Source organism: Archocentrus centrarchus, chromosome 4 (assembly GCF_007364275.1).
Source record: "Archocentrus centrarchus isolate MPI-CPG fArcCen1 chromosome 4, fArcCen1, whole genome shotgun sequence".
NCBI lineage: Eukaryota > Metazoa > Chordata > Actinopteri > Cichliformes > Cichlidae > Archocentrus > Archocentrus centrarchus.
Genome location: NC_044349.1, coordinates 33,632,901 through 33,777,079, shown reverse-complemented (window position 1 = coordinate 33,777,079; position 144,179 = coordinate 33,632,901). Strand labels below are relative to the sequence as shown.

The window sequence follows — 144,179 nt, the reverse complement described above, 5'->3', positions numbered from 1 at the left end:
AAAGTATCATCATCATCATCATCATCATCATCATCCTCATCATCAAAGCACAGGCCGAGGAGTAGCAGTAATCGTCCACTCCTTATTAACCAAGCTTAATATTAATCAGCTTATTAATCAACCAAAGACCCAGACAGAGTTTTAATTCATTTAAAAGTCTGACTCTTAGCCTTGTCCACCCTAACTGGAAATTTCAAAAAGAGTTTTATTTGTTGTTATCTGTCATCTACCTGGCCATTATTTAGAGTTTCTGTCCCATTTCTCTGACTTTTTATCTAATTTAGTGCTCAGTTCACATAAAATACAGGGTGGTTGATTTTAACATCCATGCAAATGCTTAAAGCAATAGCCTCAACACTGTATTTAATCTATCATTAGACTCAATCGGCATCTCTCAGAATGAGAGATGCCAATCTCTGGATCTTGTTCTGACATATGGCGAAGAAACTGAACATTTATTTTTAAAATTATAAACATCCTGTCTCAGAGCGATAATCCAAATCTAGTTCATGCATTTATTACTTCTAGGCTGGACTATTGTAATTCATTAATATCAGATTGTCCTGAAAGTTTGCTTAGGGAAAGAGAGAGCATAATTCTCCCATATTGGCTTCTCTTCAATCCAGAATGAAATTTAAAATCCTTCTCCTCACATATAAGGTCTTCAATAATCAGACCTCATAGTACCATATCACCCCAACAGAGCACTTTTGCTCTCAGACTGCTGGCTTACTTGTGGTTCCTAGGATACTTAAGAGTAGAATGGGAGGCAGAGCCTTCAGTTTTCAGGCCCCTCTTCTGTGGAATGTCGGGTCGTGGTTGCGGCTCTCTCCCGCTGCCCCTCTTACCAGGCGGAAGTGAGACCAATGAAAGCAAATGCACCATGATAGTAATTCCACACTTTACAAAAACTCACTGGAGATGAGCAGGTTTCGTTTCCAGGATTTATTGAAGCACAAAGTTAAACAAAGCACAAGAAAGCAAAAAAGCCCTCCCGGGAGTGTGTGCCTTTGGAGCCGTTACAAAGGAGATAGGAAGAGCAAAAAGTGCGCTAAAGGAGCCCAATGGAGCCAAAAAGAGAAGCTCTCTTCCAACCTTGCCTCTGCCTTTTATCGCCCAAACTCGCACCTCCCCTTGCTGTTATCAGGAACAATGGGCATAGAAGGATGCTCCCAATCCACTATGTATCGTACTAGTTCGATCCTCATGCAATGGCTCCATGACTGTTATCTGGGCTGTCATAAACAAACAACTTTTCCCACGAGAAAATACCTCCCACCGGAGCACTTCTATCCATATTTTCACATTATAAGAAACACTTTTAGGGCGGTCTTATCTCAATACACAATTTCTCCCTTACATTAATACAGTAGCTCAGGTGGGACTTCAACTCCCCTTTTCAGGACACACACTACCCGCTACCAGACCTTCACTCTGGCAATACTGTGTCAAAAGTGCACTGTGTACAAAGGTGAACCTCTAAATTTGAATGAGTGCAGTACTACCAGTGGAAAAACCCAAGGACCTGGCTTAGGAGGCCTCAGTCCTTCCCACTCACCTAAAGCATGCAGTGTTCCAGTATGTGAGTGACAATATAAGTGGCAAATAATATATATAGTGTGACCATTAATTCAGTGTGTGATTAATATATGTAACATTACATGATATAAAAATATTGATAGAAAATACTGATGTCAAATGATAAAAATACACCACAGAAACCAGCGCCCAGTTTGGATTCAGGAGACAGACACCCTCTCTATTTTTAAGATTAGGCTTAAAACTTTCCTTTTTGGTCACACTTATAGTTTGGGCTGGTCAGGTGTCCCCAGATCTTCTCTTAGTTATGCTGCAATAGACCTCATCTCTTATCACTTTCTATGTGTTTATACAACACTCTGCATTTAATCCTTAGTTATTATTAATCTCATATTCTCTTCCACAACATGTCTTGTGTTCTGTCTCCCGTCCCTTCAGTGGGTAGCTCTATATGTTTGATTTGGCAAAGTTTTTATGCCAAATGCTCTTCCTGACAAAGGGGATTTGTGTCTCCAGCTCTGGATCACTCCAGATTTAGATTAACGAGAGTAATTACATACAGTTAATTTTTGGAAAGGAATTAAATGTTCCTTTTGGGTTTTTTAAAAATTTTGGATATTTTGCATATCTCTTTCCTCATTTTCTTTTCCATGTCTGTCTGTGGGTTTCTTTGTCCGTGTCTCCCTGTTTGATCATGTGTGCTGTCGGTGTAATTACTTTCCTTATTTGTCTGTTGGTTTTACTTCCAATATTTTTCAGTTCTTCCTTAGAGTATTACACTCCATGTCGACTCACATTTGTGGCTGTCAAGAGGGCTCAAATTAGATGAGAGGCAGAAGTATACTTTAGGTTAGGTTAGGTGGTCATAGAAAATTTTTACTTTCAAGCTATATTTTTATATATTTACTATATTTCCATTCATGTTAGCAGATGCTTTAATTGATCATCTATTTTACATTTTCCTAGCAAAGTGTAAAAAGTAAAGGGTGACTCAAGAATTTTGCAAAGCATTTGTATTTATACCATAAATGTGTTTTGCAGTAAATATAAGAAGGATGTGTGTCGAATAAATATATATAAATTCACTATATTGCCAAAAGTATTTGCTTGTGCCTTCACATGAGGCTTTCCACAAGGTTTAGGAGTGTTTACGGGAATCTTTGACCATTATTCCAGAAGTGCATATATCTGAAAAACAACCCCACACCATAATACCCCCTCTATCAAACTTTACACTTGGCACAATGCAGTCAGACAAGTACTGTTCTCCTGGCAAATGCCAAACCTAGGCACATCCATTGGATTGCCAGATGGAGAGATTTGTTAATCCAGAGAACATGCTCTAGAATCTAGTGTAGGGTGTGCTTTACACCACTGCATCTGACACTTGGTGATTGAAGACTTGGATGCAGATGCTTGGCCATGTAAACCCATTCCAGGAAGCTCTCTACACACTGTTCTTGAGCTAATCTGAAGGCCACATGAAGTTTGGAGGTGTGTAGTGATTGACTTTGCAGAAAGTTGGCAACCTCTGTGCCTCAATATCTGCTGACCCCGCTCTGTGATTATACCTAGCCAACCACTTTGTGGCTGAGTTGCTGTTGTTTCCATTAGCTTGCACTTTAAAAAAAAAATACAATTGACAATTCACTGTGGAATGTTTAGTAGCCAGGACATTTCACATTCTCAGACACTTAATGATTTTTTTTTTTTTAAGGAGTGATGCAGCACAGTGCTTCTTTTTGAAAACTATTGTTGGCATTAAATTCAAAAGGAGATTATGTAGGAACATTTGAGTTTTTTTTTTTTTTTAAGATTTCTCAAGATTTTCCCATGTAAGGATAATTAAAACGGCAGAATTGAATTAGATGTAGATTTTCTGTTAAGTAAGGCTTCATCCTGACATGATAACATCTGTTGTATTATAGCTCCGAGCTCTTGCTATAGAGAGGCACAATTCTCAAGACATTTTAGTAAGAAAAAGAAGAGAGTGGATTCTCCCTCCAAAGCCTCTTAAGGAGAATGTAGACTACACTACACAGAAGTCGATTGCTAAGGTAAGTCACCACTACTTACTTTTACTTAAATTCTGATAACTTTCAAACTTGAACATTGTGCCAGCAAATGTACCCCACCAAACATCAGGCCTTCATCAAGTACTGACATAAACAATACATTTGAATGTTGACTTAGTGCAGTAATTACATGTTTAACCATGTCTTTGCAGCATCAGCAAGATCATTTTTCTTAACGAGGTATCAACTAACCTTTTCTGGAGCATATCATGTTATAAATAAGGCATCAACTGTAAGAAACCAATGACCAATCAGTCCTCTAAAAAATAGCATCAGCAATCCTAGAAAATGCACTGGAGCTAGGTGTGCAATTTGTAAGAGGGTAAAAATGAGGGATATTTCTTTTTTCTTTTTTTTGTGAAGGGATCTTTAAATCCTCATTTTTTTTCTTCTTGCTGTCAGTGATTTTAAATGCATTTATAGTATTTTTTTAATTATATAACAAAAAATATTGATAAGAACACAAATGAACTGTAGTTTATTTATTTGCTGGTTTGAATAATGTTTTCATATTTGACCATGTGACACCACCAGCTGAAAGAATAATTATAATACTGCTTTAATTACAGGATTATTATTTAGCCTACAACGTGTGTGTAACCTCTGAATAATTTTCTGTTACTATAGATTGAGAGTTTTTACAAAATATGCTTATTACTGCTAGCAGACCTATACATGTCATACCAGTCACTAGATCAAATCACTGGTGCTCTTGTTTTTAGTGCACGTATTCAGTGAAATGATCAAATCTTCTGGCTTGTGTTTCAGATTCGATCAGATTTTCAAAGTGGGTCAAATATTCATTACTCCCTGGAAGGCATTGGGGCGAACCAGTATCCTTTCCATGTTTTTGTGGTTGATCCTCATACTGGAGATGTCCGTGTGACCAAAGTGCTTGACAGGGAAGTGATCGATACTTACAATGTGAGTTTTTCTGTAATTATTCTGTGGTATTGCAGTCATAAGATTCCCTTTATACATTAACTATTGAGATACTTGGAAATGGAACGGTATTTATAGAGCACTTTAATTTTCTTAATGACGACTCCAAGTGCTTTAGACTATGAGAAACAATTAGCTATGTATTCATACAGTGCTTTATTCTACACATTTTAAGGATTATCTACAGGTGTAATTAGAAATTTACATGCAGTCATAATGGGAATGAATGTACTGTAATTTGGGGATTTTAATAATTTTTTAGAATTGTTCTTTTTCAATCATTCCAAGGTCAATGTTTAGCATACATCTTAAATTACTGTAAAAAGCATGAATTGGGTGCATAAGTTTGATTTTATTTTGAATGGCCTTTCCAAAGCCCTCAACCCTATTGAAAATGTGTGGAATGTGCTTAAAAGTCTGCAGCAGGCTGGCAACCTATCCAGGATGTACCCCACCTTTTACCCTATGGCATCAGGGAAACCATTTTAAACCAATTCTTCCAAGAAAAGACATCAAAGCCAGAATAATATCAGAAGCTTGTTCATGGCTACCAAAAGCATCTGGCCAAAGTGCAACTTGCTAAGGAACATTTAACCAAATATTAGTAGGGTTATATACGTATTTTTGAACTTGTATGTATAATGTTGACCCGGTGTGGATTTGAGAAAATCCTAAATAAATTCAAACTGCACCCAATTCTTGTTTTTTTTTTTTTTTTAGTACATAAAAATGTATGGTGTACAATCATCCACCCTGGAAAAGAACAGTTTAAAGAAATCATGCCCATGATGAATGTATGTAGAAACTTAAACAGGCTCGAGGAGTCCTGCTGTGACACAGCAAGCTAAGCACTTCATCACCATGTCACCTGGCAACCAATTTTTACATAGCTTATTTTTCCAGCACTTCAGCAATATTCATGGAATCTAATTTTTACTTGTTTCTTCTGTTGGGGGAGGTTGTCTTATTCTTGCCCCTCTAGTCCACCTGTTGGTAATTACATTAACCCCAAAGCATTGGAAATGGATTAACAACCCCTTCTGCTACTTAACTGATCAGATCAATATTCCAAAAGACTGATTGACTTATTTCTATGTGTTAATTTAATTTTTTTTTGCAGTGTATTTGGTCTGATTCTGATTTGGTTTCACTAATCATTGATACTCACCTAAATCTGTAAAATACAACTTTACTGGTAGCAGAGGCAGCAGCTACAATGTGTTATTCTAGTTTATGTCAAAATAAATAACAAACAACAATAGCTATGGTTTTATCTACTATTGTTTCAGTTGTCTGGCGTTGCAACACTCATTGATGGCACCCGTGTCGAAAAAAACATTGACTTACGAATTAAGGTTGTAGATGAGAATGATAATGCTCCAGTGTTCCCGGAATTCCAGGCTGCTGAAGTGTATGAGCGCAGTCCAAAAGGTCAGTGGTATAAATCCCATTCTAATATGTAATTGCAGTGAGCAGTGTTAGACTAAATTATTTCATGATAAATCAAATAAAGGATTTTGATTTTGTAATCGCAGGGTGATCAAATTGATAAACACTTTCCAGTGAGCTGCTAAAGTTCACAGACAGTCCGCATTCTGCATTTCACAGTATTAGAATGTTAAGAGTGATTTAAAGAGGTCTTATTTGTAAATATTTGTAAATATTTAAAAAGTAGGGATGTGCGTGACTAGTTGACAACCCGACAAGTTGTCACTGTTGTTACTAGTTGGTACCAGACATACAGGTCATTTAATCAATTTGTGAAGATCCATCTGATGGATCTGCAGCCTCAGCACTGTTGTAGAAAAATGCCGTAACCCTGTTAGTCTAGACCAGAAATTTTTGTTAGCCCTATTAATGTAGGTTATTTTGAAAGAGAAAAAATGAGATCACCAATACAAGTCGCAGAAATTAGCTTTCTCTGAAGGGTGGTTTCGTTTTCACTTAGAGAGAGGGTGATGAGTTCAGTCATTCAGGAGCGGCTCAGAGTAGAGCCGCTACTCCTCCACATCAAAAGTAAGCACTTGAGGTGGTAGCCTCCTTGGAGAGGTGTTCCGGGTATTTCAGGAGGCCTTGAGGTAGATGCAGAACATGCTGAAGAGATTACATCTCTTGGCTGGCCTGGGAATACCTTGGTGTTCCCCTGGAGGAATGAAGGTTTGTCCTTCTCTGCTTTGGCTGCTCCATCCATACATCCATCCATCCGTCCAGCTGTTTCCTTCCACTTATCCAGGGCCAGGTCACAGGGGCCGCAGCCTAAGCAGAGAACCCCAGGCCTCCCTCTCCCCAGCCAACTCCTCCAGCTCATCCAGGGGAACCCCAAGGCATTCCTAGGCCAGCCAAGAGATATAGAATAGAATAGAATATAATAGAACAGAACTTTATTGTCATTATACATACAACGAAATAAATCATTATGCAACAAATTATATAACGACATTCCATCATAATATAACAAAATTTCATTCAGAACAACCATCCAGAGAAGAACAGACAAGACTAACATAGGGGAGATGGGTGTCCGCACTGGCGCCGCTGCTACAATCAGTCCCCGGAAAAGGAAACAAACACACATCATGGGGTAGTTAGGTTAAAAAAAAACAAACAAACAAAAAAAAAACCTTTACCAGATGTCCAAAAAAACCCACCCAGATGGAGACGAGAGGGTTGGGGCATTGTGGAGCCAGATGCCAGCTCCTAGCCAAAACAGTTCGCTGATAGTGATGGAAGTTCATCAGCGGCCGTGGTACACCAGATCCAGCTCGCACAAATCACAGAGAGGACAGAGGGGAAGAGCGACCATCACACATTGTCCTGGAGAGATATGACTACCAGCCCAAGGCCGGCTAGGGAGCCGAATTCCTGATAATGCAGATGTTGTTTTGGAACAGGCTGCTTGTTTTTTTTCCAGCAGCCTTCAGTTTCACTGGGGAACCCATTCAGTAAATCCAGTATTCCAAATTCATTAGTTACCGTCCTCACCGTGCAGAAACCGAACCTTATCTCCAGATCTAATCCCTCTCGCCTGCGAGCACGTTCTCAGCTGGACTACCTGTCCGTTTTACGGCTCAGGTCCAACAGGCTTTGAGTCTGAGTCTGTACAGCTCTGCACAGCCCATCCACCTGGGTCTGCAGCCTTGGCAGATGTTGAACAGCTGCCCAGATTTTCTTAATTTCCCGGTAAATCAGGTATCCTCCGAGCCCAAACAGAAGCGATCCTGCTACCAAATAGCTGAATATGTAAACGTCTTCCACGTCCTCAACCTCCAGAGCTGAGAGGCACACAGGTCTCCATGAGCTCCAAAAATCGATGACATATCCAACGGGGTCTGTTCCACTTGGACACGCAGGCTCCCCTTTCCCCGATCTCATAGTGGAGAAAATTCAATCAATGGTGTTTAAGGCCCAGTTTGCCAGATCCATATTGCTTCTTAATCTTATTCTTATTTGGACAGTGTGTAAGAGACGCTTTTACAGCAAGCAGCAAGCAGGAGAGACGAGGGAGGGCAGGGAGGCAGGAGAGAGATAGAATGCGACCGTCCCCGTCAGAGAGCAGGAGGGGAAAAAATCTCTCCAGTGCATCCGGGGTCTGCCCCGGGGGCTCCTCCCAGTAAGACATGCCCTGAACACCACCTGGAGGCATCCTAGTCAGATGCCCAAACCACCTCAACTGGCTCCCTTTGATGTGAAGGAGCAGTGGCTCTACTCTGAGCCCCTCCCGAATGGTTGTACTCCTCACCCTATCTCTAAGGGAGAGGCCAGCCACCCTTCAGAGGAAGCTCATTTCTGCCGCTTGTGTTTGCGATCTTGTTCTTTCAGTCACTGTCCAAAGCTCGTAGATGAGGGTAGGGATGTAGACTGACCAGTAAACCAAGAGCTTTGCTTTCATGCTCAGCTCCCACTTTACCACAACAGACCTGATTCGTCTGTCAATCTCCCGCTCCCTTCTCCCATCACTCATGAACAAGACCCAGAGATACTTAAACTCCTCTACTTGGAGCAGCAATTCATTCCTGAGGTGGGCACCCCACCCTTTTCCAGCTGAAGACCATGGCCTCAGACATAGAAGTGCTGATTCTCATGCCAGCCGCTTCACACTCAGCTGCGAACCATTCCACTGCAAGCTGGAGGCCACCACTTGATGAAGCTAACAGGACTACATCATCCACAAAAAAGCAGAGATGAGATTCTGAGGCCACCATGGCAGAAGCCTTCCACCACTTGGCTATGCCTAGGAATTCTATTCAGAATTTTTATTGACAGATTGCGTGTATTGGACTCATTTGCAGAGTCCAATACCCACTGGAAGTGAGTCTGACGTTTTGCTGGCAATATGGACCAAGCTCTCGCAGTGGTTGTACAGGGTCTGAATGGCCCGACTAACGGATGGACCCTTCCTTCCAACACTCTGGCATAGACCTTACCTGGGAAGCTGATGAGTGTGAACATAAGGCCAGAGATCTGACAATACAATCACAAAATTGATCATTGACCTGGGACCTAGGGTGTCCTGGTACCATGTGAACTTATGGACATCCTTTTGTTCAAACATGGTGTTCATTGTGGAAAAACTGTGGTTTGCACAGAAGTCTAATAACAAAACACCATTTGAGTTCAGATCAGGCTGTGGAACAACCGAAGGTACAAAGAAGACTGGTTCCAGAGCCCAGGCCATGCGTTGAGGTGAGCCCGACTAGATCTTTTTTATTTGTTTTTTTTTTTATAAGCTCGACTATATCTAGCCGGTAACCTTACACACTAGCTCAGGCACCTTCCCCACCAGAGAGGTGACATTACATGTGCCAGTCTCGATAAACAGGGATCGATCCGCCAGGACCTCTGCTCTTGGCCAACACATTTCACCCAACCCCTACGACGCCTCCTGCAGGTGGTGGGCCTACAGGAGGGCAGGCCCATGTCTTCTCTTCAAGCTGCACCCGGCTGGGCACCACGGGCTAATGCCTGGCCACCAGACACTCTCCCTTGAGTTCTCTCCCCAGGCCTGGTTCCAGGGTGGGGTTGCTGTAACCTTATCTTGGTCAGGGTAAACAGTTCCCTTGGTGGCTCATCCATAGGGGCTGTTGGATTTGCTCTTTGTCTGGCCTTTCACCCAGGACCAATTTGCCATGGGACACCCTAGTGGGGGGACAGGTCCCCAGACAACATAGCTCCTGGGATCACTGGGACACCTCCACCACGATAAGGTGGCTATCCATATCTGATTTTTTTGGATGGTAATTCGTCATATTTTAATAATACCTGAACAGTCCTCAAATGTATGTGTTTCTTAGTTTTAGACTAGTTAATTAGTCTATTTTTTTTACTTGTTTAGTTGACTAAGAAGTTAGTTGCAATGAACATTCCTAGTAAATAGCATTATAAGCTGCTTAGACTGAGACCACAATATTACACAACAGCTGGCAGTTCTGATGGTCAAGTTTATGTTATTGTTTTAAACCCAAGGCAAGACATTGAACAATGTTACTGAAAATGTGAGACTGTCTGTTTTTCTGACTTAGAATGTCAGTGAGGGTGAAATTGAGTTTTACAAATGTTTTATTTCCTGTTATTTTACAGGTACTTTTGTTATGACAGCCAGTGCAACTGATGCTGATGAACCAGGGAATAACAATTCTGTAATTGCTTATACCATCATAAATCAGGATCCACCAGATGACATGTTCTACATAAACAGAAAAAATGGATCCATCTTTGTTAACCAGCCTTTCCTGGACAGAGAGGTATGAACAACACCTGCAGTGATCAATTGAGACTATGTTTGACTCTGAGATTCAGCAAATTTATTTTAATAACATGGGATAGTAAGTAAGGAAAACTTGCATTTGCACTGCATTACTCCAGTTACCAGTCACATTCAGTTAAGAAGGTTTTTGCATGATTTTGGTGGCAAAATAGTTACCGCACATTCAGTTCAACTCATTTTTATTTATGTAGCACTCATACCCCTTTTCCACCACCGGGGTTCCAGTGCCCGTGCTGTTCCCAAAAGAACCGGTGAAAAGCTTAGGAACGGGCCCATGTATCCACCGTGCTTGCGAACCGCTCCTTTACGTATGAGTGTGGGCGGGTCCTTGTCTGGACACGGAAACTGAAGAGCGCAAACATCAAAGAATACGCTCCTCTTTCTTGTGCTATGAACACATTTTACAGTCCAAACAAAACTACTGCAGCATCTGTGTGCAGCACAGAGGTAAACACAGACAGAAAATATGAGCAAGACGACAAGTACGCACTTTGCGTCCTTTTATCTGTGATATGAACTGATGCAACGCAACAAGTTCAGCCTTAAGACCCAACCTAATTCACAGCCGTGAAAATCGCTTTGCTTTTCTCAAGTAATACACATGTAATATGGTAGAAAAGTTTGTGCTGAGACAGCAGAGTCCCTTCTTCCGCTTTCCTCATGCATTCTTGGTTCCAGAACAGCTAGCTTGTGTGGCCCAAGTTGAACCCATTTTTCGGCCGAGCACTGAGTGCGTTCGTGGTGGAAAAACCGCTGAATGGTTCAAATACTGGCACCGGCACCGGAACCCCGTCGGTGGAAAAGTGGCTTCAGTGGTGACATATATAATCTTAGGGAAACTTTACATAAAGAGAAATCCAACAGTTCTCAGCACTGCAGAAGAAAACTTCCCTTTTAACAGAAAAACAGCATATTGATTATACTGGAGCATATGGTGAAACAGTGGCAGCTGAAGGGGCAGGTGGGACAGTACACCACAACGCTCAACACAGTTGACTGCTCATTGCCTCTGGCTCTCTGGACTCTTGCCATTTGGCCGTGGGGGCTCTGTCTAGGGTCTCCCTCCTTCCTCCTCTGGGGTGTGCACTCCGTTGCCATCAGGATGTGTGGCCTAAGGTCTTCTGAGCTCCTAGTGGGCCGTGGATGGCCTGGGTCCCCTGGGTCCTTTGCTATTTGCCTCTGGATCGCGGGGGGCATGGTTGCAGTTCTTACCCTCATTGAGTACATTCCATGACAAAGGCGCATACACACATTACTGCAAACAGCAAAATTGTGTGTGTGTATATATATATGTATCTGTATAGACATGTGAATGTGTGTATGTATGTATGTATATCTTTGAGTATTTTTGAGTATCCCCCCCCCCCCCCCCCGTTTTTTTTTTTTCCTCTTCTCTATCCCTTCCCTTATTGCCTGTCAGGCCTGGCATAAATAACTAAATAAAAAATAAAAATACAAACATTAACAAGAATAGCCTATAGAAAACCTATGGAGCTATTCTTGTAAAAGCAAATATGTTTGGTACATCATTGCATTCAGATCATCGTTCCGATTGCGAAAACAGCCAGACATGACAGGCTTTTAAAAAAAAAAAGTATTCTGGGGTTGTTGCCAACAACATCATCCTTGCTGGCAAAACACTACTTAGTATTATTTTTTTTTCTGTAGCTTGATAATATACCATACATTCTTTTACAAATTTGACTGAAACATCAACAAAAACAAAAAGTCTCTGGTCTAACTCCAACTTTGTAAATACCAATCATTTGTTCAGTGACTTTTATAATTTCTTCTAATTTTAGAGATATAGTAAGTACATTCTGACAGTAAAAGGTCAAGACCTAAATGGTGCATCAGACGGAAAAACTGGAACTACCACTGTTACCATAAATCTCCTTGATGTGAATGACCAGCTTCCCACTCTGGAAAAAGAGCAGGTACTTCTTTTTCTTACGGTATACTAACATATACTGTATATTGGTGCAAGAAGAATATGTTTCCACAGGTGTTTCCAGATGGTTTCAGTGCTTTACAAAACACAGAAATGTTGATATCCCACAACCCATATTATAGAATAAGTTAAAAGAAGCAATAATTTAATAAAAGTTTAATTGCTAAAAAATCTGTTGAAATGAACTCTACATTCATTCTTCTTTCTTTGGGAGTGGCTGTAGCTCAGGAGGTAGAGGAGGTCACATACTAATCAGAAGGTTAGCAGTTCAATCCCTGGATGCATTCCTAAATCCTTGGGCAAGATACTGAACCCCAAGTTGCTCTCCCATGCAACCGTTGGTGTGTGAATGAGGCATGTTGTATAAAGCACTCATCTTATGTGTTTCACTTACAGTATGAAGGAAGCATTGAGGAGAACACACAAGATGTGGAGGTGATGAGGATCAAAGCAGAGGACCTGGATCTGGAGGGCACAGGCAACTGGGAAGCTGTGTTTGATATTGTCAAAGGCAATGAGGCTGGGTATTTCAGCATTAAAACAGACCCCAACACCAATGAGGGCATCTTAATGCTTGACAAGGTGCAGCATTTTGAATTTGGAAGAAATTATGTGCTGTTACTCAGTTTGTGGGATAAATTTGCTAGCTTTGTGTTAGCATGCTGTCTGTGCAGATGCTTGCAAAGAGCTGATATTGCATTAGCAGTATAGTGCAGTTGTATCTGTCCTGGACGCAGTTTGCACTTTACCATTGTGCGCTTGTTCTTTTATGCAATAAACATAAAAGTAATGCCCAAATCTCCACTCCTCAAAAGTTGCAGAGCACTCCACTGTTTTCCTCCTTCCTGCACAAGATGTTATATTAATGATTGTAGTGTAAGTAGACAGGAACTAAAAGACATTTGTTTTTTGTTCTAGATTAGATTAGATTAGATTAGATTAAAATTTATTAATCCCTTTGGGAGGGTTCCGTCAGGGAAATTAAAGATTCTATCCACCTATCATTCAGATAACTGTAGAACCTCTGTAATACAAGTAATGACATAATTGTAACTGGAATGACTTAATTTAGTACAATATCGCTTTACATTACTGTGTTACTGAAAAATGTAATGTGATTACAGTAATTTTTGGGTGTAACATATTACTTTGGACGTAGGGGCATAGGCTTAATGTAGTCTAAGAATCTCTTATCTAATAAACCTCGGGACTGCCCAGTTTTTCCTTACTTATGTTAAGCTGCTATTGATTGGGTGGCTCATTTAAGTCCCTGTAATGCTACTATCCAATTTTCTCTGTGAGTCCTGTTACAGCTTTAAATGCACTTACTACCTGCATTCAAAATATTTGACCAATTGACTTGATCAATTCACACATAACACGTAACAGTGATTTTGCAATTTAGTCTATCATTAAAAATCTATAATACCCTTTTTCTTTAAAGTAAACAAAAATGTCAGTAGCAATACCCTAATTATAAATGCATATGCACATGTTGTTCCTTTTTCATTATCCATCATTTTAATCATTTTTTTGAGCTAAAAGATATTTCCTTTGTATCTGTCATTTCACAGCCTGTAGATTATGAGGATGTAAAGAACCTTGAACTAGGGATAGCTGTCAGAAACAAGAATCCTCCATTTGGTGGAACTTTTGAAAGCACCAGCGGAGCAAGTGGCGCCAGCGGAGCAAGTGGCGCCAGCGGAGCAAGTGGAGCCAGCGGAGCAAGTGGCGCCAGCGGAGCAAGTGGAGCCAGCGGAGCAAGTGGTTCTGCTGGAAAATTTAAAACCTATCCTATCAAAATCAATGTGAAGAACCAGCCTGAGGGTCCACGTTTTGAGCCTAAAATCAAAGCTATTCCCATCTCAGAGGGGGGCACCTCCTTCAACATTAAAAATGTTATTGCAAGCTACCCTGCAATAGATGGAGATACTAAAGAACCAGCTAAGGGTGTCAAGTTAGTGCAACACATGCATGTGAAAATACACACACACACACACACACACACACACACACACACACACACACACACACACACACACACACACACACACACACACATGTAAAACTACAATGTCAGCTTCGCTTTCTATGCACAATAATAACTGATCTATTTCTTCCGTAGATATGCCAAAGGCTCAGACCCTGACAACTGGCTAACTATTGATCAACAAACAGCTGAGATCAAACTGAACAAGATACCTGACAGGGAATCTCCATACCTTGTCAATGGGACATATATCGCCAAAGTTCTTTGCATTTCAGATGGTACTGAATGAATGTCCCTGAACACTATGGAGAAATATCAAAGCAAATCAAAGGAAATGCTGAATTATATATTTTTATTTTTGTTTTACATCACAGACATGCCTGGTAAAACAGCCACTGGTACCATAGCCATCCAAGTGGATGATTTCAATGACCACTGCCCCATCCTGACCAGTGACTTTCATGCTATGTGCACCACAGAGAATGCTGTAATTGTGAATGCTAATGATGAAGATGCATATCCTAATGGACCTCCTTTTGAATTTGAGATCGTCTCAGAAAACACTAAGGGAAAATGGCAAGTGAAACATTACAATGGTGAGTTAATAACTTTCAATATGTTTAAAGAAATACATCAGAAGTTGAATTGTTTTTTCAATTTTATGTTTTTTTGGGTTTTTTTTTTTTTTGGGGGGGGGGGGGGGGGGGGGGGGGGGGGTTATAAACTGGTCAAACTCCGATGGAGTACCAGAAAATTTAGAACCTTTTCTTTTGAGATGAGAATTTAAGTCTGTAACATTAATTATTTTAATAGTAATGCATAGAAATATTTATTTCATATGTTTTTTCTGGTTTCTGACAGACACTGCAGCCATCTTGCAGGCTCAGGAGTATTTATGGCCTGGAATATACGAGGTGGAATTTTTGGTGAAGGATCAGCAGGGACATTCCTGTCAAGAACCACAGAGAGTGACAGTCCAAATTTGCACCTGTGAGGATCGAGTCGTATGTGGAAAGCAAAGGAACAATGGTCAGACTAAAAAGAAGCAAAATTAGGACCTGCAGGCATTGGGCTGCTACTACTGGGCCTACTACTGCTACTACGTAAGTGTTGTAAAAACAGTGGTAAAACAGTTGACACCTCAGGGGACTACACCCACTGAGGTTTAAATATCTGGGTCTCTCCACCTTTTGGTTTGAGAGCTCAAGAAACCTTTCTGATGAGAGGTGAAACGTCTTCAAGAAACAAAAAGAAGTCCAGTTGCCCTTTTTTCAAGCTCCAGAGACTACTATGACCTGGATGAACTTACACAGAACCTACACAGACATATAATGATGTGACATTTCCTTGGTACACTTGGGCCCGTTATTACTAAGTTAGCATCATTTAAATGCCACAACCTATCTGAATATTGTTACTGACCATATCCATCCCTTTATGACCAGAATATACCCATCTTCTGATGGCTGCTTCCAGCAGGATAATGGACCATGTCATAAAGTTCAAATCATCTTGACCTGGTTTCTTGAACATGAAAATGAGCTTACTGTAACCAAATGGCTTCCACTCTTACCAGATCTCAATTGTGGTGGAACGGAAGATTGAAATAAAGTATGTGCAGCCCACAAATCTGCAGCAACTGCGGACGAATATGGACCAAAATGTCTGAGGAATGTTTCCAACATAATGTTAAATTTATGAAAAATTAAAGCAGTTCTCTACACACTCACACACAATCATAAATACATCATAAGACCAAACCATCCTACTCACTACCATTAACTATTTAATCAGATCACCCTTGTGTAAGACTTAATATGTGACAGGTCACATGATTTGTTTGTCAAGGAAGACACCTGAAACACTTTACTTAAAAAATGATAACATTTAATCTATTAAAGTATCAGAAAAATCACATGTACATGTGGGCAAATCTTGTTCAGGGAGACACAGGCCTTCTCAGCAGCTGCCTGTGGCTCCCCTTCCCAGAAGAGCACTGCTCTAAGCTACCCATAACATCTTATACTGCCACTATCTACATGTAAACAGATTCTGGGTGCTGCGAGTTGGCCTTCGTCATTCGGTCTTGTCCAGGCTGGTTTTTCATGACCCAGATTCCTCTCACCAGCGATAGAGCCGTAAAGCACATCTTCTTCCAGATGTTTTAATTAGTCATACAGAGAAATCTTGTTCAGATTAATAACAGAACTTGGTGATGTTGGCGATGTTTTAATTGTACGTACTGTGGCTGAACCTCCAAGACAAGATGCACTGAAACTGAGAACTTAGTCAGGCACTTTCTAATCTGTTGCTCTCTGTCTAATGTATTATTTAATTGTTTATTATTTGGTTGATCCACTGTTTATTCATCAACTTACTGGAGATTACTTTTAAACATTTGTCATTTTATTCATTGAGTAAAAAATAATCCCTAATAAATGCCTCAAATTTTACCAAAGCTTAAAGGAACCCCTAATAATTACATCCATTTTGGGGATCTTAAAAAGTTTGAAAAACATTTCCTCTATATTTAGAGGATCAGTGCAGACCTCAAACCACATTGCTGAAGCTTTAAGTTTGATCAAAGCTTGTTATTTTTACAGTCATTCCTCTGTTAATCCTCTTCTACCAATGTGGAGACAGTTTATCAGGACTCTTTAATGAGATGCCTTTCGACACCAAGTCACACCTCATTAACTACCACACTGAAGGGCAGGGAGAGAACACGGTGAGACTGCAACTACCTTAATTGTTGAGAGGAGGAATATTTGCATACATGATGATGTCTATGTGAAAGCTATATCAAAGTGATTTTTGATCATATTAAAAAAGTATACTCTATTCTAAAATTTGTGTCACCTTTATAGGAGGTCCCACTACTGAATGCACCAATAGTATTAGGTGGGCATTTGCCCACTGTGGATATCTGCATGGTTAAAAATCCTGTAGCAATGGCACCAATAGGAAGTTTGGATTTCCAGCCATCTGCCACAACCATTAATGGGATGACCTGGGGCACCTATCAAGATGGTTATTCAAGTGACTACAGACAAGAAATGAAGGGTTGCAGTGATGTCCACTCTGAGTTTGAGACCAGAGACGCTTGGGGAGGTGGAGTTTATGATGACATAGCTCTGCCACACCACTTCCTGGGACAGTATTACTCTCAGGTGAGAAATGAGCTGACAAGTGGCAAATGGGCAATGGCTAAATAAAAGTAAAGTTTTAATACTATGATGATATCCAGTAGCTTTGCAAGTGATGTTATGTGAACACACAGGGTTCTAGCCAGAACATTTTTACAGGCCGTCGTGATCGTACAACCGGGGGGCTCTCGGTACCAAACGTACGACTGGGGCTGGGGGTAGGGGGTCCCCTCTCTGTATCGGCCAAATGTACCGAACAACTAATGCTAATGGATGTAGCGCTAGCTAACCATTACAGTAGCAATCTGTTCTGGTAGCTAACTGCTGAAATTCTCAGCCTGGTGCAATGGCACCTCAGCAAGGTGAGCCAGGTGATCAACTGCTTGCTAGAACCCTGACACAGGTGTTGGTGTTACAACTTTTGAACCTTTACATTTAAGTTTAGAATTTTAATTTAAGATTTTTTTCAATGTGGGCATTATGATGGTTTTATTGGCTGTGCATTAATAAAACTTATCTTTGGTTATGATTTCTATTTTTTAAGCAGAAGATGGCCAGCGGAAATGACAGCCTTGATGTGAAAGATGGTTTGTTGGTGTATGACTATGAGGGTACTGGTTCTGCTGCTGGGTCGGTAGGCTGCTGCAGCCTTTTGGAGTCTGACATTGACCTTCAGTTTCTTGATGACCTTGGACCAAAGTTTAAGACTCTCTCAGAGGTGTGTGGAGGCAAGAAATTTTCTTATGATGAGAAACAAGCAGCACCTCTTTTGTCTAGTGCCTCTATCAACAATCAGACCTCAGTATCACGTTTGGTGAGTGCACAAAAGCTGTCCCCTCCACCCACATTGGAGCCAACCATCTCCAAAATGGAACAGAGTATAGTCAGGGAGACAACTGAGCGTTCTGAAATTGTAAAGGAAAGCACAGCCAAGGTGATGAGGGAAGCGATAAACACAGTGAAAACAGGGTTGGGAAACCAAGGCCAGATGCTCCTAATACAGCAGCAACAGCAGCAGCAGCAGCCTGTCTACTATACCACCACTCCTGTGTTGCAGCCAATGCCTTATGTAGTCCAGCCACAACAGAACACTGTGTTGCTGGCTGAGGCACCAACCACCAACCTTCAAGGCATGGTACTGGTTAACAACACACAGTCTGGACCTGCCCAAGGAGTATTTGTTCAGGGACAGACACTCATGTCCAGTAGCCAAGTCCAGGGCCCCAGAATGGTGCTAATGGAGAACACTGATGCCCAGAGTTACAGTGCCAAATTGATCCAAGTTGGAAACTTGTCTGGCTCCCAGACCATGATGGTTGTCAAAGACAAGGTCCCTTCAGGGTCAGTGAAAGTAGTAAAGGGGAGCCAGCCCCGAATTGTTCAGGGAGGTACTCTACAGCCAGGAGGGCTTTCAGGATCTAAGAAAGTTCTGATGATTGGAGAGCCAACCATCAGTGGAGAACAGCTAATTTAAGAGGCAGGATGTCTTTCAAAAAATAGTGAGGTCTCTGGCTCTGAAAGAGTCCTCTCCAACAAAAGCAGCTAATCCACTGGCTCTAAGACCAGTAAGGTAGGGTCCTTCATCAATACAGTGAACACAGGCCCCACTTACCACAAGGAGACAAGAGAAAATCATTAAATGAGATGAATTCCTGGATAGCAGTTAACCTTTTCTAGTTTCCAAATAGTCTATTCCTCTGGCCTGTTAATGGTTTTCTTGGGAAGCATTTAGGAGTAAAGCAATAGAAGACAGCTAATGAAAAGAGTGCAGGTTCCTGTTAAAGTCTTTCAGTAATCAAAGGGGATTGGTGGTGGTGATGGGGTAGATGGTAGAGGTGGTGGTGTTTTTTTTTTGTGTGTGTGTGTGTGTGTGTGTGTGTGTGTGTGTGTGTGTGTGTGTGTGTGTGTGTGTGTGTGTGTGTGTGTGTGTGTGTGTGTGTGTGTGTGTGTGTGTGTGTGTGTGTGTGTGGTTTTTGATTTGCAGTGACCCTTTCATTTAAGTAGACAAGTGGACCCAAACCATGATAATAAAATGCTCTCCACAGTAAAGTCCATTACCTGGTCTTCTGTTTCCTCAAGTATACACTGCATTATGTAGTAGGTATGATTGATTTCAGCTGTTACATTCTTGTGCTTTTTTTTTAAGTCATCACAGGTTCTATTGTCTTGTATTATCTTTTATACCTATATACAATCTGTGTGTTTTGTGCACTAATAAAAAGAAAATATTAAATCTTTTTGACTCATTTGGATTTGTGTGTTTTTTTAAGTTGTCATTTCTTTGGATTAACACTGTATAAACCTCTTCCATTTAATTTTTTTAATGAATAACATGGCCTTTTTGCCCACCACTTTTCAGTCAATATCTCAGCAATATAACAGCAAAGTGTTTTATTTATTGTAAATAAAAAATAAATTTTATGTATTCCAAAAAGCTGTGATATTCCTGACCGAAGCCTGTTCGATCCTGAACCAGAACATTGGACTGTACAAAAATATCTTGTGGAGCAAGGGCTGTTCTTATGATCTTTCCTGCATCCATGTCTACTTCATATCTGGTTCTGCCTCATCACTGGTGAGGACCAGATATGGAGTAGACGAGAAAATGAGGAGTTGGCTACATCTGTTCCATCCCCTTCCAAGAAGAAATAGGTTCTCATCGTCAACACTCCACGCATGTGTGTGCCTAGCTCTTCCACCACACCATTAGATGTGGTGGAGGTCCTGCTGTCCTTCCCCATTCCAGCCTCATCCAACTCACCAGAGCTGGCCCAGCTCAGGACTTCTCCAGTGATGGCCCTTCCTGAGACTCAGGTAATGGACCACTCTTCAGTTATAGCATTAGCTATCCCTGGGTCAAGGCCAGAACTAACCGCTGTAGCCCGTTTCATTGTGTGAGCCAACACTTTTTGTTACTGAGCCTGAGCTGGTTCCCCTAGTTCCTATTTTTTTACATCTGAGTTGATTACTGCAATTTCACTTAGGGATTCTGAGTGACAGTGAGACTGTAGGGGCATGATTGGGAGGAACAGCCTACCCGATCTGAACTCGAATGGTGTTTTGTTATTGGACTTCTGTGCAAACCACAGTTTGTCAATAATGAACACTATGTTTGAACATAAGGATGTCCATAAGGGCACGTGGCACCAGGACACCCTAGGTCGCAGGTCAGTGATCAATTTTGTGATCGTATCATCAGATCTGTGGCCGTATCTTCTGGACACTTGGATGAAGAGAGGAGCTGAGCTGTCAACTGATCACCACCTGGTGGTGAGTTGGATCAGGTGGTGGGGGAAGATGCTGGACAGACCCAGGGCACCTAAACATATTGTGAGGGTGTGCCAGGAATGCCTGGCAGAAGCCCCAGTCCACAAGATCTTCAACATCCACATCCAGCAGAGCTTCAACAGGATTCCAAGGGAGGCTGAGGACATTGAGTCCGAATGGACCATGTTACACACCTCTATTGTTGAGGCTGCTGCTCAGAGCTGTGGCTGCAAGGTGGCTGGTGCCTATTGTGGTGGTAATCCCTGAACCAGATGGTGGTCACCGGAGGTGAAGGGAGCCATCAAGCTGATGAAGGAGTCCTGTCGGGCTTGATTACCCTGTGGGACTCCAGAGGCAGCTGATGAGTACTGGCAGGCCAAGCAGAATGTGGCTCGGGTGATAGCTGAAGCAAAAACTCGGGTGTGGGAGGAGTTCGGTGAGGCCATGGAAAAAGACTTTCGAACGGCCTAGAAGCAATTCTGTCAAACCATCAGGCAACTCAGGAGGGGAAAACGGTGGTCTACTCACACGGTTTATAGTGCGGGTGGAGTGCTACTGACTTCAACTGATGCTATAGTCAGGTGGTGGAAGGAATACTTCGAGGACCTCCTTAGTCCCACTGACACACCTTCTGTAATGGAAGTAGAGTCTGGGAACAAGGGGGAGGACTTGAACATCACTGGAGGTGAGGTCACTGAGGTGGTTAAACAACTCCTTGGTGGCAGAGCCCCTAGGGTGGACAAGATTTGCCCTGAGTTCCAGAAGCATCTGGATGTTGTGGGGCTGTCTTTGCTGACACGCCACTGCAACATCACGTGGAGATCTGGGGCAGTGTCACTGGATTGGCAGACCGGGGTGGTGGTCCCCATCTTTAAGAAGACAGACTGGAGGGTGTGCTCCAACTTTCGAGGGATTACACTCGTCAGCCTCCCCGGAAAGGCCTATGCCAGGGTGCTGGAAAGGAGGGTCCGTCCATTAGTAGAACCTCGGTTTCAAGAGGAACAAAACAGTTTTCATCCCAGTTGGGAAATGCTGGACCAGTTCTTTATCCTCTCAAGGATATTCAAGCATGCGTGAGAGTCTGCCCATTCAGTCTATATGTATTTTGTGGACTTGGAGAAGGCATTCGATCGCGACCCTCGGGGTATCCTGTGGGAGGTCCTATGGGAGTATGGGGTGTCTGGCCTGTTGTTGCGGGCCATTCAGTCCACGTACAACTACAGCAAGAGCTTGGTCCTTATAAACAGCAATAAGTCAGACTCATTTCCTGTGGGTGTTGGACTTCACCAGGGCTGCCTTTTGTCACCGATTCTTTTCATAATTTTTATGGACAGAATTTCTGGGCATAGCCATGTGGTGGAAGGTTTCCACCTTGGTGGCCTCAGAATCTCTGCTCTTCATAGATGATACAGTCCTGTTGGCTTCATCAGGTGGTGGCCTCCAGCTGACACTGGGATGGTTCGCAGCTGATTGTGAAGCGGCTGGCATGAGAATCAGCAGCTCTAAGTCCGAGGCCATGGTCCCTAGCCGGAAAAGGGTAGAGTGCCCACTCCAGCTCAGGGACGAGTAGCTGGAGGAGTTTAAGTATCTCAGGGTCTTGTTCACGAGTGACGGGCGAAGGGAACGGGAGATCAACTACAAGCGAATATAAGTGGCAGAAATGAGCTTCCTCCGAAGGGTGGCTGGCACCTCCCTTAGAGATAGGGTGAAGAGCGCAGCCATTTAGGAGGGGCTTAAAAGTAGAGCAGCTGCTCCTCCACATCGAAAGGAGCCAGTTTAGGTGGCTCGGGCATCTGACTAGGATGCCTCCTGGGTGAGGTGTTCTGGGCATGTCTTACCAGGAGGAGGCCCTGGGGCAGACCCAGGAGATGCTGAAGAGATTATATCTCTCGGCTTGCCTGGGAATCCTTGGGGTCCCTCCAGATGAGCTGTGGAAGTGGTTGGAGAGAAGGAAATCTGGGCTTCTCTGCTTAGGCTGCTGCCCCCACAACCCGGCCCCGGATAAGTGGAAGAAAATGGATGGAAGGATGGATGAATGGATGAATTCTGAGTTGGTTGCTACATCTGAGTTGGTCCCCTTAATACCCAATCCTGAACTGGTTCCCTCAGTTCCTGTATTTATTTATGAGTTGGTCCCCTTAGCCACAGTTGGTGCATCTGAGTCTGAGCTCTATCCCTTATTCTCCTCAGTGTTTAAACCTAGACGACTTGGCTTACCTTTTCTCAGATAAGTCAGTCCTCCCAGTTCCCTCCTTTGCTCTAGTGCCCAGGCATTTTTGAGGGCAGGTGCTCCAACCTAAAAAAGGGCACCCATCGCCAAAATTATTCATAAAATTAAAAAACAAACAGTAGGATATATTTAACTTGTATTTTTTTAACACAATCAATACACATCTAATCAAATAAATCAAATAATCAAATTGCATAAATAATGGAAAACTATTGAACATTCTCCTGCAAAATGTTTGTGGTCATGGTTTTTTTCTTCAGGCTTTCCCATCAAAATAAGTAAGATTTTAAATAAAGCAAAACTAGTGAACTTGTCTAATGTGTAAAGCAGTAAAACTGTCTTTAAATTCTGTCTGACTGCTGTAGTTTGTCCCCTTCCCCCTTCATTAAACATCATTAGGAAACAGCTGAACAAGGCTTTGATATTACCTATTTCATGACTCAGTACAAAACATGAAGGCTATGTGTTATGCGTGACGCCTACATTGAGCCTACTCCTTCTGTAGTTGGGTCAGCCCCCCTCTAGCTCTGGTTCACTGTTTGGGTTTCTTCTCATAATCTTGGTAGAATTGGAGCCTGGATCAGTCCCATTTGTTTCTGGTCCTTTGCTGATCCCCACAGTCTCATCCCCTGAGTTGCCTGAGCCAGCCATCCAAGTCTACATACAAAAACTACCTGATACTGAATTGCCTAGCCATGCCTCTGACTCAGCCAGCTTGCGGAGGCGCTCCACCTTGAGTGTTGGCCATCCATCCTGAAAGAATACCACTGAGCTTCAGCTAAGCTTCAAAAGGGATTCCATCTTCCTTGCTGCTGGCTATCTACCAAGCTTCCTGTGGGTCTTCACTTCCTGTGCCAGTTGTCCACCCTGTTTCCTCATGGCCAACCCCCTCCTAGGTCACTAAAAGGGCTCCGTTTCAGCCATGATCGTGCTTGGTCACCTGAAGGGCTCCATCCCTGATGCTGGTCATTCGCGTTGCTTTGTTGTTTTCATCACTGTTTTGTTTCTATAATTGTTACAGCATTCAAACTTCAGTTTTAGAATTATTATGGGTTAAGCAGTCTTTGATTATGGCATTTGTTATAGTCTTCCCCATGTTTCTCTTTGTTCAGACAAGTGTTAGTCTTGCCTTTGTGTCTATTTAGTTACTTCCGATTTGATTTTGTGTGTTCTTTGTCTTTTATGCTTTGCCTTTATTTTTACTTCCTGTGTCTCGTTATCTAGATCAACTGTGCCTTGTTACCCTTATGTTTCTACCTGATTGCCTCCTGTGTATGTTTAAAGTCTCAGTTTGCTTGTGTTCTCTGTCATGTTATATTGTGTTCTCACCTGTTTGGCTTCCCCGTGATTGTCTGGATTTCTGTTCTCTTGTTTTTGGGACTATGCATTCCTGGGGCCTATTCCAGAAAGCAGGTTTTGCTAATAACTCTGAGTTTGTAAAATGAGGGAAACTCCGGTTTTCAGTTCCAGAAAGAGAGCTAACTCCAACTCTGAGTTAGTTACCATGGTAACAGACTCTGTGAACCTAACCTGCTCTCTGGCAAGTTTTATCCAACAAACTCTGAGTGTTCTCTCTGACTCCTCCCCTCCTGCTGCACCTGAACCACCTGTTTGACACTCCCATTCATTTCCGCCTTCATAAAGTGGCTGTCAGAGTGTCAGAGCAGTGAATTCATCTGCAGACGTTTATGTTTCTACAAGCACTGAAATCCCAGTTAGACGTTAGTTTGTTTTTTTTGTACGTAACATGAAGCTTTTACAGTTGTTCACTCATGGAGATAGCGATGATGTCACAGATTTATAATGAGGCAGCTGCAGCTGTCAGACTGTCAGTCGGTTCCTCTGAAACATTTACTGTAGTTACTGTAGCATCACTGTTACATCACACTGATATGGATGAGGCTTTAGACACAGAACACACTGAATGGAAATTGTCCAGAGCTTAGAGATGATGTGAATGTTTGAGTGAAGATGATGCTGAAATGATTTGAAGGCTTGAAAACTGAACTAAATGGATTTAAAATGACTTAAATGATGTGATTTTGAAAGTTATGATGTCTGAAATTCAGAGTATGAATTTCCACATATTTTCCACTGAAAATCACCAAAATCGGTGATCATAGGCTGCAAACCATGTCCGAGTCCATATGCACAGCATAAGGATCCAAATGGATCAGGATCACGGATTCAGACCTGATACGGCCCAGATTCAGTTCAGGCTCCAGTTATTTTCCAGCTCATGCAGTCTGAATCTGTTCATAATGGATTCATTTTCCCCACATGATCTACATTCCTTAATTAAAATGCCTCATCTTCCCAAAATGTACTGAAATTTTTAAAACCTATAAAGCTGAGACATTTATCATAACATGTTTGCCTTTACTGGTAAAACTTTACATTCATTACAGACTTGGAAATCTGCTCTGAATGTTTTCAGCTAAATATGAAACTATTACTGAACTCTGACCTTTAACAGTAACTCAGTGAAACATTTCTGCTGTGGCTGTCAGAGCGCTGTCATCTATCAGTGGAGCTGATCTCTGATCAGCTTCAGCTGATGTTAGATCAGATTAAAATGGTTAAACTGGAAACATTAAAACCGTTTTTCTGTAAATCTCATTTCTCATTTTTATCCAGTAATGGCAGAAATAATGAAATTCTAAATTAAAAAATGAATAAAGTGAGGTTGTTATTCCATCAATAGATTCCATTTTTATTGTACAATTATTTAAACAAATAACCATAAAATGAACTGTCATAAACTGCAGCAAAAACAGTTTCTATTAAGTAACAAACTGACCTGAGGTCAGCTCCGCCCCAGGGTCTGCTTCTGTCTCAATCTCTAACACACAGGTCGCTCAGTAAACTCAGTCTGAGCTGTTTCTTCACATTTTTATCTTCACTTTCTGTCTCCTCCAGTTTGTCCATCAGGCTGAATAATTAGATTTTATAAATCAAATGTAAAAATTGGATACAGCTTCATCTGCTTGACATTCAAGTTGTGTAAATGATGACAGCAGACATTAAAAAAGAAATTATATATTTGATAAACTTTTATTCTGTCTATGATGATGTCAGAGTGGGTCAGGCTGATTTAAGTGACATGCTCCACACTGACACGTGTGATCCTCCATCCATCGGAATAAAATGGAGGGTCCGCTCTTTATTTACCCTTTGCCATGGTAAATCCTGGTATCAGCACTCCACTGATGATGGCTTTCTTTCCTTACTCATGCATACACTAAATCAGGGTGAACATACTCAGAGTTGATTGTACTAACTCTGATCAGCTGTTCTGGAATGGGAAACTCAGAGTTGCCGATCTCAGAGTTGGTCAACTCGGAGTATGTTTTAAAACTCAGAGTTTGTTGAACATGCTTCCTGGAATAGGCCCCTGGATTTTGTTTTAGATTTTTAATATCAGCCAAATAAACCACTTAGCTTCTGTTCAGTCAGTCTGAGTCTGCATTTGGGTGCCTTAATCTAGAATTCATGACACCTGCATTTTAATCCAATTAGAAATTTGAGCTTTACTTATGCTGAATGTTGCATAATATCATCTCAGACACCAAAAAACTTAGAGCCTTTGGAGAAAATGAAGATGCTGATGAATTCTGATGCACACACTTTCTACACATATGTGCCAAGTAAGTGCACTACCAAGGCATTTTTTATAAGTATCTGTTTCAAATTGCATATAAAAACAGCTTGGTTTGTTTACTCTCGCAGTATCATTGTTGGTATCCAAAGGCTTTGTTTTAGAGTTCATATTTGTCATAACTTGAACTTGAACCACAGTTCCTTCACATCAGATTTATGCTTTTTTTGTTCTGCCCCTTTCTTTATAATATATCTCTGTGCAGTTCTCATTGTTAATTAAGGTCACTTAATTGACAATTGGTGCAGTGGTCAACACTATTGTTTATATGTCCTGACAGGTAATGAGATTTGTTTGTGAAGGAAGACACCCGAACACTTTAATTAAAAAAGTAAGACATTTAATATATTAAAGAATCAGAAAAATCACATGTACATGTTGGCAAATCTTGTTCAGGGAGAGACGGGCCTTCTCAGCGGCTGCCTGTGCTCCCTCCCCAGAAGAGCATTGCTCTAAGCTAACCGTAACAATTTTATACTGCCATTATCTAAACAGATTCTGGGTGCTGTGAATTGGGCCTTTGTCATTTGGTCTTATTCAAGCTGGTTTTTCATGACCCAGATTCCTCTCATCAGCGATAGAGCCATAAAGCACATCTTTTTCCTGATGTTTTAATTAGTCATGCAGAGCAATCTTGTCCAGATTAATAACAGAACATGGTGACATTGGTGATGTTTTAAGTGTACGTACTGTGGCCGAACCTCCAAGATAAGATGCACTGAGACAGAGAAGTTAGACTGCACTTTCTGTCTGTTGCTCTCTGTCTAATGTATTATTTAATTGTTTATTATTTGATTGATTCACTGTTAATTAATTAACTTACTGGAGTTGACTTTTAAACCTTTGTCATTTTAATCATTGACAACCATGTTGGTTCTCTCTGGGTTCTCAAGTTTCTTCCCACTGTCCAACCACATGCAGTTAGTAGAGTCAGGTTAATTGCCCATAAGTGTGAATGGTTGTATGTCTCTTCTGCCCCGCAAGAGACTAGTAACCTGTCCAGGGTGTACCCTACCTCTTGCCCTATGGCAGCTGGGATAGGCCCCCCCACCCCACCCCAACGGCTCTGAATTGGGTAAGTGGAAGAAAATGGCTATACCACTCCTTCCTGTAGGCCCACCACCTGCTGGAGGCACAGTAGGGGTTGGGTGCAGTGTGTGTTGGGCAGTGGCCAAGGGCAGAGGACCCAGTGGACCGATCCCCAGCTATCAAAGCTAGTGATTGGGAAATGGAGCATTATCTCTGTGGTGGGGTGGCTAAACATAGTCCAGCTCACCTCAACAAATGTCTTGGGCTCTGGAACCAATCCTGGAGAGAGGCTAGAGTCTGTTCCAGTCTGGAGTTGCCCTTGGTGAGAGGCAGTGAGCTGAGATGGGTAGCCTTGTATCCTTTTGGCTTGCTGCCTGTACATTGGAGTTTTTACTGGTGGATAAGAGGGTCATTTCCCCAATTTGTGCAGGCTTTATTGTACAGGTCTCTGGTGTGCCCTCATATGTTTTATTAGGGCCCGAGCACTAACAGTGCAAAGGCCCTATTGTATCTGTTCCATTTATTATTATTTACTATTATTATTATTTAGGCAAACGAATCACCTTTTTGAGGGCCTATGTGCTCTAAATCTTGTGAAATTTTGCACTTGCATCGGTTCTGGTGGAAAATTACATATTTTTTTGGTCTTAGGCGTAGGTGTTTCAAACTGACTCTAGAGAGCCACCAACCATGTCTTTAATCCTTTAACACTGACCATGTCGTCACCAACACGATGTGTTTTAAATGTCCCGCCAGTCGTGGACTTCTTCAACAGCACAAGAGAAATGACTATAATAACCCTATGTTGGGTGTGAAGTGTAATTTCTCAGCTTTCAGAAACCATTTGAATTTTTCTGATAGGACAAACTGTTGCATAATTATAAGAATGAAAAATGTGCTTACACAAACGTGTTGGAGGTTATAAGTTTGGTGTTAAAGGGTTAATGAAGTACTACAGACACACAGGCTACATTCACACTGCAGCCTGAAGTGACCCAATTCTGATTTTTTGTGAAATCCGATTTTTTTTTGCGTGGTCGTTCACAGTTCCAAATATATGCGACTTGGATGTGATCTGTGTGTGAACAGCAGACGAACCTGAAAGTGTCCCGCATGTGCAGTAGAGGATACACATACAAATATCTCTTTCTCACACACACACACACACACACACATACAAATATCTCTCACACACACACAGAAACACACACACACACACACACACTGGTCCTGAGTCCGGGACCAACCAGCCCCCTGTGGGAAACTACTGCTCCCTCACCTGCGTGCCCCACCACCCCAAAGGATGCGCGGGCACCCCAGAATCCTGGAATGACGGCCAGACATCTCGATGCGGGCCAACCCACCCCACTTGGCGGTGAGCCCAAGGGGGCACAGACCCCCCCAACGCAGGGAGGAGCCCAACTGGGAAACGGGCGACCCCGGGCACCAGGGCCCCAGACCCCACACCCCGACCCCCGCGGAGAAAGCCGGCCACTCGGCCCGGGGCCAGCACCCACCACCACGGGCACCCCAGCCCCACGCCCCAAGACCATAAGAGCACCCGTCCAAGCCCCCACCACCAACATCCAGGGCCCGTACACAGAAACCACAAAACGGCAGTCCCTGTCTCCTGTCCAAGGACCATCAGACACCCGAATCCTCCAGCCCACCCCCAGCCACCTACCGGGCACACTGCGAGACGAGACTACAGCCGATCACCCCCACTAAGTGATGGAGCTGATCAGTGGAGACCAGAGAGATTCAAATTTGTCCAACTGGTTTTTAGAGGTGGCAGACATTTTTTCCAGACTAATGTGCTCTAAAAGTAAATTCCTATAGTGAGTAATGCACAAATCATTTTTGGATTTCCAATTCATGAGGATAGTTTTCTTAGCGATGCATAGGGCAGTAAGAACTATGTATGATAATATTTGCTTCCATGTGTAATTCACCCACATCACCTAAAACGCACAGTTTTGGTGATGCTGGGATATCGCAGAGGATAGGTCTTCACCTATCCTCTGCCAGAACCTTTCAAACAGGTGTACAAGACCACATAGCATGCATATAGTTCTCAGCATGATTGCCTGAACAGTGGGTGCATATATTTGTGTCTCTGAGGCCCATTTGGAACATTCTGTGCCCTGTATAGTGTATTCTATGACAGCTGATTTCCTGACAGCAGCACTCACTATGCAGAATATTTAACTGACACACATTTGTTTTTTGTTTTTTTGTTTTTTCAGATATACTCCTAAATGTTGATATTATTCAAACATGTTAAAATGTAGTGTGTACAAAAATGTTTTTATACACAAACAGCAGCAGAAACTCGCTGGTCGTCGGTTTTTAGTTAAAAGTGGGTTTATGTTAATGGTAACTCTGCGGCTGTCAGAGAGCCATCATCTATCAGTGAAGGCTGATCTTAGATCAGATTATAAATTATTACACTTGAACATTAAAGCAAAGTTGATGTTTTTGTCTGGAAATCTTATAAAGCATTTTGTGTCCAGTAAAGCAGAACTAATGAAACCCTCAATAAAAAGTTATCTTGTTGCAGCCCATCAGTGTGATGTTTACTGAACAATGACTTCAAAAAGTAAGTAACTTTATTAATCTAAAACATTTGAACTTTAGCAACAGTTCAAGACATTCAGACACCAGTTTTGGGCAATTAAGCTCAAAATCATTATTTACAACTCAGATGAACCAAACTGAGGAAGCCCGTCTTAAATTCATGTTATAAAACATCCTCATACATCCCACCCACCCCACAGAAAGAGTGTAAATGTGTGGGAACCACTGAGAACTGTGTTTGACTCAGTGAGTAAGAAACTGCTTCACCTTCTGTTTGCATCTCTGGACATAAATCACTGCCTCATCTGTTAGTTCAGTTTTTAGGAAATGTCAGAGTTTCACATGTCTAACAAAAAGCTCTGGCACCATAAAGTCCTCCATCCAAATCTGTTTGTTGCTGTTGAGCAGCAGCATCTTCTTGCACAGGGACAGCAGCACACCTTCTATCTGCTGGATGCTGAAGGCTTTAGGATGTGTTCAGGGGCAGCCTGGGAAACACGACTGCATTTGTAATCACACAAGCAGCAACACTTAAATGAACTTACACTGAACACATCATTTTATAGTGTTAGTGTCAGCAGCAGCCTTTAACTATAGCCCTAGTCTAATATATAAGAATAGTTAAAAATGCCTGAAACCTTCCACCCATCCATAAATATAATAATGCTCAATAATTTGCTTCAAAGAGATCTGTGCATTTGAGGTCTTATTAGATGTCAGTAAAATGTGTAACCACTGAACTTGATAGTCCTGCACTGCTGTGAAAACTCTGGAAAGCTGTCACAGCTAAAAGTTTATTTTTTTCTTCCATAATGACAAGTGTGATGCAAAAATAAAATCACAATAAACAATAAATTGCCATGAACCTCTGTGTGGAAGGCAGGAACTGGATCCTAAGGAGACAAGACTGAACTTAGAAATACGCAGTTTTATTTGCTGCTAAACTCAGGGAAGGCATCCAAAATATAAGCTGGGCTGGGCAGGATCCAGGAATACACTAACCAGGAAGAAACCAGGAAACACAACGGAACACACAGCGTAGGAAAGCGTAGGAAATTATATTCTGTAGTTCAATGCAATGTCTCATGTACACTGTAAACCTAGATTTTGATTCCACTTAAAAATATTGAGTTCATATTACTTAAAATTGCCTAGAATGTGAATATTACTTGTTAATGCTAAGTAGACTGTACTTTTTGATGGTCTATCTTATTGTAATCATGTGTTTGAGTTCAAACAAGTTAATATCATCAAGTTTTGCACCTGCTAAAAATCTAGTTTATACCAGTTTTAACAGACTAGATTAACGCGCAGCTGCATGGTGGCATGATGGTTAGCAGTGCTGCCTCACAGGTAGAATGCCATCTAGAAGGTCTGGGTTTAATTCTGGCTTGGCCCGGGCCTCTCACTGTTTGGAATAGTAGACATTTGGTGTTTTTGTTCACAACGCTCTCTCGTATAGTTTTTTATTGTTCCATGGACAAATGTTATTTGTAAATGTTAATGTACCAGCATTCAGCAGGGCTGAGTTTTATCATGTTTATTTACCAAATTTAAACAGACACAGGTCAACACTGTAAAAAAATAGTTGTGTTACTGGGTAGCATAGTGGTGTTGTGGTTAGCACTACTACCTCACAGCTAGAATAGCTATCTGATAGTCAGGGTTCAATTCCACCTTAGCCCAGGACTCTTGCTGGGTGAGGTTTGTATATTCTCCCTGTGTCTGTATGGGTTTCCTCTCACAATCTGAAGACATGCAGTTACTGGGGTTAGGTTAATCAGTCTCTCTAAATTGCCCACAGGTGTGAATCGTTGTCTGTGTCAGCCCTGCAACAGGCTGGTGACCTGTACGGGGTACATGAAAAGGATAGGGGGAACTGATTGATCAAAAGACATTTTATTTTTTCATGGACTATAAAATATAAGTTTGGTCAATTAGAACATGCAATTTAGTTCAATTGGAAATGGAGTGCTTACTTAACAGGCTGAGTTAAATAAACTGTTTCATTACTTAAAAAATTTAAGGCAACGAGTTACCTTGATTTTTTTAAGTAGATTCAACTTATCCAGGTTTACAGTGTAGCTTAGTCTTGCTTACTCACTTTGTGGTTGTTGTACCTATTCAGTGTTATGCTTAGCATTAATTTACACTGCTTTGTGGATGACACCCAGCTCTATTTATCCACCAAACCTAACTCATAATTCCCATCCTCCTCCCTCACCACCAGCTTGTCTGAAATCAAGTCTTGGTTCACCACAAATTTTCTTAAATGAAACAGTGATAAAACTGAGTTCCTTCTTGTTGGAACAAAATCCATTCTATCCAAAGTCGACAGTTTCTCCCTCACAACTGACAACTCCTCAGTTTTCCCCTCCCCTCAGGTTAAGAGTCTGGGTGTCATCCTCGACAGCACTCTATCTTTCCACTCCCATATCAATAATATTACTCGGACTGCATACTTTCATCTCCGAAACATTAATTGTCTCCGCCTCTCCCTCTCCCCACATACTACCTCCATCCTTGTCAATAGTCTTCTTACCTCCCGTATTGACTATTGTAATTCTCTTTTATTTGGCCTCCCTCTCAAATCCCTCCATGTGCTTCAAATGGTTCAAAATTCAGCCGCTCGCATTATCACTAAACCCCCCCTCATTTCAGCACATTACTCCAGTCCTACAGCAGCTCCACTGGCTCCCAGTTCAATTCCAAATTCAATTCAAAATTCTTCTAAATACATTTAAAGTCATCCACAGTCATCTTCTTCTCATCGCCTCCTCCTAATGAATCAGTAACAAAAAAAACAGTGTTGAAAGTAAGTAGCCTAATGCTCCTAAATTACTGACTCCAAAGCTCTCTGAAACTTAAACAGAGAAACCTGTATAATACATATTTGAGACAGGGCCACACCTAGTACAGCCTGAGCCAAAACCTGATTATAAAGGTTCAACACAGACACACAGAGATGGACTCTGGGTTCGTTTAAAGCTGAGGACAGTGAATCAGTTACTGACTGTATCTCCCAGAGTCTGGCAGCTTCTGCATGATGGGAATATTACTGTAAGTTTCAGCTCAGTCTCAGGTGCCAGCAGGTCCAACAAGGCTCCATCCTGAGCTTTGTCACTGAGGATTAAAGGCATCCAGACTTTGTTCAGACCGGTATACTTTTATTTTACATTGATCATCAGTGTGATGCAGCTTATATGAAGTACTGAACTCGCAGATATTGAATATGGATGCATTTAAGCTAATCGGGATAATTATTGGGAATCTGTGGCTGAAAATAATCATTTTACTCAACTAGTAACTTAATAATCCTTGACAAAACTCATATTTCTGCCATAACATCATAAAATGATGTTATGGCAGAAATATGAGTTTTTATTAAAAATAGTGACCGCTTCACTCCAATATCCACTAACATTTGCACAGTAACTTTAAGTCACTCACTGACTTATTAATCTCTCTCTCTCTCTCTCTCTCTCTCTCTCTCTCTCTCTCTATATATATATATATATATATATATATATATATATATATAGAGAGAGAGAGAGAGAGAGAGAGAGAAAACGATGATAACAACCTTCTCGACCTGCTAGTAGGTGGCCCTATAGTTCTGATTACCTTAATAATGTCTATTTAATGGCAATAACACTTTCAGTCTTGTCAGGAAAGCACACTAGTGCCTCTACTTCCTCAGGAGGTTGAGGCATGCTGGACTTGGAAGCTCAGTTCTCTCCTCATTCTACAGATGTGTGGTGGAGAGCCTCCAGAAGCTGCTCTGCAGAGGGTGGTGAAGGCTGCACAGAGGACTGTTGGAGTCAGCTTCTCCACCACCACCGACATTTACACCTCCAGATGCAGGAAAAGGGCCATCTGCATCCTAAAGGACCTGTAAGACTTTTGAACTTTGGTGGGGCTGTGTAGCTGTAGTGCTCTTGCACAACTCTGCACACACACAACTCAGTGTTGTGGCATCACGTGTCACTACCTTTACTCCATCTCAACTTGTTTATTTTATATTATTTGTATTTGTTCAGTTATGTATATGTGTATGGTATGGGTATGGATGTATGTATGTACATGTGTATATGTGTAAGTATGTGTGTATATGTATATATGTTTTTCTTTTGTATTATTGCTAATTTACATTTATTCTTCTTTGAGGGCTACACTGGGACCTGGTATGTGCACTGTGGCATAATGAATGTTTTGGGGTGGCATGTGTGAAATTGCTCAAGGCATCAACAGACACTCACTGACTCAAACAAATCACAAGCAAAGCACAATACAACATGACTGACAACCAGACACGCCCACAAGTGTTTTTTTGGTTTTTTTTTTGGGCTGCATTTTGTGTAATAAACACCAGACTTGTCCCACAGGTCGCTGCGGGGGGGGGGGGGGGGGGGGGGGGGGGGCAGGTTAAAAGAAACTTATTCTGTCGTTTCCAGCTCCATATTTTGGACTTGGACTTTAATAGAGTGGCTTTGTTTTCTTCACAGTAATATAATAATGTCATGGTTACAGAATTGAGACCCAAAATAAATGCAGATTACGCAGCACTAGGAAAACTTCTTTTACAAGAGAGCTGACACCGGGACGAGTCGTGGACTGATACGATGGCCAAGCAACCAGTGAGATTCTGCGTTTTATATTTAAATGGCCAGTTTCACCTTTATACTATGCCTATGGGCTGGACAACAGCTGATGACATGACGGCTAATGTAACATCTGCTTCTTCTCATTATCAGACCTTACGGTTTACCCCACCTGCAAAATCCCACTTAAAGATAATGCCTAGATTATCTTTTAAAATCTAAGGTTAGTGTGTTGCTATAGCTTATTCATGCATATGAGATCACAAGAACAGCTGGGTGTGGTATAATGTTACACGGATTCGCCTAGTATATGCCACACCTGCACAAATTCATTATAGTCAGGGCGTCACCTGTACTGCATGTCTGTAACGTCCATGTCTTAAGTAGGTGCTAGTGAAACTAGAATGTTAGTTGGCCGAGTCGTTTGATTGCTTATAACCTGATAACGCGAAGCTCTCTTTGTCACCGGCGAGACTCATCTCGGACGCTTCTTCAGTCATGATTCGGGATCGATGGCTCGTGTTTGTGTTGCTACTGTTTGTGGTGAGTCCACAAAGAGTTTCGTGTCTATTAGAACGGCTGTATTTTTCCACAGACATTCTGACCGCTTTAGTTTAGTTTAGTACTGTGTTCTATAGAATTCAGCATAGAATGCTATAAAAAAAATGCATTCCGTGATTAATCGAGCATTTTGAAGTGGAATTACGTCACATTAAACAGTTTATTGGGCTGTTGGAAGCGAAACCGTTTTACACAGTAGCTTTATTGACTTTAACCTCTGCCTTAACTAAGCCAGTTCACACTGATTGATTATTATTGTTTTGGTGTTGGTATCATTTGAATCAAGATGCAATTCAGATGAGAAAAAAAAATTGCCATTCAGATTGCATACTCAAAACAAAAAAAACTGTTATTATTGTAGGGTCTTCACCTTGCATTATAAAACACATTTAGGCCATTGTACAATAAATACATGTAAATTTAGTTTAATAGTTAAATAAGTGTGGGAAGTAAAGCAATGACCTCTCAAATGAATACTAAGTTGTTCTTGTCATTAGGGTTGATCAAGGATAGTCTCTGTGCTCAGACTGAGTTCTTTGTTGTCAGTAAAAGTGTATGACCACTCCCTTTTTTTTCTCATCATACCTCTGCTATTATCCTGACATGCTACAACTGAACAGTTAAATCTTCCAGGAGTGGCAGGGTGTGCCGGCCTTTCCCGGAAAGCCAGCAGCTTTATATTCCCTGTAAGGTGCATGTTTTCACATGCAGCCTTTTACAGCACCTTAATTCAATTAAATTCATTTCAGTTAAATTTAATTTATATAGCGCCAAATCACAACAAAGAGTTGCCTCAAGGCACTTTATACTGTAAGGTACAACAATACAGAGAAAACCCAACACTCAAAACGACCCCTTTATGTGCAAGCACTTGGTGACATTGGCATAGAAAAATTCCCTTTTAACAGAAAGAAACCTGCAGCAGAACCAGGATCAGGGAGAGGCAGTCATCTGCTGCGACTGGTTGGGGCTAAGGGGAGAGAGACTCTGGCTCTCGGTAGAAGAGAGCCAGAGATTAATAATAACAACTAGTGTTTAATAAATGCAGAGTGGGGTAAAAACAGAGTAAAAAGAGGTGAATGAAAAGAAACAGTCAGTGCATCATTGGAACCCCCAAGCAGCCTAGGCCTATTTCAGTATAACTAAGGGAGGGTTCAGGGTCACCTGATCCAGCCCTAACTATAAGCTTTATCAAAAAGGAAAGTTTTAAGCCTAATCTCAAAATAAAAATAGAGAGGGTGTCTGTCCCCTGAATCCAAGCTGGAAGCTGGTTCCACAGAAGAGGGGCCTGAAAGCTGAAGGCTCTGCCTCCCATTCTACTCTTAAGTATCCTAGGAACCACAAGCAAGCCAGCAGTCTGAGAGCAAAGTGCTCTATTGGGGTGATATGGGACTATGAGGTCTTTGAGATAAGATGGGGTCTGATTACTCAAGACCTTGTATGTGAGGAGAAGGATTTCAAATTCTATTCTAGATTTAACAGGGAGCCAATGAAGAGAAGCCAATATGGGAGAAATCTGCTCTCTCTTTCTAGTCCCTGTCAGTACTCTAGCTGCAGCATTTTGGATCAGCTGAAGGCTTTTCAGGGAGCTTTTAGGACAGCCTGATAATAATGAATTACAACAGTCCACCCTAGAAGTAATAAATGCATGAATTAGCTTTTCAGTATCACTCTGAGAAAGGATGTTTCTGATTTTAGAAATATTGCGCAAATGCAAAAAAGTGGTCCTACATATTTGTTTAATATGTGCATTGAAGGACATATCCTGGTCAAAAACGACACCAAGATTTTTCAGGGGTTATTATTATGATCTTTTGTCTCATGTTCATCTTTTAGTGTCTGACCCAAATGTTTTCAGTCTACAGCAAAAATAAAGTGATCAAATACGGGGTCCCACAGTGGTCAATGTTAGGGCCACTTTTCTTCCTTGTATATGTTAATGACTTAATGTTCACTCATCTAGTATTTTATATAAAGTAATATGTTTTTCTGATGATAGAAATCTATTTTTGTCTCATAAAAAATAGATTCCAACATATTATGAATGACGAAATGATAAAGGTGGATGTCGGGTTTAAATATAATAAATTATCGCTAAATGTTAGCAAAATTTATATATTTATTTTAGGGGTTCACTTTAATGAATTTCTGAATTTTAAGAGGCATATTGATAAACTAATGAATAAATTATCTAAATGTGTTGATTAATTTTTTTTTTTAATTGAGGCAATTTCTTCCATGTGAAGCATTACTTACCTTGTTCTGATCACTGTTTGAGCGTCACTTAAATTATTGTAGTATATGGTGCAATGCTTATTACCCATTTATCTTGAGAGACTACAGACTTTACAAAAGAAAGTTATCAGCCATATCATGGTCATGGAGGCTTCCTCTGATACTCTTTCATGTTTGCAGACTTCAGAAGTTACCTGAATGTAACATCTTTCATAATGCCTATGTAATGAAATAGTAGCAATGTAGTATCTAATCTAAATCTGGTGTTTGGCCCCTGTTTGTAAGCTGTGTTTTGCTTTTTTTGGAGTCCCATTGATTGAAAGATGCTTCACAGTATAGATCAAAATTAACCCAAACAGGGGCATTGAAAACAACCGACGTGTTGTTGAAGGTAAAGAATTCATTTATTCCCACAGCAGCTGAATCTTTCATCTGATACTGCTCAATTAAGTTGCATTTCATTTGCTAAAGACAAAATTAAAAGCAAGAAGATAGACAAAAAAACTTGCAGACTGCCATTTTAAAGGCCTGTTTTTTTAAAAATAAAATAAAAAAATAATAATTTGCATCCTTTTATGACCATGTTAAGTTCTCCAATTATGTTTAAATGCCTGAAAGTAGGGGACTGTGTATAACATAAATATAACTTCATTAGTGGCACAGAAGTCATTCTGTTTGAGTATCAATATTTTCCGAAGTGTACAAAGAGTACCGTATTTTTCGGACTATACGTCGCTCCGGAGTATAGGTCGCACCAGCCAAAAAATGCATAATAAAGAAGAAAAAAACATATATAGGTCGCACTGGACTATAAGTCGCACTTTTTTTTGGGGGGGGGTTGATAGAATCCGAGACCCAGAGCACAAATTCCATCTTGAACGGCAATTTAAAATAATAATGGATTAAAGAACAGGACGAACACGGTTACGCCTACGTTATGCTAACGTAGCACATTCAGCTACATGACGCACAACGAACACGTGTTCGGTATGTTAACGTAATTAAGTTATTCAGATAACCATAGCATAAAGAACATACTAACAAGTTAACCAAACCATCAATCCATTGAATTCTTCATCCTCGGTGTCACTTCTAAACAATTCCGTACACTCCGTAGACGAAGCGCCGCTTCCTCTTCTGTGTCGCGTTAGTCAGACTCGTCGTCAGCTGCAGTTCCAATTATTCCAGCCTTTCTGAATCCCAACAGGATGGTTTGTCACTGAAGCCCATGTTTTCTTGATCCATCCAATGACTTCCAGGAAAGTTGGGTGGCGCATTCTCCCAGTTGCCGTTAAGCTGTGCTCTCCATCCATCATCCACTGCGCCCACAGGTTACGCAAGACTGTCTTAAAGCTCCAGTTCACAGAGATGTCAAGTGGCTGGAGTATTTTGGTTCATGTTATAAATGTCACATATACGTCGCTCCGGAGTATAGGTCGCACCCCCAGCCAAACTATGAAAAAAAGTGCGACTTATACTCCGGAAAATACGGTACTCTTTTTTTTTTTTTTCCCTCTCCTGTTCCCAAAAAGTGTACAAAGAAAATGTTATGTTTTCCGTGACATTTAATTTCACCTGGTTCTTTGGTATTTTAATGTAATAGGAAGTATTAAAAACAAATTGTGGTGTTGAAAAATGCTGGAAAACTTGATATCAAATATACTTTTTACCATCTATTAAAACATTATATTGTTGCACTAATGAACAGATACACCTTAGAATTTATAAACTGATATGAATTTGAATATGTACTGCACTGCATGCACGCAAAATATACATGCTGCCACACTGTACACAGTGGCAGTCGAGCAATTGCCATCTGAATAGCCGGTTTTGTGCCAAAAAAGGGATCCTCTGCCAAAAAGTGATTTCCGGTATTTGAAAAAAAAATTATTGCTGGTATTTGTATTGTTATAAATGCTATAATCTGTCAACATATCTCAAACACTGTCTCTCATGAATGATATCAGTTCATTTTGAATCATAAAGAACATTCCTGTCAGATGGTAGAAGCTGCAATCAGTTTTTGGCAACACCTGCCACCAGTGTTGCCAACTTAGTGACTTTTCAGACCCCCCTTGTGCCTTTTTTTTTTTTCCCCAAAAAAGCAACTAGTGACAAATTTAGTGATTTATTTATTTTTTTTCTGGTGACGTCGGCGACTTTTGAAGAGTTTTGGAGATAGGCCTGATACCTGAAATCCTCCGATGTCGTCATGTTTTGTGTACATGCAGCGCTTGTACCGCATCCCTACGTACACTATGGCATCACCTGAACCAGAATTCATCTTTTAGCAACTTCTAGCGACAGGTGACAGCAAGTTTTTTTTTTTTACACAAAATTTGGCCGCCAATCACCAGATTACGCACAAACAATACAGGTCAGCATAGATGAAAAAACACCAGGAACATGTAGAATTAAGGTAAATACAGTTTCCATTTTTGGTTTGGCTTTTTCGAACAATGCTTCCACTTCCTTATTGAATTTATCTCCCAGCTTATGGTTTGTACGCGTTGGAAAATGTTGATAATTGTGAATGATGCCCAAGGGTCCATTGTAAAGTAACTGCATTTGTTGCATTTCAGGTCCAGGCTGTTGTGGCAAAAGACAAATCTGGAGACAGTCTGGTTAGAAAAAGAAGAAACTGGCTTCCCCCACCAGTAAAACTGGTAGAAAATGAAGACCACACAAAAAAGGCATCGGTTGCCAGAGTGAGTCTTTGGTCTTTGACTTCATGCCCCTTTTTGATTTTTTTTATTTATTCACAGTGTAAAAATCATAATATACATTATATTAAGGTATTTAACATACTATGTGCTTATTTAAAGTCTAATCCCCTATTTATGATTGAAACATAAATAGGGGAATGATACAAGGTGGCTTGTTCCAGCTCTAGCTTTGTCAAAAAAAAGGATATTTTGAAAAAGCAAAAGAAAAGTTTGAAGCCTAATCTTAAAAGCAGACATAGTGTCTGTCTCCCAAACCTAAAACTGGGAGCTGGTTCCATAGGAGAATGGTCTGAAAGCTGCAGGCGGGGCTTCCTGTTGTACTTTGGAAACTCTAGGAACCACAAGTAAGCCTGCATTCTGAAAAAAGGTATAAAATCTGGATTTTATAGGGAGTTTCTCTCAGGTTACTGTTAGTACTTTCCCTTTTTTGAAACAACTAGAGGACATCTGATTAAAAAGGAAGTTAATCTGTGACTCTTGTTTATTCTGTGAGTTAAGATTCATATCCTAGTCAAACATGGTTTCTAGGTTCCTCCCTGTAGTACAGAGGGCAAAGGAATGCTATCCAGAATGCTTATATTGTTATGTGTGTAGGTTCTCAGTCATCCAGGTCATAGAGCTTGAAGACTTATTTTTTGTTTTTTGAAGACGTTTCACGTCTTATCTGAAAGGCTTCTTCAGTTCTGTTATAATGTAAGGGCCAAATACAATAACTTTAGTTCTCTCTGTGTTTCTAAGTAGAAACCAAGATGATCTTTTTAGAGAGACAGATATTTAAGTATTGAAACTAACTTTGTGTGGATGTGTTGTTTTTGTTGTCCTATAATTATAATTACACCATGTTTAGCTTCTCATCTCATTTTCAGATTCATTCAGATTTTGATGATGGAAATGGGAATCTCAGGTACTCCCTGAAAGGTCGTGGTGCAAATCAAGATCCCTTCCATGTGTTTGTAGTTGACCCTAGAACTGGAAATATTCGTGTTACCCAAAGGCTTGACAGAGAGTTCATCAGTGTTTATAATGTGAGTAATACAAAACAACAGTTATTTCCCATCATGAGATTTAGTTATGGTTGCTTTTCATATCAACAGCTTAGATAAATATTTGTCAGGTATTCACTATACATGATGTAATACATGTCTGTAAATGTATCTGCTGAGAAATATTTTTGTTTCAGCTGTATGGTGTTGCTACGTACAATGATGGCACTCTGGCAGAGCAAAACATACCCATACGTTTCGAGGTTGTTGATCAGAATGACAATGCTCCGGTGTTTGAAGATGTAATTGTTGGGAAGGTGGATGAGCTTAGCCCTCCAGGTTAGTGTTTCTTTTTTGTGTACATTCCTCGCTAATCACCATCTTGCATGTCCTGGCTCTACAGTCCCACATGACTAGTATTAAATAAAAAAAATGAAAACAGTGAAAAGAGAGTTGTTTTTGTTTTGTTTTTTTTTCTTGTTACATCACCCCGTGGATTAAAGTTTTACAAATAGTGTTACACTGATACTGAACATACTGTATCATGAAGGTCAAGTAAACATGTAAAAATATATAGCCTAATGTTTTTAGAAATGTATAGTGAGAAGTTTTTTGTTTTTTTTAATGTACATAAGCTGTGATGGGTTATGATGATGCTGTTATCAGAATACATCAGGGTCAGTTATTCTGAGGGAATGGAAATCCTCTAAAATGGCTCAGTGATATGGTCTCCTGTATTTATCTTGAAGAGATTCAATACTCTCTGGCAGACCCTCAGGATAAGTTCCTTGATGTGTGCGGTCCTTTTAATAGGTACATAGAAAGTAATGCGCCTAAAGGATTATTCTGACCATTCAGAACTGTTTTTCTTTTTTCTTATTTCTTTTATAGTGCGCTGTCCATACCACATTGCTCTTTGAACTGCCTGTTGACCCTTAGGTCTCTGTCTTGCGCTTAATTGCCCACATTGGACTGGCACGCACATTTTTATCCTCTTTTGTCAATATACTCACAGGCTGACTGTTTTGACTTTTTTTGTAGTTGTTTGTTTTTTTGTTTGTTTCTTCTTTTCATCTCCTTCATTTTTTTTAATTCTGAGAAATTATAAATAAAGTATTTAAAAAAATACATCAGGCTCTCAGGGGCATTTCTGCACAGCCTGCTGCACCTGGGTTCTTGTCTGGTGTGGTAGATCCCAGCCTCTATTGAGCTTGTTCTTGCGCACACATATAATGTATGTATATATGTGCAGTTTATTAACAAATCTTTTTCATTTCATGCTATGTTTACAGGGACTTTAGTTATGAAACTGATGGCAACGGATGCTGATGAACCAAACAATACTAATTCTCAGATTGCTTATACCATCATAGACCAGAACCCGCCTGATGATATGTTTTACATGAACAGTGATGGGTCCATCTTCGTCAAAAAAACTTTGGACAGAGAGGTATGAAATACACCCAAACCAGTTTTAGGGCTGGGAGAGAGCTGTGATGATGATGTATGTATATGACTGATGTATGTGACTTTAGTGACAGTGATACAGTTTTGTGTGTGTGTGTGTGTGTGTGCGTGTGTCTTTAAAATTGAGAATAACATAGTATTTGATATAGCTTATTTCTAAAATTTCTAAACAATAAATGAAATTCCACACTTCAGCTGATGGTCAGCTAGAGTTGCCAGTCAATCATAACGGTGTTAAAAGTTTATTTTATATATATATATATATATAAATAAAATCGTGGTGTACATGGTCTATTATTAGTCTGTAATTTCAGAGCTGTAGTCAGTATACTCTGACGGTAAGAGGCCAGGACCTAAATGGTGCACCAGGGGGAAACACTGCAGCTGGCACTGTTACTATAAATGTCGGTGATGTGAATGACAACCTTCCAACTCTGGAGAAAGACCAGGTAGTTTCCTTTCTTGTACTCTTCTAAATCAACCGTATAAGGGTGTTAGAAAAAGTTCCCAATGCTAATTAATACATTTCAGTAATATAAATATCTGAACATTTTTGCTGAAATGTACCCTAATACTTTCATGTTATATGTTCCACCTACAGTATGAAGGAAGCATTGACGAGAACACACAAGGTGTGGAGGTGATGAGAATCAAAGCAGAGGACCTGGACCTGAAAGACACTGACAACTGGGAAGCTGTGTTTGATATTATCAAAGGCAATGAGGCTGGGTATTTTAGCATTAAAACAGACCCCAAGACAAATGAGGGGATCCTAATACTTGACAAGGTACTGCAGTTTGAATTAGAAGAAATATGATTTTTTTTTTTTTTATTACAGTCTTTTGTACTACATGAAAAATTTTTACATTTCAGCATAGGGCATTAGTGGACTGGGAATTTATATAGCACTGGGTGGCTGTAGCTCAGTAGGTAGAGCAGGTCACCTACTGATCGGAAGGTCAGCGGTTCGAATCCTGGCTACTCCGGGCTACATGCCAATGTATCCTTGGGCAAGATACTTAACCCCAAGTTGCTCTCCGACCGTTCTGTCGGAGTATGAATGTGAGTGAATGTTAGTTAATTAAAAAAGCACTTAGCTTCATAAAAATGGAAGTGCTTGTATGAATGGGAGTGCATGGGTGAATGCAAACAGGTTGTATAAGCGCTTTGAGTGCTCATACTGAGTAGAAAAGCGCTATATAAGAACTAGTCCATTTACCACTTTTCTGCTCTTACTGATCACTCGATGATATTGACCCATGCAGTTCTTCATTCTGTGCTGCTTCATCTACGATATATTGCCTAAAGTATTCACTCGCCCATCCAAATAATTGAATTCAGGTGTTCCAATAACTTCCATGGCCACAGTTGTATAAAATCAAGCACCTAGGCATGCAGACTACTTCTACAAGCACTGTCAAAGAATGAGTCGCTCTCAGAAGCTCAGTGAATTCCAGTGTGGTACCGTGATAGGATGCCAGTCATGAAATTTTAAATATTCTACAGTCAACTGTTAGTGGGATTATAATAAAATGGAAGTAACAAATGCAAACATCTGTCATTATTATAATGAATGGTAACTGGTGTTCTCTGTGTTTGTACCTGCCCTCTGTACAGGCTGTGGATTATGAAGATGTAAAAAACTTTGAACTTGGACTATCTGTGAGGAACAAGGCTCCTCCATATATACCTGGGGTCAATGCTGGAACTTCTATTGGAGTGGGGGGAGGAGGCGGAGGAGGCGGAGGAGGGGGAGGAGGCGGAGGAGGCGGAGGAGCAGGGGCAGGATGGGGGGTGGGGGGTAGTATAGTGGGGGGAGGAGGGGTAGCAACTGGAGCTGCTGGGGGTTCTGGTGGGACATTTAAAACTTATCCCATCAAAGTCAATGTGAAGAACCAACCTGAGGGGGCAAGGTTTAACCCCACAGTCAAAGCCATTCCTATTTCTGAGAAAGGCACCTCCTTCAACATTAATCATGTGATTGCCAGCTACCCTGCAATAGATGGAGACACTGGAAAACCAGCTACGAATGTCAGGTGTGTTACAAGGTCAACACATGCACCTATACAAACACGTGCGCATGAAAACCACTACAATGTTACTTTTCGCCATCTATGCACAGTAATAACCAACACAGCTTATTTCTGCTGTAGGTATATCAAGGGGTCAGACCCTGGCAACTGGCTATCTATTGACCCAAATACAGCCGAGATCAAATTGAACAAGATGCCTGACAGGGAATCTCCAGACCTGGTCAATGGGACATATATTGCCAAAATATTGTGCATTTCAGAAGGTACACTCCTCCACAGTGCTGGCATTTAAAAAATTTGATATGTAAAAGTTGTATTCTTGAAAAGTAGTTGTGGAATTGCAACCTCTGATAGGGAGCCCCTTTATACCCCACAATGTGAAAATCAGAGCCATAAATGTGACACAATCCATGATCATTTTTGCTAAATATAATATTGTAAACAATATTCCTGATATTCTGTAGAGGAAAAAAAATCATTACTTTTTTGTTTTGCTTGTTTTTAAAGCCTGTCCTCTTTGGCAGCTTCTGCAATCAGAATCATGATCTGAATGCACTGTTGTGCCAAACAAAGCTCTATAAATTATCTATAGGCTCCTCTTGTTGTTTTCTTTTTATTTTATTTATTTGTGTGCATGTGTAATATGATATTTCCAGGTCAGAGAGGCAGGAAGGAAAATAGCAAGAATGAAAAAAGGAAAAGGGGAGAAAATAGGAGAAATAAGGAGACAAAGCACAGGTAGAAACACACAGCACCTGAGGGGGGACAGACACACAATCGTGTGTCTTTGTCATGAAACGTACCTAATAATGAGGGTGAGAAGGAAAAATTAATTACTTATTGTCAGTGTGCTGTGTGACTGAACACATATAATGCAACATAAATGCATGTCCACCACTAAATGCAACATCTGTAGAGTCTGCACAATGGCAGTTTGTTGCGAATAAAAACCAAACAGCAATTGAGCACTTAAATACATGTAAATTAACAAAATGAAAATTAGCTTTAGTGTTAGTTCCAACATATCATTAGCAAAGCAAAAAGTCGCTGAACTAATCTCTGAAGAAATTTAAGATAAATGGTGAACTTGTTTGTTTTTTGTTTTTTTGCCAGACATGCCTGGTAAAACAGCCACTGGCACCATAGCCATCCAAGTGGAAGATTTTAATGACCACTGCCCCACCTTGACAAGTGACATCCAGACTATGTGCACAACAGCGGATGCTGTTATTGTGACTGCTAATGATGAGGATGCATTTCCTAATGGACCTCCTTTTGTATTTGAGCTCCTCCCAGAAGGCACAGAGGGAAAATGGCAAGTGGAGCATCTCAATGGTGAGTAGAAAACCATCGCCACAATGTCCTAAAATGTAGTACCAAGCAGAGACCAAGCAGCCAGGTGGCCAAAGAAGCCATCGTGTGTGTGTGTGTGTGTGTGTGTGTGTGTGTGTGTGTGTGTGTGTGTGTGTGTGTGTGTGTGTGTGTGTGCGCACGCTTACTCTGCTTTCAATTTTGAAATCATGTATTGATAGTCATATGTCCATCCATCTGTCTGTCATGGAGTTGAGCCATGAAATTTAGGATGTGTTCTTTACTCTTCAAAGTTGTGTAGTGTGATAGTCGTATGTCTGTCCTTCTGTCCGGGTATCTGTCCACAAGTTCCCTTTCAGTCGATTCACTTGGTACAACACATAGAATATGGGATGTCATGCGCCAATGTGTCCTGGTTGAAGACACCTCTATTCACATGTTTAAGGCAGATAACCTGTGATGACATGTGTGGCCCCACCCACACACATATATCCAGTCACGCACCTGGGCTTGGTGAACAGCAACTTTTGAACCAAGGGATGACTGTGATGACTGGGCTATATATGTGCAGATGGGGCCGCACATTTGTCATTACAGGTCATCTGCCTTAAAGGTGTGAATAGAGGTGTATTCATCCAGGGTATGTGGAGGCATGATATCCCATACTATATGTGCTGTTCTCCTTCAGGGAACAGAAGTTACAGATATAACTGCTTGGTTTTAACTTTCTAGTTTATAGACTCCAAAACCACAAGGAGTTTAGCCATGAAATTTGGCATGGGTGTGTATTACTCTTCAAATATGAGCAACATGATATTCATATTCTTGGATGTTTGGTACCCTTTTGTAAACTCTGGCTGTATTAATCTGAAATAGAGAAAAATCAACAGATTTGAGGCTACTAATACTATAATATGCGCTAATGATATGCAGCCTATTTCTTGTGCCTGATTGGCTTAGCCTAACCATGTGATCATATTGTGCCGTGTGAATGGCTATATCTACTTAACCATTATTGACTGAAGTGGAGAAAGTCAGGATTCCTCATATCAAGCAACTGACCTAGGTCACTGAACACTGAAGCTAAATGGTGAGAAACTGGGAAATCCCAGATTTGTACATAAAGAGTCAGTCTATTTATAGTAACATCAGTTTTAGGCTGCAGCCTTATTGATTAGCCTTCCAAGACCTAGTAATTATGTGTTCTACAACTTGTACTTCCAGGGGATTTGTGCCACCTAAAGATTCTACTGCCAGGAGGCCAAGGTGGCCGCCAGTATTTTTAAATGATGATTTTATTTTTTAAGGGAAAAAGACTATCCAAACTTACCTGGTTGTGTGTGAAAAAGTAATTGCCAACCCTTGTAAAATCATGAATTAACCACATTTTTTGGAAAGCTGAGTTTCATTTCACTAGCTAGATTCAGGTCTGATCAATGCTAGACCCGTTGAATCAAAAAGTTACTTAAATAGAACCTGTGTGACAAAGGGAAGGAGGCTAAACAACCAATTCTAAAGAGAGCGCTGCCTCAAGAGAAGAGAAATATGAGATGAGAAAGATGATATTATTATTATTATTTTTATTAAGAACACTGTACCTGCTGTGAAATGTGGAGGAGTCTCGGTTGTGTTCTGGGACTGCTTTGCTGCATGTGCTGTCCAGCTTTGTCAGGTCATGGGACTATTCTGAAGTGGCCTTCTACAAGCCCTGATCTAAATCTTACTCTTCCATCACATATGTTAAAAACAAACATTATGCTGAGAATTTGGCTGTATTTAAAAATAAATTTCTCAGAATGAATGTTAGAAGTCATGGAGTGGCACATTGTCTCTCAGCGGACATGTTTACATAATTAGCTGAACTGCTCCTACTGGCTGCTTCTCTCTGTTGCTCGCAGACTTCTTCCTCAAAGGGGTAGATGCAGCACCCATTCCAGTTGCATTTAAAGCTGCACACCCAGAATCTTACATTATAGGGAAATGTCAGCATATGGGACAGTTAATATAGAAAGATATCGGCCTTAAGGTCATCTGATATTCTTAAGTTTTTAATTTTTGAAAATTAATAACATGAAAAAAATATGTGCTTAACTGATGAGTCATTTGAAAATGGCTGCCACTTTGTTAGGTACACTGTGCCCACTATCTCAGATAAATGGACTAGTCCTTGTATAGCGCTTTTCTACTCTAATGGATCACTCAAAGTGCAAAGATACAGTACACTTGTGTCCTAATAAAGTGACTAGCTACTTGTTTATGAGCTGTCTCCCTTCAACTTTTTTAGCCAATCTATTTACCTCCAAATTTTTATTAGCAGCAGCAAGCTGTAGCAGTAACAACAATCCCATTGCAGTTTCTGTAGTCATTGCAATTTCTCCAGAAATTGCTCCAGAAATTGCACAGGCTAATATTACATTTGATACTGTACTGTACTATTGGAATGAGAGTATGTACGGAAATTTTAGACAAGGCACTTAGGTACAAAAAGGGCTTGTATGAATGCGTGTGATTGGCTGAATGAGGTTTATAGCAAAAAAAGCAAAAAAAAACAATAAGTCTATTTACTGTGGGCCTATCTGCCCAGCCACTTTATTAGTGGCTACCTACTTTTTTTAGGTGCTATCTCATTTCAGCCAACCTCATTTTTTAGCCAACCTTTTAGCAGCAAGCCACAGACCAAATATGGCAGCAGCAACAATCCCACCACAATTTCTCCAGAAATTGCATGGTCTTGTTCATATTAATTTAAGTTTTCATTAAGTTTCACATGTTTTTCTGGTTTCTGACAGACACTGCAGCTATCTTGCGGTCTCAGGAGCCTGTGTGGCCTGGTATCTATGCAGTGGAGTTTTTGGTGAAGGATCAGCAGGGACATGCCTGTCAAGAACCACAGAAAATGAGGGTCCAAGTTTGCACCTGTGAGAACGGAGTCACGTGTGGAAAACGAGGCGCCACCAAAGGAGTGGAATTAGGACCTGCAGGCATTGGGCTGCTAATGCTAGGCTTGTTACTGTTATTGCGTAAGTGTTAAATCTGCTGTATATGTTTTGGTTTTTGATGCCTTGAGCTGGTTTTCCCCTTCCTCAACTTTTTTTGAGGAAAACCTTTACTGTGTTACTTTACTATGTACAAAAACTATAGCTCCTTCTTTGGAGGATTACTATAGCCCTCACACCATACTTTGGATGCTTAAAGTTTAGTAAAACTTGTTTTTGCAGTTATTCCTCTGCTGCTACTCTTCTGCCAATGTGGAGGCCCTGCAACTTTCCCAGACGTCTTTACTAAAATGCCTTTTGACACAAAGTCACACCTCATTAACTACCACACTGAACATCAGGGAGAGAACACGGTGAGAATTGCAATGTTTTCACTGCACTGAAGAATACACATGGTGATGTCTGCATGAAAGTTGCATCAGAGGGATTTTTGACTAAATTAGAAAATACTTAACTTTGTTCTAACATTTCAATTTGTGGCACATGTCTAGGAGGTACCACTACTGAACTTACCAACACAACTGGATGGAGACACCATAAATATAGGCATGGCTCAAAAACCTGTAGCTATGGCACCACTAGGAAGTTTCGATTTCCCACAATCTGTCACTTCCATTAATGGGATGAATGGGGCTGCCTATCAAGGTGGGCACATAAGGGACACTTGGGGTATGAACCAACAGGACCCAAGTGGTTTCTACTCTGAGATTGAGACCAGAGAATCATTGGGAGGTGGAGGAGCATATGATGGCATTGCCCTGCCAGACCACTTCTTGAGACAGTATTACAGTCAGGTAAGAAATCCCATCAATTGGAAAGGCTCTATAGCCAATTAAAAGCAAAGCAAAGACTGACAGAGAGGTTTTGAGGAGCCCTTAAAGCTAAAAACTTTTCTAAAATTGTTAATGTTAATTTCTACTTTTAAAAAGCATGCAGAAATGTCTTTCTAGATGCACAAAAGAGATTTGGAAAAAGGAGTAATGATTTCCCTTTTACTTCAACAGATGACTAATGGAAATGAAAACCTTGGCGTGAAGGACAGTTTGTTGGTGTATGACTATGAGGGCCTGGGGTCCTCTGCTGGTTCAATAGGGTGCTGCAGCCTTTTGGAGTCTGATAGTGATCTTCAGTTTCTCAATGACCTTGGACCAAAGTTCAAGACTCTTGCAGAGGTGTGCGGAGGCAAGAAAATTTCTTACGATAACAAACAAGTGGTACCTTCTTTGTCTGGTGCCTCTGTCAATACTCAGACCTCAGTATTGAGTTTGAGTGCACAAAAGCTGTCCCCTCCACCCAAACTGGAGCCAGACAGACCCAAAGTGGAGCAGCACATGGTCAGGGAGACAACTGAGCATTCTGAAATTGTAAAGGAAAGCATGACTACAGTGAAGGACAGGATGAACACAATGAAAACAGGGTTGGCAAATCAAGGCCAGATGCTCCTAGTACAGCAGCAGCCTGTCTACTACACCACTACTCCTGTGTTGCAGCCAATGCATTATGTAGTCCAACCACAGGTTCAGAATACTGTGCTGCTGGCTGAAGCACCAACTACCAACCTTCAAGGCATGATATTGGTTAACAACACTCAATCTGGACCTGCCCAAGGAGTATTTGTTCAGGGACAGACACTCATGTCCAGTGGACAATCCATGATGGTTGTTGATGGCAAGGTCCCTGCAGGGTCAGTGAAGGTGCAAAAGGGGAGCCAGGCCTGCCTTATTAATGGAGGTCATCTACAGTCAGGAGGGCTTTCTGGATCTCAGAGAGTCCTGATGGTCGGAGAGCAGGTGGTTCAAGATGCTGGTGGTCTGTCAAAAAAAGATGAGGTCTTTGGCTCTGAAAGAATTCTGTACAAGAAGAGCAGCCAATCCATTGGCTCTAAGACAAGTAAGGTAGGGTCCTCTACTGCTACAGTGTGCACAGGCCCTGTCTACCACAAAGTACAGGAGACATTCACTGAATTGTGATCTGGGAAAATGCATTTTTAATAAAGTGGAAATTTTTGGTAAAGCTATGTGTCAGGTGTGTTTTTGCGATGGGTATTCAGTATATGCACGTGAGGTTGCTGGTGGAAGGTGTGCTGCTTAATTTTCTTGCATGTTGCATAGAAACATAACTAAACAACCTCTGTTAGTAAACTTGTTTGAATAGCAGCAAAAACCAAGGCCACTACTTGTCTTTCTGTGTTTTGCCTAATTGTAACAAGTGTGTCATGTGATAAACTTGTTACAATTAGTACCTGAAAGGATAAACTACTCAATATTTTGTTCATGGATTGGCATAATATGTTTTTACTGTATTTAATTACCTTGATTTTATTTATACAGCACCAATTCACAACAATAATTATGTCAAGGTAAGGTTAAAACCCCCACACAATTATTGATAGAAACCCAGTAATCAAAAGCTGGCAGTAAAAGTGGCAGGGGAAAACTCAATATTCAGTATTACAATTTGCTGCATGATATTTAATGTCTATAGCTTCCGTGTCCTATTATATTACACATCCTGTGCAGACTTGTTCTTACATTTCAGCTGCTATCGAGCACTGAGTAAAAAAGTCCAATTTGATTTTGAAGAGTTGTGGTCAGTTGATTTTTGAGAAGTTTTCTACACAGAACTGTACAAGGACTTTACTGGGATCTTTTTGAATCACCAGGGGCCTGTAATACAAAGTTCAGCATACTTACATACTTTCCTTAATCTAGCTTTAATAATCTTAACTTTAGCAATCAGGTGTGTTAAATAAATGTGCTGCATAAGTAAAAATATTCCTATGATGTCTGAGGCAATTTTAGCCATATTCACTGAGCTGTAAAAAAAAAAGCTATTAGTTATGTTTTTCTCTTACTATCTGTGCAACAAATTTCATGGGATCTTGGTAATGCATTTTTCCAGAGAATCAATTTGGTCCATCGCTGGTGGTTTTGTATGTGTTGATATCTTGAACAAAAAAATGCCTCAGTTAGGTTTGCAGCATAAGTTATCATGGCTATTTAAGATGTGTACTGAAAATCCAGGATTTATCTTGAAGTTACCTAGCAAAATCTTGCTTGGTAGTACAGGCCTCTGGTTAAGTATTTCACAATACTATGCAGGTGATGAAATGTTTATTGCAAATTGTTCAATTTAGTATTCAATACATTGCTATGAAAAAATATTGAGGTAAATCTCTTTTCACTCTGCATGTTTATACACCACTACTGTATTTAATCATAAGCAGTTATTAAATTCTATTCTATTTCCCCTCACCCAAACCGGTCACAGTAGATGACTGCCCCTCCCTGAGCCTGGTTCTGCCAGAAGCTTCTTCCTGTTAAAAGGGAGTTTTTCCTTCCTACTGTTGTTAGCATTTGCTTGCTTATAGGGGGTAATGTGATTGTTGGGGTTTCTTTCTAATATTTTAGGGTCTTCACCTTACAATATAAAGCACCTTGAGGCTACTATTGTTGTGAATTGGTGCTATACAAATACAATTGAATTAAATCCTTATCACATTAAATCCCAAAGCTGTTCTTATAGTGTAATGTATTTGTTTTCTTTCAAATGTGGAAACTTATATGTGTGTATATTAATTGGATTGTGTAAGTATGAGATAGTGATTGATGAAACTACTGTCAGCTTTAAGATAATTGGCTCCTTGCTAACATTGTACAACTTAAATTGCCAAAATGGTGCTGCTGTGGTGTAGGGAAATTCTCATATTGTTGTTCTTCAACCATTCAAATGAATGGGAGAGTGTGTCTAAACTTTTGACTGGTACTGTATTGGCAACGGTTTCATCTGTAGTTTTTTTTGGTTATCTGTGAGTGTGTTCGGGCTGGACTTATTTTTCCTGTTCATGCTAGATGGAGAGGTACAGGGAATTATACTCATAAGATTTCAAGTAATTAGGAGTAAATGTTATATATTGGGGGATCCTATGCTCATACTGATTTAAACCTATCTAAGGAGACTGAGCATTTAAACTGTTTTTAATGTAAAGGTAAAGGACTTGTAAAGGTTTAGTTTCAATGTGCTGTGGTTTCATTGTGCACATGCATGTCTGTGTACCTTTTTAATAGTTAGAAATTGTAAAAACTGGGATTCACTTATTACCATATATTTGAACAACAATCTAAGGGATGTATTATAAAAACATGTGTGCTTGCTTTAATAAAATCTTTGGTATGAAAAACTTTTAATGTCTACATGTGTTTTATGTTTTTGTCTCCTCATGATAGCATGGCTATATAGCACACTGATCCATGTAGAAAAGTTCATTTTCTCTTTGTATGTTAGATTTCCATCCCATACTATGTCAAGCCTTTTGTTTGTTTAAACGTTGAGGTCAGGACTCTATGTAGGCCAGTTAAGTTCCTCCGCACCAAACTCACTCATCCATATCTTTATGGACTGTTTTGTGCACTGGTGCATTAAGAGTTCTTTTCACTGGAACTAAGAGGCCGAGGCCAACTCCTGAAAAACAGCCCCACATCATAATCTCCCCTCCACCAAAGTTTACAATTGGCATCTGCCAAAGACAGACTCATCCATTAGATTGCCAGATGGAGTAGCATGATTTTTCACTTCAGAAAACACATCTTCATTGCTCTATAGTCCAGTGGTGGTGTGCTTCACACCAGTGCATCTAACACTTTGCATTGCACTTGGTGATGTAAGGCTTGGATGCAGCTGCTTGACCATGGAAACCCATTCCATGAAGCTCTCTATACACTGTTCTTGAGCAAATCTGAAGGCCACATGAGATTTGGAGGTCTGTAGTGACTGACTCTGCAGAAAGTTGGACACCTCTGTTTACTATATGCTGCTGACACCTGTGATTTTTTTTACATGGCCTGCCACTTCGTGGCTGAGTTGTTGTCATTCCCAATCCCTTACACTTTTGTCATAATACCACAAACAGTGGACTGTGGAATATTTAGTAAGATAAGATATAGATTCCAAGATAGTGTTTCTACAGGAAATCCATCTTTTTGATGAGGATAATAAAAAAATTTAGGAGGTGGTGGCAAGGATGTGTATACAGTGACATTCTCATCCCAGCCCAGAGGTGTTATGACTTTTATTCATAAAACAATTCAATTTCTTGTGAAAGATGTCATAAAAGATAGAATGGAAAGATACTTAATAAACTAAGATTGCTTTTGATCAGAAAATTTCAATTTAGTGAATGTGTATGACCCAAACACAGATAATCATAATTTTTATCTACGTCTGTTTCTTATTTTATCAATGTTTGGAGGATATTATATAATCGGAGGAGATTTTAAGTGAACACTAAACTCTAGTATGGATAAATCTACAAGAACAGACCAGTCACATAATGGATGTAGAACAGGGATGTCCAAATTTTTATCAAGGAGGGCCAGACTTGACAATGTGAAAGTGCCCGAGGGCCAACAGTCCCTGATGACATTATTTTAAAGAATAAAAGATGCAAATAAATATTGTTATTTAATGCTTTCATTTCCATGCCTCAAACAAACATGAAGTAAGCAAATGTAGAGCATAAAAGATCTCTGAATTTCCAGCTGAAATTTATGACATAGAGAAACTGTAAAATACTGTTGTGTAATTCTAATTACAGGGCAACAGGTAAGCTACTGACAGAGGGCAGGTCTGGCTCCAGTGGTAGACATGCGTAAAATGTCACATAGGTGGGAGTCACTTAGTCTGGATCTCAAGTGTTTCTTGTTTAAGTTCAGAACAGAGAAACTCTGCACACAAACATGTGGATCCAAACAAGCTGAATATTTTCTTTGCAAATGTTCGCATCACTGGATCTTGACCGGTGTTGTGCCAAAAAGTGATCTTTTGCCAAAAAGTGATTTCAGAAAAAAAAAAGTATATTTCTGATGTTTTTATGTGTTTTTTTTTATGTATAATGCCTCTGCTTATATTAGCAAGTAGACTGTAGTCAGCAGGATTTATGAAGGCCTTATAAATGAAATAAAGAAATTACCTGTTTTGCAAGTATCTTTATGACTGTGTTATTGTATCTATATTATAATCAACCTAGTCCTTTTTGGCACTTTAAACTATCTTTATAAAGCTGTGATGTTATATTTGCTGCAACTTCTACTGCCCTCTTGGCCAGATCTCTGAAAAAGTGAGTTTTCTTTTTTTTTTTAAATAAAGAATATAGAGAAGTCATTTTGCCAAAATGTGATTGCAGCTTCTACCTGTGACAGGAGTGCTCTTTCTCACTCAAAATGATTGATTACAGGCCAAAAAGTCATTTACACCAGTTTAAATACAGCAAATATTTTTTTTTTTGGCACGACACTGGTAAAAAGGTGAGAGAGAAATGCTGGCTGTCCCATTGAAGCTCAGTTAGCTCCAGCTGCAGGTGTAGCTGCAGGTGAGGTGAAGCGTCATCAGGGTCAAACAGCAACGTGTCCTTTTTGATAGAGGCAAAATCCCAAAAACGGTCATTGAACTCGCCAGCACTAACTGCTGTATACCGCTACATTTGCACACCCATAGTGACAACAATGACCTCCCGCCGAGCAGGGCTCCATTTGTGACAAGTCTCTCTGGAAAAGTTGCAGCTTTGTTTGCCGCAAGGTCCAGGGGTGGGGGGATATCCCCTCTGTGCTGAAGTGAAGGCTATTCGTACAAAGGGAGCACTGTATGTACACAAATCAGGGTGTCGGTGGAGGATTTCGGCTTTCCGGGCTAGCTCAAAAAGTTATGGGAAAAGGAATCATAAACCAAGTACCAATGGTTAAGAAAGATGTCACCAAATGTGTCAGGATAACTTACATAATAAAGGCCAAACAGCATTTGAATATATATTGAAACCCTTTATTGAAAGTTGCTGTGGTTGCAGCAGTTTGCAAGAGTGTGAATTTTTTTCTCCTGAATACCCATAATTTCTCAGTCATTTCATTCTTTATTAAATGCCTTTTAAGAGACCACACTTGCGGTTCAGTATCCTACACTAACCAGCTCTCAACCAAGATGCAGATCCCAAGTTTAGAAAGACTCAAGGGATAATGTATTGATTCCTGCTCTTAATAGCTTAAGTTTGGATTATTACCCATAGAATATGGGCAAAGTCATTATTTATATTTTGTCTGACAATAAGCCTATTTTCACCTGACAGTACACAGTTACACATTAGATGAGCTAGGACTTGCTAGCATTCAAATAAAATTACATGTTGTTACACAAGAAGGTAAGTAATTTATAGCATAGAACTTTTCTTTCAAACCTGGATGTTGAAATCTTACTATATACTACAGTAAACTGTATAGTAGATTATTGAGAGAAAGCTTGAACACAATACATTTATGAATCACTAAAGAATGAGTTATTATTTCATAAATATCTGAGAATCTCTTTTTGGTACCACTTTTTGTTTCCTGAATACATTTAGTTTAGAATAGTAAAGTAACCAAAAATAGATAAGTAAGGAAAAGCAATAACTTGTTGAAGATTTCATGAAACCTGGACATTAAGCAAAGTATCCCCAGAGAAACACATTAACAGCCAGCAATAGCAGAGCATTAACATTGCAGATGCCTTTCCAGAGTGGCTTCTCCTGGAGGAAGTTTGTTTCACTGTTCTGAATCACTGGAGGTGCAGACTGAGTCTGTGAACTAGTCAAACCACAGAGCCACAGAACAATTTTTTTACAACTGGATTCTGGCAAGCGATCAGAGTCAGACCTGAGGTCACAGTCGACTGGGTCAGTGGTGATCTGAAGACTTGAGTGGTCCGTTTGAGGCTCGAGGCTATGTCTGGACCACCAGGTCAGCCTATAGAGCTAGACATGAAAGGAGGAGATAAAGCACGGAAAAATTAAAACTGGCATTATCATTTCAAGACCAGTAGAAGGAACAAAATATACCATGAAATTACTCAAATTAGATGCATAGCTTTAAATGTATTAGAGTTTGCAAAAAAAATTAAATAAAGTTTTATTGTATTATTTATTATTTCCAAAACAAAAAAACAAACAAAAATACATCATCTAGCAACTTCAATTTGATGTCATTATTTATAATAACTGTATTGTAACAGGCAATAGTTCATACATCATTATTACTAGAGTTACTGAGAAAGAGTTTTTCCCTGTGGAGAGATTTATCTGTGGGCCTATCTGTACTGGAGCCTTGGATTCGCTAACTGGAAATCCTTCAGCTGTCAAACTCTCACCTTTCCTTCATTGCAAATAAACCTGTTAACTTTAATTCCAAGTCTGTGTCAGAGTCCAAACCATAACATAGACTATGACAAGTGCAGGCTGTAGTATTAAATTTTCAAGCAAATTAAAGCTTGGAAAATTTTATATTGAACTTAAGCTACACTTTTGAAATTTCATATTCCTTAAGCAACAGAAGGAGATATTTGACCTAAAAAACTGGATGACATACCATACGTTCCTAGCTATAGCTATTTGAAAATGGTTCCCCAAAAATGCCCAAATATTATCAAAATATTTTCACTAAAATATTTATTTTTATGAGCAAAGTAATAACAGTAAAAAGCTCTGTGGTTGTCCTCCTAGACCTCAGTGCAGGTTTCTATACTGCTGACCATAATATTTTATTACAGAGATTACAGCATGTCATAGGTATTAACAGCTACTGTGCTGCAGTGGTTTGAATCATATTTATCTAATAGATTCCAATTTGTTCATGTAAATGGGGAGTCTTCTTCACACACGAAGGTTAATTATGGAGTTCCACAAGGTTCTGTGCTAGGTTCAATTCTATTTAATTATACATGATTCCCTTAGTATCATTAGAAGCCATAGCATACATTTTCCTATGCAGATGATACCCAGATTTATCTATCCATGAAGCCAGATGACACACATTAATTAGATAAATCTACAGGAATGTCTTAAAGACATAAAGGCCTGGATGACCTGAAATTCCTGCCTTTTATTCAGATAAAACTGAGGTTATTGTGCTCAGCCCTAGAAAATCTTAGAAACATGGTGTCTAAATGATTAGTTATTCTGGATGATGCTACCTTGGCCTCCAGTAACACTGCAAGAAATCTTGGAGTCATTTTTGACTAGGATATGTCCTGCACTGCTTTCTTGCATTTGTGCAATATCCCTTAAAACATCTCAGCATCTCAGTGTGATGCTGAAAAACTAGTTCATGCACGTATTACTTCAAAGCTGGACTATTGCAATTCATTATTATCAGGCTGTTCTAAAAGTTCCCTGAAAAGCTTTCAGTTGATCCACTACTATGAGAGTGCTGACAGGGACTAGAAAGAGAGAGCATATTTCTCCCATAATAGCTTCTCTTTATTGGCTCCCTGTTAAAGCCAGAATAAAATGTAAAATCTTCCTTATGTACAAAGTCTTAAATACTCAGGCCCTATCTTATATTAAAGACCTCATAGTACCATATTACCAAAATAGAGCAGACTGCTGGTTCCTAGGGTATTTAAAAACAGAATGGGAAGAAGAGCCTTCAGCTTCCAGGGCCCCTTCTGTAGAACCAGCTCCCGGTTTGGATTTGGGAGACACACACACCCTCTCTATTTTTAAAATTAAGCTTAAACCTTTCCTTTTTGACAAAGCTTATAGTTGGGACTGGATCAGGTAACACAGAACCCTTCCTTAGTTAGGCTGCAATAGGCCTAGGCTGCTGGGGGCCTTCCCATGATGCATTGAGCATTTCATCTTCACTCACCTCTTTTCACTCTTTATGTGTTCATATATATAAATAAATCTCATTGTACATCCTGTATAATGACAATAAAGGCATTCTATTCTATACCAGTTTGCATTTAGTCACTTGTTATTTTTAAACTTTCTCTCTTCAACAAGATTTCAGAAGTATGTCTTTTGTCCTTTCTCCCTCCCCACACAACCAACCACTTGCAGCAGATGGCTGACCCTCCCTGAGCCTGGCTTCTTCCTGTTATAAAGGAGTTTTTCTCACTATTATTGCAAGGTCTTTATCTTACAATATACAGTGCCTTGAGATGATTGGTGTTGTTATTTGGTGCTATAGAAATAAAACTGAATTGAACTGAACTTAATTGAACTGTGTATTAAAGATGTTGGACAAATAAATTGAAGCATTGACTTTGGGAAGTTTCAGCTGACACTGGAACCTTTTACACCATATTTTATATTGGATTTGTTTTATAATATTTATATCCAAGTAATCCAAGTGAGGGCAGCTATGAAAAAGATGAAGAGTGGAAAGGCAATTAGTCAAGATGGCATACCTGTGGCTATATAGTGATGTTTATGAGATGGGGCAGTGAACAGTTTAACCAGATTTTTAACACAATCTTGAGGATGCCTGAGGAATGAGGAAGTGTACTAATACCAATTTTCAAGAACAAGGGTGATGTGCAGAGCTGTAGCAACTACAGAGGGATAAAGTTAATGAGTCATACCATGAAGTTATAGAACAGACCTGTTGAAACTAGGCTAAGGACAGAGGTGATGATCAGCGAGCAGCAGTATGGCTTCATGCCAAGAAAACGCACTACAGATGTGATGTTTGTGTGAGAGTGTTGATGGAGAAGTACAGAGAAGGCCAGAGAAGGCCAGAGAAGGCAGGAGTTGGACTGTGTTTTTGTGGATCTAGAAAAATGATATGATAGAGTGCCAAGAAAGGAGCAGGAAGTGGCAGAAAAGCATGTGAGAGTGGTGCAGGAAACACTCAGTAGGTAGAGCAGGTCACCTATTGATCGGAAGGTCAGCGGTTCGATTCCTGGCTACTCCAGGCTACATGCCAATGTATCCTTGGGCAAGATACTTAACCCCAAGTTGCTCTCCGACCGTCCTGTGGGAGTATGAATGTGTGTGAATGTTAGCTAATTAAAAGCACTTAGCTTAGTAAACATGGAAGTGCTTGTATGAATGGGAGTGCATGGGTGAATGTAAAACATGTTGTATAAGCGCTTTGAGTGCTCTGACTGAGTAGAAAAGCACTATATAAGAACTAGTCCATTTACCATTTACCATTTACCACATATGAGAACAGCATGACAGTGCTAAGACATCATCTGCAGGACTGACAGATGGGTTCAAGGGTGGGTGGGATTACATCAGGGATCAGTTCTGAGCCCCTTTTTGTTTAAAGTGGTGAGGAACAGGTTGACAGATGAGGTCAGGCAGGAGTCTGCATGGACTACGATATTTGCAGACGACATTGTGATCTGTATTGAGATTAGGGAGCAGATGGAGAAGATCCTGGAGAGGTGGAGATATGTTCAGGAACATGAGTAAAAGTCAGTAAAAGCAAGACAGAATATGTGTGGGAATGAGAGGGATGCAGATATAACAGTGAAACTGCAAAGTAGAGGTAGTGAAGGTGGATGAGTTTAAATGCCTGGGGTTAATTACATAAAGTAATGAGCAATGCACATGAGAGATGAAGAAGAGAGTGCAGGCAGAGTGGCGTGGGTTGAGATGAGTGTCAAGAGTGATTTGTGACAGAAGGATAGCTGGGATAGGCTCCTATGGTTTGAAAACATGACACTACAAAAAGCCAGAAAACTGAGCTTGAGATGGCAAAGTTGAAATTGTTAAGCTTTTCATTGGGAGTGACCATAATGGACAGGACAAGAAATAAGCATATCAGGGGGAAAGCTCAGGTTGAGCAGTTTAGAGACACAGTTGAAGAGGCGAGGCTGAGATGGTTTGGACATGTGCCGAGAATGATAGTGGATATATAGGGGAAAGGATGTTGAACATGGAGCTGCCAGGCAGGGGGAAAAGGACTACAGAAAAAATTCATGGATGTAGTGAAAGTGCACATGCCAAGGATGCTAGAGATTGGGTGAGATGGAGGCAGATGATCCATAATATCAAACACTAAAGGGAGCAGTCGAAAGAAGAAGATTGGCATCCAAGTTATCAAAATGAATTGATAAACTAGGTTACACTTTGCTTCTGCCTCTGTCTCTGCCTGTTGTAAATATTCTCTTTCAGGCTTGCAATAGGAATAATATGCTAGATAAGCACTGAGTAAACTGGTAATTGCTCAGTAGACATCTTCTGTTTGTCACTCCAGAGATCACAACATAGATAAAATAAATATGTGGTATGTTCCTTACATGTTCTTTAGGTATTGGGGTAGTGGCCAGGCTGACTACAACAATGATAAGGCACGTGAGAGCTAATAAGATGAGAGCAAAGTATAAGTAGTGGACATCAGTTAGGATAGCAGGCCGATGATCAGGCTGGCCACAGGAAGGCGGCATATAGGAGAACTCCAGTACCATGCGGATCAGTCCTAGCAATAGTCCAGTCACCAGACCCCAGAATGCACCCTGAGACACATAACACACACAGTGTTAAATGCTGAATAAATATGGAACTGGCAAACAAATGAAAAACAAACACAAATTTTAAAGGGTTCTACGTCTTTTGAAGGTTGTATTTTGTGGTTTAAATTGTGCTTGTCTTTCTGTTGAAAGGTCTTTTCTTTTGTTTCTTTTTCTCTTTTTTTATTCATTTATTTAAAAAGGGACCATTTACAATATTAACATAAATATTACATTTGATGCACTGTACCAGAGTTAGCTTAAAGCTATTTTACATCTGCAGTCCCTTGGCAGGTTACATACAAAGGATCACTACAATAGGATATCACATAAAAAAGACACAAAGCATCCACATAACATGCCAGTTCACAACAAACAGTTGCCTCAAGGAGCTTTGTATTGTGGGTAAAGACCCGACAATAATACAGAGAAAACCCAATAGTCAAAACGACCCCCTATGAGCTCCCTTTTAACAGGAAGAAACCTCCAGCAGAACCAGGCTCAGGGAGGGGCAGTCATCTGCCACGCCCGGTTGGGCTGAGGGGAGAGAAAGACATGCTGTGGAAGAGAGCCAGAGATTAATAACAATTAATGATTAAATGCAGAGTGGAGTATAAACAAAGTAAATAATATAATAATAATATATACACAAAAGCTGTTGATAGAGCTGCAGTTCTTAATGATACTGGGCAGAGCATTCCATTGATTGGAGGTTTTCACAGTAAATGCTGATTGTCCAAAAGCAGAATAATGAAAGGGTACAATACAATCTTTAGTTGAAGATATCCTCATCAATTTTATTCATAAAATGAACCAGTGGAGGAGGGGCCAAACCATTTAAAATCCTAAACACTAAACACATATTGGAAAATAATTTTAAAAATTTCAGACTTAATTAAATGATGCCTCCTCAGAATCTTACAATGATGATACTGTGCAGATTTTTTGCCCATCATTTTTAGAGTTTGTTTATAAAGAGACTCCAGTGGTTTAGTGACTGTTTCCCGAGCTTGTCCACAACATGTTAAACAATATGACATATGGGAAAGGATCATGGTATGTATGAGGGTCTTAGCCACATCCACTGAAAGGCAGCCTCTAATGTGCCTGAAATTTATTTAATAGTCTTAATCAATTTCTTTACATGAGACTTAAGACTAAGATTTAAATCAAGAATCATACCAAGATATTTAAACTCACTCACAATTTCAGTCTTCTCATCCTCAATAGAAATGTTTGCTCTAACAGACTGTTTTTGTTTTAGAGAAGAACATCCCTTTAAGTAAGAGTAAGACAGGACTGGTCAAGGCACTCCATGATCCCATTGCAATTGTTGTCTGGTGACGTAATCCACCTCCTCTGTTCAATGATGGTTGTTCACAGTGGACACAGATGCTTCTTTCACTCCTCTTTCAAACCATCTGTCTTCCCTGTCCAAAATGTGAACATAGGCATCCTCAAAAGAGTGCCCTTTCTCCTTCAGATGCAGATGTACAGCTGAGTCTTGTCCTGTCAAGGTGGCTCTTCTATGTTGTGCCATTCGTTTGTGAAGAGGCTGTTTGGTTTCTCCAATGTAGAGGTCGGAGCACTCTTCACTGCACTGGACAGCATACACTACATTGCTGATCTTGTGTTTGGGGGGTTTGTCCTTAGGGTGTGACTTGGTTTGAAGTATACTGAGATGTCATACTTCTTTCTTTCTCAATGTGTGTGTGTTCCTTTTGTTTCCCTTCTGCCTTAGAGGGAACACTTTCCGCTGGGTGTTGTAGGGTCCTGATCACCCCAAGTTTGTGTTCCAGAGGGTGGTGGGAGTCAAAGAGGAGATACTGGTCTGTGTGTGTGGGCTTCCGGTAAACTTCAATGTTGAGGCTTCCATCTTCCTCGATAAGCACTGCACAGTCCAGGAATGGTAACTTGTTATCTCTGATGTTCTCCCTGGTAAAACGTATGTATTTATCCACTGAGTTGATGTGACGAGTGAAGGCTTCTACTTCTTGGGTTTTGATTTTGACCCAGGTGTCATCTACATATCTGTACCAGTGGCTAGGTGCCACCCCTTTGAAAGAACCAAGAGCTTTATTTTCTACTTCCTCCATGTAAAGGTTGGCTACAATGGGAGACACTGGGGAGCCCATGGCACATCCATGCTTCTGTCTGTAGAATCCATCATTGTATTTAAAATATGTTGTGGTAAGGCAGAGATCTAAAAGTGCACAAATCTGATCTGGGGTGAAGCTGGTTCTGTTCAGTAAGGAATCGTCTTCCTGTAGTCGTCTTCTGACGGTCTCCACTGCCTCAGTTGTGGGTATGCAAGTGAAAAGTGAAACCACATCAAAGGACACCCTGGTTTCATCTGGATTCAGTACAAGATTCTTGACCTTGTTAGTAAAATCTGTAGAGTTTTCAATGTGGTGGGGTGTGATGCCAACAAGCGGTGATAAGATGGTGGCGAGGTGTTTGGAAATGTTGTAGGTGACCGAGTTTATACTGCTGATAATGGGTCGGAGTGGGACTCCTTCTTTGTGGATCTTTGGGAGTCCATAAATGCATGGAGTGGCTTCTCCAAGGTACAGGCAGTAGTAAGTGGGGCGGTCAATGGCTTTTTCCTTTTCAAGTTGTTGCAGGCAGCAAATGACTTTTTTCTTGTAGTTGCTTGTGGAATCACGTCTCAAGACCTCATAAGTATTGTTGTCACTGACGAGTGTAATAATTTTGTTGTGGTAATCCGATGAATTCAGGACAACAGTGCACCTCCCCTTGTCAGCTGGCAGTATGGTGATGTTTTGATCCTTATTTAGGGCTGTGATGGCCTTCTTCTCCTGAATGGTGAGGTTGGATGGAGGAAGTCTTGCACTGGAGAGAGTGGCTGAAACTTTCATCCTGATCTGTTCTGCTTCAGGATGAGAAAGTTTGTTATTTCTTATAGCGGTTTCTGTTGCTGTGATGAGGTCTACTATGGGAAACTGTTGTGGGGCTATGGCAAAGTTGAGTCCTTTGGCTAGCACATTTTCTTTTGGTTTGGTGAGGATCCTGTCTGATAGGTTCTTCACCCACTTTCCTTGGTTTCCATTGCTTATGGTGTCGTCCTGTTTGTTAACAGATGAATGGTATGCCTTGGTTTGCAGAGTTTGAAATTTACGTAGTTGTCTGTCCTTGCCTTTGATGTGTTGTGCGAGCTGGGCTTTGTCCACAAATGTAAAAACTTCTTCTAAGATGGTGTGAGGTAAGAGTGATGAGAGTTTCTGCTGAGTCTGGTGGATTTTGTTCTGGAGTGCATCTATGGTGAAATGGACCTGTTCACTCAAAAGGTGGTTCTGTGCTCTCCATAGAATTTGATCAGCCCTATGTCCTTTTACTGTGGACCCAAGGTGCAAACTCTTGGGAACCAGTCTGGACTGTCTGCATCTCAAGTTGAAACGAAGGTGTTTCCTGTAGTCCGCTAGCTTTCTTGAGTCCCTTTCATACTCCCGCACCAATTGAAGGGTGTTCCTCCCAAAGTGCAAGGCAATATGTCTGAGTAGATTCTCAGTCATCCAGGTCATAGTAGTCTCTGGAGCTTGAAAAAAGGCGACTTGACTTCTTTTTGTTTCTTGAAGACGTTTCACCTCTCATCCGAAAGGCTTCTTCAGTTCTCAACCAAATGGTGGAGAGACCCAGGTATTTAAACCCCTGTGGGCGTAGTCCCCTGGAGGTGGTTATGACCCTCTATTGTTCATGTGTGTAAACACATGTGCCCATGTGTGAAGGGAGGCGTGGGTCATTTCAAACAGTGGTTTCAGTTGAAACCAATTTAGGACTTCGCTCTATTGTTTCATGTGGCCTATTGAGGTCACTGGAACAAAGGTGTGAATGGGGGTTGAGACGTCTGGGAAGGGAGCTCAGGACAGCACTGTCCTTGCAATAGTTAATTTCTTTACTGGAAGCTCTGTAGTTTTTGCATGTGCATAAGAAGAAGAAGAAGAAGAAACAGCCTTTATTGTCCCACAGAGGGGAAATTTGGGTGTAACAGCAGCCGCAGTTATTATAAATATAAATAAAGATATAATAATTCACACTATTAAGAAAAGAATATATATAAAATCAACAAACAATATTAACCTTAATACTACTAATAATAATAACACTATATACAATGTACATGATGTGCCTGTGTGTTGAACCTTAACAGGCCGGATAAATAACAGAATCATCAGCATACATTTGCGTATTAATGCTTTGACACACTTACGAATGGTATTGATATAGAGGCTAAGCAACAGAGGGCCTATCACAGAACCTCGGGAAACACCCACCGAGCCTAACATTATCAGACAGCACACTATTTACTTTAGCAGCAAGACTGAAAGGTGAGGTTTACAAAAAAGTAGTGAGACATGCTGTGATGTGGCACTAACAAAAAGACAGAAGGCTATGCTCTAGATGTCAGCGTTGAAATTGTTAAGATTTGTGTTGGGACTGACCAGAATGGATAGGATAAGAAATTTGTATTTCAGAAGGACAGCTCAGGTAGAGTGGTTTGGAGACAAAGTTAGAGATGCAAGGCTAAGATGTGCAAAGGAGTGATAGTGGATATATAGTAAGGGAAATAATTATTTGATCCTCTACAGAATTTGCAAGTTTACAAAGAAAAGAAAAGTTCCTCATTTTAATGGTAGTATCATAACAAACAAAATATCCAGAGAAAACACATTACATGAAAGTTAGAAATGTATTGGCATGTCACTGAGTGAAATAAGAATTTGACCATGGTAATATTTATCTTGCAGTTGGTCACCAGGTTTGCATATACAGTGATCCCTCCCCTATTGCAGGGTTTACGTTCCAGAGACCCCTCAATAGATGAAAATCCGCAAAATTTATTCTATATTTATTTTACTATTTATATATATTTTAAGTTTTTATAAACCCTTCCTACATTCATATAAACCTTTCCCATGCTCTTACTACAACTTGAATGATGAAGATGATGAATTATATAGCTGTGCAGTACCAATGTGATGAAAGTGGTGTAGTATCTTCGTCCTTAGCCATTACTTCTATTTCCGCTAAAGGCATAGGCGTATCTCTTTGTCCGAGTGATGAACATAGTTACGGGGTGTTACAGAATTACCTATATATCGCAAAATCCCGCAATATAGTGAAAACTCAAAAACAAAATTAGTAATTTTTAAAAAAAATCTGCGATATAGTGAAGTCGCAATAAGTGAACTGCAATATAGCGAGGGACGACTGTATTTCAGGAGATTTTGGCCCACTCTTCTTTAGGTTTCTTGGCTGCTGCTTGGCAATTTGAACTCCCTCCACAGATAGGGGTGCCTGTGGCTCAGGATGTAGAGCGGGGCATCTGCTAGATCTACATCTAGAAGGTTAGTGGTTCAGTTCCTGGCTGCTACAGTCTGCATGCCAAAGTATCCTTTGGCAAGATACTGAGTGAGTGTCAGATACTCGGCTAGAGTAGAAAAGTGCCTTATAAAGATTACTCCATTTACCATGGGACTGAGATCCAGAGATTGGCTAGGCCACTCCATGGCATTAATGTGCACCTTCTTTAGCCACTCCTTTATTGCCTTGGTGGTATTTTTTGGGGTGATTGTCATGCACGACCCATGTTTCTGGCTGAGGATAGGAGCTTCTAGTCCAAGATTTTAAAGTACATGGCCACATCCATTGGCTCGTCAGTGTGGTGAAGTCATCCTGTACCCTTAGCAGAAAAACAGCCCCAAAGCATAATGTTTCATTTCCATTCTTAGGTTGTGGAGATGGTGCTCTTTGGGTCATACTCAGGATTTCTCTTCCTCCAAACACAGCAGGTCAAGTTGATGCCAAAGTGCTCACTTTGATTTTGTCTGACCACAGCACTTTCTTCCAAGCCTTCTCTGAATCAATTAGATAAATCATTTAGATGTTCATCTTAAGTTTGCCACTTAAGATGGGCCTGTACATGTGCCTAATTGAGCAGGGGAACCTTGTGAGGACTGGGCTGATCCACCACCTTTTTCATGATCATCCTCACCCATGAGGTGGCTGTAGCTCAGTAGGTAGAGCAGGTCACCTGCTGATCGGAAGGGCAACGGTTCGATTCCTGGCTACTCCAGGCTACATGCCAATGTACGCTTGGGCAAGATACCTAACCGTTCCGTCGGAGTGTGAATGTTAGTTAATTAAAAGCACTTAGCTTAGTAAAAACATAGAAGTGCTTGTATGACTGGGAGTGCATGGGTAAATGTAAAACATGTTGTATAAGCGCTTTGAGTGCTCATACTGAATAGAAAAGTGCTATATAAGAACTAGTCCATTCACCTTTACCATGAGGCAAGATGTTGCATGGAACTCCAGACCAAGGGCAATTGATGGTCATTTTATAATTCTTTCATTTCCAAATAATCACACCAACAGTTGCCACCTTCTCATCAAGCTTTTTGCTGATGGTCTGATGGTCTTTCAAGTTCATTCCAGTCTTGTGCAGGTCTACAATCCTTAATCTAGCCTCTGACTTCTTTTGACAGCTCTTTGATCTTGTCCATGGTGGTGGAATGTAACAAATTGAATCTGTGGACAGATGTGCATTATAATATAATGAGAGTATCTCTAATTGCAATTGTAACTGTAATTCATTGTGTCACATGGGAGCCAGAATTCTGGTTAGGATTTAGGGGATCAAATACTTATTTAACTCAATGACATGCAAATATAACTTTTTTTAAATGTGTGTGTGTGTGTGTGTGTGTGTGTGTGTGTGCGTGCGTGCGTGCGTGTGTGTGGGGGGGGGGTGTCTAGATTTTTGGTTGATATTCTGTCTTTCTCCATTAAAATTAAACAACTATAAAATTCAGAGACTGTTCTTGTAAGTGAGCAAACTTAAAAATTCAGGAGGGGATCAATTAATTATTCCCCCACCTTATTAGACACAGGGTGTCAAATATGGAGCTGCCAGGCAGGAGGAAAAGAGGAAGACGTCAGAAGACATTCATGAGTGTACTGAAGGAGGATGTGAAGATGACTGGCGTGACAGATAAGCATACTAGGGATAGGATGAGATGAGAGAGATAAATCTGCTGTAGCAACCCCTAAAGCGAACAGCCAAAAGAAGATATATATTCAATTAAAGTGAGGTGCCGTTTACACGAGACCGTTTTCATTTTGAAACGGTGTCGTTTTGATGCGTTTCGGCCTTCTGTTTACACGACAACAGAGTGAAAACGATGTGTTTCAGAAACGGGGTCCAGAGTGGAGCGTTTCAGAAACGCACCGGCTTGCGTTTTCGTGTAAACACTTGAAACCGGGGTGATTTGAAAACGCTCGACTCGCACATGCGCACTATGGTTGCGACGGCCAGTTTTTCGCGCACGCGCAAACTGATAAACAGTACTCGCGGATTCACGAGTGCTTCTTATGCTTTTCCTGTGTTTTTACCGTTTTGTAATTCAGCGTTGTGTGCAGCAGCGATCCAACCTCATCATCGGTCCACACAAAACCTCTCACATTGGCCGTTTTGTAAGTAATGAACAATTTGCCGCACTACCTACTGTGTCACTCCACGCATGCGCGTCTTGCGTAAACAAACTGCAAAGAGAAAACCAACGCCAACTTGTGGCCTGGCATTGGAACTACATCGTTTTCATCGTTTCACATGTCCTCGTGTAAACGCGGATCGTTTCTGAAACGCCATCGTGTAAACGAAAGGCTGAAACGCATCAAAACGACACCGTTTCCAGTGAAAACGGCTTCGTGTAAACGGCACCTGAAATTAATTGTATTTTGATGCTTTTGCAATATTGATTTTATTTGTGGCTGTAGCTCAGTAGGTAGAGCAGGTTGCCTACTGATCAGAAGGTCAGTGGTTCGAATCCTGGCTACTCCAGGCTACATGCCAATGTATCCTTGGGCAAGATACTTAACCCCAAGTTGCTCTCTGACCGTTCTGTCGGAGTATGAATGCGTGTGAATGTTAGTTAATTAAAAGCACTTAGCTTTGTAAAAATGGAAGTGTTTGTATGAATGGGAGTGCATGGGTGAATGCAAACAGGTTGTATAAGCACTTTGAGTGCTCATACTGAGTAGAAAAGCACTATATAAGAACTAGTCCATTTACCATTTTATTAAAAAACTGTCAAGCCAATTTAGCACACGAATTAAATGGAATTAAGTTGAACTGAACTGAATTAAATTAAATTGAACTTAATTTAGAGAGGAAGACATACCTGCTCGTTGACACGTGGCCAAAAGATAGCCATTAGGAATACAGCAGTAATGGGAGGTGCTAAAAAGCTGGTCACTGACTGAATATAGTCAAACAGCTGTCCACTATTGGCTGTCTGGACAACAGGAATCCACAACAGACTAAGACACACCAAGACAAGGATGAACACCCTGAAAACATACACATTATTATTATTATTATTATTATTATTATTATTATTATTATTATTATTATTATTATATGACCTTTTTGATTACATTTATAGGCAGTATTGTATGATGTATGCACAAGCTAATATGCTGATCAGAAAATTTGGTATGTGCTCACCCTCAGGAAAAATAGCTCTTTTTAAAGCCTTTTGTACTCCAATGTACACTGCCCATTTGTGGCGACAATACAAAAGAGGCAGAATGCAGAAACTTTATGTAGCATACAATGACACTATGAGGCTACTACTCAAACTACCTAGATGGAGTATCCACATGTCCTGCTGTGCTCAGAAACTTTATGTACAGGTGTATGTGTAGATTTTCTATGTCATGTAATGGCATAATTGCAGTCTTAGTAAACCCTGCACTAAGTACAGTGAGATTTACCTCAAGATTGTGGAATCACTGGCACCATCATTTATTTGTGACTCAGTGAACATTATCGTTTTTTTAGAACCTGTTATTTATTTTTTTTTTGCATGTGTTTAATCTCCCTATTTTAGATTTTTCTATTATTATTATTATTATTATTATTATTATTATTATTATTATTATTATTATTATTATTATTATTATTATTATTATTATATTATTTCAGCTCTCTGTAAGGTCAAAAACAGTAAGGTTTGTCTTCAGTAGATTAATAGTGGGAACAATAATTTGACAATCTTAATGTTTGTTTGGAAAAAATAAATGGGAAGGTTGCCTGGATAAAGAAGGAAAATAAATACATCTGTTATTTTCCTTTTTCTCTATCTTTATATTCTTTTCACAAACATTTTCTCTGAAAATGATCACATAGTTGAATTAAAACAACTCTATTTGTTCTATAAACAGCTGGATCAAGTAAATTAAATAAATGGATCATATTTAATATAGAAGCATTAATAAATTTTTTCTTTGAACATTCTTATAGAGGTGGGGTCTAAAAGACATGTTATTGAAGATAGCTCAGAGTCATCAATCTAACTCTAAAGCAGTTGGAAGTTTTTTAGTACTGTTTTTTAGTGATTGATGTTGGGGACTATGGGACAACAAGTGATGGTGGGATTCTGGCCAACTTAACTTTTGGTCAAACCCTTCAACTGCTGGCTGACCTGCCACTAACTAGGAGCTGACCACAGAGGTCCTCAGCCACACATCTTTTTGTTGCCAATGACGGCTTTCTACTCTGGGCAAGATGTTTAACTACCGTCTGTCCCAAGCTCGGCTGGTTTTGGAAAATGCCTTCTGGATCCTTTCTTCCCATTGGAGGATGTATGAGCCTAAGGTTCATCAAACAGCTGCGGAGATGTGTATGTGTACTCACATTTATATACCACTTTTCTAGTCTTACTGACCACTCAAAGTGCTTTTAACTACACGTTCGTATACAACATCGTATGCAACTCGTTCTCTTTCTCTTGACAATACAATAAAGATATAACACATTTTGGGGTCAACTTGAAAGAAAGGCAGATGTAAAATGTAAAAGATCAGAGATCAGAGGTCAAATGTGATGTGATATTTGGATGTAAATATCAAGGGTGTGTGGGCATTTGCCCATCACTGGGGATGAAATCACCCTCCCATGTCTAGTCTTCAGTGTTGTTTCTTTTCTGTTTCGTTACTTCCTTGTCTGATTCTTGTGTCTTGAGTCTTGAGGTCTGTTTGGTGTTTCCTTGTGGACCTGCTTCCCCATGTTATGATTAGTCTGTGTTATGTTTGTTCATTTCCCATTTTATTTGTCCCGGGTTCTTTATGTTGGGTTTTGTTTACTGTGTGTGTGCTGTCCCCTATTTTCCCCAGCTGTTTCCACTTCCCTCATCATCACTCTGTGTTTGTATTGTCTGCTTTTCCCCTTGTTCCTTGTTGCGTCCTCATCATTGTAGTGTCATTAACGTCAGTGTCGTTGGCTTCCCTGCTATGTGCCCTTTATATTTTGAGTTTCAATTTAGTTTAGAGTTTTCATGCCGCTTGCTCCAGACCAGCCTTATTAATTCCATCATGTGTAATTAAAGCTAATATAGGGCTGCTTTTTTTTGCATTTGAGCAGTATTTCAAAAATTAGAAACATCCTGTTTCAGAGTGATGCTGAAAAACTAATTCAGTCATTTATTACTTCTAGGCTGGACTATTGTAATTCATTATTATCAGGCTGTCCTAAAAGCTCCCTGAAAAGCCTTCAGCTGATTCAAAATGCTGCAGCTAGAGTACTGACAGGGACTAGATAGAGAGAGCATATTTCTCTCATATTGGCTTCTCTTCATTGGCTCCCTGTTAAATCTAGAATAGAATTTAAAATCCTTCTCCTCACATACAAGGTCTTGAATAATCAGACCCCATCTTATCTTAAAGATGTCATAGCACCGTATCACCCCACCCTGAACCATGCCTTAGTTATGCTGAAATAGGCGCCGAGGCTGCTGGGGGGGGGGGGGGGGGGGGGGGGTGTCCCATGATGCACTGAGTGTTTCTTTTCATAAAGCTCTTTCACTCTGTTTATATCCCACTCTGCATTTAATCATTAGTTATTATTAATCTCTGGCTGTCTTTCACAGCATGTCTGTGGGGAGAGAGACAGAACATTCTCTCAGCCCCAACCGGTCACAGCAGATGACTGCCCCTTCCTGAGCCTGGTTCTGCCGCAGGTTTTTTCCTGTTAAAAGGCAGTTTTTCCATCCCACTGTTACCAAATGCTTGCTTATAGGGGGTCTTTTGACTGTTGGGTTTTCTAATAAGTGGCAGTGGCGCAGTGAGTAGGGGCTCGCCTTGCAGCTGTAGGGTTGCCGTTTCGTGTCCTTGGGCAAGACACCTAAACCACATTGCCTAACTGTAGCACCGGTCTCTGGCTGCATGACCGCAGATGCTTGTCTCTGGATGAGTGATCTGGAATGATCTTTTCATTGTGTGCCTTGTGTGCACAATGAGTTAAATCTAACCTAATCTCTGTAATTACTATGGGGTGTTTACCTTACAGTTTAAAGAACCTTGAGGCGACTGTTTGTTGTGATTTGGTGCTATATAAATAAAATTGAATTGAATTGAATTGAATAATAATAAAGTATAATTTAGCTCTCTGAGTCTTGCATTGGGGTTCTCTCTGCCTTGCCTGCCACAAACAGTTCATGACATTTCCTGCTTCTAAGTTCAGACAAAACTGACGTTATTACATTCTGTACTAAAAATCTTATAAACATGGTGTCTAACCAGATACTTTGAATGGTATTACCTTGGGCTTTACAACACTGAGGAATTTTGGAGTCATTTTTGACCAAGATTTGCCCCTCAATGTGCACGTTAAGCAAAATTATGTAGGATTACTTTCATTCATTTGCTCAGTATCAATTAAAAAATATCCCATCTCAGGGTAATTCTGAAAAGCTAGTTCATTTATTACTTCTAGGCTGGAATATTGTAATTTATTATTATCAGGGAGTTTTTACAGCAACCTTCAGTTGATACAGAATGCTACAGCGAGAGTACTACCTGAGAATAAAAGGTTCTAAAGGTTCCCTGAAAAGCTTTCAGCTGATCCACTACCGTGAGAGTACTGACAGGGACTAGAAAGAGAGAGCACATTTCTCCCATATTAGCTTCTCTTCATTGGCTCCCTGTTAAGTTCAGAATTTGTTTTAAAATCCTTCTCCACACAAAACCTAGAACAATTAGATTAGCACTGTGTATACTTTTAAAACTTTATTTTTTGATGAAATTTAAAGTTTCTTCTTTACTCATCTCTTTTCACTCTGTGTGTTTATACACCTCTACTGCATTTAATCATTAGTATTTATTAAACACCGGCTCACTTATATCAGCATAGTTTGCTTTTTGTCCTGTCTCTCTCTGTTTTCTTCTCTTTTCCTTCACCCACTACTCGTCGTGATGGATCGTTGCCCCTCTCTCAACCTGGAGATTTCTTCCTGTTGAAAAGGAGTTTTCTCTTCCCTCTGTCACCAAGTGCTTACTCAAAGGGTGTCGTGTGATTGTTGGGGCTTCTTTCTAATATTGTAGAGTGTTTATCTTACAATATAAATTGCCCTGAGGTGACATTCACACCTATGGACAATTTAGAATTGATCTAACATGCATGCCTTTGGACTGTGGGAGAAAGCAGGAGTACCCAGAGGGAACCCAAGCAGACTCAGGGAGAAGATGCAGCAGCCCCAGCAGCCTAGGCCTATTGCAGCATAACTAAGGGATGGTTCAGGGTCACCTGATCCAGCCCTAACTATAAGTTTTATAATTTGTTGGACAAAGGCACAGTTTTTGCAGTTTTGCCTCTGCACACTATCATTTTTAACCCTTACATGCCTATGACGCTCTGTTTCTTTTCATTCACCTCTTTTACTGTGTTTATACCCCACTCTGCATTTATTTGTGCCTTTGTCCAACAAATTATGGAGCAAACGCCACAATATAAAGTGTCTTAAGATGTAATCTTTAGCTATAACACTTGTCAAGCACATTGGAGAATTGAACATTGATGCCACAATCCTCAAAGAGTTTGGAAGGTGAGAAATTCTTATCAAAGGCCAACTTAAAAGAGGAAGGCCACAAATGATATGCACCCTTTCCAGAATTATCCTTTGTAACAGAGGGGCACTGTCATATAAATGGAGATTAAAGTTAAATGTAAATTTGAAAAGCAAAAAGTAGTAAATTAAATGAATAATGAGTATGAAATAAATGATTGCCCTTTTGACTGTAATAAATGATAATGATTGTGTTAATTGTTTCAGCATTAGCATCTTTCAGCATGCACTCCAAGCCCCATTAAGGCCACGGCTATAAATATACACTTGTATTACTTGGTTGCTGTGGAAGCATCTTTCTTGACACATTTCAACAGATAATGGTGATCATCACTATAATCTCACTATTATAGCTATTTACTATACATTGAGATGGAACTGGAACTGTATTTAACAAACATAATTCTGAAAATTTAAATAAAAACACAATCCAAAGACTTGCAAATCTCACAAACACTTATTATTTATTAACAATAGAACAAACTAAGAAAATGAATCATTTTAGGAAAAATATAAGCATTAGAGAAATATCAATATTTTGAAGATTTTGGCAGCAAAAGTTGAAACAGGGCAATATTTTGCGCTGTGTAGCATTGCCTACAGTATTTTAACAACAGACTATAAATGTCTAGGAACTGAGGAGACCAGTTGCTGGATTTCTGGGAGCGGAATGTTGCAACATTTAGGATTGTTGTCGTATCTTAAATGATACAACTTGTGCTGCTCGACGTGAAAGCCGAAAAGCCAAACGAAAGTGGAAAAAAGACAAGTTACAAGTGTCGTTGCAAAAATTAAAGAACTGTTGGCATCACTACCAGCTAGTGGTGAAAGATGCCAAACGGGAGCACTTGTCTAGCATCATTCTGTGTAACTGTCGCAAGCATCATATATTATTGACAATGTTTTAAACACCCGTCAGTATACTGGCATTGAGCCTTCACCTGAGGCATGTGAGAAATTTTGCTATTTTTTTATGGATAAAGTGAACAGTGTTAGAGCTCATATATTATTCCCAGCTGTGAACAGTCTCTGTTCATCACTCTACTGCTTTGTACCAGTTTGAGCCTGTCACTCTGTCTTCCTTATATGAGACTATTGGTCACCTGAAGCCCTCAGGCTCTCCGAATGACATTATCCCACCTTGACTTTTTAAAGAGGTTATTTCTGTCTTAGGCCCACTTGTCCTGGCTCTCATTAATGGTAGCCTGTCTACTGGCGTAGTTCCTAAATCTTTTAAATGTGCAACAATTCAACCACTGATCAAAAACCCTGGTCTTGATCCCTTTGTGTTATCCAATTATAGGCCCATTTCTAAGCTTCCTTTTCTGTCTAAAATCCTAGAGAAAGTTGTTTTTAGCCAATTGAAAGCCTTACTAGATGAAAAATAATATCCCTGAGGTCTTTCAACCTGGCTTTAAACCTCTTCATAGTACTGAATCTCTGTTGCTGAGGGTTTTTAATGATATCCTTTTAGCCACAGATGCAGGAGACTACATGATTTTACTTCTCTTAGATTTGACAGCCGCCTTCAACACTGGGGATCATCGTTTAAAGCAGTATGTGGGTTTCCAAGGCACTTTCTTAGAGCGGCTTAGGTCATGTTTGACTGATAGGTCCTTTAATGTTAACCTAGGTGATTTTAGATAATCCCCTGCTAGTTTGCCGTGTGGGGTGCCACAGGATTCAATACTTGGACTTCTGTTGTTTTCTTTTTATCTACTCTCCCTCGGCTCTATCCTTAGAAAGCATAAAATTGCTTTCCATTGCTATGTGGATGATACACAGATTTTTATGCCCCTAAATCACAAGGAAGCCAACAGATACAGATTTTAATTAATTGCCTTGATGAAATTAAATCTTGGATGGCTCTAAACTTTCTGAATTTTAATGAAAAAAGACAGAGGTGAGTGTTTTTGGCCATAGTGCCACTGGTGGATTTCCTCCATTATCACAATACGTAAAGCCATCTGTCACAAATTTGGGTTTAATGATGGATGAGAGTTTTAAGTTGGAGGGCCAGATCAGCTCAGTGGTGAGATCTAGTTTTTGTTTTCATTTGAGGCAGCTGGCAAAAATAAAAAACACAAGTGATCCATGCCTTTATCACAACTAGACTAGATTACTGTACCAGTCTTCCCTGTCTTGTCTACAGCTGGTTCAAAATGCTGCTTCACGGAAGATCACGGAAGAGGGAGCATGTTTTATCCTCACTGCACTGGCTGCCCATCCATTTTAGAGTCCATTTTAAAGTGCTTTTATTTGTTTTTAAGTCATTACATGGCCTTGCCCCACCTTATCTTTCCGAGTTGCTGTACTTACATGCTCCTTCCCAGTCACTCAGATCAGCTGACCAACTGCAACTTGATGTGCCGAGGACACAGCGGAGGCTCAGAGGAGACAGAGCCTTTGCTGTGGCAGCTCCTAAACTCTGGAATTCATTGCCATTAGGCATTAAATAGGCGTTGTCTTTGGCCAGTTTTAAATCTGCTCTTAAGACCTATCTTTTTCATTTGGCCTTTGACTAGTATGAGCTGCTGTTTTGTTTTGATTTTATTTATTTATTTTTTAGGATAAACTGTTGTAATAGTTGTAATACAACATCCTTTCACACTTTGCTCTGTCTCCAGTAGTAACCAGTGTCTAATGCCTTCTGGCATTTCTGTTGCTGGATTTGGCTCTTTTGTATGAGATACCAAAATTTGCTCATTTTCCGACTGCAATATACAGAATCATACTGTGCTTTTAAATAAATGCTTAGCAGCGTTGGGAATCTTACTCAAAAGTAATCAAAAATACTCAAAAGTGCACAGGGTGGCTGTAGCTCAGTAGGTAGAGCAGGTCACCTACTGATCAGAAGGTCAGCGGTTCGATTCCTGGCTACTCCAGGCTACATGCCAATGTATCCTTGGGCAAGATACTTAACCCCAAGTTGCTCTCCGACCGTCCCGTCGGAGTATGAATGTGTGTGAATGATAGTTAATTAAAAAGCACTTAGCTTAGTACATATGGAAGTGCTTGTATGAATGGGAGTGCATGGGTGAATGTAAACATGTTGTAATAGCGCTTTGAGTGCTCATACTGAGTAGAAAAGCGCTATATAAGAGCTAGTCCATTTACCACAGTACTCACTGATTTTCTTAAAAGTAATACAGTATGTTACTTAAGGAGAAAGTAATTTGTTAGACTAGTCATTACATTACTTTCGTGCTACTCTGTAAAATGATCTGAAATGATTCATCACATAATTAGCAGTTAACAATATAAACCTGAGGTTACAGTGCCACACACCAACACAAAACCCTATTCTAAGGAGGCCACACATATGATCACATATGATCTTTTTGTTTAGTTTTTATGTATGAACAGAAAAGACTTCAATGCAATCACCACAGTGATTCTACTATAGAAACATGTGGCTAGACTAGGCTACAATGTTCCAAGTCTAACTGTTCATCGCTGCCTTGAAGTTCAGGGTCTGGTTGCTGGTCTGGGGTTGGCATGCACTCAGCTTTAATCATTCTGGGTTATTGGCTAGCTTTGTGTTAGAGCCGAAGTGGTCTTAGCAATATTATGCAGTTGTTTCTGTCCTGGATGCAGTTTGCATTTCACGATCACACTCTTGTCCTTTTGCGTAATAAAGATAAAAGTAATGTCCAAATCCACTCCTCAAAAGCTGTAACTCACTCCAACCTTTCGTCCTGAAAAATGTAATGTGTTTACAGTAACGTGTTACTTTGGAACACGTTACTCCCACCACTGGTGTTTAGTTAGCAGGTCAGCATGACTGTTATACTTAGTCCTAAGCTTATCAAAATTAATTTGGTGTTACTTATATAGCGCTACAGTAACTCACAGAAACAGTCACCTCAAGGTGCTCTATATTGCAAAGTAAAAATAACAAACCCCAACAATCAGACAATCTTCTATGAGTAAGAACTTGGCAACAATGAGAAGGAAAAACTCCCTTTTAATAGGAAGAGACCTCTAACAAAAAAAGGCTCAGGGAGGGGCAGCCATTTATCATAACTGGCTGGGGGGTTGGATGGCGAGAAGGGAAAAAGCAAATCATGGAAAGACAAGGACAAAACACAAACTACAGGAGAGACATGAAAAAGTGGGAAAAGGCATATGTTCTTTTTAGGTGAGATCTTGCTTTTTCATGTGATTGGTAACTAAAATATAAGGTGATGGAAAATGCCCAAATAATTTAATAAAAATGCTATGGAAACCCTAGGATTTTCTTTCACTGCATCCAAAGAATGTAAACAAACAATCATGATCACTGATTGAGTTGTCATCAATTCCTGTCCAGGGCCTGCTGACCAGGTAGAGCAGCCCAGCAGCTACCAGCCATTCCAGGAGTGTGGAAAGGCCTTTGAATTCTTCTGGACACTGCTAACCACCCCTAACTCCTGCTCCTCTGCAAAAAAGTATTTTGTTTCTCCTTCATGATCCTTCATGAGACAGGTGCAAAAGCTGATAACTATGTTATAAAATGTTTGGACTCTTGGAGTCTTTAATTCAGCCATGTAACACAGAGAATCATGACAAATCATGCTTGTCTTTTAATGCAGAGCTGTCTCAGGACCCAAAGATTATGGCCATCCAATATTGATTTCTCCAGATCCTTGGAAAATTTTGATTATGTTATGCACTATAGATGATGAGATAATCAGTCTTTGAGATTTTACATTGAGGAACATTATTCTAAAATTGTTCCTCAATTAGTAGACACAATTTTAATGCAGAGCGATGAACCTCTGCCCATCTTTACCTCTGAGAATCTCTGCCTCTTTTTGCTCACATTACTGACCTGTTGTTAATTAACCTCATTAGTTGTAGAATATTTCTCCAGCTGTTACTTTCCATGCTCTTGTTACCACATCCCAACTTATTTGAGATCTGTTTCTGCCATCAAATTCAAATGAGCTAATATTTTTCTTAAAATGGTATATTTTCTCAGTTTAAATATTTAACATGTTGTTGTGTTCTATTGTGAATTGTATTGGTTTGCAAACTATTTTCATTAATTATTGCATTCTGTTTCAATTAACATTTCCAACAGCATCCCAAGTTTTTCAGATTTGGGCATACTTGTGTTTGTATGTGTGTATGTATTTATTTATTTTTTATTTTTTGTAATTCAAAGCAGGGTTCAGGTCAGTGTTGGTTTGGTGTTAATGTAGTAGAACATTCTTGTCAACCCTACCTTCCAACTATCATAAGTTCCTTCTCAGAAGCTCTGGGCCTGGCTTTGTGATAAAGGTCCAGTGTAAACAGAGTGGCGCTGCTGTTAAAGATGGAGGTCAGAGATGACATAAGAGCAGCTAACATTACTGCCAGCATGAGACCACGAAGTCCTGTGGAAAAAAAAAAAAAAAAGATGGCACAATAATGATGGAATACCAGATAAATCATTCTGAACTTAGCACGTAGAATTGGCAGGCACTTATATAGCACTTTCCAAGTTTTACTGACAAGTCAAAGCTCATTTAGACACATTAAAACATACATCCATAGTGTTTTGTGCTATATACTGTATTATATATGTCATACACACAGCAAATTTAGAATTACCTATTAACATGACATGCATGTTTTTAGACTGTGGGAGGAAGGCAGAGTATCTTGAGAAAGCCCATGCTGGCACTGGAAAAACATGCAAACTCCACAAACAAAGGCTCTAGTCAGTGTTAAAACCAAGAACCCTCTTGCTATGACAGATAGTCCCAGTCATTGCACCATGCCATCCAAAATTTGCTCTTCAGTGTCAAATGCACCCAAAAAGGCAATTGTGGTTGGATTGATCAATTTAAAAAGTCTCAATTGTAAATGTGCATTTTTGTTTGGAAAGTAGTGATTTAAATGTTAGAGTGGCTTGTAGATGGGAGTACATTAAATGTGGTTACAAAATGTGGAGTTTTTGTTTTTTTAATCATTAAGATGTCAGCCATATTATTAGCGCGTTTTGTTACTGCTGTTTGCATTTCTCCATTAATATATGTTTTGGTTGTGGCTTACAAGGTAGAGCAGATCATCTACTAATCAGAAGGTTGGTGGTTTGATCCCTGGCTGCAACTCTGCATGCCAAAGTATCCTTGGGTAAAATATTGAACCCCAAGTTGTGGCGAATATATTCTTCAGAGTGTAAATGTGTGCATGAATATTAGATTAAAAGCACTTAGATGTAGAAAAAAGTGCTTGTATGAATGTGTGTGAATGGGTGAATGCAAATGTGGTGTATAATTATAAGCGCTCTGAGTACTTAAGTAGAGTAGACAAGCACTATATAAGAACTAGTCCATTTAAAAAAACATAACTTCTTTCCCTCTCTTCTTTTTTGTTTATATAGTAGTTATTAGAGTAAACCAAAATATAAATCTGCTGTAAATGTTTTTAGTTAGTATCAGTTTGGTCAGATTTGTCCACACAACCACCCTTAGGACACACTGGTACATATTTTTATGAGATTAAGTATCATGATCCCTGGGTCTTGGACTCTAGGTTTTGAGTTTTGTAGAGTTTATGGTTCATTGTTTTTAGTATGATTCATGATGTTTTCTTCCTGTTACCTTTTGAAACCTAGTTAGTGCTTGCATTTGGAGGAGGCTGTAGCTCAGTACAGCAGGTCACCCACTAATCAGAAGGTTGATGGTTCAATCCCTGGCTGCTCCAGTCTGCATGCCAAAGTATCCCTTGGGCAAGATACTGAACCCCAAGTTGCTCTCTAATGCTTTCGTTGGAGTAAGAATGTTATTGCTTTTAGGCATATGCCTGAAAGAGTATGTGGGCAAATGCTTGTGTGAACTAATGAATGAGGCATGCTGTATAAAGCACTTTGAGCACTCAAGTAGAGTAATACTATATATAAGAACTAGTCAATTTACCATTTACCTTGTGTTTTGCTTTATCTCCCGTATGTGCACTTTATGTGTTTATTCTGTTATTTGAGTTTTGTTGTACAGGTTATCTTGGCTCTTTCTATGTCTATAGGTTCAAATAGTTTCTTTTGTCTTTTATATCTCTAGCAATTAGCTTAACTCTGTTTTTGTGGCATCATCTTCTCCTCTGTTAAGTTAATTTTCTTGCCTTTTGTTAACTTGTGCACAAGTTGTTAATGTTTACTCTTACGCTGACATTATGACCTTTGAGATGTAGTGGCGCTCTTTCTAAGTTCAAACAACAGAGAAGTTTATGCGTTGTTATTCCTCCATGAAATTCATATGACTACACCATTATTCCTACCCCTAAAATGGCTGCACCAACAGGATATGGGCTCAAGAGTAACTTGGAAGCCAATAGCAGAGATTATGTTTGACAGAGATGAGAAAAACTGTGAGTTATGGAAGTCAAAGTCTACAAGGCCTACTGTAATAGATGCCAATAGTGGAACTGTAGAAGCCAATGAGAATGATGACAATGAAAATGCTGAAAAAACAAAGCAGCCTATGCTGATTTGATACAGATTTTGTATAATGAAAGTCTTTCCCTTGTTATGAGAAAAGCAGCAGACAATGGAAGAAGAGCACTGGAAATATTGAGGCAGCATTATGCAAGTAAATGTAAGCCACAAATGATTTGTCTCTACAAAGAGCTAACTTCTCTACCGAAAGCCACCAACAAGAGTGTTACAGTATTATTTGTGCAGAGGCAGCTACTACTGTACTGAGAGATGCTGAAGAGGCTGAAGTGTTTGCCAAAGTAATTTACATTAGAAAAATAATTGTTTGACCCCTAATGAATTTGGAAGTTTGCTCACTTACAAAGAAATTAACTGTCTTTAATTTTTATGGTAGTTTAATATTAGAAGAGAGAGACAGAATACAGTATAAACCAAAAATCCAAAAATAAAAAAAAAATAAACACATTACTTGACATAGAGTGAAATAAGTATTTGGTCCCCAAGCAAAACATGACTTGGTGGAGAAACTATTGTTGGCGAGCACAGTGGTGAGACATTTCTTGCAGTTGATCACCACACATCTCAGGAGGGATTTTGGCCCACTCCTCATTACTGAAACTTTCTAAATCCTTCAGGTTTCTTGGCTGCTGCTTGGCAAGCTTCAGCTCCCGCTACAGATTTTCTTTAGGACTGAGGTCCGGACACTGGAAAGCCATCCCATGACTGCTGGGGGGCAGTCTGCCTCCTCTACACTACTAATGCCAGATTATTGAATTGGGACCCGCAGCAGGTGGTCGGTCAGAACCACACGGATGTCTTGCTCGCTTTATTTTGCTTTATTTCCACCACCAAGGCAGTTACAGCTGTTCCTAGCTCCACCAGGTTGTGGTCGCATAGGGTCAGTAGTATGGGTCTGTGGGGGTGCAGGTGTGTGGCAGGTGTGGTCTGCAACAAGAACCACCAAAACAGGTTTAACTATATGAAAATTACATCATAACAAATGCACATGTGAGTACACCCCGCAGCCTTACAATCTAAACATAACAAATCACATATGTAACAGGTTTAACCATAACACAGCAACCATAGCTCAGTAAATAACCTTACTCCCCAGACTTAACATATAATGCACATAACTAGTAGGTATACTCTTTACAACGATCCAGTGGCACCCTCTGCTGGTCTCTGAAGCGAACACAAACATGACCGCTTACGGTCGCACTCGGAGTGGCATTCACTCTGCTAATTACTCTGATTAATGCGCGGCACGGGTGCGTCCCGCGATCACATAAAACGTAGGGAATCTCCGTATAATTACCCCTCTAAACCAGCCACCAGCCCAGTCTAACAGATAACAATACTATACAACACAATATAATACAATACAACCCTAACATGCTGCGCCGGAAATAACGCGCTCCTTGGGCTAGCAGTTAGCAACATCACGGCAGTCCAGGGCGTAGATGCTCCACCATCTTAAGCTATTACTCCCAACCCCAGTCCTTACTTGAAATAGACGCACACAGTCCACTGGCCGCTGCACCAATCTCCCTCTGGGTTGACAGTCGATATTCTTCACCCGTTCCGCTCGTAGCCGGCGCAGCTGAACTACCGCGTCCTGTGTAGCTCATGCGCAGGCGGCTCTCAATCCCTCCGCCGTCAGCAGGAAGAGAGCGAGCCAGGTCTCCTGATACTTCCCGTGCTGAATCTCCCCCGGAACAGCCTTTTTTACAGCCGCCCCCAGATTTCGGAAGGAAATCTGTACATCCAAAAAAAGGGGGGGCCTCCACCGTTCTCCTTGTCAAAGGGTAATATCTATTCCGGGATAGCTGGGAGCTGGATGAGCCGGGCAACAGGGCGAGTGTAGGTCTTATCCCCCACCCTCACTTCCGCTGACCGCACTTTCCCATCACGTCCGGGCGTGACACCGATTACTTTACCCACCGGCCACAGGGCGCGTGGGAATTGAGGATCCACAACGAGAACCGTCTTGCCAGGCTGCAAGTTTGGATTCTCTGTATTCCACTTCTGCCGGACTTGAAGACCAGGCAGATAGAAACTGATAAAGTGTTTCCAGAAATGATCGGCCAGCAGCTGGCTATGGCGCCAGCGTTTACTGCTCAGGCGCTCTGAGGAAGGGTACACCACCTGCGGGAGCGAAGCGTCCCGACGTCCGACTAGCAAGGTATTAGGTGTGACCGGGTCTGGGTCAGCGATGTCTGTTGAAGTGTAGCCTAAGGGTTTGGAGTTAAGTATTCCTTCAATCTCCACTAACAGAGTCCTCAATACCTCTTCAGTGACCGACTGGGCTCCCAGGGTTACTTGAAGCGCTTGCTTCACAGATCGTATCTCACGTTCCCAGCAGCCCCCGAAGTGGGGTGCATTAGGCGGGTTGAAGCTCCACCATATCTGCTGAGGGCCCAGCTGGGTCTGGAGGTCTGGTGCGAGGGCCATGAAAGCCTCCTGCAGTTCTCGATTGCTCCCTCTAAAATTGGTTCCTTGGTCGGAGAGTAGCTCGAAAGGTTTGCCTCTTCTGGCTATGAAACGTCTTAATGCCATCAGGAAGGCGTCTGTATCCAGGTGCGAGAGCAGATCAATATGTACCGCCCTGGTGGTCAGGCATTTAAACAGAAGCCCCCAGCGCTTCTCAGTCCTCCTACCGATCTTCACCAAGTAGGGCCCGAAGCAATCAACTCCTGTAGAGTAGAAGGCCGGCTGGTACAAGCGAAGTCTCGAGGGGGGCAGGTCAGCCATTCTAGGGACTTGTGGCTTGGCCCTCCATTTCTGACACTCAGAGCACTTCCGTTGGAGATGCCGGATGGCCTCCCTGCCTCCTGGGATCCAATATTTACGACGAATCTCAGCGAAGACTCTCTCCGGTCCTGGATGATGCAATCGTTGGTCATAGTCCTGGATCAGCAAACGGGTGATCGGATGTTTGGCATCCAGTACAACTGGATGCACCGCATCTGGCTCTAGCTGACTACTGTGGCGAAGACGACCCCCTACCCGGATGAGCTGGTCACCAGTTTCAAATTCAGGGGCCAGGGTAATCAGGCGGCTGTTCTTAGCGACCGGCTTACCGGCTTGCAGTTGGGCGTAATCCGTGGGGAAGCAATCCAGCTGCACCTGACGTAGCAAGGATTGCTGAGCTTGGTGGTAATCCTCAGCCGTGGCGCTGGTCAAGGCCGCCCCGTGGAGGCTCTGGATAGCCGCGGCGAGCAGCTCTCTGAAGGTAGAGAACTGGGTTGCATCAGGCAGGAGACCCCCTCCGGTAGTAAGACTGCAGAAAATCGTTCTTTTGCGTTTCTCGCATTCCTCTGCACTAATCTGAAGAGGCGGAGTTGACGGCCATACATCCAGGCTACTCCCCAGAAACCCCGGCCCCCGAGCCCACCGACTCTCGGGTGTTAGGGTGGGAAGAGGTTTCCCACGGGTTATATCATCAGCAGGGTTGGAGGCCGACTCTACATACCTCCACGTGTCTCCCTTCGTGAGATCCTGAATTTCGGCCACACGTGTGCCGACGAACACCTTGTACCTGCACGACTCTGACTGAAGCCAGGTTAGTACTGTGGTCGAGTCCGTCCACAGTACCACTCGTTGTACAGGGAACGTGAGCTCAGTCTTAAGGAGCTGGGCCACTTGGGCTCCTGTCAAGGCCGCACATAGTTCTAGACGCGGGATCGATTGCTGCTTCCTGGGAGCAACTCTAGATCTAGCAGTGACAAAGGCTACCTCCACCCCCTGCCCGGGCCTCTCCGACCGGAGGTAGGCTACCGAGCCATAGGCCTGTTCGGAGGCGTCGCAGAACACATGTATCTCCCGCTGACAGTCCATGGTGTCTAATGGTGGACTAGTGTAACACCTGGGAAGGGTTATACTCGGTAAATGCAACAACTCCTTCTCCCACCCTCGCCATGCAGCAAGCAGGTGCTCGGGAAGCTCGGGATCGTCCCAGTCTCGCTTCTTCTCCCACAAATGCTGGACGATGACCTTGGCCCTGGTTGTGTAGGGTACAAGGTACCCAAGGGGGTCATATTGGCTCGCTAGCACTCGGTAAATGTAGCGCAGCGTTACGCAATCTGGCCTCGTCAGGGATGCCCGATGTTTGAAGGACAGGATGTCCTGATGGCAGTTCCACTGCAAGCCTAGGGCGGACTCGGCCTGGCCGGGGTGCCCTTGGGCTATCCATCGCTCCACCATCCACCATCTTGGATGAGAACCTCCTTCCCTCAGCCAGAACACTGAAGATGGATCGTGGATGGGTCTCCCAGCACGACAATGACCCAAAACATACATGAAGGCAACAAACTAGTGGCTAAAGAAGAAGCACATTGAAGTCATGGAGTGGCCTACTTAGTATAGAAAATCTGTGGATCAAGCTATGCCCACCTTGCTTTGAGTTGCCAAGCAGCAACCCAGAAACATTAAGAATTTAGAAAGTTTCTGTAAAGACAATTGGGCCAAAATCCCTCCTGAGAGACGTGCAACTATTAGTGTTGTAGTCAAGACCACCTAACCTGAGACCGAGACAAGACCAAGACCAGAGTGTATCGAGACCGAGACAAGACCAAGACTCTTAGGGTCCAAGACTAGTCGAGACCAAGACCGAGGGAGGGTGAGACCGAGACAAGACCAAGACCAGTGCCTGATGCTACATGAGAATGTGAAACATGATCAAAATCACTTCTCAAATTGATCCGAAAGATCCACATTCCTATAAAATCACCCTGATATTAAACACTCACAGCTCAAATAAATATAACATCTTTATTTACTTTATGCACTTACTGGGGTTAGGTTAATTGGCTAATCTAAATTGCCCATAGGTGTGACTGAGTGCGTGAATGTGAGTGTGAAAGGTTGTCTGTCACTCCGTGTTGGCCCTGCAACAGGCTGGCGACCTGTTCAGGGTGTACCCTGCCTCTCGCCCTATGACAGCTGGAATAGGCTCCAGCCCCCCGCGACCCTTAACAGGATGTGCGGAAGCGAATGGATGGATGGATGGATCTTTATTTAATACTCCTGGGTGACTTCCATCATTTATCACAGAATGTAAAACAATAATGCATAGTTCATCACAATAGTCTTAACTGTTCTCTGCTTTTCATAAACAATACATAAAGTTATGTTGTTTTTAAACCAACAATCTTTGTAAAAATGGGTGCTATTTCAAAACCACATAGCTAAATGTGTAAAACTGAAAAAATGGCAAACAATCATTAATAATTATGAAGAATTTCCATGAAGTTTAACTGGTTTGAGATTTTTTCCTTTGGATCATTAATTAGTTAAAACCCAGGATAGAACTGGGCAAAGTTTATATGTAAGTAGAAAATACTTTATCAAAATAAAAGGACAGTTTCATTCACAATGTGTACGTTTGATTTCACTTTGGTCATGCGTGTGCTACATAAATCGAAATAACAGACATGAACATGAAGAGAAGAGGGAAAATGAAGATCAAAGGAAAATTTCAAGCTTCTGATTCAACAAAAAAATCCCAGCATGAAAGGTAAATACCAACCTTCATGTATGTTGATACACAAACTGAAAATTTAATGCAAATTTTAGGGCTGCAATAATTCTTGGAGTAACTCAATTCAATTATCAAAAATCCTTGACACAAATTTGTTGCTTTGATGTTTCATTTCAACTCTGCAGCTCAGGTGTCTCCGTGTAAGCGGAGCATTTCCTCTACATTAGTTAATTTTACATTAATTAAAATTTTAAAAACCCGACCCTTTAACACGAGTGGATTGCTGAGATGTTTTTCCACTCCCCCACTTCTCTGTGCTGTGAGTGCACGTGTTTGAATGTGTGCGCTGTGTTGTGCAGAGGATGTCAGCTGTTATTTTTTCTTTATGTCTGTAGCCACCAGAACAGACCTATAACCACAGTGTACTGGGGAAAGGGGGGCTGCCATTAGCACTAGCAATCGTTCGGTGCCCCCGCCCCCCCTTCAGTACAGAGGGGATCCGTCAAAATGTTTTTTATCTTTAATCCCTGATTAGTGACTAAAAACAGACCTGCAGTAGAAACGGAATTTGGGGGATGCTTGTGAATAAAAGGATTTCAGCCCCCAGTTTTTCAACAAAAATACAGCAGCAGCTGTTTAACGTGCATTCTGTCTGCACACCTGCAGCAAGCGCAAAAAGGCAGAGCCATTACTGAGAGGGTGGGTGAGCTCAGGTGGAGTGAAAGGAGCTCTTGTTCCTGTAACCACCTTAAAACCTTTACTGGGAAACAGCTGGAGGTCCTTCATCAACCACCTGATCAGCAACATGAAGAAAAGAGAACTTTGTAGCTGCTCCATCCACCCTTTGTTTCACACAGAGAAACATCTCCAGCACGGAAGTTAAAATATGCTGATGAATTGTTAAAATGAAAAATTATTTCTTATCCAATTACTTGATTAATTGACGGAGTAATCAATTGAATACTTGATTACTAAAATAATTGATAGTTGCAGCCCTACTTGTATTCAGAAAGCCATAGTCAAACATTAGTTTTCAGCACCAGTAGAGATATGAGAGGCCTTCAAGAATAAAATACTACAGTTCCCAGCAAGATGATGTCACTATTGTTGCATTAGAAATGTGTGCTCACAACATGGTAGCTGATATTCAAATGTAGGAAATGCTTTTAGCAGCTGATTGTTAAAAAATCTGGATTGTGTTTTTGTTATGTATGTTTTTTTTTATTATGATTTCTGCAAACACATTAGTGAAAGGAAACGTCACTCTGGGACACATTAAAAGCTTGATATATAAATGTAACTTTTCTGGATTATATGCAAAAATTATCATTCTATTTATCTAATAAGGCCTGATTTAGAGTTCTGCACTGGTCCTGTGTACATAATTGAAAATCCTCTCTGAACGTAACCTGACATGCACCTTGAGAAATGTGACTACATGTCTAAGAAAACTGATTACTGCTTTCCAGTTACACCTTAGGCCCCATCACTCAATTAACAAGCGGGAGCAGCATTTAGCAGTTAGCATTAGCTTACTAATTAGCATTAGCATTAGCATTAGCACTGGGGTGAGAAATATTTTTTGCAAAAATCCTGAAGTTACCACCACCAATGGTAACGGCAGAGAAGTAAGTTGTTTCTCTGCCATTAGTACATTGAGCTAGTGGTGGGCAGATCAATCCTAATATCAATAATATGGATACCAACGTTGGTACTGTTATTGATCAATACCAGTGTAATGAGAGCGACTTTGACTTCAGTTTCTCTCCTGTATGCAGTGCTGCGGTTTCATCAAAGATGCAGGCTGATTGTCTGAGTGTCGCTCCTGTCACAGCACAGAGCACTGTCATGTGACGCATGTTCTGTGAATGGTTAAATAAATTGGTAGATTGAAATGTGTGTGTGTGTGTGTGTAACTTACCCACAGGCATTAGCTCTACTACTAGTTTAGGGTAAGCAATGTTAGCGCAACCAACTGAAGCACCACACACACTTTGACATATTGCTGGATCCACACAACCAACCTCATCTAAAAAAAACAAAGAAAGCACAGAAGAGGGGCAAAAAAGATAAAATCTTAGTTTGAATTAAACAAGGAAAATGTGCCACCAGTTTTTTTTTTTTAGCAATCTTCCACAATTTCAGACTCCATTAACAAGGATTCAGTGTCAACAAAAATAAAACATGATAATCTTTCCAGTCTAGAGTTTTAGTGGAGATCTGCTCAGGATTGTGTCAGATTGTATAGACTGTGCAGAGGCTGGGCTGTTAACAATGCCTTTGAAATAATAACATTTAAAAAAAAAAAAAAGCATAATATATAATAGAAAAATAACAAGGTAATCAAAATTATGCATATAATCCAATCCAACACTTCATATAACAGCCACACTTTGAAAGGTATACAGACTGACCTGGGAATAGCGCTCGACTTATCATGCCTGGCATCACAATGAAGAACATGGGTAGTAGTTTGAGATAGCCTCCTAACACACTGCCTGCTTTAGCATGAGATAAAGATTTGGCTGACAGAGACCTTTGGACTATAACCTGAACAAACAAACACACACCCACACACAGTTATAATAATTTTCATCCTTAATTGCATTATACAGTTTATATATGTTTGTAATTTTCACTTTGAAATGTCCAGACCTTGTGTCACTTTTTAGGTTGTGGTACGGAGCTAGTGAACTGAAGGATCCATTGTTCAGTAGAGTATAATTTAATATTGATGGCAACATTTTATATAAACTGTAGGGACCTGCAAGTATGTGTACAAGTATTACAACTACTTGTGGGATGCATAGAGGGTGGACAGGAAGATGCGTACAGGGAGCTGGAGGATAAGTAAAGTGATGTGGGGAGAACCACCTTCAGCTAAACGTAGACAAGACTAAAGAAATGGTGGTGAACTTTAGAAAGAAAAAGCCATCACTCTTGCCGAGGCACTCCTGTGGAGACAGTGTCTAGTTATATTTACCTAGGGGTACGGCTGAATGATAAATTGGGGTTGTGTACACACACACAGAGACAGTATACAAGAAGGGTCCGAGTCACCTTTACTTTCTGAGAAGGCTCAGATCATTCAAGGTCTGCAATAAGATGCTCCAGATGTTTTATGTGTCTGTTCTGGCAAGCACCATCTTTTTTGCTGTGGTGTGTTGGGGTGCCGGCACCAAGGCAAAGGATGCAAACAAACTAAACAAACTCATCAGGAAGGCTGTCGGCTCAAAGTTTGCAAATCTGGATGAGGTGACCGAGGACAGAATGCTGTCAAAACTGAAGCCATCATGAGCACCCCCTTCACAACACAGTGGACAATCTTAAAAGTAAATTCAGTAATAGATACATACAACCCCACTGCCCAAAGGAACAATACAGGAAATTATTCCTGTCCAGTGTAATAAGACTGTATAATTCACCCATACATACACACCTGACAAATTCTGAGGACATCTGACTGGACTAGACTTAAAACATCATCACGGCACCTTACATACTCACAAACATACATACTCATACATGCTCTGCACACAAACCTACACTCACTCCAATGCCTGCTCATTGCACAAATGCTGTCTTGGTTATACTGCAATATTGTACTCTTCAGTGCACAAACTGCCGGTGGTCTTCTGCTGCTGCCATAAAAGGTTGTTTTTTCTAGTGCCATTCCTATTTAGTCTTTAGCATTATCTCTACTTTCTGTAAATTGCTTGAAATACCCTGCTGCTCGACAAGTTAATTTCCCCTAGAGGGTCGGTCGGTCGGTCTGTCTGTCTGTCTGTCTGTCCCTACAAGTACTTGTACCTACAAGTCGCTTTGCAACCCATCTCCACACCAGCTTTAACTTCAAATCAAATCAAGGTTTATTTGTCACATACCTGGTCATACTGTACATACCTGGTCATACTTGCATGCTATGTCTATGCTGATGGCCTTTCTGCTTTGTGCTGGGTCAGCTAATCATTGCATATGTGTGTTCTATTCATCTTATGCCTATTATAAAGCAGGTAGGTCACAGAACATAGTGTAGTGACAAACTAAAATGTATTTCAATTCAATTTTTTTTTATTTAGCACATAATCATGGTGAGGACTATACAATAATAAAGAGAAAACCCCAACAATCAAATGACCCCCTATGAGCAAGCACTTGGTGAGAGTGGAAAGGAAAACTAGCTTTCAACAGGAAGAACCAGCACAACCAGGCTCAGGGAGGGGCAACTATCTGTTGTGACCAGTTGGGGGTGAGGGGAGGGAGACAGGACAAAAGACAAAACAATATGCTAAGGAGGACAGCCAGTGATTAATATTAACTAATGATTAAATACAGAGTGGTGTATAAACACACAGAGAGTGACAACATGGGAACCCACAGCAGCCTAGGATTTTTGCAGCATATCTGAGGGAGAGCTCAGGGTCACCTGATCCAACGCTAACTATGGGGCCTGATTATTCAAAGCCTTGTACGTGAGGAGAAGGATTTTAAATTCAATTTTAGATCTAACGAGGAGCCAATGAAGAGAAGCCGATTTCTAGTCCCTGTCAGTACTCTAGCTGCAGCATTTTGGATCAGCTGAAGGCTTGTCAGGCAGCCTGATAATAATGAATTACAATAGTCCAGCCTAGAAATAATAAATGCATGAATTAGCTTTTCAGCATCAGTCTGAGATAAGATGTTTCTACTTTTAGAGATATTGCGCAAATGCAACTAAGTAAGTGCTCACTCTGCCTGGAAGTCCTTTTTCTCCTTTAGTGTCCAGTCTCACATACAACTCACTAAAAGCCTTTCCCAGTACTCCTGTCTACTTTCTTCATCCCACTTTTTCCTTTGCTAACATCTTCCTTTGAATACTTTCCTGGACTTCCTCAATTCACCTCGTTGTCCTTTTTATTATTATGTCCTTATACACCTTCTTGGCAGTTTGTATTTTCCGAGTCAACTGGTACCTCTTCCCTGCCAGCCAGAGCCTGTTTCAACTCCTCCCTGAACTCTATTCCATTCCATTTTATTTATATAGTGCCAAATCACAATAAACAGTCACCTCATGGCGCTGTGCAACATTCTTCCTTCTTCAACTTCCACCATTTAATCCTTCCCTTTGCTTTCACTTGCTTCCTCTTCATGATATTCAAAGCCATTTTATAGACCAACTGATGCTGCCTAGTTACATTCTCCCCAACACCATCTTGCAGTCTGCTATTTCTTTCAGATTGCACCTTCTGCATAAGATGTAGTCTGCCTGTGTGCCCCTTCCTTCACTGTCATACATTAGCTTATCTTCCTCCCTCTTCTTAAAATACATGTTTACCACAGCTATTTCCATTCGTTTTAAAAAGTCCACTACCACTATCTAGCCAACACCTCCTCATCAACTCTGTTCCCTTCACTTACAGGTCCATTGAAATCTGCTCAAATCACCAATGTCTCCCCGCTGAGGACTACTCCAGAATTCCTCTTCCAGCTTCAAGCTCAAGATCCCATCTGACACTCTCTTCACCTCCATAACACTGTTTACATGCCCTTCCTTCAAGATTATCCATACTCCATTCCTCTTCTCTTGGCTAGTAGATCAGTTTGAATCGACCTTCAGTGCTCCTGGGAATGCTTCCTTTCCAACTAATCTCCTCCACACACAATATACAGTGGCTTGCAAAAGTATTCATAGCCCTTGAACTTTTCCATATTTTGTCACATTACAACCACAAACAAACATATTTCACTGGAATTTAATGTGAAAGACCCACACAAAGTGGTATACAATTGTGAAGTGGAAAGAAAATTATACATGATTCAAAACATTTTTTACAAATAAAAAACTGAAAAGTGTGGTGTGCAAAAGTATTCAGCCCCCTTTTCTCTGAGTGCAACCAGTTGCATTCGGACTTTTCCTGATGACTGCTAATGACTAAAAAGAGTCCACCTGTGTGTAATCTAACCTACAAATACAGCTGCTCCGTGACGGCCTCAGAGGTTGGTTAAGAGAATATTGGGGAGTAAACAACATCATGAAGTCCAAAGAACACAGCAGACAGAGCAGGAATAAGGTTGTGGAGAAGTTTAAAGCAGGCTTAGGCTATAAAAAGATTTCCCAAGCTTTGAACATCTCACGGAGCACTGTTCAATCCATTATCCGGAAATGGAAAGAGTATGGCACAACTGTAAACCTACCAAGACAAGGCCGTCCACCTAAACTTACAGGCCGAACAAGGAGAGCACTGATCAAAGATGCAGCCAAGAGGCCCATGGTGACTCTGGACCAAATGCAGAGATCCACAGCTCAGGTGGGGGAATCTGTCCACAGCATAACTATTAGTCGTGCACTGCACAAATGTGGTCTTTATGGAAGAGTGGCAAGAAGAAAGCCATTGTTAAAAGAAAACCATAAAAAGTCCCGTTTGCAGTTTGCCAGAAGCCATGTTGGGGACACAGCAAACATGTGGAACAAGGTGGTCAGAGGAGACCAAAATTGAACTTTTTGGCCAAAATGCAAAATGCTATGTGTGGCAGAGAATTAACACTGCACATCACTCTGAACACACCATCCCCACTGTCAAATATGGTGGTGGCAGCATCATGCTCTGGGGCTGCTTCTCTTTAGCAGTGACAGGGAAGTTGGTCAGAGTTGATGGGAAGATGGATGGAGCCAAATACAGAGCAATCTTGGAAAAAAACCTGTTGGAGTCTGCAAAAGACTTGAGACTGGGGCGGAGGTTCACCTTCCAGCAGGACAACGATCCTAAACATAAAGCCAGGGCTACAATGGAACGGTTTAAAACCAAACATATTCATGTGTTAGAACGGCCCAGTCAGAGTCCAGACCTAAACCCAATCGAGAATTTATGGCAAGATCTGAAAACTGCTGTTCACAAACGCTCTGCATCTAATCTGACTGAGCTTGAGCTGTTTTGCAAAGAAGAAAAAATTTCAGTCACTAGATGTGCAAAGCTGGTGGAGACATACCCTAAAAGACCTGCAGCTGTAACTGCAGCAAAAGGTGGTTCCACAAAGTATTGACTCAGGGGGGGCTCAATACTTTTGCACACCGCACTTTTCAGTTTTTTTTATTTGTAAAAAATGTTTTGAATCATGTATAACCACTTTGTGTTGGTCTTACACATTAAATTCCAATGAAATATATTTATGTTTGTGGTTGTAATGTGACAAAATATGGAAAAATTCAAGGGGTATGAATACTTTTGCAAGCCACTGTAGCTGCCTTCCCTTTTTACATCACTTCAAATTAATTAAAACTTTATCTAGGCCTTTGGCTGACTGATAAGCTAGAGTGAAAGTTTGTAGCCTCTCCTCCTCAGCCAGTGCTTTGAGGATTCTGACATTTAGTATCACTCAGGGATGTTGATTCCTTTAAAAACCAGGTTGACAGACATGTAATTTATTTGATTCTGTCTAGTTTACAGTAAATTGCTTAGTTTTACTTGCTTTCATGTTGTTGTTTGACTTTTTAGTCTGTCCCTCTGCATTGGTTTGTGGTTAAGTTTAGTCACCACAGCTACTTGGTGAGGTGTAGGCACAAAAATATTATTGGTTAAGTTTTAACATAACTTTGGTCACAGCGTTACAGTTACATCCACAAATGTTTGGACATTGACACAATTTACAGTATGTAATTTTGCCTCTGTACACCACCACATTTAATTTTAGATCAAACAATCAGTAGTGATTGAAAGCAAGACTTTTAGCTTTTATTTACAACAATTTTGCTTAAACTAATTAGGAATACAGCCATTTTTATAACTTTTTTTGGACCTGGGTAAGGTCTTTTAAATAAGCATGCCCTTCCTGTTCTTGAGTGTAACCAGTAGTTTTCACCTTGTTGTAAAACCTCTCTATTCATATTCTTGAAGGCAACTGTTGATTGTAGACTGTGACAATAATAGAACTATCTCCTTAAGGGTGTTCCTGACTGGGCTTAATGTTGTGAAGTGTTTTTCTTAACCAAGGAAAGAATTCTGTAATCATCCACTTTAGGTGTCGTTTGTGGTCTTCAGAGGCGTTTGATGTTGCTAAGCTAACCAGCACATTCTTTCTTTTTAAGAATATACTGCATTGTTGATTTGGCTACTGCTAAGATTTTTGCTGTCCCTCTGAAAGATTTATTTGGGGTTTGAAGCCTAATGATGGCTAATTAAACCTCTCTTTATCAGTTTTTGAGACCATCACCTCCACAGCCCATCCTTACAGCAATTTGGTGATTCACTACTATTACTGCACTATGCTGTGTTTTAGTGTAGATTAAGTCACCTGATCTGTGCACCAGACCCATGTAGCCAGTACAGTGAGCCCAAACACTAGACCTGGCCAGGGTAAATCCCCTGATATGGGGTCTCTGAACATGTGAAAGGCATCATTCCGAGGTAAGTGGCAGGTGGTGTTGGCAACAGTCACAGAGGGGACACTTGACATGTAACGATCCACAAGGCCCTCATACCAGCCCACTTTGGAGAATGCTGGAAAATGTACAAACACACACACACACACACACACACACACACACACACACACACACACGCGCACGCACGCACGCACAATTTTATTAAGTTCATTTATTATCGAATAAATATTATGAATATGAACGTGAAAGCTGAGGAAATCTGGATGTAAACAATAAAGTTATCTATGTTATCTACTACTAGATAATTAATTTGAAAATGTTCATTCAGTAACACTTATTAGTTCAAAATTTCAGTACTATGAAAGTCATCTGAAACTAACAGTGTATGTGTATGAGTGTGTACACCCTACCTATGAACATTAGGGCAAAAGCTCCCCCAACCATGATCACAGTCTGGAGTGCATCAGTGTAGATCACTGCTGCCAAACCACCTACACAAACACAGATTTTCATTTTACTGTCAGAGTGTGTCTATTAGGGCAATAGAGCTACTTAAACAGTATAAAACAGACATAATTTAACAAATTCTTAATTCACAGACTTGGTCAGCTACCAAATAGAAGCTATACTGCACTCAGAGCACTGCACTCAACAGTTTGCTTTTTTTTACTGAGAAAAAATACTAGATGATGGTGATTCAGACATTATCTGGTTGGGTTCTATTCTACCAAGTGAGTTAGATAAAATTCTCAGTGAAAAATCAGTTCATTAGCCATGAAATGGGAAACTCTCAGTATGTTAACTCTGGGTGGGTAATAAAAACAAATTGTTATTGTCAGAGGTGGGAAGAAACAAAGTACAAGTACTTCCTTAATGAACTTAAGTAGATTTTTTAGGTATCTGTACTTTACTTGAGTATTTATTTTTCTGATTACTTTTTATTTTTACTGTAATGTAAGAAGTACATTTTCAAAACAGACTCGTTACTTTAGGTTTAACACGTCAGAACAGCTTTTATTTCCAGTCACTGCGCCATCAAACATCAAACCAATCTGATCCTAAAAAGCGGAACAATGACACATAAGAAACCATCGTCTCCAGGGCTTATCACATGCAAAGAGATTAAAAGCATATAATTAATGCATCATTTATAGCGCTATAATCAGGGGTTATAGTGGGCCGCCGATGTCCGTAAGTTGTGCTTGTACTTCCAGCATTTAGCTAGCGCTACCGAAGAGGAGCAAAAATAAAGGGAGTAACGTGTAGCAGGTAATTTTAAATGCAGCGTTTCTAAATGCTCAACAAATAGCAGCAAACAAAGAAAGTGTTTGCAGTTTGTCACACAATGTGTTTGCTAGCTAAAAGAAGAGCTGTTGTATTTCCAGGGAGAGAAAGAATGAGAGAGAAGTTCATTCAGAGATGAAGAAAGATGTAAGAAAGAGGACAGGCGAGGAAGAAGAGAGGTTAGATTTAAAGGTAAGGACTGGAAAACAAACTGAGGTATGCTAACTTTGTGTTGTTCAAAATACTGCTGTTTAGTGCATGATAAACAGGTCAGTTTGCTGTCCTGTATTTACAGTAAAGCTCTGGTGCACAGAGGCTGTGTTCATGGTCAGAGTTACAGGTTACATGAAGTGTAGCAGAGATGAGCCGTGTTTAAATTCCCTGTTACAGTTTGTGTCCTACATAACAGCTGAGTGCATTCATTAGAATTAAAATTTAGATTGGAAAAACGTTTGCATTCTCATTATTTTATATTATTACAATAATATATGAGGTTTAGTTAGCTTTACACAAAAGTAGCAGGTAGAAACGTCCTCCAAAGAACTACTTTTACTTTCTTACTTTGAGTACATTTCAGAGCCTGTACTTTATTACTTTTACTTAAGTAAAGAAGTTGAACCAGTACTTTGACTTTTACCAGAGTATTTTTTAACACAAGTACTTGTACTTCTACTTAAGTACAGAATGTTAGTACTTTTGTCACCTCTGGTTATTGTCAGTCAGTTAAACTCCAATACCTTGATTCACCATGGTAATGGGTAAATAAAGAGCAGAGCCTCCATATTATGGCAGTGGAAATAAATATAAATGCGTGCCATAAAATTAATCTTAAAAAAACAAAAGGAGAAAAAATATAATAAAAAAATATAAAATATAAAAATATATATAATCATTTATAATTATATGGGTGTCAGTCACCATTCCAGTACTAGTAGTACTGCAATCCAACATTATATTAGTGTGATGTTTTTGGGCTTTGTTATCTTTTGTGTTTTATGTTGAGTTTGTCTCCCTATTCTGTTGTTGCTCCCCTCTTGTTTTATTTTGGTGGCAGTTCTGCTCTGTCTTATGTCTGGATTAACTTCCTCTTTAGTGATTATGTTAGTGCAGTGAGTTTTTTGTTCTTTAATTTGTATTCTTGGTTTTGGCCCACTTTACGTCCTTTGTTTGTCATTTTTGGAGAAGACTCCATCAATGAATAATATATATATATATATATATATATATATATATATATATATATATATATATATATATATATATATATATATATATATATATATATGGGGGTGTGCATACACGCATCCACAATTTATTTTTATTTATTTCTTTTAGTCTTATTTGTACTAAGCACTACACGGTATCACTGCTGCTGTTCCTCCAAATCTAATCTGAACCTATAGTAAGGTAATTTCATTCTAATGTGCACTGTATGGTGTAATTTTGAATGGCAATAAAGTCTATGTCTAAAATTGAATTGAATTCAAATGGATGAGGATGTATGGATGGATGGATGGATGGAAGTTCTGCAATTCACCCTTGTTCTTGAAAATTAATACCAGTATATCTCTTCTCCAAGCCTCAGGAATCCTCTCACTCTCCAAAATACCATTTCCTGTTCCCACTAGGTGGCAGTGTGACTATAATTAAATATTGCTATATGGATGTGTTCAGGCGTGAACCCTTATCACATCTGACACATTTGGGTCAGATTGGATAATGTATTTCTGAATGACAGCCAAATATAATTTCATGCCAAATAATCAAAATTTGCCACAGCACCCCTGCCATACCCTTTAACGAAAACTCAAAAGCTTTGCGATTTAGATTCACCCAGGTTTGTAGTTTAGACTGACCCAATATGAAGTTGATCTCATGAAAAACCTAGGTGGAGTTTGAAAAAGTACGAGGGTTGGAAATTGCAAAAACAGCGACAAAATTGCCTAATTGATTCACAATGGTACACTTCCTATTGGGTGTAAGGCATTGCTCCAAGAGGATTTTTTATGTGTATCTTGGCATGTGTGTACCAAATTTCACACATGTATGTGACACGCTGCAGTAAGTATATAAAGCAATTTTGGAAGGTCTATGCCTGAAACCAATAAAATACATAAATTCTCATAATCAGTTTTTGAGCATGTTTAAGCTCTCAAAAAGGTGATTTGTCAGAAGAAAAATAACAAACTGCCCAGAGCACATTTTGTGCAATCACTTATTCTTTTGAAAGCTGACATTAACAACTTTCAGCGTAAATACTACAGGCAGTCAAAATGTGTGTTTGTCTGTGTTTTACCTGCCACAGTGTAGACAGCAGTCACCAACAACAGTATCCCTGTGGACAGATACAGATTCCAGCCTATGGACATCTGAATAAACAATGCCCCAGAAAAAATATCTGTCTGGGAAACACACACACACACACACAGGTAATGTGGCTAATGTATCATTGATTGGGTAATTTATATCTTTGGACAAAATACATTTGTATGTGTGTCTTACTGATATTTTGGTGAAGATGTAGAGAATAAGGGACAGAACAGACATGTATATGCGTATCCTCTGGCCTCCAAAACGTTTGGCCAGGTATTCGGGCATTGTCACCACACCAGCAGAAATGTAAACTGGGATAAATATCCACCCCAGAGCCACCAGGACCCATGCTGCCTACAGAAACACACAGAAGCACACAGTCTCATGTCTCACTTAGACATTATCCTTGTCAGTTATCACTATTTTTCATGTTATTGTCTATGTAATGAAGTACACATCACAAAGTTTGACATAGCATAAACCAAGAAATACAAAACAAGGTTCTAGTATTAGTATTTCCCCAATTTACATTCATCCATAATCCATTTTCTTCAGCTTACCTGAAGTCCGGTCAGAGAAGCAGCAGTCTAAGCAGCAAAACCTAAATATCCCTCTCCCCAGCCACCTTCTCCAGCTTATCTGGGGGAACACAGAGACATTCCCAGGCCAGCAAATTCTGGCTCTACCGCGGGGCCTCCTCCCATTAGGATATAGCTGCTCCCCTCTTCTCTAACTTGTGAACAAGATCCCAAGATACTTAAACTCCTCCACTTCTATAGTCCCCTTTGATAAAGATGGGAACCACCACCCCAGTCTTCCAGAGTAGAGGCACCACCCCAGATCTCCATACGACATTACAGAGGAATGTCAACCAAGACAGCCTTACAACAGCCAGAGCCTTCAGGTTGATTTAATCCACCACAGGGGCTCTGCCATCAAGGAGTTGTTTAACCTGTCTCAGTGACCTTGCTCCAAGTTATGGGTGAGTCGTCCCCCTCGTCCCCAGACTGCTTCCTTTACAGAAGATGTATCAGTGGGATTAAGGATATCCTTGAAGTATTCCTTCTACTACCTGATTATATCCTCAATTGAAATCAGCAGCACCCAAACCACACTATACAACATGTGAGTAGAGCACCACTTTTTCTTCCTGAGTCATCTGACAATTTGCCAGAATTGCTCCAGGGGAGGCTGGAAGTCTTTTTCCATGGCCTCGCCAATCTCCTCCAACACCCAAGTTTTTGCTTCAGCCACCGCCTGAGCTACGTTCCATTTGGCCTGCCAGTACTCATCAGCTGCCTCCAAAGTCCCACAGGCTAACCAACCAAGGCTAACTTTCTTCAGTTTGATGGCTCCCTTGATCTCCGGTGTCCACCATCTGGTTTAGGGATTAAGACCATGACAGGTATCCCCCAGCTTGCCCATATGAGCACGGAAATCTCCCAGTAGGACGATCAAGTCCCCGGATGGAGCACCCTCAAGTACCCCAGAGACTCCAAAAAGTCTAGGTACTCTGAAATGTCATTCCGCAAATGACAGTCAGGACATATTGCCTGGCCCAAAGGTGTAGGGAAATGATCTTCTTCGTCCACTGGTAAGAACTCCAATCTATAGGCAGCAAGCCGTGGAGATACAAGGATACCCACCCCAGGCCGCCACCTCATACCACGGGCAACTCCAGACTGGAACAGAATCCAGCCCCTCTACAGAAAACTGCTTCAAGAGCAAGTGATATAAGTGGATAGAAGAACCATTTCATGTGGTAGCTGACAGTTAAATCAGTTAAATAAATTAATTACTGTGGTACATTTTTCATTCTTGTTCTAGGCTATAATTCCTTACAATGTGGTTTTATATATATATATATATATATATATTAGGGGTGGGACTTTAACGCGTTAATTTCGATTAATTAATTATGGGGAAATTGACGCGTTAAAAATTTTAACGCATTTTAATCGCACTTTGCACCGTGGAACGTTTCTCAGTTCCCGGCATACAGATTATATCGACGCACAATGTCCAAATTAGGCGCCGCATCCTGCGAAGGACCCGGCCCACGTCTTTCGCAGCCCACGAACACCACAAAGGCCGGAAGTGAGCGGCTAGCCTTCATATCAGCTGCCGTCACCTCTGCGTAGCTCATGTCGCCTAGCAACCTTTATGAAAGCAAAACCGAGGTCATATGCTTTGGTAAATTTGACCCCTCAAGCTACTCCTCTGGCACTCCGAGTCATTTGGCTCCTCACTGTCGTGATGCTGTGAAAAATCTGGGTGTCATTTTAGATAGTAGTTTTAAAATGGAGAAGCAAGTAAGTGCTGTTACCAAAATCAATTTTTACCAACTCAGAGTTATTGCCAAGGTAAAACCTTATCTCCCGCAGCAGGACCTGGAAAAAGTTATTCATGCTTTTATTACTTCCCGCCTGGACTACTGTAATTCTCTGTACTTTGGCATAGATCAATCATCTGTGCGCCGCCTGCAGGTAGTCCAGAATGCGGCAGCTCGTCTTTTAACCGGTTTAAAAAAGCATGAACACATTACCCCAGTCCTGTCATCCCTTCACTGGCTCCCTGTCCGTTTTAGAATCGATTTTAAGATTTTATTGCTTACTTTTAAAGCCTTAAACGGACTGGCACCTTTGTATCTGTCTGAGCTGCTTCACTGTCACACCCCTGTAAGAGCTCTGAGGTCATCGAACCAGCTGCTCTTACAGAGGCCTAAAACTAGACTAAAACAGAGAGGTGATCGAGCTTTTGCAGCAGCAGCACCAAAGCTATGGAATGATCTACCTCTCCATATCCGCACAGCTCAGACGATACACACATTTAAATCTCTATTAAAAACACATTTCTTTTCTTTGGCATTTGGCTGCAGTGCTACCTCCTTTTAGATGATTGTTTTATGGTATTTTATGGTACTTGTTTTAAACGTTTTAATTTTTAATTTTCTTATGTTATTTATTGTTCTTAATGTTTTTATTTATTTATTTTTATTTTATTATTTTATTTATTTATTTATATATTTTTATTTTATTTAGCATAGTCCTTGGGGTTACAGATCTTGTACAGCACTTTGGTCAACGTCGTTGTTTTAAATGTGCTTTATAAATAAACTTGACTTGACTTGACTTGACTAGCAACCGTGAGTGTGAAGCACAGCTGTGTAAAAGCAGCTGGTTAAACTGAGAACAAACTTTTTCTCCTTTTGGTGGATTAATTTTAAGTCTTTAATTCAAAATAAGCTGTTAAAACAAGCATAACACATTTCAGCATCAAGGAATACAGCTGAGCTAATGATTAATTTCCAACTATAACAAGTGAAACATTAATGTTGAATAAAACTATCCAGTTATGATGCTTAACTTTAATTTCAGGTGTTTGCTTATTACAGGAGCACTTCCACCCTTCATTGGTCTGTGTAGTAGACTGGTGGGAAAATAAACAAAATTTTGAAGTTTAAGCTTATGTATATTGATTCATTCATCAACTAAACTTAAATTAATATTTCTCATGTCAAATATTGAAATGCGATTAATTTCGATTAATTAATTACAAAGCTTGTAATTAATTCGATTAATTTTTTTAATCGAGTCCCACCCCTAATATATATATATATATATATATATATATATATATATATATATATATATATATATATATATATATATATATATATATATATATATATGGGGGTGTACATACACACATCCACGCTGGGATTACATGTGTAGTAGCATTCCAACAGTTCCCGGTTCTCATCTTGTGTCCATTTATGGTGTAATCTTCTAGTTCCAGTAGCCTAGTTATCATCAGAATGCTCTGGTTCCCCAACACCTGACGTGGACCTTGTTAATCCAGGCGACATCCGGGCAGGTATGGTTTCAATCATCTATCTCTCGTTCATATTCCAAGGTAGACTTGGTTAGCATGGGGGGGGGTTTAGCCTGGGGACCCTTACTGGAAGTATGCTCTGCCTGTGTGTGTGTGTGTGTGTGTGTGTGTGTGTGTGTGTGTGCGTGCGCACGCGCGTGTGTGTGTGCGGGTGCGTGCGTGCGTGCATGTGTGTGTGTGTGTGTTTAATGGAATTGTGTAATGGATTGTCTCTCACATTCCATTCAAATCCCCCAACAGCAATTCCTCCAGCTGCTCCTGTCCCTGCTAGGCCAATAAACAAACCACTGCCAACATTACTGGACATCAGAGAGGCTCCAATCTGTAAATTAATAACAAACAATAACAACAAAAGATTTTAGAATAATTACTTAAAAAATGCATAATAACATTATTATAACAACAGTCTGTGAATGCTAATTTAGTCATATTTAGTCTATGCAGAGAAACAGCATAATTCTTACTAGAGCAAATGTACTTTAAATATCACACATTATAGTTTTGTTTTTGTTATTTATTTGTTTTCATTTTCATTTCATGTTAAAGTATTGTTTTTAAATTAAGTTTAATTTTAATTCACTGTCCAGAGTGGATTTCCACTTTTCTAGTAATATATTATAATTCATTTTGTAAGTTTAAAATATTGTTTTGTGTTTGTTTGGTTTGTTGCTTGAGTGGTTGGCTGGTTGGTTGGTTGGTTTTCAAGTTTTTATTCCAGGTTTCCACTTGGACACTGTGTGTAACAGCAACCACACAATTTACATAATTACATATAATATGGTGTATATATAAATGTGAAATCAAGAACTTAATATGATGTCAAAAATTTGATACTCACTGGCCACCAAGTCACCGAACGACCAGCCAGAAAGTACCCCCCCACAGTGCCACGATTGGCACGCATCGATGCCTACAGAAAGGACAAAGGAAAAGATTAGGCTAGTACAATATTTAAAACAACACCAAAGACTGATCTGGTATAAAATATAATAAATGCATTTACAGCCATAGTCCACATTTCCACATCAGAAACCTCAATTAACTGGGACAAAAAGATCAATTCACTCTTGTTGATGTGTTCTTAACCCAAACCAAGAATAAACTTTCTGTAGAACATCTGGTATTATTCTGGTAAATGGACAAAAGCATCCATAATGACTATAGCTAACTGAATACACAGAAAATAATGACAGAAATTTCAGAAATAATTATCTTGTTTATAAACATATTTAGCATTTCTACAGACTTGCAATAACTAATGAACTTGTGTAGACCCTCTGTGTTTTAAATAAAGGAACAAAAATTTAAGCTTAAGGTAGATTTTGTATAGTTTATAAAGTGCTTGGTGTTTAGTGATTCATATGTAAGTATGAACTTAGTCTCCTCTTACCCAGATTCCAACCACCATGACAATGATAAAGTAGACCACAACAACAGCAATGTCAGCAGCACCCACGCTGAGACTTGTGCTGGAAGCTGCAGTGGTGGACACAAAGAAGTTGCCACCTAAATATAAAATACATTAAAAAAAACACGCAATGAGCTCTGTTGGCCTCTTTAAACAGTTTTTAAAAGTTTAGGCAGAATTGTACTTTTACCCACCAGTTTGTCTTTTTACCACTTTATCTAACTTGCATATTGTCTGGAGTATATTGGCTCTGTGGTTAAAATAAACTTTTGTGTTTGATTAAAACAATTGTGTTTTATTTAAGACCAAACAGATCTCACACCAACCACAAGGTCACCACAAAGCTGTGCCAACCTGTAAGTTTTCTTGCTGGCAACATTATTCCTTATGAAAGTATCTTCCCTTCATTGATGCAAAGAGGCTATTCATCAATAGCATAAAATGCATGCATACATATCTGCAAAATTTCATTTCAGTGCAACATTTGTTTCTTGGGTTAAACTACTGTACTTTATTTACCTACATGAGCTTTAGTTCATATTTCAGGCCCTCTAACTTACATCATGGAAAGTGGCTGAAAACCCAACACTGTTTGATTTTGCTGTTCAGTTCAATTTTATTCAATTCAATTTTATTTATATAGCACCAAATCACAACAAAAGTTGCCTCAAGATGCTTTATACTGTAAGGTAAACACCATACAATAATTACAGAGAAAATCCAACAGTCAAAACTGCCGTGACGAGTTGGAGCTGAGGGAAGGGAGACAGGGACAAAAGATAGACATACTGTGGAAGAGAGCCAGAGATTAATAATAACTAATGATTAAATGCAGAGTGGGGTATAAACAGAGTGAAAAAAGGTGAATATAAAAGACTCACCATGGTGCATTATGGGACCCTCCCAGCAGCATAGGCTTATTGCAGCATAACTAAGGGGTGGTTCAGGGTCACCTGATCCAGCCCTAATTAAGAGCTTGATCAAAAAGGTAAGTTTTAAGCTTAATCTTAAAAATAGAGCGGGTGTCTGTCTCCCAAATTCAAACTGGGAGCTGGTTCCACAGAAGAGAGGCCTGAAAGCTGAAGGTTCTGCCTCCCATTCTACTCTTAAGTATAGGAACCACAAGTAAGCCAGCAGTCTGAGAGCGAAGTGCTCTATTTGGGTGCTAGATACTGTACTATGAGGTCTTTAAGCTAAGGTTGGGCCTGAATATTCAAGACCTTGTATGTGAGGAGAAGGATTTTAAATACAATTCTGGATCTAACAAGAAGCCAATGAAGAGAAGCCAATATAAGGGAAATATGTTCTCTCTTTCTAGTCCCTGTCACTATTCTTGCTACAGCTTTTTGTATCGGCTGAAGGCTTTTCGGGATGTTTCAAATTTGAGAGATATTGTGCAAATGCAAAAAAGCAGTCCTACATATTTTTTTAATGCGTGCATTGAAGGGAATATCCTGGTCAAAGGATTTGTAGGGTTGAGTACAATAACTTCAGTTTTATCTGAAATTAGGGGTCATCCAGGCCTTTATGTCTTTAAGACATTTCCGCAGTTTAACTAATTGATGTGTGTCATCTGGCTTCATGGATAGATAAAGTTGGATATATAGTGTAAATAGAATTGGTCCTAGCACAGAACCCCGTGGATCTCTGTAATCAAATAATATGGTCAAGAGTATCGAAAGCTGCACTGAGATCTAGCAGATAAGCACAGAAAGTTTCCCAACAATCAAAAAAGCCCACATTGCTTTTTCAACACCACTCAGACAGCCAGCAATTTAAGGAAGACACACAGCTAAACATGCCACCCCTTTTCCAACTGGGGAGGGGTATTAAAAAAACAGCAGAATCCAAGCATCATCTATTTTGCTGTTGTCTGTTTGGGGGGGATCGGGGGGCATCACTGCCAGAAATGCCGCCAGGATCAACAAATTGATTCACAAGGCTGGAACTGTTTGGGATCTTTAATGCTATGTTATCAGTAGTTACAGTGATCATTTCTAGTATCCTTTATTAATAGCTATAGTGATCACACACACCGGATCAATGAACACTGTATGCTTTAGGTTAGTAGTTTAAGGTTGCGGCCTGTTATATTTACTCTCATATTATGCATGAGGACTTAAATTCACCTATGACATCATATCACCTCATATTACGCTTATTTTACTTTATGACTGTGTGCCCCCTGAAACATGACTCAGCAGACCAATCTATGTTTGGATAGAAGTGGGTTCTGTCTAAAGTGATGGTGGAACAAAGGCTTTTAATTGGAGGGGGATTTGTTATTTACTGTGCCTGTCAGATTTGTCATAATGCATGGGGTTTTCCGGTGATGTGTGTATTTTTAGCACATGTGAGAACGTAGTTTGCAGTTCACCCAGAAATTTGGTTTGAGGGGACAACACTTTGTGCACATTGAGAGGGGTCAACGCAAGTAGGCAGAGTTAGCATCCTCAGTTTATATATTTAGGTGCCTGCTCTTTGTCTCTCTCTTCCCTTCCTGTCTCTACATCTGTCCTTGTCTCTTTGTCTCTCTCTTTCCTTTTCTTAACTTCTTCTCTTCTTTGTGTGTGTGTATCCTTGTCTTATTTCTGTTACTGTCTGTGTGCTGGTCTTTGTCCATGTGTGATCCTTTAACCTAAATGTGCCATGGCAAATACTCTGAGGTACTCTGAGGTTTTTAGAGTATTTTGTTAGTTATAATCAGCAAAATTAAAAGAAATAAACATTTGAAATATATCAGTCTGTGCGTAATGAATGAATATAATATACAAGTTTCACTTTTTGAATGGAATTACTGAAATAAATCAACTTTTTCATGATATTCTAATTTTATGACCAGCACCAACTTTTATGACAGCTACTTTCAATACTACTGATATTTATTTAGACAGATATTTATTTAGACTCTTTCTCTCCAATTTTTAACCTTTTAAGTTAACTTCAGTAGTTACCTACAAGCCATCAATGTGCTATTAGATCCCATTCCTACAACACTGCTCAAAGAACTCCCTCCATTAATAAATGCTTCTATCTTAAATATGATTAATCTATCTACATTAATGGGTTAAGTACCACAGGCTTTTATGGTGGCAGTAATTAAATCATTATTTAAAAAGCCATCACTTGACCCAGCTGTCTTAGCTAATTATTGGCCAATCTCCAACCTTCCTTTTATCTCAAAGGTTCTTGAAAGAGTAGTTGTAAAACAGCTAACTGATCATCTGCAGAGGAACGGTTTATTTGAAGAGTTTCAGTCAGGTTTCAGAATTCATCACAGTACAGAAACAGCATTAGTGAAGGTTACAAATGATCTTCTTACAGCCTCTGACAGTGGACTCATCTCTGTGCTTATCCTGCTAGACCTCAGTGTAGCTTTTGATACTGTTGACCATAACATTTTATTGCAGAGATTAGAGCATACTATAGGTATTAAAGGTACTGTCATGCAGTGGTTTGAATTATATTTATCCAATAGACTTCAATTTGTTGATGTAAATGGGGAGTCTTCTTTTGCTAGGATCAATTCCATTTACATTATACATACTTCTTTTAGGCAGTATTATTAGAAAGCATTGCATATTTTTTCATTGCTATGCAGATTTCCATAGAACTTTATCTACCTATGAAGCCAGATGACGCACATCAATTAGTTAAACTGCAGGAATGTCTTAAAGATATTAAGGCCTGGATGACCTCTAATTTCCTGCTTCTAAATTCAGATAAAACTGAAATTCTTGTACGCAGCCCCACAAATCTTAGAAACATGGTGTCAAACCAGATACTTACTCTGGATGGCATTACTTTGGCCTCCAGTAACACTGTAAGAAATCTTGGAGTCATTTTTGACCAGGATATGTCCTTCAATGCACATATTAAACAAATATGTAGGACCACTTTTTTGCATTTGCGCAAAATTTCTAAAATTAGAAACATCCTTTCTTAGAGTGATGCTGAAAAGCTAATTCATGCATTTATTACTTCTAGGCTGGACTATTGTAGTTCATTATTATCAGGCTGTCTTAAAAGCTCCCTGAAAAGCCTTCAGCTGATTCAAAATGCTGCAGCTAGAGTACTGACAGGGACTAGAAAGAGAGAGCAGATTTCTCCCATATTGGCTTCTCTTCATTGGCTCCCTGTTAAATCTAGAATAGAATTTAAAATCCTTCTCCTCACATACAAGGTCTTGAATAATCAGGCCCCATCTTATCTCAAAGACCTCATAGTACCGTATCACCCCAATAGAGCACTTCGCTCTCAGACTGCTGGCTTACTTGTGGTTCCTAGGATACTTAAGAGTAGAATGGGAGGCAGAGCCTTCAGCTTTCAGGCGCCTCTTCTGTGGAACCAGCTTCCAGCTTGGATTCGGGAGACAGACACCCTCTCTATTTTTAAGATTAGGCTTAAAACTTTCCTTTATGATAAAGCTTATAGTTAGTGTAGCGACTACAAAGGCCTAAGTCGCTTGAGAGGAAATACTGGGAACTGTCTATTTGTGTGACGCGCAGCCTTCGCTCCTAACAAAGTACGCTGAGCCCACGATGATTTTGTGTCATGTTTATTGATCCACCACCAAGCTTGAATCTAAATGAGGATCATCAGCGAAACTGGCAAACAAACAATACATACGAGCTTCGTGCTTCATGCATTACTTTGCATGGAGTTACGTTACTTTGCGGTGCGTTGCGGTCAACAAAAATTACGGCCACCCAGCTAACCTCTCTCCTCCATTTCCTAAGCAGGTGAGTATGACACCCCTTTAACCCTGTCAGCTGTTACACCCACACCATGTGATCCATGCATCAATACGTCACCACGACCGCTGGCGTGATATCAAAACACAACTTAAGACAAAATGTATCTGGCACCTACACACCAGCCCCTTAATTATTTATCAATAATTACCAATATCAAACAAACAATCATGAGACATTATCAAACACTCAGTACAATGAGGTCATCAAACAAAAAATGTCCATCAATAACAATCTGCGCCGGGATCTTCCTTCTTCCATCATAAGGCAACAAATAGTAACAGTCCAGAGTCAAATAGTGCAAAGTCTAAAAGTCAAACAACATCCAGGAAAGAGTCCAAGAAAAGTCAGAATGTCAAGACCTGAGGCTAGTACGTCCTTAACCAACCTCAGCCTCTTGCAGCAAGCAGACCTTAGTAATGGGACGGTCCAGGCAGCTAGCTCGTGTTTTAATCCGAACCTGATGCACAAATCCCCTCCTATCTGGAAAAGTTTGTATCACTCGACCCATCAGCCATGAATTTCGAGGAGCAGTGCTGTCCACGATAAGGACAAGATCTCCAACCGCGAGGTTCCTCCTTATCCCAGTCCACTTCTGCCGCTCCTGCAACTGCGGCAAGTATTCCTTAACCCATCTCTTCCAGAACAGGTCAGACATGTATTGAACCTGCTTCCACCTCCTGCGCACATACATGTCTGTGGGTTGGAACAATCCTGGTGGTAACGATGGAGAGGTCTTTAAGAGCAGCAGGTGATTTGGTGTCAATGCTTCCAGGTCATTTGGATCCATGGAGGCGTGCGTGATTGGACGGCTGTTAATGATGGCTTCAGCCTCACAAAGTACTGTGTGAAGACCCTCTTCATCCAGGTTTTGCACCCTCAAGGTCGAATTAAGAACCTGACGTACTGATCTTATGAGCCGTTCCCATGGTCCTCCATGATGCGAACCAGCTGGTGGGTTAAAGCTCCATTTTATTCCTTTCTGCAGCATACTATCATTAATCTGCTCCTGATTCCACTGATCAATGGCAAGCCTCAGCTCACGCTCTGCTCCTGTGAAGTTTGTTCCATCTACATGCTTCACTGAGTTGGTGACTAGTTCCATGAACCTCTGATCCTCTCTTGACATAGCCGGTAACTCATCCAGGCTAACTTCAGGGAAATCGTTTTTAAATTGTTGCTGCCAAAGCTGATCCAAGTGCACAACCGTAACAGTGTTTACTGTCACGTGGGGCTGACTCCAGTTAACAATCTTTCCACTGTCCCCAGCAAGTGGTCCGTTTACAGTCCAGCCCAACATAGTCCTGACGGCATATGGTCCCTCATCTACACTACGTACCACTTCCAATGGTTCCAAGGCCTTTGGCACATTGGTTCCTATCAGGAGTTCGATTCCTGCATCAATCTCAGGTAAGCGTATATGTTGCAGATGAGGCCACTTCTTAATATCGCTCTCCGTGGGAATGTTTCCTTTATACACAGGCATGGACTCCTGCGTGTATGCTTTGGGTAGCCTGAGAAAGTCATTTCCATCCAATGCTGCAACCTCCAGTCCTGACACCATGTCGCTTCTCACAACCTTCTCCTGGCCCATGGTTCGAAGAAGAACGCGTCCTTTCCTTCCTGTGAGATGGAGCTTGTGCATAAGGCTCTCGGTACAAAACACTGCTGTACTGCCTTGATCCAAGAAAGCATAAGTTGTAATAATCTTGCTTCCCTTTACAGATTTAACCTGCACCGGAACAATGGGCAACTTACAGTCTTGGTCTCCAGCCCCTGTAAGCCCACTCGACACCAGCTTGTCATCCACATCGACATCCGTGCTCCTCCCTGTCTGCTCAGAGTCATTCACAGAATTTTTGTGAAGGATAGTGGGATGTTTAAGATTACATGTTGAACAAGAAATCCTTTTACGGCACTCTTTACTGATGTGTCCTGTACACAAACAGCCAAAGCAGATGCCATTTTCCTTTAAGAAGCCTATCTTTTTCACATGTGCCATTTTCCCCAACTCAGTACATGTATGCAGTGTGTGTTCTCCTCCACAGCAAATACAGGTTTTCCTTCCTGGTTGTCTGACTCCTTCTTCCCGATTAACAGACTGAAAATCATCCTCTGTAGGACCCACGATGGTAGCAAAGCTGGTTCCTTTGGATCGAGACTGTGACGTTGGTTTGTTTGTTCCTTTGTTTGTTACTATAAGTGAGTCTTGTATATTTCCAAACACAGGATCTGATAATATTCTCACTTGTTTTTCAATAAAATCAGCGATATCAGAAAATCTGGCTCTTCTTCGTTGTCGCTCCTGCAGCTCACAGACGTGACTCCTCCATCTGTCTCTGAGCTTATATGGCAACTTCTTTATGATGTTCATCATATTGGAAGGCAAATCTAGATCGTGCAGATATTCCACATCCTCCATGATATTACAACAGCCTCTGAGGAAAAGGCTGTAGTCCTGAAGTGTCCTCACATCTTCGGGCTTAATTGCAGGCCACGAAAGGGCTTTGTCCAAATAAGCAAAGGCAACCTTCTGCTCACTTCCAAACTGTTCTTTCAATAAAGCTTTTGCTCTGAAATATCCCTCCTCTGGGTTAATATAATGACAGCTCCTGATGAGTTCTTTGGCGTAACCTTTTGTGTACTGCTCTAAAAAGTACAGACGATCAGTATTGTTTGTTGTATTCCTCTCAACTCCATTCTCAAACGCCCTTATGAAGGTATGGAAGTTGAATGGATCACCATCATAAATAGGAATCTCTCGCTTTGGAAGTGATAGCAGATATTGCTGTTGGATTAACATGGTTGTTATTTCATTCTGCTTCCTCATTATGCCCAGAACATTGTTTGCCTCTACATCCAATGAATCATTTACATCCAGAGTATGTCGAGCAGGACTTCGTATATTTACTGTGTTCCAATTCATAACTGAAGGTTGTGGGGCCATGTTATTTGAGGGCTGTGCATTCCCTGCAGTCGTGGTTCCAACTAAGCAGCTTTCATTTTGTTTTGTGAGTACTGGTGGAATAAATTCTTCCGCATTGACATTAAGCAGACGACAAGATGTTGTCCTTTCCAAATATGAATTCATCCCATCTGAAACCTTTGTACTTCTTCCACTTATTGTACTTTGAGCCTTTAGAATGGTAAGTGTCGCCATTTTTTCAGCGATTTCAGTCTCCAGTTGCAGCTTCTCCTTCCTCTTGCGCAGCCGTTCTTCCTCTTCTTCCAAGGCATGTCTTTCTTGTATTAGCTTTTGTCTAATAGCTAATGCAGCTAATTCAGCTTCGGCTTTCAGACGTGCTGAGGAAGTCGTGGTACGCTGTGACTGGACAGTTCTGTGAGTGCCAACATTTGAGATACTGTCACCTGGTTTAACATTATCTTCATTTTGATTAATAATGTTTGACAATAGTTGATTTATTTCATTTGTTTCCACAAAGCATGTAACTGGTTTAATTTCTGTTAGACCCTTTTGTTGTGAATCATGACACTCAGTTTCCTTAATCCATTCATGAACATCCTTTTGAAACATTTCTGCATGTTTCATAATGCTTAAGAACTTCATCTTGCGGAAGTAGTGGCAGCAGCTCAGTGTGAGCAGTGGTTGCATTTAAATGTAGTTTGCTCAAGTTCCCCAACAATTGTTTTATTTGAGACACATTTTCTCGTTTCATGAGCTCTTTCATTTCTGGCATCAAAGCTTTGATTTTATTAACAACACCTTTGCGTTCATTTTGCAGCTTTTCAATTTTATACACCAAGGCCTTCTCAGTGAGTTTGTGTTCCCTTCTTTTCCCAGCCTCCATTTCAGAGCATAAAGCAGCACCATTTGTTTGACTCATTCTCCTTATTTCTTTAAATCTTCACAAAACCACTGCATATAAAACATCCACAGCGCTTAATAATTCAGATCGTTCATATCAACAAAACAGCAGTCATTTTCCATTGAAACTCCATCCAAGCATCGCATCTCTAATTTCCAAAGTGCAGACGTCAAGCCAAAACACGGAACCAACATAGCGTTCAGACACCACTAATCCAGCCGACTTCCATTCATAATTTCCACACAGACGGCTTCACTTAGCTTCAGTTCGGGTTAGCTCCGCCAACAGTAAACAACAGGTAAGCTTACCTGCTCTCGTTGAGATAGCAGTGGATGAGGCGTGTTGTGGCCGCACTTACTTAGTGTCTTCCTGTTCCTTTGGTTGTAGATTACGCGAGCGATGGCTTCCTTAAAGACCTTTTTTGTTGACAAATAATGTAGCGACTACAAAGGCCTAAGTCGCTTGAGAGGAAATACTGGGAACTGTCTATTTGTGTGACGCGCAGCCTTCGCTCCTAACAAAGTACGCTGAGCCCACGATGATTTTGTGTCATGTTTATTGATCCACCACCAAGCTTGAATCTAAATGAGGATCATCAGCGAAACTGGCAAACAAACAATACATACGAGCTTCGTGCTTCATGCATTACTTTGCATGGAGTTACGTTACTTTGCGGTGCGTTGCGGTCAACAAAAATTACGGCCACCCAGCTAACCTCTCTCCTCCATTTCCTAAGCAGGTGAGTATGACACCCCTTTAACCCTGTCAGCTGTTACACCCACACCATGTGATCCATGCATCAATACGTCACCACGACCGCTGGCGTGATATCAAAACACAACTTAAGACAAAATGTATCTGGCACCTACAGTTAGGGCTGGATCAGGTGACCCTGAACCATCCCTTAGTTATGCTGCTATAGGCCTAGTCTGCTGGGGGGTTCACATAATGCACTGTTTCTCATTCACCTTATTTACTTTGTCTGTGTCAGACACGGCAATAAAGATGAGGAGTCTGAAGATTTTATTGGAACTGACAGAAATCTTGCTGTTAAGTCTCCGCTACAAAAGAAAAAGACAACCTCGGGTTCATCCTATATTAGCACAAAAGTCCTCTCTATCCATCTGTTTAACGTTAGTCTTGCACCAACACGTTCCCATACGGCTGCCTTTTATGTGTAACTCGATAATCACTGCGTGAAGTGTCATATAATATAGGAAAGTCAAACACAGCTAAAACGATGCTTTCCTTCGTGCTGAAAGTGGTTGCAGACTGCAGCGTGTAGCATACTCTTCGTTCATTGGTCAGTCAATGAAACTCTTGCTGATTGGTTTAGTGCCACACGACAGCGACAAAAGTAGAACATTTTCCAACTTTGTTGTGTGGCGTCGCGTGTGCACGTCTACGTGTACGAGCTCGAAATTTCACATGCACGAATGTCGCCGGTCACTTAGCTGGAGGAGGTCAAGCGATTGTCGCCTCATCGCACAAGCTCCATAGGAAATGAATGGAGAGCGACCGACAAACGACAGCGACGAATGGGTCGCATCGCCACTGGGGTGAAACCGGACACACGGGACGCGATAGCGACGGCAGCTTTGCGAATCGCGCTCTTACGTCACTTGTCTCCAAGAAATGTGATTGGTTATGAAACTGGAGGGATTTAGACATTTTCAAAGCAGTCCGTGTCAGACACGGGAATAAAGATGAGGAGTCAGAAGATTTTATTAGAACTGACAGAAATCTTGCTGTTAAGTCTCCTCTACAAAAGAAAAAGACAACCTCGGGTTCATCCTATATTAGCACAAAAGTCCTCTCTATCCGTCTGTTTAACGTTAGTCTTGCACCAACACGTTCTCATACGGCTGCCTTTTATGTGTAGCTCGATAATCACTGCGTGAACTGTCATATAATATAGGACAGTCAAACACAGATAAAACGATGCTTTCCTTCGTGCTGAAAGTGGTTGCAGACTGCAGCGTGTAGCATACTCTCCGCTCATTGGTCAGTCAATGAAACTCTTGCTGATTGGTTTAGTGCCACGCGACAGCGACATAAGTAGAACATTTTCCAACTTTCTTGTGTGGCATCGCCTGGTCGCGTGTGCACGTCTACGTGTACGAGCTCGAAATTTCACATGCACGAATGTCGCCGGTCGCTTAGCTGGAGGAGGGCAAGCGATTGTCGCCTCATCGCACAAGCTCCATAGGAAATGAATGGAGAGCGAGCGACGTCGCTCCCCGTGTGTCGAGCCCCTAAGACGGCATCTGCGAGGGAAGGGCTTCAGAAACAAAAAAAGGCCACGTCTTCTTCAACGCCACAAAATTGCCCGTTTGGACTTTGCAAGGGTCCACCAAATATGGGACACTGAAAGGTGGAAGAAAGTTGTCTTCTCTGATGAGAAAAAATTTAACCTTGATGGTCCTGATGGCTTCCAACGTTACTGACATGACAAGGAGATCCCACCTGAGATGTTTTCTACACGGCACAGTGGGGGGTGGGGGGTGGGGCATCATGATTTTGGGTGTGTTTTCCTTCAATGGAACAATGGAGCTTCAGTTTGTGCAGGGGCGTCAAACAGCAGCTGGCTATGTGGAGATGTTGCAGCGGGCATCCCTCATGACCGAGGGCCCTCGTCTGTGTGGTAATGACTGGGTTTTTCAACAGGACAATGCTGCAGTTCGCAATGCCCGCCTGACAAAGGACTTCTTCCAGGAGAATAACATCACTCTTTTGGACCATCCTGCATGTTCCCCTGATATAAATCCAATTGAGAACATTTGGGGATGGATGGCAAGGGAAGTTTACAGAAATGGACATCAGTTCCAGACAGTAGATGCCCTTCGTGAAGCCATCTTCAACACTTGGAGCAACGTTCCCACTAGCCTCCTGGAAACACTGGCATCAAGCATGCCTAAATGATTGTTTGAAGTGATCAGAAAGAATGGTGGAGCTACTCATTACTGAGTCCTTTTTTTTGACACTGCCTGTTTTGAGGGGTTTTTTTTTTTTTTTTTTTGAGCTATGGTCTTAAAATTTTGATCAGCTGAAAAAATCATGTTTGAGTGTAAATGTAGTTTTCAATAAATTCCCTGCTCAAAAGTTTTTGTCTTTTGCGCCGATTTCTTCTTTTAGCATTGTGAAGCTCTACTTAGAACCTTCTTAAGGTCCAATAGTGCAAAATGCAAATTCTTACAATTTTTTAACTAGTCTTAAGATTTTGATCAGGAGTGTATTTGTATTGGTATGCTTTGTTTGTTTTTTTGCCAAATGCATATAGTCAAACATCTCTACTTTGGTCTTGTCTATCCAAAGGACACTGTTACAGATGTCTTGTAATTTTTTTCAGATGCAACTTTGCAAACCTACGCTGTGTTGCCATATTGTTCATATAGATAAGAAGTTTTCTCCTGGCAACCCTTCCAAAAAAAGTCATACTTGTTCAATCTTTTATGATCTATCTATCATAATTTTATAATTTAACATGCTAACTCAGGCCTGTAAAGTCTGAGATGCAGCTCTTGGGTTTCTTGCAATTTCTCTGAGCATTGCAGGGTCTGACCATAGGGTGAATTTCCTGGGAAACCCACCACTGCAAATCTCTTCTGCAAATGTACTAATTAAAATTTGCCATATGGATAGATATGATTTAGAATAGAATAGAATAGAATAGAATAGAATGCCTTTATTTTCATTATACAGGATGTACAATGAGATTGGAGGGCCATTTCAGTTTAATCCAAAAGGGTTGGGGTTTGAATATTCTGGTTGGCTGGGGCCAGTCTGTATGGAGTCTGTATATTTTCCCTGTGCCTGTGTGTGGGTTTTCTCTGAATACTGTAGCTTCCTCTGATCCAAAGTCCAAAGGCATGCAGACATGTTATTAAATGGTAATAATAAACTGGCCATGACATGGATGTAGATAAAGTCCTTGAAGTACACAGAAGAAATTGCTGTACTACTAAATGTGGCTTGTAGTCTGACATTGCTGATATTGCTAAAGTGCAATAAAAGTGCAGTTTCAGTTTACAATCCTTACTCCAGCACAAATAGATCAGATATACTGTTCTATACACTATGGTGTTTGAAATAAAAATGACCTACATAAAAATGACCTACAGCTGAATTGAACAAATGAGACAAAAATAACAAAACTGCAGGGTTTTTTTTTTTTTGAGAAAAATGATCCAGTGCATGCCAGTGAATGGATGAACTTTATGTATGCTTTCAGCATCTGGTGTGGCCCACTTGTAAGAAATGTTGATACTGTAGCTATTACTAAACTAATCTCAACTTTAGACAGCATAATTGGTGAATATATTTGTTCTGAGTTTTTATTTCTTCTACTTGTCCTGCATTCTTTGATTGCATTGTCCTTTTTATAGCACTTGGTCAAAAGGTCTTTAAAGAAAAGATAAAATATAATAAAACTATTGTGGTGCTGTTACTGAATTACTTAAAATCCAGGCTTGCAGTCTCATTAACAGCTTGTCTGATTTTATTTGATCATTTCATGGTCTGAAAACTTACGTACAAAACTATGTATTTTTGCTATGCCATTAAATAAAGCTTGTTGTATTCACAAGTGCAAAATTAATTTAAAAAAGGTTCATACCTGTGGTAAAACTCGTAGACATGTTGATTCCAATCTCCCAGATGACAATCACATAGCGTTTTCACTGTTCACCGTTCACTGTTTTACACATGCATGAATCCTTCTGACTGAAGCAGTATTCATGTTTCCTTCTGGTAAACCTGACAAAGGTGTGCACATCTGTGCACTCAGCAAGTCAATGATTAAAAAGTTTGTTAACGAAACTGTCAAACTGCACTGGTTAGCTATTAGATCTATTACATCTTAGCAACAATCTGTGCACTCAGCTAGTCAATGATTAAAAAGTTAATCAATGAGACTGTCCACTGATTAGCTATTATAGTATATTGGCAACAATAGCTATACAGATCAATCACACCATTAAAACCACATGCACAATGTCGAATACCTTTTCTTCTGCTATGTACTATTTATTTCACTAAAATAGCACTAGGCTGTCAGGGCAACGACACCACAGGTCACTGAAGATTACCTGTGGTGTTTATATAAAATATGTCTGTGTAGATTCTCAGTCATCCAGGTCATAGTAGTCTCTGGAGCTTGAAAAAGGCGACTGGACTTCTTTTTGTTTCTTGAAGACGTTTCACCTCTCATCCGAAAGGCTTCTTCAGTTCTCAACCAAATGGTGGAGAGACCCAGGTATTTAAACCCCTGTGGGCGTAGTCCCCTGGAGGTGGTTATGACCCTCTATTGATCATGTGCGTGAACACATGTGCCCAGGTGTGAAGGGGGCGTGGGTCATATTTAATCAGTGGTTTCAGTTGAAACCAATTTAGGACTCCGCTCCATTGTTTCCTGTGGCCTATTGAGGTCACTGGAACAAAGGTGTGAATGGGGGTTGAGACGTCTGGGAAGGGAGCTCAGGACAGCACTGTAAGCGGGGGAAAGTTGGTGACGTAATCCACCTCCTCTGTTCAATGAAGGTTGTTCACAGTGGACATAGATGGCTTCTTTCACTCCTCTTTCAAACCATCTGTTTTCCCTGTCCAAAATGTGAACATTGGCATCCTCAAAAGAGTGCCCTTTTTCCTTCAGATGCAGATGTACTGCTGAATCTTGTCCTGTCGAGGTGGCTCTTCTATGTTGTGCCATTCGTTTGTGAAGAGGCTGTTTGGTTTCACCAATGTAGAGGTCCGAGCACTCTTCACTGCACTGAACAGCATACACTACATCGCTGATCTTGTGTTTGGCGGGTTTGTCCTTGGGATGAACCAGTTTTTGTCTTAGGGTGTGACTTGGTTTGAAGTATACTGAGATGTCATGCTTGGAGAAAATTCTTCTGAGTTTCTCTGACAAGCCCGACACATATGGGATGACAATGTTGTTCCTCTTGTCCTTCCTATTCTCTGTAGTTTGTGTTTGGCCTTCATTCCTGTGCATCTTAGCTGATTTGATGAAGGCCCAGTTGGGGTAACCGCATGTTTTGAGGGCTTTCTTAATGTGTGTGTGTTCCTTATGCTTCCCTTCTGCCTTAGAGGGAACACTTTCCGCACGGTGTTGTAGGGTCCTGATCACCCCAAGTTTGTGTTCCAGAGGGTGGTGGGAGTCAAAGAGGAGATACTGGTCTGTGTGTGTGGGCTTCCGGTAAACTTCAATGTTGAGGCTTCCATCTTCCTCGATAAGCACCGCACAGTACAGGAAAGGTAACTTGTTATCTCTGGTGTCCTCCCTGGTAAAACGTATGTATTTATCCACTGAGTTGATGTGACGAGTGAAGGCTTCTACTTCATGGGTTTTGATTTTGACCCAGGTGTCATCTACATATCTGTACCAGTGGCTAGGTGCCATCCCTTTGAAAGAACCAAGAGCTTTACTTTCCACTTCCTCCATGTAAAGGTTGGCTACAATGGGAGACACTGGGGAGCCCATGGCACATCCATGCTTCTGTCTGTAGAATCCATCATTGTATTTAAAATATGTTGTGGTAAGGCAGAGATCTAAAAGTGCACAAATCTGATCTGGGGTGAAGCTGGTTCTGTTCAGTAAGGAATCGTCTTCCTGTAGTCGTCTTCTGACGGTCTCCACTGCCTCAGTTGTGGGTATGCAAGTGAAAAGTGAAACCACATCAAAGGACACCATGGTTTCATCTGGATCCAGTACAAGATTCTGGACCTTGTTAGTAAAATCTGTAGAGTTTTCAATGTGGTGGGGTGTGATGCCAACAAGCGGTGATAAGATGGTGGCGAGGTGTTTGGAAATGTTGTAGGTGACCGAGTTTATACTGCTGATAATGGGTCGAAGTGGGACTCCTTCTTTGTGGATCTTTGGGAGTCCATAAATGCATGGAGTGGCTTCTCCAGGGTACAGGCGGTAGTAAGTGGGGCGGTCAATGGCTTTTTCCTTTTCAAGTTGTTGCAGGCAGCAAACAACTTTTTTCTTGTAGTTGCTTGTGGGATCACGTCTCAAGACCTCATAAGTATTGTTGTCACTGAGGAGTGTAGTAATTTTGTTGTGGTAATCCGATGAATTCAGCACAACCGTGCACCTCCCCTTGTCGGCTGGCAGTATGGTGATGTTTTGATCCTTGCTTAGGGCTGTGATGGCCTTCTTCTCCTGAATGGTGAGGTTGGATGGAGGAAGTCTTGCACTGGAGAGAGTGGCTGAAACTTTCATCCTGATCTGTTCTGCTTCAGGATGAGAAAGTTTGTTATTTCTTATAGCGGTTTCTGTTGCTGTGATGAGGTCTACTATAGGAAGCTGTTGTGGGGCTATGGCAAAGTTGAGTCCTTTGGCTAGCACATTTTCTTCTGGTTTGGTGAGGACCCTGTCTGATAGGTTCTTCACCCACTTTCCTTGGTTTCCATTGCTTATCGTGTCGTCCTGTTTGTTAACAGATGAATGGTATGCCTTGGTTTGCAGAGTTTGAAATTTACGTAGTTGTCTTTCCTTGCCTTTGATGTGTTGTGCGAGCTGGGCTTTGTCCACAAATGTAGAAACTTCTTCTGCGATGGTGTGAGGTAAGAGTGATGAGAGTTTCTGCTGAGTCTGGTGGATTTTGTTCTGGAGTGCATCTATGGTGAAATGGACCTGTCTTATCCTTTCACTCAAAAGGTGGTTCTGTGCTCTCCATAGAATTTTGTCAGCTCTATGTCCTTTTACTGTGGACCCAAGGTGCAAACTCTTGGGAACCAGTCTGGACTGTCTGCATCTCAAGTTGAAACGAAGGTGGTTCCTGTAGTCCGCTAGCTTTCTTGAGTCCCTTTCATACTCCCGCACCAATTGAAGGGTGTTCCTCCCAAAGTGCAAGGCAATATGTCTGAGTAGATTCTCAGTCATCCAGGTCATAGTAGTCTCTGGAGCTTGAAAAAGGCGACTGGACTTCTTTTTGTTTCTTGAAGACGTTTCACCTCTCATCCGAAAGGCTTCTTCAGTTCTCAACCAAATGGTGGAGAGACCCAGGTATTTAAACCCCTGTGGGCGTAGTCCCCTGGAGGTGGTTATGACCCTCTATTGATCATGTGCGTGAACACACAGTGAAAGGATAAGACAGGTCCATTTCACCATAGATGCACTCCAGAACAAAATCCACCAGACTCAGCAGAAACTCTCATCACTCTTACCTCACACCATCGCAGAAGAAGTTTCTACATTTGTGGACAAAGCCCAGCTCGCACAACACATCAAAGGCAAGGAAAGACAACTACGTAAATTTCAAACTCTGCAAACCAAGGCATACCATTCATCTGTTAACAAACAGGACGACACGATAAGCAATGGAAACCAAGGAAAGTGGGTGAAGAACCTATCAGACAGGGTCCTCACCAAACCAGAAGAAAATGTGCTAGCCAAAGGACTCAACTTTGCCATAGCCCCACAACAGCTTCCTATAGTAGACCTCATCACAGCAACAGAAACCGCTATAAGAAATAACAAACTTTCTCATCCTGAAGCAGAACAGATCAGGATGAAAGTTTCAGCCACTCTCTCCAGTGCAAGACTTCCTCCATCCAACCTCACCATTCAGGAGAAGAAGGCCATCACAGCCCTAAGCAAGGATCAAAACATCACCATACTGCCAGCCGACAAGGGGAGGTGCACGGTTGTGCTGAATTCATCGGATTACCACAACAAAATTACTACACTCCTCAGTGACAACAATACTTATGAGGTCTTGAGACGTGATCCCACAAGCAACTACAAGAAAAAAGTTGTTTGCTGCCTGCAACAACTTGAAAAGGAAAAAGCCATTGACCGCCCCACTTACTACCGCCTGTACCCTGGAGAAGCCACTCCATGCATTTATGGACTCCCAAAGATCCACAAAGAAGGAGTCCCACTCCGACCCATTATCAGCAGTATAAACTCGGTCACCTACAACATTTCCAAACACCTCGCCACCATCTTATCACCGCTTGTTGGCATCACACCCCACCACATTGAAAACTCTACAGATTTTACTAACAAGGTCCAGAATCTTGTACTGAATCCAGATGAAACCATGGTGTACTTTGATGTGGTTTCACTTTTCACTTGCATACCCACAACTGAGGCAGTGGAGACCGTCAGAAGACGACTACAGGAAGACGATTCCTTACTGAACAGAACCAGCTTCACCCCAGATCAGATTTGTGCACTTTTAGATCTCTGCCTTACCACAACATATTTTAAATACAATGATGGATTCTACAGACAGAAGCATGGATGTGCCATGGGCTCCCCAGTGTCTCCCATTGTAGCCAACCTTTACATGGAGGAAGTGGAAAGTAAAGCTCTTGGTTCTTTCAAAGGGATGGCACCTAGCCACTGGTACAGATATGTAGATGACACCTGGGTCAAAATCAAAACCCATGAAGTAGAAGCCTTCACTCGTCACATCAACTCAGTGGATAAATACATACGTTTTACCAGGGAGGACACCAGAGATAACAAGTTACCATTCCTGGACTGTGCGGTGCGGAAGATGGAAGCCTCAACATTGAAGTTTACCGGAAGCCCACACACACAGACCAGTATCTCCTCTTTGACTCCCACCACCCTCTGGAACACAAACTTGGGGTGATCAGGACCCTACAACACCGTGTGGAAAGTGTTCCCTCTAAGGCAGAAGGGAAGCATAAGGAACACACACACATTAAGAAAGCCCTCAAAACATGCGGTTACCCCAACTGGGCCTTCATCAAATCAGCTAAGATGCACAGGAATGAAGGCCAAACACAAACTACAGAGAATAGGAAGGACAAGAGGAACAACACTGTCATCCCATATGTGTCGGGCTTGTCAGAGAAACTCAGAAGAATTTTCTCCAAGCATGACATCTCAGTATACTTCAAACCAAGTCACACCCTAAGACAAAAACTGGTTCATCCCAAGGACAAACCCGCCAAACACAAGATCAGCGATGTAGTGTATGCTGTTCAGTGCAGTGAAGAGTGCTCGGACCTCTACATTGGTGAAACCAAACAGCCTCTTCACAAACGAATGGCACAACATAGAAGAGCCACCTCGACAGGACAAGATTCAGCAGTACATCTGCATCTGAAGGAAAAAGGGCACTCTTTTGAGGATGCCAATGTTCACATTTTGGACAGGGAAAACAGATGGTTTGAAAGAGGAGTGAAAGAAGCCATCTATGTCCACTGTGAACAACCTTCATTGAACAGAGGAGGTGGATTACGTCACCAACTTTCCCCCGCTTACAGTGCTGTCCTGAGCTCCCTTCCCAGACGTCTCAACCCCCATTCACACCTTTGTTCCAGTGACCTCAATAGGCCACAGGAAACAATGGAGCGGAGTCCTAAATTGGTTTCAACTGAAACCACTGATTAAATATGACCCACGCCCCCTTCACACCTGGGCACATGTGTTCACGCACATGATCAATAGAGGGTCATAACCACCTCCAGGGGACTACGCCCACAGGGGTTTAAATACCTGGGTCTCTCCACCATTTGGTTGAGAACTGAAGAAGCCTTTCGGATGAGAGGTGAAACGTCTTCAAGAAACAAAAAGAAGTCCAGTCGCCTTTTTCAAGCTCCAGAGACTGTTTATATGAAAGGAAACTGATGTTTTGAACTTGTATGTTGCATGACAAGGGCTTTTTCCTTTTAATCCTACTTATGTTTGATTGAAGAAGTGTGGGAAGGCATCTTGTGTTTTTTGTGGTATTTGTTGAGCATAAACTGCTAAGGAATGGCTGATCCTGCTTGGTGAGGCTGCTGTTGGTGGTTCTGATGTGAAGTGAATTATCTGCAACTCAACATCAGCAAAGTGGAGAGCTGGGCCCTATTCCTGAAAGCATGTTTATCTAAAAAAATCTGGGTTTGTAACCCTAAAATGGCAAAACTGTTCCTGAAAGAGAGTTAACTTCAACTCTGAGTCAGTTACTGGGGTAACAGGCTGTGAACCTAACCTGCTCGCTGGCAGGTTTTAGCTAATAAACTCTGAGTGTCTCTCTGACTCCTCCCCTCCTGCTGCACCTGAACCACCTGCCTGACACTTTGATTAATTTCCTCATTCATAAAGTTTCTGTCAGTGCGATCAGAGGAGCGAATTCATCTGCAGACGTTTGTTTCTACAAGCACTGAAATCCCAGTTAGATGTTCATTATTTTTGTACGTAACATGAAGCTTTTACAGTCGTTCACTCGTCAACAGGCTGTAAGGACGGAGACAGCGATGATGTCATGGATTTATAATGAGGCAGCTGCAGCTGTCAGACTGTCAGTCAGTTCCTCTGAAACATTTACTGTAGTTACTGTGGCAACACTGTTACATCACACTGATCTATATGAAGCTTTAGACACAGAACACACTGATCAATGATCGATCATTGGTCATGTTGTAAAAGCTCACTGATAGAAAAATGTCTGGATCCTGGAGATGATGTAAATGAGTGAAGATGAGGCTGAAATGATTTGAATGACTTGAAAACTGAAATAAATCTATTTAAATTGCCTTAAATGTCAACATTTTGAAAGATTAGGTCTGAAATTCAGAGTATGAATCTCAACATATTTTCCACTGAAAATCACCTAAATCAGTGATCATAGGCTCTATAAAAGATCAGCAAACCTTGTCCAAGTCCACCTGCACAGCAGGAGGATCCAAACAGATCAGGATCAGGGATTCAGACTGGATCAGGTGCAGATCCAGTTCAGGCTCCAGACATTTCCTGCCTCATCCAGTCAGGATCCATTCATAATGGATTCGTTTTCCTGCCACAATCTGCATTCTTTAATTAAAATATCTCATCCTCCCAAAAGTGCATTGAAATATTTAAAACCTATAAAGCTGAGACATTTTTGTGAACATGAAACTGTGACTGACCTCTGACCTTTAACAGTAACTCAGTGAAACATCTCTGCTGTGGCTGTCAGAAGGCCGTCATGATCTTAGATCAGATTAGAAATGGCTAAACTGGAAACACTGAAGCAGTTTGTCTGTGAATCTCATTTTTATCCAGTAATGACAGAAATTATGAAAATTGCAATAAAAAAATGATTAAAGTGAGGTTACTATTCCATCCAAAAGATCCAATTTTTACTGAATAATTATTTAAACAATTAAATGGTCATAAACTGCAGCAAAAACAGTTATTGAGTAACAAACTGACCTGATGTCACCTCCCCCTTGGGGTCTGCTGCTGTGTGTTAGACCGACCTGTGTGTTAGAGACTGCGCTAACACACAGGTCGGTCAGTAAACTCAGTCTGAGCTGTTTCTCCACATTTTTATCTTCACTTTCTGTCTCCTGCATTTTTGTCCGTCAGGCTGCAGCTCAATAATTAGATTTTATAAATAAATAATTTTATAATTATTATAATAATTTTATGACTTTATAAAATTACAATTCAGCTTCGTCTGATGAAAATTCAAGTCGTGTAAATGATGACAGCAGACATTACAGAAGAAATTATGTATTTTATAACAAACTTTTATTCTGTCTATGATGATGACAGAGTAGGTCAGGCTGATTAAAGTCACGCGTCATGCTCCACACTGACACGTGCGATCCTCCATCCATCGGATTAAAATGGAGGCTCTGCTCTTTATTTACCCATTGCCATGGTGAATCCTGGTGTCAGCGCTCCATTGATGATGGTTTTCTTTCCTCACTCACACACACTCGCTTAATCAGGGTGATCATACTCAGAATTTATTGAACTAACTCTGATCAGCTGTTCTGAAACAGGAAACTCAGAGTTGCCGATCTCAGAGTTGGTCAACTCTCAACTTTATTAATTTTTTAACTGAGAATTTCATTATTTCTGTCTCATTTACACATTCACACACACATTAAACAAGCACTTTCTATGTCTAAGTGCTTTATATCTAACATTCACACGCAGTCACACTCCAAAGAATGCACTGGCAGCAACTTGGGAGTTCAGTATCTTACACAGTACTTTGGCAGCAGACTGGAGCAGCCAGGGATCAAACCACCAACCGTCCAGATAGTAAATGACCTACTCTACCTCCTGAGCCGCAGAAGGCAGAGCATTTAATAATTAATGATTTTTCTTTTTTTTACAAAAACTGGAAATGAGTCTTGTACTATCCTCATACATTTGTGTATGTGTGTGTAGTCTATTAAAAGTCTACAAAATTTGCATTAGTGGCTAATTGGTGTATACCATTGTGATGCTACTAACAATCACAAGTGGACATATTTTCAGTATAACAGCTTGGAAAATTATGTGTTTGTCTTGTGAAGGTGAAGCTTCTATACTTAGTATTTTACTCAGTGTTGCTGTGAATCGGCTTATTGCTGGCAAAACACCGACACTGATGGGGCAATTGTAGCAGCCATCCTCTTATACATGGTCCCTAAGCTCTATGCAAGTTTTCCTTCCATGTCATAAATATTTAACATTAAAAATATACAGAAAAATAATGTTTTCTGCACATTTTGTGGCATGTGTAAGCAAACCTCAATAGGAAGTTGACTGACCATTGCTTAGGCCACTTCCAGACCTGATCTACATATGAGCCATGTAAACCCTTATTTACACAAGAGCCACGTGATGCAGCTGTAGCAGAACATTTCTTCCAGTTTATAGATCAGCAACTATTTTAATGAAAACAATCACAATTATTTTCAGTGGCTAAAAAAAAAGCAACAAAAAAAATTAAAGAAAAAAGAATCAAGTTTGTTTTGGCATTTTCACAAAACTTTATTACATTTGTTTTTTGTTTTTACAATATATCACTTAATCTTCTGGTCTTCTTCCTCCTATAGTTTAGGGGGTCCAGCAAGTCTCCATCCCTCCATCTTGCCGGCTTTTGTAAAGTAAGCCAGTGTTCCAAGACCCAGGCATGCTGATGTACCAGTTGCAGCACTGTGGGCTGGTGATATACACGCACACACACAGGCAGCACAGACACAGCAGACAATATGGTTTTAGTCAGGCAAACCAAATGATGTACTGTACTACTGCAAAGGCTGAACATTTTCTCTGTTACTAAACACAACTATAAGTATTTAAAGTAATCAATTGGCCATGTCATTGTTGTTTGGGGACATTAGTCTTGGTCAGGATTAGGGCTGCAATGATTCCTCGAGTAACTCGAATAACTGTTACGGAAACCACAAACGGATGTGGGGGGTGGCTGTAGCTCAGTAGGTAGAGCAGGTCACCTACTGATCGGAAGGTCAGGGGTTCGATTCCTGGCTGCTCCAGGCTACATGCCAATGTATCCTTGGGCAAGATACTTAACCCCAAGTTGCTCTGTATGAATGTGTGTGAATGTTATATAATTAAAAAAAGCACTTAGCTTAGTTAACATGGAAGTGCTTGTATGAATGGGTGTGCATGGGTAAATGTAAAAAACGTGTTGTATAAGCGCTTTGAGTGCTCTGACTGAGTAGAAAAGCGCTATATAAGAACTAGTCCATTTACCATGCCAACAATAACAACAACAATCGTCTTGATGTGGATTCGAGCCAATTATATGGCAGAATGACCACTTCTGAAGAAAGCCTACCTATGGAAGTCAGAGGTGTGGCAGACAATCTACTCAGACCAAAACATAAGATCCGGAACATGGAATGTACGCACCATGCATGAAACATCTAAAGCAGCTCAAGTCCTTAGTGAAATGAAAAGATACAGACTGGACACACTAGGTTGAAGTTCTTGTGGATTTTTGAATTATAATATATTTTATTCATGACAAACTAAAGATGGTAGGGCATGGACATTTTTACTACAGTCAGTAAATATTGTAACTATTCTTAATACCCCACCGAAAAACACAGTATTTTTTTTCGGTGGGGTATTAAGAATAGTTACAATATTTATTGACTGTATTAATACTGTGTGTTCTAGTCTACTCTCCTCTATCAGGACTGATACTTACTTCGTGCTCCCAGAAAAATCCCTGAGGCACAACCGCCGATAAAATAATTCAGTGGGTCATCTTTTGCGTCACGGGCCTGAGCACTGAGACATGTTGCCATTCCAAAGATGGCTCCCATGGCAGCTGGCACAAAACAGTGAGACAATCATTTCACAATCACCACAAGCCTGTCCATCCATCCATCTTCTTTTCTCCCTCTGCGCAGCCGCCTCCACCAGATCATCTGGCGGGACCCCAAACCCTCGTTTATCGCGGGGGTTGCGTTCCAAAAATAACCTGCGATAGGCAAAATCCGCGAAGTCGCTTTACTTTTTTACAATTATTATACAGTACTATAGAACGAACCCAAAGATCAAAACCTGTTTTCAGGCCCAAGCATTTGTTTAAGAAATAAAAATAGAAACATTTTCTTACAAATAACTATGATAGTTTTTAGAAATACTATGGAATAATAATTTTAATAATCAACCAACAAGGTTGGACACATTGTGACTCGCGTATTTCACAGTTCTGTGCCTCTCCGTGCTGACTCCGCTCCACTGTAGCGTCTTTTTCTACTCAAGGTGCTGGACGGAGATTGACTGACGGCCAATCAGGACGCAGAACACAATGCGCGTTCATACACTGTAAAAAAAAAAAAAAAAAAAAAAAGCATAAAAAGTGAACTAAAAAAATCCGCGAAACAGCGAGGCCGCGAAAGGTGAAGCGCGTTATAGCGAGGGTTCACTGTAATCTTTCCAGCGTGTCCTGGGTCTGCCCCGGGACCTCCTCCTGGTAGGACATGCCCGGAACACCTCACTCAAGTGGCGCCACATGACTGGACAGTGACAATATATCCTGGTTGTGTACTGCAAGCTTTGGATTTATGTTGTCTCCTTCTGACTTATTTTTAGGACAATGCAGTGGATAACAATATAAATACAGCTACTGTGGGATGTCCAGCATTAAAGATATAATTTATTATTGCAAATACTATTACATGTGATTTTCACTTAAGTAAAAATTCCCTCACTTGGGCTCAAGCTAACGCTTAAAGATGGTGTTTAACCCAATTCATCCTTTGAATGAGTCAACTGTGATGTACTGGCAACCTGCCTTGGGTGTACCCTTGCCTCCTGTCAGCTGGAATAGGATTATACAGGAGCCATTCTGGTATATCATCAAATGAGAGATTTGTCATCAAATGTGAGATACATTTCTGATTAGAAAAATTACTGTTGTCTTCAATTTGATTGGTCAGTCAAATAAGTGACAGCATTGAGTGCAGTCGTGTTCCAAAAAAGGAAGTATTTTAAACCGAGCATTGAGTGTCACATTAAAAAAAAAAATGAGGGTGTTTTGCACTGAGAATTTTATTGTCATCAGTGCAGAGCTTCAGAGTTATAGATAGTATAGAATAATAGAAAATAAATGCAGCCATCAAAAACCACACTGTGCACAGACACAGACCTTAACATAGCTAATCTTTTAAGCAAAAAACATTCATTTAATGTTTATGTATTTACCTTCTGTATTTTATCCTTCTGACTTTAGGAAGTGGCTTTTTAGACTTTTAGACTGCTGGATTTAATATCGGCAGCACTGTGGTGTGGTGGTCAGCACTGCTGCCTCACAGCTAGAAGGACATCTAGAAGGTCTGGGTTTGAATCCTTTCTGTGTGGAGTTTGCATGTTCTCCCCGTGTCTGCATGGGTTTCTTCCCACAGTCCAAAGATATGCGGTTACTGGGGTTATGTTAATTGGTCACTCTAAATTTGCCCATAGGTATGAATGGTTGTCTGTCTCCCTGTGTTGCGACAGGCTGGTGACCTGTACAGGGTGTACTCTGCCTCTTGCCCTATAACAGTTGGGATAGGGTCCAGCCCCCACAAACCCTGAAGAGGATGGATGGATGGATTTAATATAGACCAGATATTTTAAGTTCTTGTGGATTTTTGAATGATAATAAATTTACCCATGGTAACTGTTGAGTTGGTGGCCCTCTGTAATGCTGCCAATGCAGAGTCAGGTTGGAATGCCACTATGTGATAAGCTGAACCAACCAGGCCTGAAATACAAATATAAACAAATTAAGAAACCTGAAAGCAAAAAAGCGTCACAATTCTGCTTGAGGACCTTCGACCATCTTTCTTGAAGAAGAAGAAGCTGTTAATTGATAGCAACACTGTCATTAGAATTTTCATCGACATAAAGCACCTTTTACAGTGAAAAACAGATTAGAAGAAGTTCAATTAATTTTATCTAAGTATAAAGTTAAGGTGAAATAAGACATACTTTATTTATCCCTACTACTTCTTTTGGCTCCTCCCTTTAGGGGGTCACCACAGCAGATCATCTGTCTCCATCTCAGCCTATCCCTGGCACCCTCCCCTGTTACACCAACCCTTCTGCATGTCCTCCTTCATGACATCAATGAACCTCCTCTAGGATCTTCCTCTTTTCCTCCTGCTTGGCAGCTTCATATTTATCATCTTTTGCCCAATATATCAACTGTTCCTCCTCTGCACATGTCCAAACCATTTCAGCCTTCCCTCTCTAACTTTGTGTCCAAACAACTCAACCTGAGCTGTCCCTCTTATGTACCCATTTCTAATCTTGTCCATCTTGGTCACTCCAAGATACAATCTTAGCATTTTCAACCTTACCACCTCTAACTCCACCTCCTGACTTTTTGTTAGTGCTACCATCTCCAAACCATAAATCCTAGCAGGTATCACCATAGACATCCATGCATAGAGAGCGCATTGAGCGCTGAATCGTATGTCAATGTTGCTGCCTTATTGGATGTGGCAAACATAAATATAGAAGCGCTGCACTCTGGTGCTGCATGGAGTTGTTCAAACCATTTCACAGTTGAAACTGGATTTTTGGCCATTACAACATTTTGAAAACAAAATTTGCAGATGTTGTAGATAATGCAGTCCCACGGTGAAACCAGCCTCCAGTGTGAAGTCAATCAGTGAATCTTACTTAACTACATTGCCCCAAAATGACTACTCTGACACAAATAAAGACTGACTGATCTTCCAGACCTTCAGTTTGCCCACTGTCTGCTCATCAGTCATGTTTGCACCCTATAACATATGTGTAGTATTTAACATTTATAATTCTTAGTGAAATTAATGTTATTTTTGGTGCCTATCATATATATATATATATATATATGCCTAATCTCATCTGTCAACCTGTTCATGACCACTGCGAACAAGAAGTGGATTCCTGATGTAATCCCACCCCATCTTGAACCAACTTTACTCCTACCGTACATCTCACTGTCTCGCTGTCATCATACATGTCCTGCACCACTCTCACAGATTTCTTTGCCATTCCTGAATTCCTCGTGCAGTACCACAGTTCCTCTCTTGGCACCCTATCATATGCTGTCTCTAGAGCCAAAGAAACACAACACAACACAACTCTTTCTGACAATTCTCTACACTTCTCCATCAACACTCTCAACCTAGCTTCTACAACGCTTTCACACATCTTCATGGTACAAGCTCATCAGCTTTATCCCTCTGTAGTCACTAATTCTATAAAGACATTTTAAGTGGTGAAAAAGGAGTGCATTAATTATAATATAGAACACAGTCTTGCGGAAGGGGTCATTTTAAATTCCAAGCTCCTAGCCCGTTGGTAGCCCCGCACACAGACGGCTTGCTTTTACGGCTCTGCACAACACTCCTTATTCATAGCTATCATGACTCACAACTATTATATCACCGATTATAGTTACCCAAAGCCGTGGCCAGCTTGGTAGTAATCCATATTTTTTCCACACATTTTGTGCCTTCCGGTAGGTCCCAGTACCCCATTTCGGACTTAGCAAGGACACGAATAGAATTCTCGCGAGAACTGTATTCCTCGTGTGATCTTTTTTTTTTTTTTTTTTTTTTTTTTAAATCTTTATTAATCACTCTCAAAGCATTAACATAACATAATAAAAACAAACAAACAAACAAAAAACAGAACATGCCAGGGGGGATTTTAAGCATACAGTGATGAGAAATTAAATAAGTTACAGGATATTAAATCTGTGTAACAAATTTACGGTTTTTATAGCTTTTGCATTGATGGATGAGGCAATAAGATGATAGTACCACTTCAGTTCTTTCATAAAGATAGAAAATAAAGGTCTGCTGTTATTGAACTTGCATTTATGTATATAGTACTGTAACGTTGTAAACACACTTCCACAGTCGGCGATGTTCACAACAAAGGTCGTCTTTATTAGCAGAAAAACGGCTGCTGTAGGCCACAGCCACGCCAACCACAACTACAACAACGGAACAGCAACACACACACACAGGCAAGCTCTCGGTCTTTTCTCTCTCTCCATGCTGCCTTCACGAACCTCCCGAACAGTCCGAAATCCCACAACATCAACACGCTCTCTAACTAAGAGAATCGCTACAGTACTTTGCAATTCCTCGTGTGATCTTGCCGTCTGTCAAACCCACTTTATGATGTATTGTTGACATCGGTCTGAGAGTAGGGGAATATTGACAATAAAGAAACTTTGACTTTGAAAAAACAATACAAAACAAAACCACAACAACCACAAAACTAATCAACAATCATCAGCAATTTTGAACAAGACACTTTTCCAAAATAGTTTCCTGAAAAACCAACACATCTGTAAAAAACACAAAAACAGATCGTTAAAAAAGTTTACAAAAACATTGTTTTACCACTTGCATTTCATTAAAATCAGTGGTTGCAAAAGATATGCTTTCTGTTTAGTTTGTCATCAAATTCTAGCAGATTCAAATCCCCTTTTGAGTGTTATGTCAACAAGTACTTGAACTTATTGTAATTGTCCCTCAACCCCATTTAAAAAAGTTTACAGGGACATGTATGAAAACCAGTTCTCATTTACAAAAATGACCTATATGTTAAGTCTCTCTCTCTCTCTCTCTCTCTCTCTCTCTCTCTCTCTCTCTCTCTCTCTATATATATATATATATATATATATATATATATATATATATATATATATTAACTTAGTCCACAAATAGCTTAATTAGCAGCAATAAACATTATGCATTAGCAGTTATTTGATGAACTCAGCAAAATAATTATTAAAGGGTAAACAAGCTGAACAGATAAAAGAAATATTGTTATGAAAATGTAAATTGTGACCTTGACTGTTGTCTACTGATGTTCAAAGTCAAAAACCTTCGGGCTGAGATGCTCTAAGACCAGTGGCGGATCTAGGATTTTTTTTTGATAAGGGGCCATCAAGGGGCCACAGTATTCATAGAGGGGCCAAGCATTTGTGGTAAATGTGGTGATATACGGACCAATAAAAATTAAAGCCATTACATTAAAGTTATGGTAAATCTTATCACCATGAGTTTTAAGAATTCAGTGAACTTATGTGCCATTTCACTAAATAACAATATCAGACATTTCATACATTACAGCATTAACTGTTGTTGCTCTCCCTAAATGATTTCTGACCTGATGAAAAGGGACTGGAGGTGCCCTGCTCCTGACCAGCCTCTGGTCTATTGTGTTCTGCAGCTCTCTCCCTCCTCTCACTCTTTTGCTCAAAAACTGCTGAATTCCCACCTGAGACTGACCCTTTCTTTTCATATTCTTCTCTATCACTGCCAGACATTATAGTTAATGTTAACACACAAATGCAGATTACAAAGAAGTACATGAATTAGTATTACATGAATTAGTGAAATGCTTAACATTCATATCCAAACACAAGTAGGGCCTCAGTTAACATTACTCTTAAACAACTTTGCTTCTTAATTTAATGTTTGTCAGACTTGCGCTGTGTGACAACTCTGAGTAAAAAGGAATTTATGACTTATCATTACCGACAAATTCCTCAAAATATACACTGGCATTGGTTGTCGGTTAAAAAACTTTCTCCAGGAGCTCGTTCAGATCTTCTTTTTCTTCTGTAAGCTTTAGTCATGCTGGACATTCCTATTTGGCTCATTAGCGCTACTGGTGTTTCGGCATGGAATTGCATCCACCTATAATTTGATCCTCGCTCTTGGACAAAGGACAGATGAGTGACAGGACAGGGGCACTTCAGGGGGCCAATCAGATTTCAGATGGGGCAAATGCCCCTGTGGCCTCGCCCCTGTCTAAGACATATTTCATAGCATTATTACATTTATTGCTTATATTTGCATACCATATATAAAATTAAAATGCAATTCTAAATTTGTTTAACCTGTATAATTATCACAGGTTATGTGAAAACCTTGGAGGACCTTCATGTTCCCTGGAAGACACCTGGAGGTCACACTTCCCTTTAGGGAACGTTGCCTGGAGGTCTCCCGAAGGATAGATTTGTAGGAACTTCAGGGGTTCTACAAAACTAACAAACTAATGTTCCCTGAAGGTCACATTTTGGAGAATGTCCTACAAAAGTAACATTCAGGAAAATTGCAGAAAATGTTCCTTGGAGATCTCCTAAAGGTTCTACAAAAATAACCTTCTCAGAACATTCTCCAAAATGTGACCTTCAGGAACCTTTAGGGAATTTTCCCTGTAGGTTACTGTTTGCTGTGTTTGACAGCAGCTCTATGTTTTTCACATTGACCTAAAATATAATTTATGGTCCCATAAATATGTACGTCTGTGTACAAGTTTACATTTGTACAGTGTACAGCATTTTCAACCACCACAGAAATGTTCCTATGCAGTCCTCCAAAATCCTAAGTGTATGTCGCTGGCCTATGCGTGTATGACCTATGAATTGGTTGAATACCGACTGGTTGTCAAATGGGCTGGACCAGTGAAGGGAGCAACAGTGGAGTTCATGACATCAAGCGTGAAGAAACCATCAAACATCAAAAGTACAGACAGCTTTAGTGGAGACCAATTTGTTCCAGCTAAAACAATGAGAGGCTAATCCTTAGGATCTTCCAATTTTTCATCAAAAGATATGAGTCAACCCATTTTTATTTCAATTTATTGTGAAAAATCATGGAAACAGCAGCATACTTTTTTTTTTACTGGTCACACTAACATGCCTGAAAGCAGAGATTACTGACCATTGATATATATATTTAATATGGCTCCTTCACATTTATGCAGACATAGGATGACAAAATGGAGCTTAGCCACTGATATATTAGTAAATCCATCAGTAGCCATGGTCATGACTGTTTTCTGGCATGTGATGGGTACACAAAATCATGAAAAATTTTCATAATGACCCAAAGAGTCAAACAATGTCTGCTTTCTTGTTTTGAAATGTCTGTTTTTTCCTTCCAGACTAAAATGCTGTCAAGATCTGCAGCGGTCTCTCTCTAGGAGCCTTAAAAACTGAACTGGTGTGGAGATAACCTGAGGAAAACTCTCCCAACTACTGGTGGAATTCAGTTGGTGAATTCAACTGAATTCCACCAGTCACAACACACATATCTTGTTTTTAGGGATACTGCCTGCATATGCTTTTCATCCATGTATAAAAGTCATTTCTTCTTCCACAAGTGGCTGTATTTGTCCACTCTAAAGTCATCGTCATACTGGACTACTGTTTGTTTTTGAGGCTTCTTCACTTCTCTCTTCTTCTGCCGAGCTCGACGTTCCTCTTCTGACAGGGTGGAGAGATTTACTGGCATCTTTCAAGACATATGAATTAAAAAAAAACAAAAAAAACAACTTACATAAGCAAAATATTAAGTGACATGTTCACAGGCTTGTGCTACAGGAACTGTGCATCACATCTTGAACAATGAGACTGTCTCCACAAATTTTTAACTTAACACAGCACTCCAAAAGAGCAGATTGTTACAAAAAATATTAACTAGAATAAAAATATTAATTGTTCACCATTTGTCCTCTAGCTGAAAAATGGTAAACAGGTCTGAGAAAATAACATTAATGATCTAAGATTATTTCTGTTTTTCCTTGAAGACTGTATTTCTATGACACTCATGCCAATTTGATATGTTTTTGATTTTTGTCTAATAATAAGAAAAATAACAGAAAAAATGTGCACTTAAATATTTTTATGTGTTTAATTTTTTGCAAGATTTTTTTTGTCATTCTCACTGTAATTCATCACATTTAACGTGATGTTTGTGGAATTGGCCCACATGCTTTCCAAAAGATTTGAAAAATCACTGTAAAGGTTGTGGGCAGAAATTAAACATGCTGTGTGTGAGAGAGTCTCTAAAAATGTGTGAGAACTCGCAGTGATATACAAGGATGAAAATTCCTATATCAAGAACAGAAAGACTTATCTGGCTCCAACAAATGCTGGCAGATAGCTGGATGCCCATACGTTTGCATACAAAAGTTATTGTTTTACTGGCTTCGGGTATGGTATACCAACCATTAGGATGCGTCTGGGTTCTTTGTATCTGATGCTGATTGTTGACCCATCCGTACGGACCAACATCACTGGGTACAGCCTCTCATATCTCTGCCGACCACAACACACTACTGCCGTCCTGTTAGAGTTGAGCTGAGCTATTTGCGTGTGGAGTAGCGAAGCTTGGCCGAGCCGATGTGAACGGGTGAACAAAGGCCACACACAGCTGCTCACACTGAAACATGATCACAACAAAATAAATCTGCACACGTGAAATACAATAAGCATGCCACTGACAAATCCAGTTTAACCGGCACTTTTCTTTTTTCTTCATGCAAGTATACGGTTAACATTAGCCTCTTGAATTTAACAGAATCTTAAGTGTCTCAGCTAAGAATGTTTAATATCCAAGTAACGTGAACTCAACGTAGAAAACCTATATGTGTCTTACCTTGATAACAAACCATGTGAAGCACAAAGCTTGATTAAAAACATGTTGAGAATTGGAAACGCTGCTAAACCTCGACAGGAAGCACCAAGTAGAAGGTCGAACACAGGAGCTAATATAATAAAGGTCCCACTAAAACAACATACAGTCGAGACTTGTTCCGGCCAATTTCAGGTGGTGCGCTGGAAGAAGTCACCGAATCTCCATGACTGAAGTGACTTGTGGGCAGTCGCAGTGGTGATTGAATAACATAAAATACAACTCGTCACTGAACCTTATTATACCGTTCAATTCAATTCATTTATATAGCGCTAAATCGCAGTCGCCTCATCTTTACCCGCAACTATAGTTGATCTTCACCCTGCGGAGGGCAGTAGTACACCTAGAAGCCTCTAAGAAGAAGAAGAAGAAGAAGAAAAACTCCCGTGACCTGATGGGGAAGTACTGGTAACAAAACAGCTGATGGGGAAGTACTGGTAACAAAACGGCTGAGGTGAAGTTAGTTTTCACAACTTCGAATAAAGTAGATATTCGTTCACTGCTTTAACTCAGTCTTATTGTATTACCTGTGTATGTTTAAGGTATTCTTCGAGGCCAAAAAGGTAAGATAAAGTCATTGTAAAAAAATAACAAAAAACAAAATAAAGAGTAAAAAAACAAAGTTCATTTTTTTTTCAAGTGAATGCGTTACGTACTCGGTACTCATGAATTCAAGGTCTCGGATCAATAAAAGCTCTTGGTATTTTAAGATATGTGATTAAATTGGAAACATTTTCTCGGAGGTAATTATCTCGTTAAATCAGAAAAATTGCATTTTAGATTAAACGTTTTTCCCGGAATTTCTGACATATTGATCGAGTTGATCTTACAAAAAAACAGGACCTTTTCAGTTCTAGCTGTGATTTGGGACAGTAAACACAACGGTAAATACATCACTTAATCAATGGTAGACGTGTTTTCTTGCATTTGCGTCAAAGCTAAAGGTAAGCTTATCACAAACGATAAACTGTAGCTAAATTTAATTAGTAGTTAAAATAAATGTGGAACATTTAAAGTTTCAATTAAATAAATGAGCATTTATTGGCATTAGAATGACCTACAACCGTTGTGCGTTTAGTAGTAGTAGTATTACCTTCAGTATCTGTTTAGTAATTTTGTCTCACAGCATATTTATGATGTCGTTGAATCGCTCTGGTTTCCGATGCCTTTTGTTCTTTAGGTTTTCAAAGGTTGCAAAGATGTCTGGTCAAGTCTTGGCAAAAAGATGGCTACCTGCTCAGCTGCTGGTGCTATGGAGCTTGACCAACATCTCTGGTGAGTAACAGTGTTAGGACTATTTTGCCTATTTACAATAAATTCATTAGTTTCACTGTAGAGGAATACATAAAATGTGAGGCTGCTGCATTAACACCTCAATGTCTGGCAAAAAAAAAAACAACAAAAAACAAGATTAGCCTTCAAAAAAGCCCTACCTGTGTTTTGACGTGAACCTTGTTTCATCCAGCAAAATAACATTTTAAAAATGTAACAATTGAAAAAAGTTTATCTAAAGCAAGAGGTAACTTCATGATGACTATGATGATGGTAATGTTGTAAATAGATCTGCATTATATTGATAAATAGCTAACCTTTCGTGCTGGTTGGGTAATGATTGATAATTACCAACATTCTTTTTCATTTTGACTCCTCTGCTTGTGCTCCAGAGTCCAGAGTGAATTTGTCAGCTCCTCCTGCTATCACACTTGAGGAATCCTCTAATACCACCATCACCATTACTTCCAGGTAACAACAGGAACACACTCATATTAACAGTGTACCTGTATAGATAGGTTTTCTATTATTAAAAATAAAAAGTATGTTAGAGTTGCTGTGGCACTTTCAGTGTGAGGCATTATTTATCTAGGAGTCTGGAATATTGACAGACTAAGCCATAGAAGATTGGAGTTGTAATCTGCATGACAACAGCATCAGGGATAACAGAGCAGCTGCAATGACTGCTTAAGCTTTTTGATTAGATTAAACATCAATATCTATTATTAACTACCGTATTTTCCGGACTATAGAGCGCACCATACTATAAGCCGCACCTACAAATTTTTTGGAAAAAACTGGAAACGTACATATATAAGCCGCACCGGGCTATAAGCCGCTGGTATCTCCGCCGCTCTCGGTTTTCCACAATTACTCGGCACTCAGCAGAGGGGGACAGACAACCCCAAATTTGAGTTATAACAAGTCAATTCACCATTGATTCGTTCACGCCGAGCTTACGTGCAGCGGCTCTATTTCCCTCCTGTAGTGCCAGGTCGATAGCCCTCAACTTAAAAGCGGCATCATAGGAAGTTCTTTTTGTGGTTTCCATGATGAGGGAGTTTGAAAAAAATCTCTTTTGTGCCTGCTGCTAGCACTTGTTGGCGCTTTCTTCTTTGATTTCCAACTTTGACGTCCCATGATTCATATCCTGCTAAAGAGCCCCCTGGTGGTTAAAGAAAAATCCACAGAAACGCCGCACCGGGCTATAAGCCGCATGGTTCAAAACGTGGGAAAAAAGTAGCGGCTTATAGTCCGAAAAATACGGTACATTAAATATATAGTCATAAACATGGGCATGATTTTGTTTATTTAGATTTTTTTGGCTATCAGTATTTCTCCATTTAAGGTGGACCATTAGAACAAATTTATTCTTATTCAACACTCTGCCTACTCCACCTATTCAGTTCAATTCAGTTTTATTTATGCAGTATGCCAAATCTCAACAAGTTTTAACTCAAGGAACTTTATACTCCAAAGTAAAGATGGAGGGAGATATGATGTACAGAGTTCTTTTTGGGGTAAGCTGGTTAAGTAGGCAGCAGAGAGCTGTGAACTAAACCTGTTGAAGAAACAATTTAGCTCATTTGTTCTTTCCTGGCTGCCCACTAGTTGTCTGTCTGTTACCTTAAAAAGAGTAGAAAAGAGGTTTAAAACTGCTTCTGAGACACCAGAAGCAATTGTAGAGCAGCAAGTTGTAAATGGTAAATGGACTAGTTCTTATATAGCGCTTTTCTACTCAGTCAGAGCACTCAAAGCACTTATACAACACGTTTTACATTTACCCATGCACTCCCATTCACACAAGCACTTCCATGTTTTTACTAAGCTAAGTGCTTTTTAATTAACTAACATTCGCACACATACATACTCCGATGGAACGGTCGAAGAGCAACTTGGGGTTAAGTATCTTGCCCAAGGATACATTGGCATGTAGCCTGGAGTAGCCAGGAATCGAACCGCTGACCTTCTGATCAGTAGGTGACCTGCACTACCTACTGAGCTACAGCTACAGAAAGTTAAAGATCAGGCTACCATCAGCAGAATTCATAGCATCCCACCTTCTTTATTGATAATTCACAATAAATAGATGTCCACGTCCATATATTTTGTACAAGACTAGCTGAAATAATTTGTAGGAATGTAAATGAACAAATAAATAAGAAAAATACAGAATTTCTTTCTGGATTGTCTTACTATACTTTGAAAGTGAAGTGCTACCAAGATTTTAATACAGTCTGCCAAAAAGTTTTTTTGTGTAGTACCAGTATTTTCAGCATGTAATGCACGTACAGTATAATGATGCATTGGGGAAAGTTTTTGAATTCAAGGTCCGTTGAGATAAGTGTAGTTATCATTTGTACATCACATTGAATTATTTGCAGGATTTGTACAGATAGACTATATTGCCAAAATAATTCACTCACCCATCCAAATCATGGAATTCAGGTGTTCCAATCACATCCATGACCACAGGTGTATAAAATCAAGCACCTAGGCATGCAGACTGCTTCTACAAACATTTGTGAAAGAAAAGGTCATTCTCAGGAGCTCAGTTAATTCCAGCATGGTAATGTGATTAGATGCCACCTCTGCCACAAGTCCAGTCATGGACTTTTTTTTTTTTAACTAAATATTCAACAGTCAACTGTTTGTAGTATTATAACAAATGCCACGTTTTCACTAATACCTACTCAGTACGGCTTGAGTCGGCGCAGTTTGTAGGCTTTTCCATTAGGTCCTGGTACTGGCGACAGGTGTCTCATCCTAAAGCTGGTGGCACATATGACATCTCTGCTTGATAGCTGTTCCATCTTCAAGATCAGGACACTTGTCAATACATGCATAAAAAACAGAGAGCTTCATGGAATGAGGTTCTATGGCCAAGCAGCTGCATCCAAGCCTTACATCAACAAGAGCAATACAAAGTGTCAGATGCATTGGTGTAAAGCATGCCACCACTGGACTCTAGAGTAGTGGAGACATGTTCTCTGGCATGACAGATCACACTTTTCTGTCTGGCAATCAGATGAACAAGTCTGGGTGTGGAAGTTGCCAGAAGAACAGTACTTGTCTGACTGCATTGTGCTAAGTGTCAAGTTTAGTGGAGGGGGGATTATGGTGTACGGGTGTTTTTCAGGAGTTGGGCTCGGCCCCTTAGTTCCACTGAAAGGAACTCTTAATGCTTCAGCATACCAAGACATTTGGGACAAATTCATGATCCCTTCCTGTTCCAACATAACTGCACACCAGTGCACAATGCAAGGGCCATAAAGACAATGGATCAGGGTTCTAGCCAGGGGCTGATCGCTCTACGCTTTGTCAGGCTGAGGCACTGTCGCACCAGGCTGAAAATTTCAACAGTTCATTATCAGAACTGTTTGCTATTTCCACAAGTAGCTGATGGGCACAGCTATTATTTCACAGTCATCAACTTTTCAGGTTTTTTTTCTAGTCACAGTCATCAGACAAGGGAAAAAAAAGAAGAAAAGTTGCCAAGTCCATTGTTAGCTTGAAATTCAGTACAGTCTACAATATACAAAAATCGTGCATTGCTGCTTTTTCAGGAAAAATGTCAATTAAAAGCTGTTAACATCCGTATTGTTGCGTCTGGGTTTTTTTGTGTCTTTCTGTAGTACAGCTCTCAACCAGTCAGCTGCAATTCACCTAAATATAACTTATAGCTCCAAGAGGAACTACTCATCTATTATCACACTGCCTGAGGAGGTAAGAAAACCTGAAACCAAATATGAAAAAAAAGATGCTACAAATGAAGCAGCAAAACATGCTTTCACCTAGGATACTTTTGGGAAAGTCAGGATAGATGTTTGTTAATAACTTTGCAACATCAGTGAACTCAACATACAACTGTGATTCCAGAAAGGTTAAAAAAGAATGATTTGGTATAAAAAGAGCATCTCAGAGAAGTTTTGGTTTTCCAGAAGCAAAGATGGTGATTGTTCACCACTGTGTGAGACACTTGAATAGTTAAACAGTTTAAGAATAATAGTTCTGACAGAAATTTCATAGTAATTCACACTGAAAAATTCTGGGATCTGTGTATGTAAGACACATGATCAAAATCCAATATTAAATAGCTATGATGACAACAGCCCGAGGACAAACTGCCGTCAATAGGACAGTTAACCCTTAAATTAAATTTACATATTTTCCCTCTGTCCTGTCATACTATTTATCCATCCACATTGTTTTGGTATGAGTTTTCCCGTATTAGTATTGTTGTATGATTATGACGAATCTGGCATGAAAATGGCACTCACCTTGTAATGAACAAATCCCTTTTTTTTCTCAATTGCAACTGTAACAAACAACAGAGACCAAAATCTATGTTCTTTTTTTTAGGTGTTGATGCCAGTTCAGGTTACCTCTGTCAGTTTTAATGTGACAGCCCATGATGTTGGTCAAGTGACCACATATCTGGTTACCAACCACACAGAGCTCAACAGGTGGGTTTCTGCTTTGAAGTGGCATTCACTCTATTTCTCAATTCTCTCTGCTATCAGTCAAGCCTGAAGAGAAGAATCATTTGTCACTGAATGCAATAATTGAATGTCTTCTCCTTCCATTTCCTGTCTAAATCTCGTAAACTGAGTCTTGAAAACTAAATTCCTGTTTAATTTTTAATCCTTCTGTCACTGTGGTTTCTATTTATGAGGCCTTTCCATTCCAGTAATGGAGTAAAAGCAATCATGAGCTATTGTTTGAAAAAGCAGAGCACAAGTGCATAGAAATGCTGTATCTCTGTCCCTTTTTCTCACACAAAACTTCTGGAATTGGTGGTTATAAGCTATTGCTCTAACAACCTCGAGGAGAAACATGATTGAAAATGATTAATCCTGCACCACTTAGAACTAACGATGCTCAGAGTGAGATGCAGGGAGTCCACCAGAGTGTGGCTGATGCTTGTTGCCAGTTTTTACTCAATACTCAATAGAGTCCAGTTTCTTTGTGTCTGTAAGCAATATCCTTTTTTTTCCCAGTGTGTCTGTCAGGATCCGCTTCATAGTTGTCCATAGCAATGTCCTCTCAGTAATCAGTCAAGTGATTGGCTGGATTTACTTTCTGGCCTGGTCAGTGTCTTTTTATCCACAAGCCTTGGAAAACTGGAGGAGAAAAAGGTAATTTTCCATCTGTCCTTGATAATATAAATATATTATATTGATAATATAAATCTATAAATACGCATACAGAGGTGTCCTTCCGGGGTTTTATTTATATAGTGCCAAATCACAACAAACCATTGCCTCAAGGCGCTTTATATTGTAAGGTAAAGACCCTACAATAATTACAGAGAAAACACAACAATCAGACAACCCCCTATGAGCAAGCACTTGGCAACAGTGGGGAGGAAAACTTCCAGCAGAACCAAGTTCAGGGAGGGGCAGTCATCTGATGCAACTGGATGGGGGGGGGGGGGGGGGGGGGGGGGTGAGTGGAGGGAGATTAATAACTAATGATTAAATGCAGAGTGGTGTATAAACAGAGTACAAGAGGTGAATGAAAAAGAAATACTCAGTGCATCATGGGAACGCCTCCAGCAGCCTAGGGGGGTTCCCATTGCAGCATAACTAAGGGAAGGTTCAGGGTCACCTGATTCAGCCCTATCTATAAACTTGATCAAAAAGATCAAGTTTTAAGCCTAATCTTAAAAATAGAGAGGGTGTCTGTCTCCTGAATCCAAATTGGGAGCTGGTTCCACAGAAGAGGAGCCTGAGAGCTGAAGGTTCTGCCTCCCAGTCTACTCTTAAGTACCCTAGGAACCACAAGCAAGTCAGCACTTAAATAGAGCATTACTCAGGGTAATAGAAAAATAAACTTATATAGAATCTTTTTTTTTTTTTTGGTCAATTGCAGATTTGTTTGTGCACAGACAGCATGGTGGTGCTTTGGTTAACTAGAGGGTCCTGGGTCTGAATCTAGTCTGGGGCCTTTGTGTGCAATTTTGCATGGCCTCCCTTTGTCTGTGTGAGTTCCCCCTGGGTACTCTGCCATCCTTCCACAGGCCAAAGACATGCATGGAGTTAGGTTAACTGGTGACTCTGAAATGACTACAGGCGTGTGAATAGTTGTCTGTTTCTATGTGTTAGCCGTGTGACAGATTGGCAACCTGGCTGTGGCTCCTTTACTTACTTTTTAAATTCAAGAATCACTTAACTCCTTACTTAACTGAAAATGTTACTTTTGAAGGTTTCAGTAGGTTAC

At 40.5% G+C, this 144,179-nt stretch overlaps 5 protein-coding genes and 1 pseudogene across 6 annotated transcripts in view; 3 read left to right on the top strand and 3 right to left on the bottom strand.

Annotated features, from left to right (window-relative positions):
* The window catches only part of LOC115778706 (desmoglein-3-like), a 21,728-nt pseudogene extending 2,094 nt beyond the window's left edge, over positions 1 to 19,634 (top strand).
* A 15,482-nt stretch (positions 19,635 to 35,116) lies between these two features.
* LOC115778707 (desmoglein-2-like) lies at positions 35,117 to 53,266 on the top strand. Its single transcript, XM_030726950.1, has 14 exons — positions 35,117 to 35,312; positions 40,151 to 40,276; positions 41,161 to 41,319; positions 41,475 to 41,616; positions 42,570 to 42,727; positions 43,059 to 43,193; positions 43,346 to 43,531; positions 44,362 to 44,780; positions 44,898 to 45,040; positions 45,891 to 46,112; positions 48,878 to 49,108; positions 49,307 to 49,437; positions 49,576 to 49,878; positions 50,089 to 53,266. Exons 1-14 carry the CDS (start codon positions 35,268 to 35,270, stop codon positions 51,052 to 51,054), a joined length of 3,366 nt encoding a protein of 1,121 aa, XP_030582810.1. The 5' UTR covers positions 35,117 to 35,267; the 3' UTR covers positions 51,055 to 53,266.
* A 2,688-nt stretch (positions 53,267 to 55,954) lies between these two features.
* On the bottom strand, positions 55,955 to 117,725 carry slc5a9 (solute carrier family 5 member 9). Its single transcript, XM_030726997.1, has 14 exons — positions 117,610 to 117,725; positions 104,396 to 104,511; positions 103,844 to 103,915; positions 103,223 to 103,327; positions 99,301 to 99,465; positions 99,095 to 99,200; positions 95,925 to 96,005; positions 95,424 to 95,629; positions 89,570 to 89,705; positions 89,077 to 89,184; positions 79,481 to 79,631; positions 69,550 to 69,718; positions 61,139 to 61,354; positions 55,955 to 56,861 (listed from the first exon to the last, which is right to left on the bottom strand). Exons 1-14 carry the CDS (start codon positions 117,629 to 117,631, stop codon positions 56,550 to 56,552), a joined length of 1,965 nt encoding a protein of 654 aa, XP_030582857.1. The 5' UTR covers positions 117,632 to 117,725; the 3' UTR covers positions 55,955 to 56,549.
* An 8,970-nt stretch (positions 117,726 to 126,695) lies between these two features.
* ndufa11 (NADH:ubiquinone oxidoreductase subunit A11) lies at positions 126,696 to 131,761 on the bottom strand. Its single transcript, XM_030727702.1, has 4 exons — positions 131,642 to 131,761; positions 129,860 to 129,952; positions 127,907 to 128,029; positions 126,696 to 126,892 (listed from the first exon to the last, which is right to left on the bottom strand). The coding sequence occupies exons 1-4, from the start codon at positions 131,718 to 131,720 to the stop codon at positions 126,780 to 126,782; spliced, it is 408 nt and encodes a 135-aa protein (XP_030583562.1). The 5' UTR covers positions 131,721 to 131,761; the 3' UTR covers positions 126,696 to 126,779.
* Positions 131,762 to 134,844: 3,083 nt separating this feature from the next.
* Positions 134,845 to 136,823, bottom strand: mrpl55 (mitochondrial ribosomal protein L55). The gene is made up of 3 exons (XM_030727964.1): positions 136,650 to 136,823; positions 136,220 to 136,433; positions 134,845 to 135,503 (listed from the first exon to the last, which is right to left on the bottom strand). The coding sequence occupies exons 1-3, from the start codon at positions 136,691 to 136,693 to the stop codon at positions 135,354 to 135,356; spliced, it is 408 nt and encodes a 135-aa protein (XP_030583824.1). The 5' UTR covers positions 136,694 to 136,823; the 3' UTR covers positions 134,845 to 135,353.
* Positions 136,824 to 137,025: 202 nt separating this feature from the next.
* The window catches only part of ctns (cystinosin, lysosomal cystine transporter), a 14,334-nt gene continuing 7,180 nt past the window's right edge, over positions 137,026 to 144,179 (top strand). The window contains exons 1-7 of one of the 2 annotated variants that reach the window (XM_030727962.1): positions 137,026 to 137,139; positions 137,228 to 137,248; positions 137,866 to 137,960; positions 138,350 to 138,428; positions 141,593 to 141,683; positions 142,320 to 142,423; positions 142,958 to 143,095. In XM_030727962.1, coding sequence (XP_030583822.1) covers positions 137,885 to 137,960; positions 138,350 to 138,428; positions 141,593 to 141,683; positions 142,320 to 142,423; positions 142,958 to 143,095 — 488 coding nt within the window. In that variant the 5' untranslated portion in view covers positions 137,026 to 137,139; positions 137,228 to 137,248; positions 137,866 to 137,884. The remainder of the gene's footprint in view (positions 137,140 to 137,227; positions 137,249 to 137,865; positions 137,961 to 138,349; positions 138,429 to 141,592; positions 141,684 to 142,319; positions 142,424 to 142,957; positions 143,096 to 144,179) is intronic. The other variant, XM_030727963.1, reaches the window with a different exon arrangement.

What these genes read in the sequence shown, in the direction of transcription:
- LOC115778707 (XM_030726950.1), top strand. Translation starts at nt 35,268, where the DNA reads ATGATTCGGGATCGATGGCTCGTGTTTGTGTTGCTACTGTTTGTG. An exon ending in AAACCAGCTACGAATGTCAG is followed by an intron (nt 44,781 to 44,897) that starts GTGTGTTACAAG and finishes TTTCTGCTGTAG; the next exon opens with GTATATCAAGGGGTCAGACC. An exon ending in AGGCTTGTTACTGTTATTGC is followed by an intron (nt 49,109 to 49,306) that starts GTAAGTGTTAAA and finishes TTGTTTTTGCAG; the next exon opens with TTATTCCTCTGCTGCTACTC.
- ndufa11 (XM_030727702.1), bottom strand. Translation starts at nt 131,720, where the DNA reads ATGGGGTACTGGGACCTACCGGAAGGCACAAAATGTGTGGAAAAAATA. An exon ending in CAAGCTGGCCACGGCTTTGG is followed by an intron (nt 129,953 to 131,641) that starts GTAACTATAATC and finishes TTTGTATTTCAG; the next exon opens with GCCTGGTTGGTTCAGCTTAT. An exon ending in GATTTTTCTGGGAGCACGAA is followed by an intron (nt 126,893 to 127,906) that starts GTAAGTATCAGT and finishes GTATATCACCAG; the next exon opens with CCCACAGTGCTGCAACTGGT.
- slc5a9 (XM_030726997.1), bottom strand. Translation starts at nt 117,631, where the DNA reads ATGTCTACGAGTTTTACCACAG. An exon ending in TGCTGTCTACACTGTGGCAG is followed by an intron (nt 96,006 to 99,094) that starts GTAAAACACAGA and finishes GTGTTTGTGTAG; the next exon opens with GTGGTTTGGCAGCAGTGATC. An exon ending in CCCCAATACCTAAAGAACAT is followed by an intron (nt 56,862 to 61,138) that starts GTAAGGAACATA and finishes TTTCATGTCTAG; the next exon opens with CTCTATAGGCTGACCTGGTG.
- mrpl55 (XM_030727964.1), bottom strand. Translation starts at nt 136,693, where the DNA reads ATGTTTTTAATCAAGCTTTGTGCTTCACATGGTTTGTTATCAAG. An exon ending in TCACATGGTTTGTTATCAAG is followed by an intron (nt 136,434 to 136,649) that starts GTAAGACACATA and finishes ATCATGTTTCAG; the next exon opens with TGTGAGCAGCTGTGTGTGGC. An exon ending in AACCCAGACGCATCCTAATG is followed by an intron (nt 135,504 to 136,219) that starts GTTGGTATACCA and finishes ATGTCTTGAAAG; the next exon opens with ATGCCAGTAAATCTCTCCAC.